The sequence below is a fragment of the Homalodisca vitripennis genome, chromosome 6, assembly GCF_021130785.1.
Source record: "Homalodisca vitripennis isolate AUS2020 chromosome 6, UT_GWSS_2.1, whole genome shotgun sequence".
NCBI classification, from domain to species: domain Eukaryota; kingdom Metazoa; phylum Arthropoda; class Insecta; order Hemiptera; family Cicadellidae; genus Homalodisca; species Homalodisca vitripennis.
Window position 1 is genome coordinate 157,681,720 of NC_060212.1, and position 112,155 is coordinate 157,793,874.

The 112,155-nt window shown below is 32.7% G+C and overlaps 5 protein-coding genes across 9 annotated transcripts; 3 read left to right on the forward strand and 2 right to left on the reverse strand.

Moving 5' to 3' along the window:
* Nucleotides 1-1,710: 1,710 nt before the first annotated feature.
* LOC124365062 (intraflagellar transport protein 46 homolog) lies at nt 1,711-31,904 on the reverse strand. Of its 3 annotated transcripts, none has more exons than XR_006922693.1 (8): nt 31,809-31,904; nt 26,161-26,319; nt 23,317-23,420; nt 21,715-21,789; nt 16,621-16,849; nt 5,252-5,364; nt 4,364-4,546; nt 1,711-2,096 (listed from the first exon to the last, which is right to left on the reverse strand). XR_006922693.1 is itself a non-coding variant. In XM_046820981.1 (8 exons), exons 2-8 carry the CDS (start codon nt 26,299-26,301, stop codon nt 1,990-1,992), a joined length of 897 nt encoding a protein of 298 aa, XP_046676937.1. In that variant the 5' UTR covers nt 26,302-26,319; nt 31,809-31,904; the 3' UTR covers nt 1,711-1,989. The 3 variants fall into 3 exon arrangements, 2 of the variants coding, with proteins under 2 accessions (XP_046676937.1, XP_046676938.1); XM_046820981.1 differs by having other exon boundaries at nt 4,364-4,491; XM_046820982.1 differs by having other exon boundaries at nt 4,364-4,491; nt 31,803-31,889.
* A 4,734-nt stretch (nt 31,905-36,638) lies between these two features.
* LOC124365065 (mitochondrial import inner membrane translocase subunit Tim21) lies at nt 36,639-51,159 on the forward strand. The gene is made up of 4 exons (XM_046820985.1): nt 36,639-36,657; nt 41,364-41,853; nt 43,755-43,854; nt 50,396-51,159. Exons 2-4 carry the CDS (start codon nt 41,369-41,371, stop codon nt 50,579-50,581), a joined length of 771 nt encoding a protein of 256 aa, XP_046676941.1. The 5' UTR covers nt 36,639-36,657; nt 41,364-41,368; the 3' UTR covers nt 50,582-51,159.
* Nucleotides 36,940-38,988, forward strand: LOC124365064. Its single transcript, XM_046820984.1, has one exon. It carries the CDS (start codon nt 37,137-37,139, stop codon nt 38,229-38,231), a length of 1,095 nt encoding a protein of 364 aa, XP_046676940.1. The 5' UTR covers nt 36,940-37,136; the 3' UTR covers nt 38,232-38,988.
* A 7,363-nt stretch (nt 51,160-58,522) lies between the features above and the next one.
* Nucleotides 58,523-70,254, reverse strand: LOC124365066 (transmembrane protein 231). 2 transcript variants are annotated; one of them, XM_046820986.1, is made up of 5 exons: nt 69,910-70,254; nt 65,410-65,567; nt 64,339-64,464; nt 62,637-62,850; nt 58,523-59,109 (listed from the first exon to the last, which is right to left on the reverse strand). In XM_046820986.1, the coding sequence occupies exons 1-5, from the start codon at nt 70,046-70,048 to the stop codon at nt 58,844-58,846; spliced, it is 903 nt and encodes a 300-aa protein (XP_046676942.1). In that variant the 5' UTR covers nt 70,049-70,254; the 3' UTR covers nt 58,523-58,843. The 2 variants fall into 2 exon arrangements, with proteins under 2 accessions (XP_046676942.1, XP_046676943.1); XM_046820987.1 differs by having other exon boundaries at nt 70,046-70,253.
* Nucleotides 70,255-71,162: 908 nt separating this feature from the next.
* Nucleotides 71,163-109,077, forward strand: LOC124365067 (alanine--tRNA ligase, cytoplasmic). Of its 2 annotated transcripts, none has more exons than XM_046820989.1 (19): nt 71,163-71,422; nt 75,159-75,311; nt 78,249-78,437; nt 81,106-81,251; nt 81,799-81,990; nt 82,127-82,271; nt 82,876-83,021; nt 84,832-84,958; nt 87,582-87,714; nt 88,204-88,328; nt 90,147-90,300; nt 90,471-90,640; nt 95,727-95,981; nt 97,342-97,595; nt 100,464-100,572; nt 100,738-100,887; nt 102,414-102,584; nt 105,025-105,138; nt 105,517-109,077. In XM_046820989.1, exons 2-19 carry the CDS (start codon nt 75,165-75,167, stop codon nt 106,312-106,314), a joined length of 3,525 nt encoding a protein of 1,174 aa, XP_046676945.1. In that variant the 5' UTR covers nt 71,163-71,422; nt 75,159-75,164; the 3' UTR covers nt 106,315-109,077. The 2 variants fall into 2 exon arrangements, with proteins under 2 accessions (XP_046676945.1, XP_046676944.1); XM_046820988.1 differs by lacking the exon at nt 71,163-71,422 and adding an exon at nt 71,648-71,783.
* Nucleotides 109,078-112,155: the final 3,078 nt, after the last annotated feature.

Below are 112,155 nucleotides of genomic sequence, written 5' to 3' on the forward strand. Positions count from 1 at the left end.
TGGATTGTGTAGGGATGGCCTTTTTCTCCTTTTTCTTTCAAAAGGACATCTTTGCTTAGGACAAAAAGATGAGGAAAACCCTCATTACATTGAGTTTTACAAGAACCTTTGCACTGCTTCCGAAGTGATAGCATATTCATGATGTGTAGAGTTGTTAGTAGGGGCCGCATCCTGTCAAGATCCCATGAAAAGTGATCATAGGTACTACATCAGTCATGTCACTTTGGAAGAAGAGAAGGCTAGCCGTCTTCCAGGCTCTCCAGTCAAAGCAGGTATGGGAGACAATAATCCCTCAGATTTACGATTGAAGAAACCTTTAACAATAAGAGAACCCCACCCGTTCAACAGTCATCCTCCACAAAAATCTATACCTATTGACGAGACTTTTTTAACTCAATACCTCAACATTTGCAGTTAGTGATACTGATATGATACTGCCAGTACATTCTACTGGCAGGTATTAACAACCAGAAGTGAATCTTCCTGGGATTAATTGAGTAATTACATTGCATTTATGTTCATTTATGAATCAAAATATTTTAATTTCAATTCATGAAGAGCTAATTGATATTTCTTATCAGATGTTCAAATATAGTAGAAGATAAGCCATCTACATCTCCACCTCAAAATGGTACCAGATCACTGAGATTATAGTATGTCTTTTGACTGGCAAATATGATTTCCACCTCCACCAGTATCACCCTCAACCCAAATGCACCAGTATGATATGATCACCAGTCTTACTTGTTCTGACTAGAAACAATCATTACATCTAAGCAATGTGTGGCTGGAAGAATATATTTTTAGAGACTTGTATTTTCTTCACCATCTTGTTACTTAAAAGCTCATCCTAAAGAGTAATTTCAGGTAGAAAATTATGGAATTTCTGTGACAAAAAGTCAGAAGTTATTTTGATATTTTTCCAAAACTACTAGCTTACGCAGAGCAGGAGCCGAGTTAAAATTTAACAACACAAGGTAAATAAGGTCTACCCAGGAAAACAAAGCAACAACAAAATTATTTTTTAATATTGAAATTAGAAGTAGGAACTTTCTTATATTCTACATGTAAAATATTACTAAGTTTGGAACTTTGATTATCTCACAAATATATTATGTTTTAGTTCCAAACTCTACATTGTTTTAAACTTATGAATCTTCAACTGGACGAATTTACTCATGGAAATTCGGGATCAGGCCTATAAATGGATTCAACCAATGGAATTATTGAAACCTGTTATTATCAGCTGTTTTCCAAGGTCAGACGTACTTATGTCCACATAACACCAAGTGGTTGATTTGTAGTATTCAAGAGTTTATTCTCCTAAGTGAGTGGACAAAACAAGGCAACACAGATTTGTGACAAGTCTACTTGGACTGATCATAATTATGGGATAGATGGATATAACACTGGCTTTTCATATGGGTACCCTCATCTAGAAAATACAGGGACAGCTATTGTAACTGGCCCAGTCACACTCTTTCTTTGTGCAAATGTTCAAAAAGGGTTTTTTGTGACTTAATATATGTACATTTACCAGTGCTCTCTATGTAGATAAATCTTGCAAGTTCCTTACTGTATTCTATAAGAGAAATGTTTACTTGAGAATACTAATACACTAAATGTAACTAGTACATTAGTTTGTCAATATGTTTAGTGTTTACAAAAAACAAATACCTCAAAATTATACAATAATATTGTAGCTGATAGAAACATATATTAAAAAATCTATATTTTGACTCATTAAGACAGTTTCACAAACTTTTACAAAAAAAATACATATTATTTTTTGCTTACTAACTTTTTAGTGGAAAATATGAATAATAGAAGGGGTTTTGTTAAATTGAATTAACTTATCACAAAACAAACAGAACATAAGTTATAAGTATTTTCTCCTAACACAGGAACATACAAATAGAGACTAGTTTACTGATATATTATAACCTAGAGTGAATCGTTTTTAACTGTTTCAAGGAAAGTTTTCATGAGTTAGTTATCAGGCTTCTGAAATTGTGAATTTTTAATAGCGGAGTACAAGGAGAAGAGAACATGAAGTGATTCTATTCTGGACTCATAACGAGGCACATCGAAGATACCTGAAACAAGTGTTACTAGATATATGGTTGATTTAGTGTTTGATAAGATGGTCAATAGAAATAAAGTGTGTCCACAAAGTCATGACACACTTGTGAATAAATTTATTTAAAAAAGTACATAATGTATAAGAATGAGATTAACGCAGAATTAAAGAGTACTTTAAACAGTTTTACACCAGTTTATCTGAGATCGACATCAGCATCATTAATCGCCCTGTAGAAAGCGAACTTTGATCTCCTCATATACTTTGACCAGGACATCTGGGTTAACTGATTCAATAAAAGCTCTGATTCGTTGCTTTAAGTGTTCAATATACAAACGTTATGACGTTGCACATTTTCAGATAAGTGAAAGATAGCCTCATCACTAAAAACAATGTGGTTTGTAACATTTAAAACCAGTCCATTTGCATACAGAACAACAGCAAAGTCATAGCTCTTGAATTTGTCATCAGGTTTCAAATGATACAATATAATTGAGGTTATAATCATTAAATTTAAGTCTTCTTCAAAACTGTATACTTAGGGACATTAAACTCATATCAGCGATTCCGAACAGACTTGTTTTGGACTTCTAATAGAGGCAATAGACCAATAATCAATAAATGCAATAATCGATAAATGCTGTGTCTCAGAGGGATTTTCATGAAAACCTCAATGATACTCTTGTTGCAATTTGCAAGACACAAAACATAATTTTTTCTCGGCAAAGTTTCCATGATAACTGTTTTTCATAAAAACGATAACACATTACTAGATAACAGCAAAAACGTAACTCAAATAATAAAAACTAAACTTTATAAGCAGCGTATATCGTAAACCTACAGTATATAATAGAGTAGCTAATTTATTATAAGTGCATATGTAAAAAGTAAATTTACAATTGTATAAAAATTCTGTACACTTTATAATAGCAAATCAGTAATGGAGTATTACAAAAGTAAGTTTACAATTAATTAATACATGACACATTTTAATAGCAAATCATTTTTAATTGAGTATTTTAATATTGTTTAATATCTCTGTCCAATTACCGCTTCAATATGGCGTACAGGGCTGAATTGATTCTGCTGATCTGCTAATGGCAAATACTTTTACATTTGTATTGTTTTAAGAAGTCTTTTTTAACAAAACTGTTGTATAATAAAATTGTACATCAAACGAACAAAATTAACGTAAATAAATAGAAGTCTTATTAACCTTTATAATTGAGCATTTTTGCAGTTATACCACCGAAGTGAATATATATATATATATATATACTAACTGCTCAAACAGTCATCCCTCAAAGTAAACTAGACCTATTGATCAACACCAATATCTTGACATTTTGCAGTTAGTGATATGCTGCTCCTGAACATGCATGGGGTTGCCCAGAGGTAAATTACATCAGCTTTCACTGTACCCAGAGTAGTAGATTCATCTGATATAAGTCAGAAGTAACATCTTCTTGGAATAAAAACTTAACTTAAATGTAGATTAAAATGAAATAGGGGTGTGTGCGTGTATGTACAAGAGTGTTTTGGAGTTGTGTTAAATTGATGTACAAAGATTTTTTTTAATTTCAAATTACTATAGTGTGATTTAATTCCATGTAAACAATAATAAAACATAAAAGAAACTGCAATAAATTATATTATTATTCAACCTTCAGTAACTAGTCTAAAAATTTGGAATATGTGTATATTTCAAGCTGTACCATATTTTGAGTAGTTGTGGTGTTTTCAACAATGGGTTTTCGCCATTGTTTGCTAATAAACCGTTGTATTCTATAGCAATTTCAAGCTGATTTATGTTAATTTAAACTTGTAAAAACAAAAAAAAAATCTTCATTCTTTTTTATTATTATTAACATTACTGGCAATACACCATTTAACTTAATTAGTGCAATATCTAACAATAGATCAACATTCAATACAAAATTAAATTAAGGACATGGACTAGCTAATTAACTAAAATAACTTAACAATTACCAAAACAAGCATCAATAATAATTTTATAAAAAATTCAAGGAACCAAATAGTAAACTAAAAATCCAGGACTAAATAACAACTGATGAAAATATTGACACTGGTGTAAGACAAAACGATTTTTCAAAAATTGTGAAAAAAGATAGCCAACTAGTTCGTAACAACAATAAAATAAGTAGCAATGTCTAATATTAACTAGTAACTTTTTGTTTAGTTTCTTCTACTTCCATATGAGAGTGTAATCAACAAATGAACATATAACTCATTAATTTTAATAACATCTATTATGATACTAACCACAGATGATGTCGACCAAGGTGGGCAAGTCACAGTCCAGGTCTGCAGTTGGCAAGCCCAGTTGGTTCAGTTTCTCCTCAAACATGGCAGGCCACTCTTGCATTAGGCTGTCTATGTCCGGCATGCTTCTGCAAAGATCGTGTTGGGAGATTATGTTTTAAGCTGTCTATGTCTGGCATGTTTCTGCAAAGATCGTGTTGGGATATTAGGCTTTATCTTTAATAGTATTTAGACTTTTAATATATCGACTTTGACTGTAGAACATGTCAAAATATCTGGGGGCCAATGACTAACATCTACCTCTATGCACCTTGAAGACAGTAAATAGATCAAATTGATAATGGATAATGCTAACTCAACTCTAAAAATGGAACTAACAGTGCTTCTCTACGATTATATTTACAACATCACCTAAATTCTTGTCCCACACTATTTTTCACATTTACAACAAAATACTGTCAGGGACAAAAAAGGAAAAAACAAAATTTGGTGGTCAAGTTTTGTGTTTTGCTAGCACCATATCTGGTTTATACAACAAAACAGTGACGTAAAAAATAGTGAGAACATAAAGTGGCATGAGTAAAATAACTGATTAAAAAATAATAACAACGTTTAGGCTCAATGAGCACAAGATTCTGGCAGATATTCACTCTCATTTTCAAATTGTTCCATATTAAAATTCACATATAAGTAGAATATGTGTAGAAAAGAGGAAAATCTTGTAATAGTTTTGTCTAACTACAACGTTGACACTAAACACAATCAAATTTTTTCAGACAAAATTCAATAATACCAGTTTTGATACCATTCAGACTGTTGAGTCAAGTTGTAGACTAAGAGAAAGAACTCTTCAACAATGTACTATGACAGAACCAACCACAGGCTTACCTGGAATATTGGACTGTAGGTGCTGGCTTGCTCTTGTGTAACTCATTGATGTCATGAATCCACCTGTCGAGAGCTTTGGGGTTTTTGTCTGCATTCTCAACTTTTTTCACTACCTGTAATAGTGACAAAACACAAAAATCATTATAATAGGCTTGTCTAATCTTACTCAGTGTTCACCATACAAAAACTGAAAACGTTCTAAAAAATTACATTTAAATAAAAATCCATATTTCATTGCGAAATATGTGAATTTTCAAAACTTGATATACAGTAGACCCTCTATAATCCGGCACTACGCAAGTTTGCTACTTCAGTAATCCGGCGTATTTTGACGGGCATGGAGTGGGGGATCCAGGTTGAGACACGTCACTGAAAACTGTGTTAACAAACAACCTACGATCCCTCAGTTGTCTCATGGTTTACCCACTGTTTACGTTAACAGTGCCAGTGTTATCCGTGTTAATGCTACTAAGCTTAGTGTTGTAGTTTGTGCTTAATTTATATTTCAAGACAGTAAGTGAAAAATGTCTCAGTGTAAACGAAAATATAAAACCTTATCTCTGATTTAGAACAGAGAGATTGTAAAGAGATGATAAAGGCGATAAGCTTGCTAACCTTGCAAATGAAAATGGTGTCAGTCACGCAACGATACATGATATATGGATGAAAAGATTAAGTTTTTTGCAAAAGCAGAGACAACGTGAAAAGTGCCAGGAAAACATTGAAAAAAAATTAACTTCCTCAGGTATAGGATAGTTTCTTCAAGAACGAAACAGGCATAAACCAATTTCAGACGAGATTCTTAAAAAAGGCAAAGGTATTCTATGAGAAAATAATGGACAAACATTATTTCAAAGCAAGTGAAGGATGGTTAGAAAAATTTTAAAAGTGTTTTAGAATTTGATTGTAAAGTACAACGGGCAAACTATCATATGATGTTCCTGCATTCGAACCATTCAAGGAAAGGTTTTAAGCAAATCTGAGGAACTAAACCTAACTCCCATTCAAGTCTATAACACAGATGAGAATGGTTGTTTATTTTACTGGCTTTTGTCAAGAAGCCATTTGTTCACTATGCTGAAGCAAGTACCCTAAGAAGAAAACTGGCCAAGAACAGAATAACATTTATACCCTGTTCGAATGTAAGTAATACACATACATTTTAGTTATTGGTATTCGGTACATCAAAAACGCCAGATTGACATCTTCAAAAATTTCAGTCTGTCAGTTGATTACAAAAATGTACACAAGGAATTGATGACTCAGTTCACTGTTCAAGGAATTGTTTTATGAAGTATTCATGCCCTCAGTAAAAACTTATTTTTAGTAAACTGCCTCAAAAAGCCCTGTTTATTTTGGATAATTGTCCCAGCCACCCAGAAGAAGGTGAATTAAAAAAGTTCTTGTATCTGTGTGATGTTTTTGCTGCAAAATGTTACACCTTTTCGACACACCATGGACCAATGTTTTTTCTCTAGTGAATGCTTGGGAAAATCCAGCAGAGAAAACCACTATTTGTTTCTGGAGTAACTTTTGGCCCGATATGTCTTTGTTAGAGGAGTACAAACCAAGCAAAATAACAAAACAGGCAAAATAAAAAAATGGAAGTGATGCTGGCTGCTGATCATAATGAAGAAAATGTTAATTGTGAACTAACTGAGCTGTGAGATACGATTACTGGAAAACCTTGTTGATGAAAACGAAAGTCTGATAACAGAAGATGTGAACAAGTGGCTAATTGGTGAGGAAGAAGAAAGCATACAGATTATGACAGACAATAGAATAATCAAAGATGTGACGAGTAAAGAAGAAGAAGAGGGTGACAGGAGAGGAAAAGTGTGCAGTCTTTCCATAATCAGCAACAATGCTGCGATGAAATCCTTTGCAAATTCTGTGAAGTGGGCAGAAGAAAATTACATGTTTGCTAGAATATTCTTCTTTTAAGCTTCAAGAGAAAGTATTAAAAGTTTCTTTTCAAGCCAAGAAAATCTAAAAATTTGTTACTCCAATGAAATAGACCTACCGCTCCATAAATTAAGGTTATGTTTACTTCTAGTGTGGTACATCGCTGATAAAAACCAATTATTAGATAGATAAAAAAGAATGTTTAAAGAAAATGTTTTAATGCCTTTCATTTAAATTTAGTACACAAGTACTGTAATAGTAATTGTGAATAGTATTCGGTGTAATAAAGCAGACATTTTGCACATGTTACGCATTTTATTGATGGCCTTACAATAATCCAGTGTTTTCACAAATCCACCCATGGTTTGATATTTGTTGAATCAATGACAGCCTACTATGCATTCTACTACCAAGCAATTGTTTGATCTATTTCGAAAGTGCTTAAAACTATTTTTATTTCTTTACTAAGTGATTCCAAAAGAAGAAACACTAATGACATATATAAGTTCTACCTTTGACAAAATGGGCAACAAAAACTCATTTTAGATTCCCTTGAATAGCAGAAAAATATTCAATAACATAGAATTTAAAGAAATTATACTATCTAATATTTATAAAACAATTTTACTGAGTTTACAAAGCTAATACTTCTATTATACAATGTGTTACTTTTAGGTTAATATGGTGGGAAGTAATTATAAAAAAATTATAAAAGTACATTGTGGGTTGGTCATATCAATAAACAAAGAAAAAAATGTCTTTATCAAGACCATTTCCATGAATACTGTCAGTGCTAAACAAGGATAAGTTTTTCTATTTACCAGTCACAAGCAATGATTGGCATTGTTAATGTGCATGTCACCAACCGCTAGCTGTGATGATGTACAATAGTACAAAAAATACCAAGATCGATAACACATACTCTTCCAAGGCTAGGTTTAACTTAGTGCAAGGTGTGCCAGGATGTGGGAAAACATCCTTCATCTTGAAGAACTTCAAAATAGGAGACTTGGTCTTATATCCCACAAAAGAAGGAGCTACTGAATTCTCAAACCGGCTAAAGACAAGCCATCCTGAACTTCAAGATGATGTGAAGAACTACTGTAGAACTGTGCACTCATTTTTAATAAACTCGACAAACCACTTGAAAAATGGAGGAACTTATAACTGCTTGATAGTAGATGAAGCACTCATGGTGCATGCTGGCGAAATCTTATACGCAGTCGAACTTTCACAAGCCAAAGAGGTCATGATGGTGGGCGACATGAACCAAATCCCCTATATTAATCGGGTCACAGGCCACTCAACTTAGTTCCATGACATTACAAAAATCACTGAGATCTCACAGTATTTAAGTCACTCCTACAGATGTATGATGACAGTTGCCTGCATTCTTTCCAAATATTATTCAGAAGGTATGACAACAAGCAGCAATGTAAAAAGAGAGCTTGTAAAACATGTTTTTGACAACATCAATAGTATACCAGTCATGGTAAAAGACACCAAAATGCTGGTTTTTAAACAAACTGAAAAAGCACAACTTTTGAAATTAGGCCATAACGTCTCTACCATTCACGAATATCAAGGGAAGCAGGCTCCACACATCGTAGTAGTGAGGACATCATCCAACAACGAAGACATCTACAACTCAGTACCACACTGTCTTGTCGCCATATCTCGTCACACTCAGTCTTTCACGTACATTGCTCCAACTCAAGAGGATATCCTGACTAAATGGATACGTTATGGTCAGCAGTGTTCTGAAGTAGATCTTGCAAAACATCACAAAGAAATGGAAACAACCTGTAAAGAAAACAATTCTATAGGAAAGTATCCATTCCTACCTCACAGAAGCATGGAAAGGAAAGATGCTACGAAACTACCAAATAAAAGTGACATAGGTGGAGCCAGCCAAACCACCTCAACAAAAAAACTGAATTCTAATTTCATGACAGGTGGAGACAGTCAAACCACCTCAACAAAAAAACTGAATTCCAATTTCATGACAGGTGGAGACAGTCAAACCACCTCAACAAAAAAACTGAATTCCAATTTCATGACAGGTGGAGACAGTCAAACCACCTCAACAAAAAAACTGAATTCTAATTTCATGACAGGTGGAGACAGTCAAACCACCTCAACAAAAAAACTGAATTCCAATTTCATGACAGGTGGAGACAGTCAAACCACCTCAACAAAAAAACTGAATTCTAATTTCATGACAGGTGGAGACAGTCAAACCACCTCAACAAAAAAACTGAATTCCAATTTCATGACAGGTGGAGACAGTCAAACCACCTCAACAAAAAAACTGAATACTAACGCCATGACAGGTGGAGACAGTCAAACCACCTCAACAAAAAAACTGAATACTAACGCCATGACAGGTGGAGACAGCCAAACCACCTCAACAAAAAAACTGAATACTAATGACATGACAGGTGGAGACAACTATTTTTTAGGGTTGAGAGAGAAGCGAAGGCCCAAAACCTAAATTGCTGTTGCAAAACAATGGACAGGAAGGAAAATCTAAAAAAAGGTAGCAAATTTGTAATCTACCATCAAAACATTGACAGAGTTCGAAATAAAATTGACACACTAAACCACTTCCTACACTTTTCAAAACCTGACATACTTGTACTTACTGAGCATGGCCTCAGTGCTGATTTATTGAAAAATGTCTGATTAATTAGCTATATACTTATTGCAGAATATAGTAGGGAATTGCACCAAAAAGGTGGTGTTGCAATATTCAAGAGAGTTAATCTGGACAATGAGGTGGAAAGTGTAAATCTTGATAGCAAAAGCATTGAACTTGTTTGTGAGATGACCGCTGTTAAAATCAATATAAACAAAAAAAATCATGTTTACATTCTGGGTGTATACCGACCACCAAGAAGCCCACTGGATTATGCTCTTGAATTACTAAACTCGTCACTAGAAGAACTCCCCATAAACAATTCTGCAATTTGTATTGTTGGTGATCTCAATATTGACTGGCTCAGCACACTGATGGAAAGAGAAAACAATAAATTAAACAACCTCCTATCTGAGTATAACCTGACTCGATGCCTCCTACCTGCTACCAGGATAACCCCTACAAGTGCTACATCAATTGATGTTTTTTGCACCAACTTGGCACCACATAGCTTCAATTTCGAAATCATTGAAAACGGGCTCTCAGACCACACCGGACAACTTTACTTCATGGATTTCCCCTCCACATCAAGTAAACAATCTTCATCAAATGGAAGACGTCTCAGTCCAGATAACATCTCAAATTTAAAGGGGCTTCTTGAAATTCAATCATGGGATCGGGTATACAACTCTCCAAGTGCAGAGGATGCCTACTCAAACTTCATTGGAACTGTGACTGCAGCATTAGACATTACATGCCCCCATACAACATCAAGAAACAGATCCAGGAACCGAACTCAAGAATTTAACAACCCTGAAGTAAACATACTGCGGATGTCTTTCATACAAGCCCACGAGCGCTACTTAGCCAGTGGACAAATTGAGGCTAAAGAGGATGCTGCCCAGAAGAAGAAATCCTACGACTTAAAACTAAAAAGTCTTAGAAGGGAAACAAACTCCAACTTCATCGCCGAAGCAAGCAACAAGAGCAAAGCAGTCTGGAGCGTCATTAATAGCGAAAGAGCACCAAAGAGAGAAGCTTCAGAATCCACGTGGAAATTAAAAAATACTGACGATGACACCTACCTAGACGACATTTTTACCATAGCTGAACATTTTAATACCTATTTTACAACAATTGCAGAAGTAACTCTCGGTCATAACAATGCTCCTAGCGCCAAAGACGTTAACTTATGTTCAAACTTCACAGGAACAGGACTTAACATGTTCAATCTTACATCTAATGAGGAAGTATTCAACACTATAAATTCTCTAAAATCCTCTTCCTCCTCAGGCTATGATGACATTTCTTCAAAAATACTGAAGTATTGCAGCTCTGTAACCTGCCAACCCTTAACGGATGTAATCAACAAGTCTCTGACTCAGGGATTATTTCCCTCAAAATTAAAAATGTCAAAGGTATATCCACTGCATAAGCAAGGGAGTAAGCACGACATCAAGAACTATAGACCAATCTCCCTTGTGCCCACTGTATCAAAAGTTTTGGAAAAAATAGTTCTCTCGAGACTGTTAGAGCACCTTCAGCGTAACAATCTGCTGCCAAAAGGACAACATGGGTTCATCCCGAGCAAATCGACTATCACCGCCCTTGCTGAGCTCATTGAGTGTATAATTGATAATATTGAGTCTGAAAATACTGTAACAACTGTTTTTCTCGATATGAGTAAAGCATTTGACTCACTGTCTCATAAGCTTATTTTATACAAAATCAGAACCTTGGGTGTCAGCGGTATAGCCCTGAAATGGTTCGAAAGCTACCTCTCTGGGCGACAGCAAATAGTTGAGCTGAAACACACAGCTAAGGGCTTGACGAAGGCTCTTCATTCACTTCCACAGTATGTTAGAAGAGGAGTTCCGCAAGGATCTGTGTTGGGACCCGTCCTATTCATTTTATTCACTAGTGATCTAGGTAAAACACTCGAGGCTTTTAGTCATCCTGTATCATACGCAGATGACACAGCTCTTATCACCAGCAGTTCAACAGCGGAGTCACTAGAAATCAACACGTATATATCTGTTAGCATGGCCCAACAATATTGCCTAAATAACGACCTTGTTTTCAACCCATCCAAAACAAAACTCCTTGCACTAGGCAGACATAAAGACCACATATCAGGCCCACCAGATCTAGAAAAAGTGGATGAGCTTAAACATTTAGGTATGATATTAGACCAAAATCTTACATGGAGTTGCCACATTGATTACCTTAGCTCAAAGCTCAGCTCTGCTCTCTTTGCTCTCAAAAGGATAAAAGCTACGGGCACATCTGCTCTAAAAATAGCCTACCACTCTCTCTTTGAGAGCCATCTTCGGTATGGAATCATCCTTTGGGGGAGTTCTTCAAATGGTAATCTCCAGAGGGTACTAATCTTGCAGAAGCGGGCCATAAGAATCATGGCCGACCTCTCTTCCCGAGACAGCTGCAGAGAATCTTTTACTAAACTCGACATTCTCACTGTGACTTCAATCTACATCATCGAAGTCATCATATATGCTTCCAAGCAAAACTTCCCGAGAAACAGTGAGGTGCACAACTACTACACTAGACAGGCTCAAGCTCACCGTCTACCAGCTCATAGAACAACGCTCTTCACCAAAAAACCATCATTTGCTGGAATCAAGCTTCTGAACTCCCTTCCTGATGCCATCAAGACCGGAAACGCTAAAACTCTAAAAAGAAGACTACACAAGTGGCTGGTGAAGAACTCTATCTACAGTCTCGATGAGTTTTATGACATTCTCAACTCCTGACTTGTAATGTTTTTGTTGTTAATTTTTGTTCTTTCCTTTCAATGTTATGTTTCATAACTTATTATTTTTATTATTGATTGACAACTACTCTGTTCTTGATGATCATGAATAAAGCTTTCTGTATTCTGTATTCTATTCTGTATTCTAAGTGATTCCAAAAGAAGAAACACTAATGACATATATAAGTTCTACCTTTGACAAAATGGGCAACAAAAACTCATTTTAGATTCCCTTGAATAGCAGAAAAATATTCAATAACATAGAATTTAAAGAAATTATACTATCTAATATTTATAAAACAATTTTACTGAGTTTACAAAGCTAATACTTCTATTATACAATGTGTTACTATTAGGTTAATATGGTGGGAAGTAATTATAAAAAAATTATAAAAGTACATTGTGGGTTGGTCATATCAATAAACAAAGAAAAAAATGTCTTTATCAAGACCATTTCCATGAATACTGTCAGTGCTAAACAAGGATAAGTTTTTCTATTTACCAGTCACAAGCAATGATTGGCATTGTTAATGTGCATGTCACCAACCGCTAGCTGTGACAGCACATCACAGATTAAGAGTACCCCACAAAATAACAATCAGTTTTGTTGTCCTGCTTCCCTATCCCACATCCAGATAACCACCCCCAATCCTCAACCACTACCAACCATCAATAGAAACCCTGCTTTTGTTCAGTAACAGTTAAACAATAGATTCAAATGATTTTTAAAAACGTACCGGCACATCTTCACTCCTTTACATCAAATAGATGACGAACTGGTACGCTGCTACTTCTTTTTTGCCAACACTTATATTCTTCAAAGGGTTATTTACCTCATACCAGTTTCAAATTCAAATTCAAATTCAAAATTCCTTTATTCTTTTTATACATAATGTACATGAATTGCGTCAATTACCTTTACTACAATATAAAACATAAGACTCAGGTTAGAGTATTCATACTTTATATTTAATACAGTATAATAATACATATAATATTTTAAATATTTATGTCCATAGTGTTAATATGTTTTGTAATGGTAGGCAAATACAAACAAAATTACTTTCAAGTCACCGTGTAAAAAACTCTTCAAGAGAGTAGAATGAATGATCTGTACAAAATTGTTTCAACATTTTCTTAAAATTATTAAAAGAATTCTCATTCTTAATACAGCCTGGAAGGTCATTTATAAATTTTATTCCTATGTATGTCGGACACTGTTTATATTTTTCTTTATTATGTTTCTTTACTACAAAATTTTCTCTATTTCTTGTATTATAATTATGATAATCTTGTTGCCTTGGTTTAGACTCTGCATTTGTCTTGACATGTAATATAGTTTTATAAATATATAAACTATATACTGTCATTATTCTTAGGTTAATAAAGTGGTCTTTACAACTATCATTATTTTTAAGGTGTAGAATATGTCTTATTGCCACTTTTTGTAAATGTAATATTTTGTTTAAGTTATTTGCACTGGTTCCACCATAAATTTCAATGCCATATGAAATGTGTGGATGTATCAAGGCATAGTAAACAGATTTCAGTGCATTTATTTCTAGGAAGAAGGATAACCGCCTGATTGCAAATATTCCAGAACTCATTTTATGACAAATTTTTTCTACTTGTTTTGTCCAACTTAATGTATTACTTAGAGCCAGACCCAAGAATTTTGTATCTTTTACAAATTTATTTCCAATTGTATTTATCTCATTTGATTGTTTACATTTAAATTTCATTAGAATTGTTTTATCAGAATTTAGTAATAAATTTCTATCATTCAAGTAACATTTTAGTTGTGACATTGAATATTCTGTTGTATTTATTACACTTTGTAAATCTTTTCCAGAAACTGACATACTTATATCATGTGCAAATAAACATAAATGATTTTTATTTGATAAATTTGTCAAAATCTGTGGCATACCTCCCAAGTAGCATAAGAACAAAAATGGGCCCAATACTGAACCTTGTGGTAGAGCATATTGTATTTTTTCTATTCTTGAATTAATATTTCTTATTTCATTATTACCTAGATATTTAATACTAACATACTGCTGTCGCCCTTCCAGATATGACTGATGCCAGCTTAATTCTTTATCCTCAATACCATATGATTCTAATTTTTCTAGCAAGGTTTTATGGCAGACACTATCAAATGCCTTTGTCAGATCCAGAAAGGCTCCAACAGTATGATTCCCTTCATCCAAATTTTCTAGCACATTCTCAATATAATCAATTAATGCTGTTACCGTTGATCTATTTTTTCTATAGCCATGCTGCTCCAAATCCAGCAATTTACCCTTCTCAAAATAGTCTACTAATTGAATCATCATAGTCTTTTCAAATATTTTTGATAAAGCAGGTTGTATTGCCAATGGTCTATAATTTAGAGGATTTTTGCTGTCTCCTTTTTTTAATACAGGAACAACTTTTGATATTTTTAATTGAGTTGGGAAGTTTCCTGTTATTATAGAAACATTCACCACATGTAAAAGAGGATTTAAAAGTGCATGTTTTGCCTCTTTAATAATCTTTATAGGTATGTCATCATACCCTGCCGACCATTTTGGCTTAATAGAATCAATTATTTTAATTAGTTGATTACAGTCAATAGTGTTGCATTTAAATTTACTTTTATAATTTGAATTTCGATTAATAGAAATTGACTTTTTGTTTAAATTTGGAGCAACATGCTTTTTTACCATTTCGACAAAACTTATGTTTAATAAATCAGCTACACAAACAGGGTCACAGATTATTTTACCACCATCGTTAAGCTCTATATTTTTAAATGACATTTCCTTACTGTTTCTAATTTCATTATTTACCACTTGCCATATAGTTTTATTGATATTTGTTGTATTCACCACTTTATTATTAATGTAATCTCTTTTCTTTTTTTGAATCAATTTTTTATATTTATTTTTTTGTTCCTTCAAAGAAAGTTTTATTTGTTTGTTATTTTTACTCTTCCTATATAAATTATGTTTATTTATAAGTTCTTTTTGTTTGCAAGTTATTTCATAATCTATCCATTGGTTTTTATTGTGTTTAATAAAGAAGCGTTTTAAGGGAAAATTTATATCAAAATAATATTTTAGAATGTTGTAAAAATATGTAAACTTATCATCTACTGGTGCCATATAAAGTTTAGTCCAGTCTTCCTTAGATATGTCTTTCTTAAAGTTTTCTATATTTCTTTCACTAAAAATTCTTCCAATTCTACTTATTTTTAATTTAACATTTTTATTTTTCTTTATTTTGAACATTTGAGCATCATGATCAGAGAGTGATGTTACTATACATTCTACATCAAATAAAGTAGCTTTCATGTTGGTGAGAAAATTATCTATTGCAGTTTCACTGTTGTCTGCTACCCTGGATGGAATTTTAACTGTATAATTAAAAACCATGCATATTCAATGTATTGACAAAGTCTTTTTTTTTCTATCCTCCCTCAAAACATCAACATTAATATCACCACCAATAACAATGTTATCACAAATTTTGGATAAAATCTCTAAAAACATGTCTAGTTTTTGTAAAAAACTTGCAGTATTTTCAGATGGACTCCTATAAATCCCTCCAACTAAGAATTTTACTGAATTGATTTTAATCTGAATAACACAAGATTCAAATATTTTGTCTTCATTCAGTAGATCCAAGTTAACATCAACAATTGTTTTGTAATTTATTAAATGCTCCGATACCAATATTAATACCCCACCTCCCTCATAATTTTTTCTGACATACCCTTTTGCTAATACAAATTTACAGTTTGTAAACTAAATAAGTCAGTATTATATATCTAAAATATTTAACTCTTAAACATCTGGTTATCATTGCGAATATTTTAAATGCAATGTTAAATTATAAGTGTTAATAATCACTGTGCTTGTAAATATGTCTTTCTCTCTTGTTATTATTACAACCATGATTTTTACTCTCTGCATATGATTTATATTTTTTCCAGCTTCTCTACCTATACTCTACCAGATTTTAAACCATTTTTATTTCTCTGCACAGTAAAGCATCAATGCGTGTATTTACCATGGCCTTGGCAGAGGACTGCTTGGTACTAGCGCGTAGACGCAAGCAGAGGACAGCCGGCTCGCTCTGTGCGGCACATGGCTCGTCCAGGGTGCGCAGGCCCAGCCCATCACTCTCACCATCCGGCCGCCCCACCTTCAGGAACCCATCTATGTCTCCCACTGCTGGGATGAAGTCCGGAACAAATGGCCTCAACTTGTAGTCCAGCTCTATGTTCTGCGGTGTGTAACTGGTACAAATCATTTCTACAGTAATTCATTGTAACTGCGACAAACAGACAAGTTAAACCAACGATGTAGCAAACGATACCTTATTAAATAACAAAGATCACCTTGGATTTTTTCACATGGATTGCCAAGTTTTGTATTGATAAATACTCTAGTGTTAAACTTTACCTGTGTGTAAAATTCAAAGTTTATTATGCCACAAATGTATCATGGGGACAGAAGTTACAAGGTCTAAAGTTTATTTTTTTATTTTATTTATTTATCATAATCTTATTTATTACAAATAACTTTAAAGTTGTTTTTTTTACAAATAACAGAATAACAGAGCTTGATCGCACATTTTATGGTGCATCTTCAATATATGAAGCCATAATCCTATTTTCAGATAGTTACATTTTATAGATTATCTGGGTGATTCACATTTGACCCAAACAGCTAAGACAATCAATTTGTGTTTTTGGCAAATATATTAATTAAAATTAAATTATTAAATTCATTAATCATAGGATAAATACATTGCTAATTCTATACTGTATTTTTTTGTTACGTGTGACTTTTGGTCTGTTATTATTATTTATTCTGTATCCTCCTGAGTCTAGAGTGCCTAAATATAGGCACTAGGTCTCAACCTACCTTGAGTCCCAAATATTTATGGAGCAAATTGGACCAAACGCCTAAGTGCCTTTTTTTTAGGCAATCATTCCGACCCCACTTGAGTCCCAGGGTAAAAAAGTGTTAATTCTTTTACAATTAAGGTTAAATTATGTTCTCATATCATTGTTGTTTGAGAAAAATCACATTATGTATTTTTTACGTTATTACAAATGGTGTTATAGATGTCCTAAAAATAGGCACTTAGGTCTTCAGAGAAAAAAATATTAACGCAGGACCTTAATTGAAAAATGTTTTATTATTACATGTATAAGTATAAAAAGAGTTGTTTAGAAGGCATTTTACATTTATTTGTAAAAGTTCATCTTGGAGTCACTGTGAAAAGTTCACTTCGAATGGAACTTTCGGAAACAATTCCGCCCACCTACCAAACAAAGATACACATTACACTTTACACAATATACAGTAGATTTTTTCTTGCAATTCTGCATAGCACACCTTTTTTGAATTCCTTTTGTAACCCTCAGGTAGATGAGCTGCTTCTTCAATTCTTTTTTTCTGGAGTAGGGTCAGCCCGTACTCGTCTGTCTCCAAATGGGTTATCCACCTTATCTTCTAGATCTTTGTCATTCGAAGCAACAGCTTCATTGGCTGAGTTCATCTCAATTAGCAACTCCCCAAATTTAAGTTTAAAAGTCCTTGAATTGCGGAATTCTTTTGGCTGGAATTTGTATTTTTTGTTTTGGTTTCCCGCATCTGAAGCCAACTGTTACTAAGGCTCAAATCAAAGAAATGAAGGATACATCTCAATGTCCATTTCTTTGTCCGGGCTCGTGAGGAGCAATACGATAGCATTCTATCAGCTAAGTCTACGCCTTCCCATTTTTGCATTATATGCATTGATAACTTTAGGTTGAGAAACATTGATAAACTGTTTTGCTGGCCTTAGACCACCTTTTTACTTCACACAAAGGCTCGATTGACTCAGCAGTAGATATCATACATACACAGTTGTTGTCTAACACCACTTTGTTATAGCTACTTTTCCCTCTGTCTTTGTTCCATTTTTATCTTTTCTTCTCTTACAGTGCAAAAACTGGTGCCCCTTTCATTTGCTTTCTTAAACTCTTTGTCACTTGGAAGGTCAGTAGTTTCGGGAATTCTGTCTTTCCTGATTGTTCCAGTTAATCTAAAACCTTTTTTCAGGAGTTCGTCAGCAAGCCTAACTGAAGTGAAAAATCTATCGGCATACAATGTGTGGCCGGGAACTAAAGACCTAGTAAGCTGAAGGACAGCTGATTCACACTGCCAGAATTGCTCAAGTTCTGGTTTTCTACGTATGTGCTGGTCCTTTGATAAACAGTAAAAATCACAAAAACAATTCCGTTTGGATTAGCAAGAACATAAACTTTCAAACCCCTTGGGTTGGGTTTGTTGGGTATGTGTTGCTTGACTAGACACGTTCCAGAAAAAGGCACTATCATCTCGTCGATACTCAATTCCTGTGGTTTTGTTCTGTTTTCAAACAGCCCTCTAAGATTCGTCAAGTAAAGGTCTTACCTTCCACAGCCTATCAGCTTTTCTTTCGTCTGCTGTAATTTCGTTATCAAAAACAAGTTTTTATCCAGTTCCTAATAAGGAAAAAGCGATCTCTCGCCATGTTGTTTGCTACAAGTGGAATCCTCCACTTTTTTTCCCCCAACACATTCTAATCAATGGTACTTGTAGAGCTGAAATCACAAAGTTTATGCCTAGCCAAATTTTTAACTCAGGTAGTCTTAGTTTTAGGTCCTTTCCTGTTTTCAACAAGTAGTTCTGATTTGATTTCTCAACTATTTTTTTTAAGAATATCATCGTCGAAATACTGCTGTACATACTGTTCAGCTGTCCAGTCATCACTGTCGATAGTAGGTATGCTGGTTGAGCAATCGTCAAAGGTGTCGGATTGAATGGTCCTGTCCTGTCCCTCCATGGGGGTGAAAAATCCTTGTCCCTGATTTTTCGTTTTTCTCGATTTCTTAGCCCCATCTCCCTTTTCTTAGTGAGCGCCTTCTTCCTCTTTCCCTGGAACAAAACAATTCCATAATATTTTTGCTACTTTCAAACAATTAAATAAAAAGATTGTTAAATAAAATAATCTTGAAATTACTAAACTTTTCTCTCAATGGTTCCAGAATTAAACAACCTGACATACATATTTTTTTACTTCCTTTAAATGTACTAAGCTTTGTTATAGCAACCTTATTATAAAATTACAAGGACTATAATACATATTTTTAGTAATAATTTCAAAATACATGAGATAATAAGTAATTTTGGAATTCAGGTAGTTATCTTACTTCTTTTCGCTGGATTGCTTCTGGTTTGTGGATCCTCTTCTGACGTGTCTTCCTTACGATCCGGCTCATTGGGAGGCTCGTATGTGGGGTCTTCATCGGTGTCATCACTCCAATTTCCAATAACTTCATTCACATCAAAAAAAGCGGTCTCTGTGTCTCAACAAGTCCCCTTCTTCATCATCATCATTTAACGCGCCCTCAATCTCAGAATCAACTAGATTGACTGGTTCGTAGTGAGGGTTTTTGATTGCCTTTGACCTAAAAACACATAAATAATCAACTACATTATATATTTTGTCAGCTGTTATTATTTTTTTAAAGAAAAACATTTTAGCTAACGACCTAAGTGACTAAAAAAAGGAACTATAAAAATATGGGTTTATAGTCTATAGCGCCTAAGTGCCTATTTTTAGGAACTACAAAAATAAACCTGTTATAGCTACTTTAAACAAAAGCCGATTGTCACAATTTATCGTTTTAAAATGCAGACATAGTTCTTATCTAATGATATCAGTACGAGCTAAGGCTAAAATATATTAATAAAGTACTTACATGAACGTTTTGGCCGGTCACGTTTTTCTGGAGGTCAGTCATTTTTAGGTTAAGAAGAACTGGAGCATACCTAGAGCATTCTGGGTGGCAAAACTTTGCACTACTATGGCCAAAAACTGTTCTTTCTATCAAGTGCTGCGACCTGAATGGGAATAACACAACTAGGAGGACTCTGTGAATTTTTTTTTGCGAGTGGCTAAAAATAGCCACTTAGGTCTTTGACCCCACTTTAGAGGGATGTTGTCCAGGACTCAAGCACAGTCAGGCACTTGTACTAAATATAGCCACTTAGGATTTTGACACTTTAAAAACACAGATTTACTCTGGGACTCAGGAGGTTATTTATTTTTTTATGTTTGTACACCTAACTTTTAGAGAATTATATTAGTTATCATTGCCAAATGAATGAATTCAATCAATATACATTCCCAGGAATTTAGTGGAATCAGTTTCCACTAAAAGCACATCATCCAAAAATACAGCAGGTGGCTCTGTAGACTCCTGAGGTCTAAGACAGAAACTGATGGTATTCGATTCTGTCTGATTTGTTTTCAAATTAATGTTGATAAAATACTGAATACATGCGTTAAATGTTAAGAAATATTTGATTTCTAAGTCTTGTAGTGGTATCACTACATTTTTATGTGAGTGAAAGAATATTTACCCCACTGGCTTCAAAATCAAGATCACAGCTATGATTAATTTGGAATGTTTCATATTTAAAAGGACTTTTCATAAAATTGCTACATCTCTTTTGAAGTGTGTTCTACAGTAATCTGTTGCCAACACAACATTATTAATTTTGAAGTGTGTTCTACAGTAATCTGTTGCCAACACAACATTATTAATTTTGAAGAGATGGATTGTGACAATTTTAAATCCATGACTACAACCACATTGGGTCTATGCCCGTAACACATTAGCACCAAATCATCTAATTTATTTGTTGCAATTTGAACATTTTGATGAGCCAATTTAATATTTCCAATAATTTATTAATTTGAAAACGGTTAATTTTTAGGGAATATTTTATTTTAACTTTTACATTTTGAAATTTAATTTAATGTTCCTCCTAACCCTTGTTCCCGACAAGTACTGACAATTATTTTTGTTAGGACAACATCCACTCTCAATTTAACTTATCTTTAAGATTCCTGTAACAGCATTGTGCAAATATCAAAATGGTGTGAAGAATTGATGGAGTGTGCAAGACTTTTGAATTAAATTGATAATTCAACATACACTATATAAAAACACAAAGGATAAAGACTCATCTAATAAGGTTCGACATTATTTTATCCACACAGAAAAGATTAAACTGTCAGTAACAAAAGAAACAAAAAATGAGGTATTGATTAACTTACCAAGTGATAAATTGAAAAACTTCTCTGATATCCTGGGCGACACTCAAGTGATCAAACTCACGAGGATCATATGATCTGCAAGAAATAGTCATTAGAACATTTTCTTTCATCCTATATGTATTAACCTGTTTTATTGGCAATGTGATCCTGAAAAAATGTATTACATTGTTCTTGAATATAAAGAAAAATTCACTTGAAGTTTTATACCAATCAACTGTTTACATGATATTTAATTTTTTAGTGTCACAGTTAAATAAAATAACTTAGACAAGGCACATAATAAGGAAATATTAACAAATTTTACTAATAAACATTAGAAGGCCTATTTGCCATTAATGTGTTTTGGTATTTTAGTATTAATGGTATTTTATTTACTTTTTACTTAAATTCCATGTCCATTTAGAACTAGAAAACCTTTTCTTAATGATTACCTACTTGTTTTCAAGGTTCTTTTTTAGTTGTTATGTTCAAAAACATATATTCGGACTCAAAAAGGTTTCTGTATTATTGTATGTTAATTGTTCAACAAAATACATTTAACATGTCACAAGTAAGATGCTTACTATCATGGATTATGGAACCAGGACAGAACGTAAGATTTTGTATTATGTAAACTGAGTATTTATAAATGTTTAGGCAAAAACGTTGTACTTGCGATAAAATATCTGATAGTTTATTTTACTATTTACAAAAGATTTCTCATGGTCAAATAAAAGGGTGGAACATATTGTATAGTTTATTTGTGTTAAAATTTTATTAAGAATAACTTGATTAGTTTTTTAATCAACAGCCTTAGCCTTGTTTATTATTTATTTCTTGCACATTGAAAGCAAGAATACATCATAATATTTCTTCACAACCATCAATTGCCTTAAAATAAGTATTTGTAATAGTCGTAATATCTCATAATATACAAAAGGGAGGCACCTTTATAACCACTAAAATTTCAGTAACTCATGAAATTATGCTTAGATTGCAAGCTTTACTAAAAACGAAAATATAGAACAAATCCCTACCAATAATATTTCACCCTATATATGGTGCTGATAGTTAAGTAAGATTTTGCTGACTAGTTAATCCGGATTCTTTTTTCTGTGGGAAATTGAGTAGTCTCATTTTTCCCATTTTTTCAGGCACCACCCATATGAAGTAATTAAAACATAAATATTGTTTTTATTTTTTTTAATTTTTTATTTTTTGTTGATTATAGATATTTTCTTCTGGTGGTTCTCAAAATGTAAATGCCATTAAATGTAAGGAGTATTAAACTATTACCTATTTTAATATCCAAGACTTTATTAGTATTATAATAGTAGACCTTAGAGATAGATTAGGGTATAAAAAGTTTTGCTAACTTTATTTGGATCACACAAATCTTACGGTTATTGCTCAATAACAAGAGTTTCCATTAATCTCCTTGAAAGTTTGGTTACTGAGATTGGTTCATTGTAATTTATCTAAATGTGTAGTTCTAATGTTTAAAAGATGGTAATGGGATGCTACTTTTATCACACCTTAAGAGAGAGAAGGAGAAAAAATCAAAGTGATACCAACAAAATCGACATTAGCATCCCTTTTCTATATAGGATATTTAACACTCACCCTTCCAGTAGAGCAGCCTGGACATCATTATCATCATCATCAGTGTTGTCAGAGAGATCAGAATCAAGTTCCGCAGCAGACGTGTGAGGCCGAGTCTTGCCCATCTAAAATACACAGACTACCAGATTAAATCTCACGTTAAAACTATTCTGTCATAAAGATAGTTCTACTGACTGCCTGCTCAAAGTAAAAATCAAAAAGTAGATCCAACGTTTAGCATCTATTATCATTGCCTAATCATGGTGACAATTTAGTTTTTTTTAACTCCACATTTGTTCTATTCTCCGTTCAAACGTCCAATTTCCTTATCTAGTTTTATTAAATAAGTTCAAACGGTAATATTATAACCCAAATATGCCACAACGTGACACTTTGACACCAATTGAATAAGCTATGTTTTGGTAATGCGGTATTGAGATGATTTATTGTCTTTATCTATTTTTAGCCTGACACAAATCTTTGTCTTTTATTATCTAGATGTAGCAATCTGTACAACAAATACTTTTGCTTCAATGTTCTCCATTTTTTGAATAAAGTCCAGGTTGCAAATTTTAAACACAACTACCAATAACACTCTGATAGCTGTGGGACAAATTTGAAAATTTAGCAATAAGAATCAGAGATCTATGGTGCACCAAATACTTTGGTTCAGCATAGTACAATAGAATGAAATGCCATCAGTTCAAAACATTTTTGTCAGAACAGCGTAATTAAAGTGTAAAAGTATACATATAATAAATAAAAGGAATTTGACTGAAATTTAAGTACAGTTCCGAAGCACATGGTTTAATATGTATTAAAATACAACATTAAAATAGATGTAAATTTAAAAAGTCAAATAAAAAACACAACTAATACAATAGAGTTTTGTTAACTGCAATACAGGTACCTAGCACTCATGAAGAATAAAAACGTATTTTTATTTGCAATAAAAGTAAACTAGTTTCTTTAGTAGTAGTAGTTTTTCTTTTTTTTGTAAGTAAACTAATACAAAATACTGGTGATCAGCAACCCCGACAACCAAACTATAAGCTAATGAGAACTATTAAAATAAGTAGGCCTAATAATGTTAAATTGTTGATTACTTACTCTGGCAATTAATGTAATATTTCTCGTAACATATGTCAATTCGGTTTGATGTGAATCTGACAGAGAATGTTTTAAAATCAATGCATTTCAAAATGCAATTTTTAGAATGTTTGTACCTTTTTACCTGAAGACTAACAATGCAACCATATTTACAAACAATTCAAGGAATAATTTATGGTATTTTCAACTAAACCTTGCTGTAATGTCTACAGGGGTGCTGAAAAGTCCCGGGACGGTCTAATAACTTTTGAACTAATTACAATATAAGAACCAAAATTTACATCAAGCTTTTGCTCATATAAAACTATTATTTTATGTATTTCACCATGATATCCTGCTTATGGGGGACGTCCCGCTAGGGGTTGGTGAAAATTCTTAAATAGAAGTATGGGTCGAGTCGTACATCAAATTAAAGCTCTTTTAATTAGAAACATTTTGGCGAAAATCTGACGTAAAACAGTTGACGCATTACAAAATGGCGGCCACTCAAAGATTATAAAATACAGAATTTTTCAAATGCAAACATTCTGGTTGTTAGAGAAAACTGAGACACTTAATCTTTTATTTTACTTCTTTTACTTCAAATCACTTATCAAAACAGTTATAACAAATGTTCAAAGTGTTTGCCTTCAGTTTGCTGACAATATCCCAATCGATTGTAGAACGCTGATATCGCATTGTTTATCTGGAAATTCCTTATCAGCAGGTAAGGTTATTACCTTCCTTATCTGGAAGGTAATCAGCTGGAGCAAACAAGACCAAAAAGACAACAATGAAATTGCCAGCTGACAGATACAGTTGTTTTATCAACTCAGTCACCTAGAAGTCTTCAAGCGCTAATTTTGCAAGTAGTTTCAGTAATGCTAGTTTATTTTGCTATGGCGCTTTCCGAGAGAGAAAGAATAACTTTATTAATGATGCGCGGGTTTGGTGACCGTATTAGATCATGTGATGAGGTAAGGCATCTGTTTAATGAAAATATCTGGTTTCAGCAAGATGGAGCCCCTCCACATTATGGCGTACATGTAAGACATTTTTTAGACAATGTCTTTCCACATAAGTGGATTGGTAGAAGGGGAACAATAGAATGGCCTGCTCGTTCTCCAGATTTATCCCCTTTAGACTACTTCTTTTGGGGCTACCTCAAAGAAAAAGTGTTTAAAACAAAACCTCAAAATTTGGATTAGTTGAGAAACCGTATTGTAATAGAAGCTCAGGGTGTTCCTGTCCAAGCTTTAAACAATGCGATATCAGCGTTCTACAATCGATTGGGATATTGTCAGCAAACTCAAGGCAAACACTTTGAACATTTGTTATAACTGTTTTGGTAAGTGATTTGAAGTAAAAGAAGTAAAATAAAAGATTAAGTGTCTCAGTTTTCTCTAACAACCAGAATGTTTGCATTTGAAAAATTCTGTATTTTATAATCTTTGAGTGTCCGCCATTTTGTAATGCGTCAACTGTTTTACGTCAGATTTTCGCCAAAATGTTTCTAATTAAAAGAGCTTTAATTTGATGTACGACTCGACCTATGCTTCTATTTAAGAATTTTCACCAACCCCTAGCGGGACGTCCCCCATAAGCAGGATATCATGGTGAAATACATAAAATAATAGTTTTATATGAGCAAAAGCTTGATGTAAATTTTGGTTCTTATATTGTAATTAGTTCAAAAGTTATTCGACCGTCCCGGGACTTTTCAGCACCCCTGTATATCAAAACACTTTGGTGTTCTGAAACTAGCAGTATACCTACTCGTGAAGGAGTTTGCCTCGAAGTTAGAGGTGGGTCTTTACTCTTGGAATCATCATTTCTGCTCAAGTTGCTGGCCAAGCTCTCAGGTGTAGGGCTCCTCACTTCCTCAGCATTGGTCACATCAATGCTTTCATCATACATGTTTTATTCAACCTGGAACTATAATTACGGTAATATGTATAACAAATAATATATACAAATCACCTTATTGTTCATTCTAAACTGTATATACAAATAGAATAAATTTCTCAAAGACATACAACTGTATGCATAAATAGATTTAATCATACAACTTCCAGATTTCTTAAATGAATCACAATTGGAAATGGTTTGAGCTTAATGGCTCTAATGACAATATAAAACAGGAATTACAGTATTGTAAACAATGTATAGAAATAACAATAACATAAACAAGTTTCCAGAAATTGCTCATGTTACTCCCATAACTAATTTTAAAAGAAAATTTTATTTGTGGTTTTTATATAATCCATTTTATTCAATTGACAGGTTTTTAAATATGGATGTCAATATTCAGTTTTAACTTGGGGTTTCCAGTTGAATAGAATAGAATAGAATATTCTTTATTGCACATATTCTTGGAGAACAGGGCAAAAGTCATGTTTATGTTACAGTTGGTGTATGAGTTAGTGTTTGTCAAAAATTGTGTGTTCTACATTGAACAAATTCTTGGATGGTGTAAATTGGTTGCTCCAGTAGCCAGTTTCTCAAGGAGGCTTTGAAGTTCTTTTCTGGCAGTCTTCTTAGGGATTCAGGTAGAATGTTGAAGAACATTGCTCCTCGATAAGAAGGTTAAGGTATATGGTCATTCCAAGGTAACTGACCTCCTGAAATGCTGAGATATTGGGTAGTGCAGGGGCATTCCTTCTTTGTGGACTAAAAAATAGCTGTTGTGTCTTGTCTTCATTCAATACCAGGCCAGTCTCCTGGTTATAGTGTTTAGCTATGCTAGTAGCAATATAGGCATTTATCTCTAATTCTTCATCATTCCTGTGGGAAACAACAAGGGCAGTATCATGGCTAGAGGGATGCCTCACAATTTTCATGTAAGACATAGACAATTTCATTTGTAAACAGAATAATCAAAACAGGGCTCAGAATAGATTCCTGAGGGACACTTCTTGTTGTCTGTACTTGTGTGGATCTGGTTTGTTTGAGATGTCTTGTTTATTAAATGAGGTAATAAATCTCAGTCATCTGTATCTTTCCACTGAGGTAGCTCTGAAACACTGATGTACTGTTCCTTGAATGCCTAGAGTTCGTAGTTTGAGACTTTGAGCCTATCAAAATCTTTACTCAAGTCCTGGAGGATGCATGTTGTTGTGGCCTCTCCTTCAGTTGTATAAATGTTGGATCATATATTTCCACTAAGTCGATTATGGCTCTGATGGACTTGCCTTTTCTAAAGCCATGGTGACGGCTGATTAGAATACTATTGTTTTCTAGACGTTTAAGCAACCTTGTAAGTACTACTTTTTCTAAAAGCCTTTGTTATGGTGCATATGAGTGATATTGGTCTATAGTTGCTGACTAGGAAGATGGGTAGATCAATGACTTTCCTTGTTTTTCAGCTAGATCAATGATTGTTTAAGTAGGGAGGGGAAAATGCCGTGCAATTTAGGAACTGAAATTGGAATTTAAATGTTAGCGACAGAAATCCCACAAACGTAAAATGGGTTTTGTAAAAGAAGAATCTTGAGGCAAGAACTGAATACTATAATAAGAGCAGGATCAACAATAGAGCAAAATAGGATTTATCTGTTGATGACTAATATCTGTAATTATGAAATCTTTGAGACAAGATATTCTGTTGTCAACTGGAAAAGATCCAAGGTATCCTGAGGAACTCTGAACCTGTCTCATTGAGGAGGATAGTTAGAGTTCTGGTTAGGAATACTAAGACTTGGGGTACATGGGCAGACTTTCATAGGTGCTATTATACAACTGGAAGGTTCATATGACCAAGAGACTAGATTGAAAGAAATTCTGCACTGATGAAATTAAATTCTATAGAATACAGGATAAGTTAATAAATTTTTATTTGTCAAACCTTTATACATGGACTGACGCTTTCATATGTCAGCTGGCCTTATTACTCATCTAAATTGCATAAATATAAAAACATATTCAAAGCTTCCAAAAAAAATTGGTAAAAGGACCCTGGCTCACTACTGGTAGTCTGAGAGATAGTCAAGGGTTATTAATATTAATGATCCTAAGTAAGTACTTTATGGAATTTACTCACTTTTCAAATTATAATATGTATTTCGTAACAATGATAAATCTCTCAGTCAACACAGGAAGGGGTTTCTGAGTAGCATGTCAACCACTCTCAAAGGAGTATAGCATACTTGATGGTGATCTTCAGTGGGATTATGTGGGTGACTGGTTCATTTATTCCTTACAAATCACTTGGGGAAGATAGATTCGGACTGGTCTGTTTCAAATGGGGGTGATCAGTGTGAAGACCAGGTGCTGTGTACAAGGTGGTGGTCTTTTTCTTCTCATTTGGAACCTGTTCAAGGATGATCTGTTAAGTTTACTTATTGGTGCATTTTCACAATGATGTTATGGTATTGTGATAGTTTACATCACAGTGTCTAAACTAATTAGTGGACACTGAACCTAGTGGGAAACTCGTGTGATAAGGTTGGTCTTATCATAAATCTTCTCAGACTGCTGCTACTGTTACCTTTATTATATTTATTGGCATTTGGGGAAATGCCAAGGATTTTGTTTTGGCTTTATGTGTCTGTGATTAGACCTTGTCAACATTCATAGTTACAGTTTCAAAAGTAGAAAATAGAGTTTAACGTGGAAGTGGCCATGCTGTTCCATATTTCGAGGATGGCCTGTTTGGCCACCAGTGGAGCTTTCCAATTGCTCCAGGTGCCATTTCAGAATGCTGTCTTTAACTGGCTGAACTATTGCATATTCTTCAGCTTCTAGCTTCTAATTTATAATGCTCCAGAATGTTGGTTCTTGTAGGTTTTCTGCTGGAAACTTCAGTGAATAATTGGTTATTCTTTGGTCTGGATAGATGAAATCACATATGCTATGCTATGCTGAGCAGAGCGGTCTGATATTCTAGAAATGATTACTTTTATAGTTATTTCTTTGCGGATGTTGTGCATTGAAGTCTATGGAGGTATGAGCTGGTAGGTTGACTCTTGTATGTTGAGGGCAGGATTTCATTTAAAGGACCAATGCCTCTAGGTGTCAAGCGAGGCAATTCAAACAAGGATTCCCTCCCATTAGGGGTCCATTTAATATCTATGGTTCAAGTAATCTGTTGATAATTAACTGATAAATATTGAAATTGATTTTTTAATCTTACGGTTTTTCGGTCTGGTCTGAGGATGTTCACATTAATATCTCCTATATTTTCTGGAAGCCACTATTTTTGGATATTTTTCCTTACCGGAGACCTGGAAAACTACATTATTACAAAGAGCAGACTTTGTTTGACTTACTTTGAAAATTACATGTCATGACAATCAGTTCTTGTTTTCTACCTCCCAAAAGGAATCAATGTCGGCGAGAAAGAAGCCACTCTGTCTTTATATACTACTTGCTATTGGATTATATAAGTAGGTCAATTAAATACATACGTACATATTATAAGTATAAAAAGTTAAAATTAACAAGAAGTGTGGGCACTGAATTTGATACTGATGGCCCAGGGCATTTCCAATTGGTACTTTCCTGACCTCAGATCAAGGGTCAGATCTTCCAACGTGATCTTATATCGGCCATCTGAAATACCTTCGACACCAATCCACAATTCTGATGGAAAAAGGAAAACATCTCTTGACATAATACCCAAATTCAAGCTTCAAGTGACGTTATCTTTAACTTTGCTACTACTAGTAACATATTTATGGTAATCTAACCTAAACCTACTTATATCCTATAATCACAGGTAGTAGACAAGTACAGAGTGGCTTCTTTCTCGTCAACATCACTTCCTTTTGAGAGGTAGAAAAAAAGAACCAATCAACATCATGACAAGTAATTTTCACAATAAGTAAAATAAAATCTGTTCTTTCTGATAATATAGTTTTTGCAATGGTCACAAACAGGATTTGAACATGCGCTCTATCTGTAACTCAGATCCAAAGTCACGAGTCTTAGACCACTATGCCATCAACACTCCATTTTGTACTTTATAAAAATATATAAATATACCTTTGTAAAAATTCATAAGTACAAAGTCAAAAAGTCTGAAAAATATTTTTCATGAAAGTTATTTTTGGTGTAATATATTACAAGAAACACATTTTCTATAATTATCATTGTATAATTTAGTAGTATATTTCAAGATGAATAAAAAGGAAATTTTAATTTCTGAAATTGCTTGAAAAAACGGACTAATAATGCTGGTACTTTTAGCAGATGATACATTGCTATTAATCACTGGAATTTTTAGGAGATATTATACGACAAATACCTAGGATCAAGAGGGTTAAATAGCAAACAATCATGTAAATAGTATATACGCTTTAGATATAAGTGAGCAAATAAACATAATTTAAATATTTAAAGTGTTTAATATTAAGGACAACAAACATATAGATCATGTATATTGGATAATGCTTTGAGATCCTGAGTTGCAGTGAATAAGTCCATTTACTTGAGTAAATATAAACATTTTCATAACTCATTTCAATGTAAAGCAATTTATTTGAAATTTCCAGGTTTGTTAAAAAAAACTTACTTTTCACAAGTTACCCTGGCTGCAGTATAGTAAGCAGCCTCCACCACAATCGAATCGGAGTACCAAATTATTGATTAGAAATACCTAAACTATTAAATACAAAAACAATCTAATTGTAGTTGTTTATAATTAATTATTTCCAGCTCTTTTTAATGTATTAGATAACAATATTGTTCCACATTAATTCGAACAAAGTAAAATCATTTGTATGGTATTTGAATAATGGCCGCAAGTCAATGCTGATGTACATGTGTTATTTGTGTCACAAGCTGCCAGACACGTTTATTTTTCTAATTAGTAAAAATAAACTAAATGTAACACTGCTTTGTTTGTTTTAGGTCTGTTTGTGTATCTGAAAGTAAAAAAAATATCAAACAAAACCACAGGTTTACTACATTAACAAATATTTTAGTGCCATATTGTTTTGATGTAAAGCAATATTATATCCAGCAAAAAAAACAACATTCAGAACTAAATATTGACATTTTAAATTATTATGATTTTTGTGTATAATTTTACAAAATCGCATATATATATATTTTTCAATGACAAAAAATCTGTATTAACTTAAAATGTCACTTCTCAACTAAAATGTCAACAACTGAAAGACAATCCAATAAAATCATAATGTAAACAAAGATTAGAAAAATATCAAACAGTAACCTTCACAAACCAGCCCTAGAGTAATCTACCCCAAATCAAGGCCTTATAATTGTTTCATCACACAAATTCTGTCTACTAATTCAAAGGGTTCTGTGTGTTGTTTGACATTGATGTTGTTTACACCAAAATCATACAGAAATCATACAGTAGTCCCTGAAAATAAAAATAGTTATAACTGCTTACATATAAGATTATTTACAATTAAACAATTAAAACTATGTTATATTGAAGCCAAACCACCAACACGCACTCTTAAAATTATTCACTCTTATTATCTAGTAACAATTTAGGTAAAAATAAATTCAATTCCCGTAATGGTACCATAAACAACAAAACAAAACTTACACCGTTTGATGGATAATTTGTGTTTTTGTTTATTTGTAGTGTCAAGCTCGTTGTCATGGTTACGGCTTAGGCTTAACTCATGACGAAATAAAACAGCTGTACTGACTCATTATAGGTTATACTTAAGTATATATTATATTATATTCAGTTACCATGCATGTTGCATTTGAAATCATTTACGTGTTTTTCTTAACAACATCTAACTAACTCAACAAAATGATGTCAAACATTTAGGAATCCCCCTCGATAAGCGAATAACATGGCTGCTGAATATAAAGGATTTTGCTCCCTCTATGATACCTAACTAGTCCACTGCATGTTTTAATTTTCAGTAATGTTTTTATTTTCGTTGCTCTTCGACCCCTTTACTTCCCTCAGATAAATAAATAAATTAATTAATACGGCCTTTGATTATGAGGTGATTTAGTCATACAATATAATGCTGGTTTACAAATCGACAAATATTGCAACAATGGTTCATTAAATTATTTATTAATTAAAACATTAAATAAAAAAAATACGAATGCAATACGATAAGGAATTGTTACTACAACCATTTTCTCACTTTTAAATAATTACACTATCAATGTACAAAGTTTTAAGTTTATTTTTAAAGATCTTATAGTTAAACACTTAATGGGAGGCGGCAAGACATTTTACACCTAGAGTCCAAAGTTCGATAGGGCTCTCTTTGTTGCCTCTAGTCTTACAGTGATCCAGTCCGATCGCCAGGAGAAAGAAGGTGGCAGGAATCGTGGCCAGCGTAAACTCCGAGCCGGACGGCAGGCTCTGTTGTGACGTCACGAACGGTGGCTGAGAAACTGAACTGTGCCCGCCTATAAAGCATTGCGAAGTACTCACCTCGCGCACTCTTACTGGCCTAGTTCGATACCTATTGCTCAAAAATATATAAACCATATTATATAATTTTCATCTGCATTAATGAGAAAACAAAATTATATTAATTATGTACAATTACGATTAAGGAACTATTTAATAAGAAAAAATCAGTGTCACAACAAAGTTTGTTTATTAAATTCCTTTTCATATATTATTTGGCCGAAATTTATAGCTCATTTATTTTCTTCTAATTATGTAATAAGTAATCTTCTTTGAAGAATTGTTTAGCAGTATGTTGAAAAGTATTGATATACGCCCTTTTACTAAAATTGAAATGAGATAGTTTACACTGAACGCGGGTACCGTAGTTAAATATAAATTGTAGCATTGTTAAGCACGTCTAATTATTCTATATACTATAGTTTTCTTTAGGATTGCTTTTTGAGGAAACCTTATATCCTTCTATTATACAATTAAATAATTTTTAAAATTGCTATGAAAATAAACACCATTTCAGGTTTATGTTTCTTCTGTCTACCATGCCTTATTGTAGATAAAATATTGGCCTGCATAGTTAATTTACATTTCTTCAACAGTTGATTCTTGATCATAATAATAATGTCTCTACAAGCTAAACACTTATGTGATTTTTACTATATTTTTATGCATATATATGCATAAAAGCTCATTTCCTCGTTTTCAGACGTGTTAATTCTTTACTTCATCTAGTACAATATGTATGTTACCGTACATCACTGTAAAATGATTAATTGCTTCCATGTTAGACAAATAACAACCTTTACTTTACTCATTCAGTCACTAATGAAACAACATACTACCAAAGCCAGTGCACTGTTGTGTTGTGATTTGTCAATAAACATGCAAGCGTAGTGTATATGGTAGTCGCGACAAGTTAGCCACCGTTCGTGACGTAATTGTAGTGGTAGTGAGGGAACAGCCTGCCGGCCTAGAGTTTACGTTGGCCCCGCAAGAATGTAGTGGAGGGTCTGCGGGGGTAGGTTCATATGACACGTTGGATCGTCGGTGGAGATTAACCTATTTGGCTTGTGTTGTTCTACTACTCTCTGCTGAACGTGAAAACACCATCTAGTGCCGTCCATAAAAAATAACTGCAGGGAAAAGCATTAAAAATTCAACCATTAAAACCCCGCTCAACCTGTTGATATGCATGCCTGAAATAAAAGTTCTCCTCTGTCCAGAAAACTATTACTAGAGCCAACGTGTGCGATGATAAGTCTGTTATCTCCTTTATTGATAATCAAGACACCAGTTATAATACTTTAGTCAGATTATAACTCTCCAATTAATGATTTCTAGACGTATGATTAGTATTTTGTGTCTATTAGCACATTTCATCCCTTAAATCAATTTCATGTAAAATTTTAGGCGAAGTCTCTTTTTCTCAAGGAAAATCGATTTTGTCCTTCACAATTGGGAGTAGAACTTTTAAAGGATAGGCTTTTTAGTTATGAATATAGTAATCATTTACGATATTTCAAATTAAGCATTTGTCAAAACTGTCGATATTTACGGCCGCACGTTTCCTTTACGTTCCTGGTGTTCACAGGGACAAACTATCGGACGTTTTACAATCACCTCTAATTTTATGAATACTGCTTAGGGATGGATATACAAATGTAAAAAAAAAAACAGCACTTTCAGTAACTTTCTTTAAAGGAAACACTATATGATTGTATTTGATTCCTCACCATATTTAGCTGTAACACTAGCATTAACATTACGTGATTCACTTTATTATTTCCCCCTCTTGCAGTTACTCGTAGTATCCATCGTTTATAAACTCAAATAGACAATAAAATGACGTAAGCGCAATTATTTCAACAAACCTCTACGAATTGAACACTTTAATTAAAAAAAAACTCACGACAAATGTTTTTAGCATGGTTACTAGTGGAAGTGTGAGAAGGAGAAGGGGTAGAAAGACGGATGGACCCGATTCTTTGAAGTACCTTCCTGCACCCATCATACGTTGCTATCTTTCTCCTGGCGGTAGGACTGTACAGAATCAGAATCAGTCTTTATTACCCATAAGGCACAGATTTACATGCATGAGGTATAGTCAAAAAACAGGAAGCATGTTGTTCACAATTGTCAAAGGAACTATAAAATTGAGATTGAAAGTACACAAATATGAAAGTTTTGTGGTTGAAATTTAAGAAGACAACCTTAATTATTTGGTAAATTAGAACTAGATAACAATGTACAGGCAATGAGAGAAATGAAAACCTTAGGTTAATTACTTACAGATTTCAGCGGCAGGAAAGTCAAAAAATTCTTTTACATGATAAAAAGGATTACTTAATAGCTAATTTTTGAGTTTTATTTTAAATTGTTTAAAAGTGAGATTAAGCACTTCTTTAGGCAGCTTATTTAACATTTTTATACCCACTATCCTATGACTAGATTGATTTTTTCCAAGTCTAACAAAAGGTACATCAAAATTGTTTTTATTTCGGGTGTTGAAGTTGTGTACCTCAGCCCTTTTTACATGTAAGCAGGGGTTCTTAAAACTAGTTAACAGGATATTAAATATGTATAAATTAACAACAGTTAAAAATACTTTGTTTAAAGGTTATTTTTGACGATGGAAGGATTGTGAAGGAAACAGGATTTTTTCGGACATTTGCCATCGTTCAGTGAAACAAGAAAACAGTAACACTACGTTTCGAGATCTGCAGATCTCGAAACGTAGTGTTACTGTTTTCTTGTTTCACTGAACGATGGCAAATGTCCGAAAAAAATCCTGTTTCCTTCAGTTAAAAATAAATTTACATGGGGCAGTTCCAACATGTCATTCTGTCGGGTGCCGTTCCATTACAGTCACTCGTGTCTCCAGCATGCACCTAAGATAAGATTTACATTTGCACCTAAGATAAGATTTACATTTACAGTCTGAAGCTTACATAAGTCACTTACTGAAAATAATTTGGCCCTTTTACGATAAATAGACACGTGATAGAATTTTCTCACAATATTAGAACCTATACACCTTAATCATAAGAGCATCTGGATTCAAACCACTTTCGAAAGTCTTAATTTATTCCATGAACATAAAGGGGCTAACACTGTGCAGCTTTGAAGACACAGGGAATTAAGTTTTAAATGTATTAAAAATCCTTAACCTATTTATCACATATTGGGAAATGGTTCAGACATGCTTGTGACGTTCACTTTCCGAGCGTATAAGTGCTGATTCCTATACGTTTTGGCTAACGTGTTACTTGATAACCAAAGTGCTAAGAAAATTTAGGAGACACTTTCCCAAACTTATGATCTTCCAGAAAATTCTCTTTAAAAGTAACTAAGAGATAACTTTAATTATTATTTTCTTGAATGCAAAACAGAACTATTCTGTGAGTATAACCGTAATCCATATCCGCCTGAAAGACTTTTTTCACACACACCATACAAGCAAAATAATGAAGTGGAAAAGCTTCCGTAATTCTAAACAGCTAAAGAAAAAAATAAGTAATAAAAAAGCCAACTTATCAAAATATTGCATGGAGGATAAATATGTTCAATGATAACCTTAATCACTAACCAACCGGTCACTAACCAAACACATTGTATTAACCTGATAATATAATATAGTATTGAATGGATTTTAGAAAATATCTAACATATCCACACAACAGATTTTAAGTCATTAACCTTTTTTTAAATGGAAAACCACACGGATGAGAACGCTAAATGAACAATATAAAGTGAACAACACAAAATATTGCAAAAAACCACGAGGTACATCAAGGTTGTATAACAGTTTATTAAGATCTGCCACTTGGCAAATTAGAAAAAAAATAAATCTATTCCTGGGGTTGTGTTGCTGAAGAGTGAAGAGGTTGATGATTACAGTTACGATACAGACAAGACAGGTTAGGTTAGTTTGGAGGGTCGACTTGACCTTCCAAAACCTGTCAAAGTAGCATTAACTCTTCTAGTGATAAAATGTGATAGTGTTAGGGTTGTTTTATGTTCTTAATGTTTGTGGTGCAGTTGTGCTAATATTGGAAGGAATCAGCCGAAGCTCAAAGTGGTTTTGGATGATTGAATTGTGCTCCTTATCCTTACAATAACACAATCTAGTTTTGTTATAGTAACAGCTTTCGTACTCAGTGACGATTGTGGATTTCTACAATATTGTTTGCACTGTATGTAGATGTCATCAAATAGATATTTATATTTTTTTATTTTACATTGAAGATCCATAATATATTAAAAATGTTATTTTTTCACTACATTTCCTCCAAAATAACAGATACTACCATTGAATCTCTGTCAAAGAGAGTTTTATCTGTTTCTCCTGCATAGTAATACATTACACATTTAGTTTTATAACAAAATAAAAACTAAAATGTGGCGAAACCTAACCAGGAGTTTTCAGCAAGGTTTAAAACGAAGTTTAGGGTTTGCAGAAAAATCTGACACCTGTATTAAGGATGGGAAAAGCAGTAGTTCGAACAATCAAAAATGTATCACCACAACAGAATTACTTCCAGGTGCTTTTGATAATGTAAATCGCTGTTTATTTAAAGTTTATGGCGATCAAGGTCAAGGAGACTATTATCAAAGGTCCAATAATATCGGTCAGCATACATTTTTTGAAGCCTTTGGTTGGAGTGGAGCTCTTGTGTTTGGTTGGATTATATCAAAACAATTTTGGCTATCACACACTTGGACCCGAGACAGAGATGAACAAAACGAACCAAATAGATGTCCTAGGAAAAGATTTGTTGAATTAATAACTTTAATTGTCAAAACACAGCCACCTGTGTCTTTTGTTTTACCTCAATTACAGACGACTCAAGCCGTAAAATCCAATCAAGGTAATGAGGGAAAATTGTCTAGTGATTTGGATGAGGAATTTGACACAGCTGCTAAAGAACTACAGGAAGTTCATAACAGAGCTATTGCTGAAGCGCTGAACAGACGAGGCATATCTTGCCTTTCAAAATCAACAGCTTCAGAGGCATTTAAATATTTTCAAAAATCATCTGACTTAAATTACGCACCAGCAAGTTTTAATATGGGACAATGTTGTGAACTAGGCATTGGAACTAAACAAGATTTCAAGAAAGCAGCTGAATGGTACACAATAGCATCGAATCAAGGGCATGCCACTGCTATGTACAATCTTGGTGTATTTTATGCCCATGGTTGGGGTGGCTTACAAGCGAATATAGAAACAGCAAAACACCTGTTTGGTAAAGCAGCAAAACTTGGCCAGCCTGATGCAAAAGCAGCTCTTGACAAAGAATTTAAATCCAAGAATACCCTGATTTCATTGCAGAAAACTAAAGAAATCAAAGCAGGAAATCAGTTGAAATCTCAGGAGATGGATTTAATTATAAATAGCATGAGGAGCGGGCTCACTGATGATGTTTTCCAGAGAGGGTTTGCAAAGGATAAACACTGGAATATTCCAATAAATAGCACAGTAGCTTTCTAGATTAAATTAGTCTTTAGACCTGTTGAAATTGTTATTAAGAATGTCTAAAATAATAATACAAATAATTGCCAAACCAGTCATTAACAAAGTTTATACTGTATGAAATACAGGTTATTTTAACTTAAGTGAAAGGTCATCTAAATTTCTACTAGATACATTGACAGTTTGTACAGTATTTAAAACTGTTAGCCAGTAAAATATTTTATGCTTTTAAAACTAAACCTTAAAAGGTAACAAAATCAACTGAAAAGCTTAAATCAATTTTTATTTTGGCAAATAAATTTTCATATATCCATCAAGGCCTATTAGTTGAAGAAGTGGTAATATAATAATTATGTTTACAACTTCAAATCTGTTTATACTTAAATTACTTAGAATGCATTATAAATACTGCAATAGAAAAATATATATATTAATTTCCGGAAAGGAAAACATAATTCATTATTTTACACAAATCATCTTCAAAAGTTCTACTATCATCTGTTTTCAAAATAATAACAGCTACTTAAGTTCTCACTTGCTAGTTATAAATTCATCCAATGGCTTTAATTAAACAGCGAATAAGTGCTTTCATGACCAAAAGCTGCAGTATAGTAGGCGGCCACCACTACAATTCAATCATGGTACCAAGTTTTTGATTAGAAATATTTAAACTATTGAATATAAAAAGATTCTTACAATTTATTATTGCTGGCTCTTTTTAATGTATGTAAATATTTTGTTTGTGTCACAAGCTGTCAGATACGTTTATTCTTCAAAATAGTAAAAAGCAACTAAATGTTACTCTGTTTTATTTGTTACATTTTATAAATATGTTGGCTAGATAGTTTTTATTCATCTTTAAATTATTTATTTATTAAAATGTTACAATACAGATTTTAAAATCCAATTACATTGTAATATATTAGTACCTATATTATTCATTGATATCTTATTACTAGCAAATTACACAAAGGATCACTTTAAAAATATGCTTTTAAATCCCAGTCTATGCTCTTCATGCCTGACCCTATTATAGTACAAATTAATGATCGATAATACTAAATTGCACAATGTCATTCATTAAAAAAAATAGACTCAAACAATACCGTACATATTTTATTTTACATTTTTAATTCTTATAATTGAACCCAATCGTTTAGTAAAATTTAAACAGCTAGAATTCAAAGGAGTGTGTGATTGTTGCGAAGTCAAGGTCGATGACAATATATCAACATTATCACATTATTACTATCTTAGATATAAAAGCAGCTGAACTAGTAATTTGAAATACCTATAAAATAATTTAGTTAAGATATTTTGGTTTCAGTAATATAATCATGAATATCAATGATTCAGTTGTGGTGGCGGCTGCTTATTATACTGCAGCCTGATCCAAATTTTGAATTGACTCTTAATTTTTATCCGTTATCTGATGTGTACTGTGTGATGTGCATTGAGGAATGACTTTCGTAAATTGCTTGAAATTTAGGGGCAGAATTGCTATTGTAGAGAATTCATCTCAAGTAATGAATAGGCTAAATATTCTTAGAAGGTCAGATTACAAATGCAGTTCATACAGCTGACAATTGATTAAAGATGTCTCTCGAGATTGTATATACCAGATAACAGATAATATTCCAGAAAGTTTTATTACAAATGCCTCCAATCAGCAGTGTGGACTCTAGCAGCACCATCACTAATTTCTAACAAAATAAAAGCCGAGAAGCATGTTAACTTAACAATGTGATAAGCATAAAATTGTACCTGTAACAGGTTAAATGGTTCTGTAAACTTTTTTTCCGAAAAAGTACCTAACAGGCATTGCTAATAAGTATTCCTTATCTGAATTAATATAATATCAATATGAAAATATGTAGGCTAATGGTAATTTTATACCATTACAAATATGGTAACCTTATTATGCTCCTTACTAAAATATAATTTTGATTTGAAATTACAAAGACAGGCAAGTTAATACAAATTATTAATGTTACAAAATTTAATTTAATTGTAATTTATAAGTGTCAAGAATAGGACATTTTTGGGAAAATAATGTAATATCTAAACATATTAAACCCCAACAGAGAACGAGTCACAAAAAATGTTAATAAAAACCGACTTTATCAAGCAAGTACAGAAATAATGGATTGTTGAATAATATGTAACATTGGGTATGTTGCCATTCAGTGTAATGCTGTTAAAAATTTAATTTATCATGCTGTGAAACAAACGAGCATTTTACTACTATACACAACCTTCTGATAGTAGACTTATTTCAGTTATTGAAGTTAATTTAATTGTTACCATAATGGCTACTCAATCTTTATTAAGTTACTGTGTTATTTATGTGGCACAAGCCAGAGACATTACTTACATACCACTTTAATTAACTATAGACCTGTAAAATTCTGGAAAAATAATTTTGACACATTAAACTAAATTTCTACGTCTTGCAGGCTGATAATGCGATTTGGCATGTGCCTTTGAATGTATCTACATTTTAGTAAGCTTTGAGTTTAATATTTTGTTTTATGTGATAAATTTGTACAAACAATATTTATCATTTAATCTCTTTACGTTTATTTAAAGTTTATTTCATATACTTGTTTATAACGGCCTTTTACTTAATGTTTGTCCTGATTTTTCAGGTTTTGCATGTGATAGTAAGTAGGTTATTATGTTGGTATTGGCCGTGAGGAGAGTAAAGAAACTGTAAATATGTGCAGGGTAATCGGTTATTCTCTTTAAGGCATTTTGCCATTGAACTACTATAGCTCTTTTAAAATCCAAAGGTGAAAAGAACTGTTACAGTGTGAATAATTTTTCCTTGCTAATGCACATCTCTTAGTCAGTTTCTTTAATCTACTCACAACACATACTGTTAATTTGTTCTATAACAAATAAAACTAACCTTTAAACCAGAAATACTTGGTGCTAGTTGAAGTTAAGTTAAAATATTAATAGTAAGTTACATGAAATCTTATATTAGTTGATTACTGTACAGGTTTTGGAATGAAGCAGTAAGTGGAAATATGCAAATTAGCTGTGTGTTTTAGTAGAAATATTCTAAAGGGTCGTACATTAACTAAGAATATTTGATTATATATTTAATATAGCAAGATAAGTTACATTGTAATTTATTAATTTCAGGTAAAATGGCCAAATTGTTATTATCGCTTGTAAGAAGAGCTACAATATGTGATTTACAATACTATTTAAGAGGACTTAATCCAGGATGTTACCAAATACAAACACATAAATGTATTGCGTCATTCAATTTGAAGTTTCTGTCAACCCATTCAAGGCCGTACAGCACTGGCCCCGAGAAGTCACAAGGAAAATCACTACAGCAACGAACACAATCAGATGTTAGTGAAGATGTGCGACCCATTACCTTCAAAACTGTTAAAGAAACAACGAAAACAGCATCATACTTAGGAGTGATTTTACTAGGTGTTGGTGTGACTGGTATAATATTTTACACAGTGTTAGGCGAACTATTTTCCAGTAAAAGTCCCAACAACGTTTACTCCAAGGCTCTGGAGAGGGTGTGTAGTGACACGAGGGTCATGGACGCTTTGGGAGAACCCATCAGTGGGTACGGAGAGGAGAACCGCAGAGGAAGGCGTCAGCATGTCAGGTATGAGATCCAGATCATAACATATATTTTATATATATATATATAAATATTATATATAAATTATAGTATATATTATACATTTATGGTAGCCTTTTCCCCTGATATAACCAGTAATTCAATATGCAAATTGACACAAACATTCCCTGTTAGTAAAATCTTGTGCAATAATTAGGTTTGTGTTGGTCAAATGCTTTGTATATAAACATTTTCAGCTGGAGAGTTCTGCTTAAATTTGTAGAGTAAGGAATTTAGGATCACAGAAATAAATTAATCTGTCATCATTAATTTTAGAAAACTCGCATATATTTTCGTAGTAATCAATTTTAAACAAATTTAATTGGGCTTATATTGGCAATGAGAAAAACACTCATTGAACAAAATAGTATACAGACTGAAATGTAGTCATATGTTGTTTACCTTTTTCAGTTAGATACAATCACGTGTCATGTAGTTATTTTGAGGGATTGCATAATCATGTTTTTTAACATTTTTAAGTTAGTTATTAACATGTGTGGAAAAGTTTGATAAACACCATAAACAATTTAGTATTCCTAAGAAGATAAAAACTGGAATGTAGGTGATCAATTGGTATCAAAGAATTTCTCCAAATGGTTTTTGTAAGGCGATTTTATTTATGTAAAACATAACAAGTTTTATATTAGTTGAAATCTCTTACACTATAGAAGTGCCTTTAGTAGATTTGAATTACGTCCTACTATAGGACTCTGTTCCAGGGACTTCCAAATTTCTAATGTTAATCTTATGAGAGTATTTTAGTTTATAACAACTGATTACTATAACATTATTCATCATTACTAACATCACGCCATTATTCTCAATCTACTAACCAACTTAATATCAGCTGATCAGTTATAGAATCCACTAACAAAATATTGCATCAAATTTCGATTGTTCGGCCACAAATATTTGTAATTTTACATCTTCTCGTGTTGGTAAATCGGAAATCCAGATGGATGTTGAGCAGATCTCTTATTTTTTATATTTTGTTTTACCCTTTAATTTTGTGTAATACTTTATTACAGAAAATCTCAGACATAGATTGTTCAACCTGGCAACCGGTACTGTACCTTAAACATGCTAATTCTGTAAAATATACCTCAATATCCAGCCAAAAGATTTTTGTGTACTGAAACTGATGAATGGTTACTCAATAATTGCAGGTTCAACCGGTTTGACTTTAGTTTTTGAGTTGTTACTTACTTACTTACTGCCGTGGCTCTTGGTACCCAAGGTGGTACTTCGCCTCGCCAACACACTGCCTCCAGATCTCTCTATCCATTGCCTCTTCTTCCCAGTTTTCTTATGTCTCTTCTGATCTGGTCTCGCCATCTCAACTTGGGCCTTCCTCAACTTGGCCTTCCTCAATTTTTTGAGTTGTTAGGACAAGTAAATTAAATAATTATAATCATTATCATTCTCCTCTAGAACAACTAATTTTATTGAAATTGTAAATTATCTAGGTATTAACAGATGTTATTGCTCACTAAAAAAGTCTATATATATATATATATATATATATATATATATATATTGATAGTAGGCTAGCTGATTTTGGATGAACAGTTATCTGCTTATAACTGGGAAGTTGGAATTAATTTTAAGGGTGTTAAAAGAACATTTTAATTATATTTGTTATGACACTGTTTCACTCGATAATATTTCATCAATTTACTGATCACTGTCAATAATTACAAGCACTCTTGGATACATACATAGGATATTTTTCAAATTTCATGACAATTTTATTATGTGAAAAGAACTTATTATAGGAGATTTTTCTTTGTACATTAAGTATTGTATTTTTTTTTAATCTATGTGTTATGTTATACATCTAAGCATGGATATGATTGATGTACCTAATACAAATATTGTTTTTACAGCCATCTTCTATATGAGAAAAATGGAGAGAAACGTTTACGGATGAAGTTTTACATTAGTGGCACAAGGAAACGTGCAACAGTTCATTTGGAAATGAGGGAGGTAAGAGACGATTCCCTATGAAATTATAGGTTTGTAATGTGTTTGTTGTGTTTACAGTGATTACAATTTCAGTGATTTTGTGTTTCAGTGAGTACAAGAATGTTTCTTTCTGATATACAATAGTAAATCTATACAAAACAATTTATTGTTCCACTACTAATGTCAACAAGATTAATCGTGTAAATATGAAAACTGCTTAATCTGGTAATATTAGTTGTACTTAAAAATATCATAAGCACCCAAATCTTAAGAGTTTTGTTCAGACCATAGTGGGCTAATGCACAAGACATGATTTTTAAGTACATACCATTTTGAAATGTCACTGTTGCAGACTCTCGTGCTTGCACACTATCCACCTACAACTGTTAGCAAGCAACAGAGGCAATTATGGTAAAATACGATAGTTTTTACATCTGTTAATGCGTATTTTAAATGCCCTCATCAATTGAGAATTCCATTGACTGTAAAAACGAAAAGACATTTCACAATTTCTTTGTGGAAGTAGTTTTTTCAAATTTCAAGAAGTATCCTCTGTGACAATGTCCGTTTTCATTGCAGCAACAAAAAAGAAAAAAAGTTGTTGCTAGGAACAATTTGATAATCCCTCAAATAGCCTTAATTTAGCAACCAGTGACTATAATTTGTTTGTTCATCCTGAATTTCAGGCTTACAATGACAACAATAGCATCATCATTATCTCATTGGACTTGCTGTTGTATCTGTCAGAAATCTTCTATGATTACAGTATATAAAAGGTTTTTAGATAAGTATCTTAACACTAATTTCACTTGTATAGAAAAATTGATACAAAAATGGGCTTACATATTAAAAATAAAACTGTTACAAAGAGTTTACTTGATTTTTGTATATATCAAAACGGTACTTTAAAAAAATACTCCTTGTATTATGAGTCAGTGAAGAGCACACTGCGTTGAAGCCACTAGTTGGATGTAGTGCTTTGGAGATGAAGTTAACCTGGAAATTGTAGTGTTATTAATAATACTGGATTATGACCTGCCCACAGCAAGAAGTGAATTAATATAATGTTAAAATTGTTTTTCCATTATATTTCCTGCTCTAATATTGAAAAATAAAAAGTATACAAAAGTATAGTTCATCTACAGTAATTAATGTGTACTGTTAGTCTATCAGAGCAATAATAGTTAGATGTTGTGGAATTTTTATTACAAAGGTCATGATATCGAGTCTAGCTAGGAAATCGATGAAGGTTTGTAACTCATGTAAAGCTGTTTATTGGTCCAATGTTCTTAAAACATGGATACAGCTCTAAAGTGAGTAAGATTCTTTGTCTTCAAACAATGATTATTAACCCTGGAACTGGAAAAGTGGTAATTTACAATGCATTTCTTCCTGCCACTAACTTGCTAGGTCTTAATATATAATGCATTAAACATCATCTGCTAATTAAATTTTTCAATCTTCATTTAGATCGTAATAAAAGTTACATCATTGTAAATGGTAGATTCCACACTGTATTTTAAAGTGCTCACTTTCAAAGGTAAAACATTTAAATTCTTTTGAACTGGACTCTAAAAGCTAAAGATGTCTTCAATCCCACCCTAAAGAGGCCTATACAACCTTGACAGCTGTTGCTGTTCGAGATAGCTGTTCTGTTCTGTTGTTTTACTTAGTCTTCATTCTGTATTATAAGTAGACATTTTCTTGATCAGAATAACAATCCAGATAGTTTGGATTTTTTAATTGAACTTGTTTAGTGATTTCTACACAGAATGATACAGAAGCAGCAGAAAATAAACTGTTTAAAAAATAAAAGTTTAAAATTCGAAATACTGTACATCCATGAATATAAAGGTAAACCTAATTTTTCTTTCTTTTATAATACACTGTATTTGTTTTGGAATAAGATGCAGTTATAGATGGTTAGCTTATATAAACATAACACTTAATGTTTTACGTAGTAACTGATTTTTTAGTTAATGTTTTATTTAACTTTGTGCAAGAAGTTAAAAAGCAGTGTAAGTTATGACCAAAATGCATGCCAGTTCTAGGGTTAAACTAGATAACCATTCATTTAACCCTATTGTAGTTCACTAAACATCTGTTATGGTTTAGCCATTTAGAGAGTTATTTGTAAAAAAGTTTGAAAATACTTTATTGCCAACAACACATTGTCATCAGTTCCATACAAACATTTGATGAAAATGCTAATGGTACTTTTCACTTCATGCCTCAAAAATCATGAAATAAAAAAACATATCACAAATTATGTAATTACTTTTTAAATATATTTGAAACAATATGTGTGAATTTCATAAAAATATTAACTGTATGAATAAATGTATATATGACAGTATTAAACTTATACACTATGCAGAAAATGTACTCTTGCATGTAGAAGCTAATGCTCTTTGAGCAGTTCCAATTTGTTGCCACAGCGGTATATACTGTCACTGAGTATAATGTATTCAGTGAAGTATGAACACAGGTACACCCAGCTGTTTAATATACGTTGAATTGTCAATGTGTCTGTAATTAATTGCTGCCAATACAATCAATGCATCATGGGAGGCTTAACAAGATTGCAGTGATTGTGTAGCTTGTGAGCCAAAATAGATTAAGTATACCCAGAGATAATGTCAGTGTTGTAGTATGTCATACCGTCTTGTTCTCTGTTATTATTATTGTTATGCCCACTCTGTTCCATTATTTATGAGACCTTACACACAGATTGTCTTCTAGTCATGTATAATACCTGCTAAATGGCTTACCTACGGATTACAAAATCTAATTTTTATATGTAACATCTTGTTTTACCAACATCAATCAATGTTACATTATTAATAACTATATTAATACCTTATTAAAAGCATTATTAACCCTTTGAGTGCCACGGCATATTTTCCCAAGTCATACGCATAAATTGCCGGAGCATTTCCTTCTGTTTTGCAAGCGTGTGTGGAAAAAACTATATTAAAAAAACTATTCAACCGATTTGAATATTTTTTTTTTAGTTTGTGTGTTATAAAACAAGGTATTTTTTCCATATAATATTATAATTTTATTTTTATTTACACAAAAAGAATATAGGTTATAACAAAAAACTAAAAAATGAAAAAAAATAAATTTCAAGTTTGAACTAAAATTTTATTTATACAATATTTAAAAAAAATTTTTTTAGCTATACCATATGAAAGAGCATGAAAAACTGAACAAAAATCATGCATAATATGGTGTGTTACAGTAATATTTAACCAGATACTGCAATATATACAAAATACAACAAAAAGCAATTTTTGTTCAAGTTTGTCAAAAGTTTAGAAACAATATTATAACTATCCTATTTCACTCAATGAAGTAAGACGACTGTAAAATACTAATTATATAAAAATATACACAGGCCTACAATATAACCTTACTTCTATAACCTTACTTCACCTAAAATCAATAGTTTGATTGGAACTTGCGTTTTACTTCATCACCAATCCAACAATAAAATATATGTCACTAAACACGAAAAAAGAAGTGTATAAATGCATTGTAAGTTTTACTGAACACAATAATTGCAGAATAGTAATAACAACAGTTTTCAGCATAAACACACGAAACTAGCACAATGTAAACACACAACAAACGAAACTGTGTAGTTAATGGCAACAAGTAGCAGCTGACCAACTATTGCGTCATCTGTTTTTTTTCTGATGGCAAATAACTACAAGGGGGCGGTGAACAATAAAAATCAATCACAATCGATTGTACGAAACTTGTAGATTGCCGTGAAATAAGTTATTTGTCAAAACAAAAATGAATTATATGTGATATTAATTAAATACAAATCGTCTACTGGGTAGATGCCGGCAATTTATGCACATTTAACAACATCTACTATGTAGACGCTGCAGCACTCTAAGGGTTAATAGTGTATTTTATATTTAATTCTTTATTGTATTTTATATTTAATTCTTTATTTAATATTTTGCACCCCCAGTTAACACCAATTAATTGTGAAGGAAACAGGGTTTTTCCGGACATTTGCCATCGTTCAGTGAAACAAGAAAACAGTAACACTACGTTTCGAGATCTGCAATCTGATCTCTTCTTCAGGTAAAGAACTAACCTAATACATAATTACAAACTAGGTTAAAATAAACAAATCTTACTAAAGCGTTGTGGCACGCCTTAGTCAGGAATCACAACCTACATGTTGTTTGTCAACTTCACTAACTCTAAAGACATGCACTTAATACAAAACTATACCAAACACTAATCATTAAACTAAACTACGGAATACAGGTCACAATGCGTCTTCACTCGTCTACTAACCATCTACGACTGACCAGAGGGACTAGGCAATGGTAATCGTGACGGCTGGCTAAAACAAGATGGCGGAAATACAAGGGAAGGGGGACAGGAATGGGCCCTTTCGTTATTATTGGTTCATGCGAGATGAACTTCTTAAAACCATATTGTAACTCCACATTGGTTTATTACAAATATCCGATCCGTTTGATACTTTTGGTTTTCTCTTTAGTTCATTTTTTAGAATTGGCAACCAAAGCGGCCTAATCTCGACTGATGGTTGACTGATTGGTTGGTCTGCCAATTTAATTTATGTTGCCTCAATTAATTTCCTTTTGAAGAAATGTGGTTCCCGATGTATTATGTGGGCTTCATCCCAATTCATATGATGGTCTTCGGACCAACAATGGTGTGCAATTTTTGAATTTTCTGTGAAACCCTTTCTCGTGTTTTCTTTGTGTTCTTTTATCCTTACATTTAGTGGTCTTTTTGTCTCGCCTATGTATTCCCTATTGCAGCTACATTTTATACTGTAAACACAGTTTTTGGAATCCTGTGTGCCATTTTTTGGTTTTGTTTTTACGAGACTTTGTCTAAGAGTGTTGTGTGTTTTAAACGCGGTTCTAATGTTGTACTTTCTACCTACTCTTCTAATTTTCTCCGATAATCCCGGCACATAAGGGATTGACATAAACGCAAATTTATCAAAATTCTGTTTTTCTGACTCAGGAATGATTCTTCTGGTTCGTTTGCACTTATTAATTACTAATTGAGGGTATCCATTGCTTCTGAGATCCGATTCAATTTTCTTAAATTCTTCTTTTAGTCCATCTTTATCTGAGCACAAGCTCTTTGCTCTATCAAACAACGAGTAGGCTACTCCTTCTTTGACAGATTTTTGATGGTTGGATTGATAATTTAAATATTTTCCTGTGTGTGTTATCTTTCGAAAAACAGTTGTCTTAAGGACATCCCTATCTCTTAATACACACACATCCAAAAAGGGAAGCTTGTTTTGGACTTACACTTCCATTGTGAGGCGGATGGAAGGAGAAATACTATTAATGTGATTCAAAAAATTATTTAATTCAATGTCTCCATGAGAAAAAATAACAAAGGTATCATCCACATACCTCCACCAAATCTTCGGTTTGAACTGAGCTGAAGCCAAAGCTTTTCGCTCGAATTCCTCCATAAAGATATTGGCGAAAATAGGAGACAGTGGAGAACCCATTGCCATCCCCTCATCTTGATGGTAAATTTTACCCTCTAACTCAAAATAATTGCATTAAGTGCATAGTTCTAACAGTTCCATAATTACTGGCACGGGAAGTTTAGTTCTATCCTTTAATGTTTGGTCTTCTTTGAGACGTGATTTAATAATTCCGAGAGTTTCTGGAACTGGTACATTTGTAAATAGACTTTCGACATCAAAACTTACCAGTTTGTCAGTTTCAGTCAACTTTAGGGATTTTGACTTCTCTACGAAATCCCTGGAATTTTTTATGAAAGAGTCAGTTTTTCCTACCAATGGTGTTAAGATGTCCAAGAGGACTTTAGACAATTCCCTGCAAGGTGAATCACGAGAACTAATGATGGGCCGGAGAGGGATGGTAGGTTTGTGGATTTTGGGAAGGCCATACATATGGGGGATTTTAGAGTGGTGAGGAGTTAATTTAGATCTAAATTTATCTGAAAAAAATTCTTTATGTTTTCTTAAGGTGTTTGCTACTTTGCGTTCAAATGAATCAGTCGGGTCTTTATTTAAAACTGTATATTTGCCAGTATTTAAAGTTTCCGCAATCTTTTCTTTATACGCTACTGAGTCAAGTACCACAGTAGCGTTGCCTTTGTCGGCAGGTAAGATTTTGACCGTGCCGTCTTTCCCAACGATCGACCTGACCTTTATCTCCTCTATTGTCAAATTGGGTTTTGTGGGAGGAATTTTTCTGAGTAAAAGACTGGCCTCACAACGAAACCGGTCACCCTGTTCCTCAGGTAACTGTGAAACAGCCGACTCGATTCCAGTTACGAAATCCAGTGCCTTTACCGATTTTTGTGCCACAGAAAAGTTTAAACCCTTGGATAAGACTGATATTTCCGCTTCATTCAGGATTTTTGAAGAGAGGTTGATTACATTTTTATCAATTCAGGCAAATGTCCGGAAAAATCCTGTTTCCTTCACAATCCTTCCATCGTCAAAAATAACCTTCAAACAAAGAACCAATTAATTAATATAAACTTAATTTGGGTTTATTTTTAGGATGAATCTGGAAACTATACGTACAGGTACTTATTTGTGGAATTGGATGACTTTGGCCGCCACCCGATTATATTTGAGGACAACCGAAACACTCAGACGTCTCCAGTGAAAAAAGCAGCGGAGGAGATGGATCTCTCAGCACCTCTTAACATGAACCTTAACTTCCCTGATGCAGGTCTTAAATAAAAGTATTTTATCAATTTTGTGCAATATAGTCAAGATAGTACAATATTGTGTTTAAGTACAGGTTAGGATCTTGTTTTTTTATGAATGTTGTGAATTTTTTAATCTAAATTTATCTTAGTTTACTTGTATCTGTATTTTAGTAATTGGCTAATAAATATTTTAAAGTTGTTTGTTAGCATTGACTGTAGCATTTTTGTGTTTTGTAGACACATTCTATAAGTCAACCACATTATAGAAAACAGTGAAAATCCCAATCAAAAACATTTGTCAGTACTGTATATTTTTATTATATTTTATGGGTCATTTGTAAATCTTATAAAAAGGAACTTTCAAATTAACAACTAGAGTTTGCTTATGCTGTAGCCCTTTTTGCTGAAAGACATATTTTAGGTGGCACAATATCTTGGTATGTTTTATAGACATGGAACTGTGAGACTGACTAGTGCCATGAAAGTTTAACTTCAGGATTGAGAAACTGGTTTATTTGTTTGTCTTTTTTTGTATAGATAGCAGAATACTGATGTAAATATTATACCTTAATCATAAGGACTTTGTTTTTAATAAAGTGTTTCAGAATTCCTTGTCTTTTATTGTGTTCAAGTTAACCCTAGGTAGTGGTTAACCCTTAGCACTTGGATAAAAATAATAGAGAATGCCCAACAGGTCAGATGGCCACACACTCGACCCCTATCACTGCAGCTGTGTAGGACACTTCGTTTTCAACACAAGCACTCACAGGCCTGGCAGCCATGAGCAAGACCTGTCCCTATTACAGCTCGGATGGCCACACTCAAGACCACTGTATTACGTTAAAATTATTCTTTCAAATATAAAATAAATTCCATGTCCTCTAGGCTTGAAAAATGTAGCATCTACGCAAGCCTTTTATAGTACCACAAGCTTCTACTGCTAGTTACATACTAATTACGTTTATTATTTACAAATGTTATTTTATTTAGTATTGAATAGATGATCATGACCTAATTAATTAAAATGATAATTAAATCAAATTTTGCATTTTACATATTTAAATTTGTAAATATTGTAGAATTGCATTATAAAACAATGATTTACTAATAAAGATTAATTACTCATAATCATGCTTACGATCACACACAAAAACTATATTATTCTATAATAAAGACTTTTTTTTATAAAACGCAAAATTTACATTATGGTCTGTTGTTCACATAAGTATTTAAATCTTATCATATAAGAATATTACGGTCATTTGGAATTGAGGCAGGTGAAGTTGATTTGGAGCTACCTGGAAAAATAAATCCGATATCCCAGCATTAATCGGTAAACAGATAATTATGACTGGGTGGGATAACATGTGGCATGGTCGCATGATCAGGAGAAAGCGCATTACATTGATTATCCAAATGGACTAAAAGACAAGACTGGGCCTTGAGCGTGAACTTCCGAGTGCTAAGGGTTAATGTGCAATGGAAAAAAATGTGTTGAATTCCTTTAATTTATATTTTATGGCAAACAAAATCACTGGATCTGCTCTTAAGAGATGGTTATAGAAACATTTAAACTATATCAATCAAAATAGAGTACAAATTCTTAAAAGTTGCAACTATCGCTTCATGAGCATTTTGAGTGAAATAACTTACAAAAACAATTAAAATTTAACTTGTTATTTGTAGTTTCCAAATTAAATTTATACGTATATTATTTAGATATTGACCCTTTGACGCAATTTGATGTTATATAAACATTCCGACTTACAAACTATAGGCAAAACTAGGAACATACAATATTTATATTGATTTTCATCCTGGTTGTTGTTTTGCTGACTATCATCAATGTTCAACAGGGTTGTCAGCTGATTGCAGTTATGGTTGCATAAGCAAAGTGGTGATATTGTCCTACTGGGACATATTTGTTACTTATTTACATTATTAAAATTAATTTTCTTTAGAAACGTATTTGATATTTTCATGTGTTATCTCAAAGCGCTATTGTGATAAGTTATCAGACTGACAGCTCTAGATAGGGAAACCAACTGCTGGATAGACATTGTTTCTTTGTTGTCTGGCAGTAATAAATAAATTTCCATACAAATTAAATTAAATAACAAAATTAATATTTTAGATTTATTGTGCCTTTCAAGTGAATGAAAATCATAAACAGCTGACTAAAATCAGCTAAGATATTGAAATTTAGTAAGGCTAAACTTTTGTATATTTATACTAGCTTTGTTCAAAAAAGTCTTGCTGTACTGGTCGCTGCACATTTTAAAACAACCACATCATTTGGTTAAACATTGCCTATAAAAACTGAATAGTGTACTATAAATATTAAATTATTATATAACCATGGTATTATTTCATGAAGTGTTCAATATGAGTGCTTGAGGTAGTGGTGCTTATCACAGATAATAATTATCTCCATATCTAAATATACTTCAAGTGTTTCCTAAAACAAAGTACTGGGAAGACTTGTTACTTATTATCTCACTATCAAATATAGATCTTTACTGTTTTCATGGTCAAAAAGTTATGACAGTTATTGCTACAGTGTCTGGAAATTTTACAATAATAATTATGAGGATTTCAAGTATATTCTTAAATAAACAACACTTTGCTTTATCTAAATAATATACCAACTTATATATAAGGCATTTCTACTCAAATTGTAAGTTTTATATAATTATAATGTGCACCAAACTAACTATTATCTTAAAACATAAAAGTTATGGGATATTGGTCCCTAATGTATAATTACTTCATATTTTGGTGTTTTTTCACTTATTTAAATTCACTATTTACTCAATGGCTTTTAATCACCTGTTTTAAATCATCTGTTAATTTACTTTGATTCTTTCTTTCTTATTACATGTTTTGTTTGTTATACTTTTTCTTTTTCACTTGTATTCCCGGGAAATTCATACAATGCTTCTTTCTGTTCTCATTTTATATACCATTCTTTAAATACTAAAAGTTAGTCATATGAAAGATTTTTAATATAAAATGACATCAATGTCAAAATTCTTCAATGGACATTTAATCTGTCACAAGTAGAAGTGGAAGTTGGTTTAACGGTTGAAGAGTTAGTCCAGTCCTTCAGACATTGCTTTGTTGTGCTACAGCGAAGATTTTTACAATCAATTAAAACCCACTTTTTTTCGTTTCTTTAATCCTTTTAAAATGAAACTACAAGAGAAACTCTAGAACCAAGACATCTATACTACCAAGACCAAATTGATAAGCTTGAAGAATACAGTACTTGTGTCAGAGCTAGGACTTCAAATTTTAGTCAACCGATAAACAGAGGCCAACCTAAAATTTCAAAAAACCAACAAAACACAGTGTAAATGCAGGAAAAGGTCATAAGAGTAAAGTCCTGTCAGCAGCAGACAGTCACGGGTGTGACTTAACACCAATCCTTGACAGCAGACTGGGCGTTGATTACGAGGTGATGGTGGTTGCCGATTCAGGAACCCTCTTCAACCACGTGGCCAACAACCTGAAGGAACTAACAGAGGACTTCACCCACAACGATCATGCTATCTTCCTTGCAGGGACAAATGACATATTGGACTGTACTAGTGACTGAATAGCTGATAACTTTAACTTTAGTGTTTTTTCTAAAATAACCCTCAAAACAAACTTGTTAGTGATTGGGATACCACAAAGACTAGATTAGCTCTCCCTTAAGGACAGTGTAAGATAAGTAAATAACAGAATTAAGGAGGTTGTTGAAAACACTCAGCTATGTAATTTAGTTGACAATATTTCATTGCAACTCACACATTACACAAAACACGGCATGCACCTAAACAAAATTGAAAAACATTTATCTCAACTGATACTTTTGTGGTCTTACTCGGATTGCATATTGATTCTAGGCTAAGTTTGAATGTACATATTGATGTTGTTTGTAAAGAATTAAGCAGAGTAATATATTTATTAGTTTATTTAAGAAAACATGTCACTTTAACGTACCTGAAAATGGCATATTTTGCTTATTTTGAGAGCATTATTAGATATGGCCTTGTTATCTGGGGAAATGGAACTGGTATAGAAAAAGTTTTGATGTTACAGAAGAGAGCTCTGAGAATACTTACTTATTCTGAATCTCTAGCCCATTGTAAACCTCTTTTTGTTGAAACTGATATCCTTACAGTAATTAATTTGTACATATTTGAAGTTTTAGTTTTAGTAAAGAAAAATATTGTTTCGTATAGATCAAGAGGTGATATACACCAATATGAGACTAGGAATGTGGATAAACTTGATCTGGTTCGATGTAGGCTTACCAAAACTGCGAGCTATCACTCTTCACTTGGCATTACACTTTTTAATAAGTTAACTGTGTCATTAAGGGGAATGCCATTTGCAAAATTTGTTACCAATTTAAGACGCTTGTTACTCAAAAACCCATTTTATAATTTAAATGAGTACCTCTCATGTAATTTTAACATAGGTTAAATAGGCCTAAGTGATAACTGTATGTACTGTTCTGACAAAATCTATTACAATTTTATAAATTGTTGAATGATGAATAAATGACTTTATGTCAACTTTTGTGGGAATTCTCAAATAATAAAATTGCAAACAATGCATAATAGTAAAACAAGCAACTATCACTCCACACTGAAAAATTCCTCCTTTTCTATCAGCAATCCTTAGACACTTGGCATAGCAACCAAAAAGCCATCAACAGATATTACGAGAGTTATCCAGAAAGTAACAGACGTTTCTGAATGGTGCGGCAGTGGGCAACCACCATGGTGTCAAAACACTCTGGTGTTAAGTACGCATCGAGCTGTAGTCGTGTGCGGTCTGTATCTCTTTTACTTTTCTCACTGTGATTAATTAAAATATGTGTTGCAATTGAAAATCCCACCATTTCTGGAGTGCGTTCAGTGATAAGGTTTTTGATGGCCAAAAACCATAAACTTACTAAAATCTATTCCCAACTGTGTGAAGTTTATGGAAATGAATAAGTGAAAGCAGAGTTAGGCAGTGGTGTATTGACTTTAAGAATGGCTGCACCAATGTGCATGGCGACAGTCATAGCAGTCGGCCAAGACTAGTGACTGAAGATTTGATGTTGAAAATCACAACTTTTTAAGACCACTTTAGTTTTAGTTTTTTACTTTTAGACCACTGAAATATAGTTTTAATGAATTTAAACAAAAATTGTATTCCTGGCTTTTAGTCAATCCATTTTATTCATTGAAAGAATTTTTTTGACTGTAGAACTGTTAGTTTCTAGACATAACCTATTTAGTTTAATGATTAGATTTTAAATGTTAATGTCATGGTTTTTTTATTTATACAAAACTATATTAAAAAATTTATTAATGTTATATAATTCTGTTGTTGTAATTTCTGAGGCTGTGTTTTACTTGTTGTTGTTATTTGTTACATACCTGTTTTAATTTGTTATTTATTTATATTTTAAAATAATTTAAATTGTGGCGTGACTGTTTTGGCAACTTCATATTTTGGGTACTGAATTTTCCTTGTCTGGACTTATGCTAATTTTTATATTTTATACATGACTTGTGTCGATGCTCGTGTAAGCTCTATGACAATAAACGAATTCTTATTCTTATTCTTATATTCTTATTGACAAAGTTTGTGAAAATCGCTCTCAGTATTTGCCACAAATTTCATGAAATTGTTGTAGGGAAGCTTGGATACCACAAATTTTGTGCCAGGTAGGTTTTATAAATCCTTATGGAAGATCACAAAAAAACAGACTTGCATCGTTAACTTTTCTTCGTGAATACGACAAACATGGTAACGAACTTCTCGATCATATTGTTACTGGTGATGAAGCATGTCAATTGTGAATAAAAAATGCAGTCTATGGAATGGGGGCACACACATTCTTAAACAAAAACCCAAGAAAATGTCATCAAACTTTGTCAGCGAGAAATGAAATTTTATCCTTTTTTTATACTCCAAACTGTATTTAAAATATACAGAGTCTAGAAGGTTAGTTTGTGATAATTGAATTCCCATCATGATTTTACTTGTATTTTATATAAATTAAATCTTTGTTAACATGATATTACATTTAATCAGTTATTAAAAATCATATAAACAAAAATGTAATCTAAAAATTAAATCTTTATTAACAAGATAACCTTTACATTCTTGTTTATACAAATTTGAATGAGTAATTGAACTATAAATGGTGACAATCAATTTAGTAGATTCCATTTGAAAAATAATTTCCAGATGAATAAATTACAATTTGGATTACTAAATGATTTATTCGGTTAAACATTAGTCAATATGTTCTCTGGTGTATTAATATCATTGGACATGATATTCATTTCATAAAAATCAAACTTTTCACGGTGGCTAACAAGGAGTTTCATTTGAAATTCATTCAAAATTAACCCTTCTATAAATTTTGAACAAACATTTTAAGAGGGATGCAGTTTGTACAACTTTGTTTAACATCAAACTTATAGTAAATTATTAAAATGTAATCAATACTGTTAGAATAGTTTTAAAAATCTTTTATAGCAAGAACAATGTTTTGACACAAATCTAAAAATAAATAAAAATATGACTATAAATGTATATTGAGTTATCATTATTTAATACATTATTGTTTATTAGGATAAAAACAATTTCAATAAAATTTTTAACTAAACCTTAGGGTAAGTATTACTTTGTGGCCGTTCATTACATATACTTTAAAATCTGTCTATAGCTTGTCTACAGAATAAAATGCTTTTTTGTCAAATAAGGTTATAAATTTTTTGAAACATCCCACAGTTGTAGAAGTCTTCAAATTATATAGCACAGGATGGAATATTTGTTTATCAACATATGTCGTAGACTATTTGAAGATGTTAACTGTAGTGATGGGGAATGATGCACGAATCCCTAATTGATTATAGGTGATTATGTGTAGGTAAAGAGTGCAAGATGTTGAAGATAAATAGGGAGACAGAATATATAAACAATGTAGATAAAGTTGAAAGGTTTTTATAGTGAATACTTCTTGACCACTGTACAACTGCTTAGGCCACACATAACTTTTAATGCTTTTTTACACTTTTAACAACTCTCCAATTGAGTTAACTGAGAGAGTTTCCCTAAAGATCAGCTAGTATGTCAATATATAAATCATCCTATGGGGTTTTCCACATTACAGTTCTGACATGTATCTCAATGAATATATAAAGGATTTAGTCTTTTGCTCACATAATTAATATGTTTCGACCAATCCAAAAGTAGAGTCCATGTAAAGTCAATAAAAAAACTTAAACTTTAATCTCTCCATGGCAAAAGCCTACAGTGGGCCATTACAACTTGGTGAAAGCCTCTGCAGCACCTTGCTGTTTAAACCGACCTCTCCCTTTTTAGAGATATAAAGCTGCTGCTATATAGGAATACCATTCGTGCAGTCCTTACGCTGTGCCTGCTTGGTAAGTCCTACTGAATCGCCATGGTAAGTCAGGAACAAAGTGATATTTTATATCTAGGAGTCTCCATCGATTAATAACTATGTGAAAGACCAAACTCAGCGGCTGAACAGTCTTGAGTGGGACCACATCACAGATTGGGTTTCCTGGGAGGGTGCCCCACTCTGGAAAGGCACTGTTGGATGACCCCTCTAAGAGCAACATCACTACATAAAAACCACTGACCCAACGACGCACTATATTGTACATCTTTCTCCAAGCAAATATTCTAGATGTTAGTTTTCCTTAATTGTCCTACAGCACAAAAGCTCACCTGTGAGCTAGGAGGACTATCTTGTCCTGCAGCCATTGGGATTATTTCTCTGAAACTGCTTGATGAGGAGATGAACATCCACCGTCAATCAGCCTAGAGCCTAGAGATAACTTTAATATTTTTTCACATGCACTATTATTCCACCTGCCTGCCATAAAATGTTTTGAGCTATAATTTAAAATAGTTTAATATTATGAATTATTTCTATATAGAGATATGATGTATTTAAAAAAAGAAGTATTTTAATCTTAATCTACATAGTTTAATTTAGTTAAGTTGTAAAAGTATACAGTTCAAGTAGACATACACATTGGTTTTCTAATTAATTATAATAAAATACAGTTTTATACACTTCAGTACTATATAAATTAATGTCATTCACATTGTAGGATAAGCCATCTCAGTTGAAAATGTCACGATTGGCACCTTGATCAATAAATCCATCAATTACTTCTACAATTGCTGATGTCTGTTACAAACCATAACACAGAGGAGTTTTATAGCTGGGTGATATGAACATGGAACCAACCCAACAACACTCTCATCGAAGTGGTTTCCACGGTACATCACGGTACGTGTGAACCAACTGGTTGGAGAAGATGAAGCTCTTGACCGCTCGGAAGGCCAGGATGGAGATGACCAGAATAGGGAAGAACTGTACCCAACCCAGTCGCAGCTGTTGCCAACGGGAGGGTGTGTAGCGTACTGTAGATTCTGTGTAGATAACAGTGGCGTCTACTGTGAACGGCTCACCTGCCACAGGCCTGGTCTGCCAGCTAACGTACATGTTTGTCAACCGTGCACTCACTACAACACACAATCAAAAGTAAAACATATACAAATCTATTAATTTTTCTGCTACAAGTAATTTGAGTTTTTATTTTAAATTACAATAGTAATAGTAATGACTGTTTTAAATATTTGACGCTATACTGTTCTTTACGATCATGTAAATAAAGAGATTTGTCTATTGTCTACAAGTTATAAAATCTGACATGTACCGAAACCTAAGTCTCCAACAATTATTTATGTATTTATTGGCCAGCTGTTGCATAAACATTTAAAAAGACCAAATACTAATTATTTTTCTCTTAATCCTTTATAACAATAATTTTTACTTTATCCCACCTTTAAAAATGGTAATTATTGGACTTACAATATACATTGATTTTTAAAGATTTTATTACGATAATGACCACATTTCATTCCAGTCTTTCTGTAGTTCAGCTTGATCAAAATTATGTCTGACAACTGTCCTACTAAGCTAAATAAGAGAGACTACTTTACTTTACGGCCTAGTAATAGTAAATTGCACTATAAATATTGTAACTTTTTACATTTATTTGTGTTCAACAAGCTAAAACAAATCAAGTTTTTATAGAAGATTTTCCTGTATTAAAAAAATGTATTTTCATTATAGTTTCCTTCCTTTTCAACAAATAATTATCTAATTTAGAGTTATGAATTAAAAGGTATTAAATAACGAGACTGACATAACAAATTTAATTTTAATTTTATGCATAATCACTTGTTTTCACTTTCAATATACACTCCTTATCTATCCCTGTAATGCTCCATGTGAATTTTCCATTGTTAGAAACAGTGCTGGATGTCATCTTCTGTCAGCTCCTTCAGCACATGTGCCGTTTTCTCTTTACAGCTTCCCTTCCACCGACTCAAATCTAGCCCCTTTTAATGCAGATTTCACCTTAGGGAACAGATAGAAGTCACATGGTGCAAGATATGGTGAATAAGGTGGATGTTCTAACACTGGGGCACTGTACTTGGCTAGGAACCTCTTGATATATAACGCGGAATGAGCTGGCGTATTATCTCGGTGGTGAACCTATGATTTGTCCTTCCACTTTTCGGGGTGTTTTTTTCCTTAATCATTAATATAGTTTAGAAAATACCTCAACAATAGTAATATTGATTAATTGCTTGACCTTCAGGAACCCAGTATATGTACACAATCCCATGGATGTCAAAAAAACAATAATCGCTTACAATTTTGACTTGCTCATTTGAGCTTGTTTGGCACTTCGCGAAGTTGGGCTCTTCTAGTGCATGGATTGGCGCTTCTTTTCTGGATCACAAGTAAAAAAATCATGTTTCGTCACATATGAGTAAACAGCTTATTGGTGGTTGACATTTGCCTCCTTGATCTGCAGCAACATCAGTCTCGTCAATTAACAGCCACACCTTGTATTTTTCTGATCATGGTATTTCAATATGTTATGTTAAAGGTTTTGTTTAACCTGTACTATCTGTACAGTGCAGAATATAATTTGTATAATGAATTATATTTTCTTTTAGCTATTGCCCAACAGGTATTTTATTTGTTCATTTTAAGGTGTCACATCATATCATGTACATGACTGTGAAGGTTTTATAGTAAATTTACAAAAGTGTTTTTAATTTAAAAACTAAAATATTACTCAATCTTAAAGTAATAAGTTACACCAGAATAGAATAGAACATTTTTCTCTAAAACCATTTTCAGAATTCCATTCTAAATTTGAAAGAGGTTAAATTATTTTTTGGATTGTTATATTTTTGGCTCAATATATTGTGGAAAAGATTCAGAAATCCCACGATGTAAAGTTTAATTATTTAGTGTTCCTTGTATTATAGTCATGGATACACAGTCTCTTGATAAAAATACCTCCAATTGCAATTGATAACTACTATACATACAATGAACCCAATAAATGTTTTTACTGGAGTTACTGGAGAATGTTGGTAGGACTTTCGGAGACATTATACTGCTTTATTGAAGTTTAAAATTGTTTGTTAAATTTTTCCATGGAAAGACACAATAATTTTATAGAAGGAAATATCTGTGATAATTACCGAGATGTGTATTTATAGTGATTAAATAACTAGTCTCAGCAAAAGTATTTTTTCACAGTTTTTTAATATACGACAGTCAATTTAACTTGCTGTCTATTTCAAACCTAAGAAATAGTAAAGAGTTTTATACATTTATTAGTTCTAAGTGTTTTTGGCATGGTATTTATATCTGAAGATTTAAATTCAATTACTAGTGTTTTTATGTATACGTTAAAAACCATTCACTAAAAACCAGATCTTTAAGGACTCAACTTCCTCTTCTGAATTTGATCCTACAAATAGAAATGCTTTAGCCTGCTGAAGGTTAGTGTTGAGTCAACCATGTATTAAAATAATTTTGCTCCATGGAGAAGATACAGTGATTGAACCCTGAGGAGCACAATTATCAAGGTTCTTCCAAGGAGAGCTGCAGTAGTTTTCATACTTACTTTAATATAACTAATTTTTATTACTTAAATTAGAGGGAAATCATCTTATTTCATTGTTATTTATTTAAATTTTGATGTCATGGTATGGTTCACACAGTCAAAAGCCTTGGAGAAGTCACTGAAAACACCAACAGCTCTGAGACTGGTTCATAGTTGCCGACATATAGTCGATAATATTACTAATAACTTTGGCTGTGCTCAAAATGTTCAAGTTGAGCATCTATGACTTTTTTGTTTCTGTCAATTTAATCATTAACAAAAACAGTCATAATCTGTACAGGTGTTAACAATGGCCAGGGGCAAATACTAGCAGACATCAATAAACTGCATAGTGGCAGCCATGGCAGTAAAAGCCAGAAAAAGGCAGTAAAAGGTGCAGATGTAATGCAAAAACTATTGTGAAATAAAAAAGATATATTTCACCTAATAGGAAATGTATTGTTCTTTCTACTGCAGCAACTGTTTGAAAATATAAATGGCAAAGGTGGCAAGAAAGAAATGTGCAACGAAAGATTGTTAGGCATTGCTTTTTAGTGAAGGCATGTATATAATATATTATCATGTAGCACTTTTGTGCAAAGATGCAAATTATATACTGTTGCATAGCATTCAGAGTGTTAATCATAGAAACAAGAATCTGACAAGAGTTCTGAATCACCTTATATTTGTGTAATGTTAATTATTGTGCATGAAATATTGAAAATGAATTCAATTTCCTCCGATCTATTAACACAGATGTTTTCCCAGTCACCAGATATTAATGTATATATTTTTTCAACAACTAGTTTTCCAGTTTTTTTTCAAACCACAGATTAGACAATTTTAGATTTACTATCTCCATGCTACGTCTGTCAATAGTAAGTCATTTAATTCCGTACAACAAATTTATACTAAAGCGAAACATACTTTTTTATCAATACTATGACTGAAAAACTCATTCCATTTTCCGTACTAAACTGTATTTAGAATTATATTCTAATCTGGGAGTATAGAGGCAGATTAGGTGAGTATCGTGATTATCATGAGTTTAAATCAAAATAATTAAGCACTCACCGTTTCTGAAGGAGTACTGAGAGAGCAGCTGAGGAAGAGAAAATGGTACCGTAGACTGAACAGTGGAGATGTTGTACTGGGTGTGGGTGTGCCGTGGATTGAGTGGCTGCCGTTGTACCAGACTCAGATCTGCTGACACGATCAGACCTGCCCCGGCTAGTGGTGAACTGTGCTGTACTACTGCCATCACCTCCATCTGCACTCGGCAGTAGCTCTACAGCAACCAACCACAATTATTGTATATTATATATAGAAAAGAAACTCTATTGTAGGCAATCAGTTATAATGAATTAAACTTACACAACTTAGATGTGTGGCGTGTCAACCACACGTAATTTAATTTTTAATGTTCTCGGGTTCTAACGCGGACACGGTGATGGAAACTAGCCCAGATCAATCAGGTTGCTGTAATAAAAATGCTCTCCTCGGTTGGCCAAATAAAACAATTTAATTTATTGTGAAAACAATTTGAATTTTATTGCATAATTTAAAATCAGTTCAACAATTACAAATTTAGAATGGGAGAGAGAGCAAGAGAGCGATTTCACGCGAGCTTGACGCGTTCAAAACCCCGGCACGACTGCGACTCAGAACAACGAACTCCAGGGAGCAGCGTTGTACCAGACGCTACCTCAGCAAGTTCCTGCTTGTTTACCACCCAGTAACTGCGCAGCTGCTCTGAGTATGGAAAGTTACCAGGCTTACTGCTGACAGACCTGGACTTACAATTCATGTGCTTAATTAAATTATATATCTTCTCCACCTGCACTGTTTAACCTAATAAGTCTGACTGCATATATGCATTACTCGTTACTACAATTAGATGTTATGCTGAATAAAAATAAAATATATTACTGATAATTTAATATTTTTAATTGGCTGATTAAGACCGCATACGATGTTACCGGTCTGGTCTTAGAACTATATGCTGGGGGTCGTCACAGACGATACAAACTCATTGAATTATTTAATTGTACTATTGGTGGACAAATAAATCTTGGCAAAGTCTGATTTGACCCGACCGGATTCCTAATGAGGTGGCTAAACAATAGTGGTCTACAGAACCTAGTCAGACAGGCAATTTTATATTCAGAGGGTGTTTAAATGTAATTGATTTAATAACATTGGATGACTGTTATTCTCTAAAAATCCTGGATGGAAATTTCTAGATACGATCAATTCATTCATGTTAACTTCCAAGCAGTAGATACATCTATTATCTATGATAGATCTAATACATAGCCAGTTTTTCTAAACTAAAAATATTTATTTCCATCCTTGCTTTCTCTTCAGTTCTTTCAAGCCGTCTTGGAGAGTAGACAAACAGTAGCACTGAGTCTGCATCAGTTACAACTGCTGATTGAAATGTTTTTAAAATTTAAGTTTAGTTTGATAATTACAATAATTTAACACAGTGATAAATCAGTTTTAGTTTAATTATCTCTTTTCTTCTTAATTGTAGAAAATAATTGGCCCATTTAAATGTGTGTGTGTGTGTGTGTGTGTGCGCACGTGTGTGTGTAATAAATGTAGTTTATCAGTATACCTTTTTTGTAGGACTTTTCTTGTAATACACATTAATATTTAAATTATAAGTTTTCCATGTGGAAAATCTTTGGGAACTTATAACCGTTTTGCCGTTGAAATATATAAAAATTAAAACAAAAAGTTTTTTGGTTTTAACCAAAACCAGAACACTTACTGTGAGCTTGTAGTCAAAGAAAAGTAGGAGGGTGATCCCATGAACTGTAACATCTTCTGACAGCAAATTTATGGAGAAGTGCAACGCATCGTTATAGCCATCTCTATTAACATCTTCTTCGATAGCCTGTCACATTACAAAATTAGATGAATCAATTTTTAAAAAGCAACAACTGGGACTTATAGCATGGTTCTTTAATATTTTTTTTTAAGGAGAGCCTGACCTTCTTTTAGTATTAATATTCCATTCTCCAAAGTCTATAAATTTGCATGGGAATTTAACAAGCAAAGTAATGGGGAAGAGTTGTTATAGTACAATGGGACAGAACTGATAAAAAGCTGGTCCAAACAGGATTTGAATCCTACTTTCCCCAAGTCAGACTGTAAACAGGCACTAGCTCACCCAAAAGTTACTTGGAGGTTTAATATGGTATGACATGTATAGAACTTAATTTCTCTCTGGTATTGATATTCACACTAACAGTTTGAACGAACAAATTCGGAGATATGCTTGCTTCATCCCAAAAACTATCATGTTTGCAATGATTTCTTTCAAAAATTTCTCAATAAGAACAAGGAATGAAATATAAATATCTGGATGGAAAAACTTAAATATCTGGTTTAAAAAGCTAAGAAGAGGACTCTCAGATAGAAACTAATGTTTTCAACCATAATTTATTCTGCATTCATTTCCTCAAATGTCAAGGAAAACATTTTAAAACAGATCTAGAAAGACTGATTATTGCACTATACTATCATTTTCTTGAGTCTCTAAAAATATTGTTCCAAAGGAGTGATGGTTTGTTGAAGAATAGGTAGTATAATATTATAGTGCAGAAATAAAAAGAAAATTAATTCATCAAATCAAACAAAGACTTAACATTATTGAGTTACTATTTTCTCCAGTACAATTATAATAATTATTTCAGTTAACTCAGATTTTCTTAAACCAAATAGAATGACACCGAGATTGGATTAGTACAAGATTGTATTGCATTATTTCAGATCATATGTTTCCGTGCAACAAATTAGTGACACCTTGAATAAAATGTGTACTTAAAGTTTACTATACCTTAACAATAGGGCAGGAGTAATGGTTGGTTGAAATATAAGGAAGGTTGGAACAAATTATGAGGCTGTCCCGGCTGTCTGTATCAGCTATTAATATGTAGTCATATTTGTAAGAAACTTGTGGTTGTTCTTGGTAAGTGTCAGTTCTCATCCAGAAGCCTGAAATAAAACTTGAGTTAAAGTTTGTACTGGGTCATTCCATGCGAAATCAACCAATTCTACACTATGATTCGAACCTTGACCTCTCAGATTTGTATGATTTTTTGTTTATGTGTTCTACCCACAAGAAATAGTTAAAATCCAAAATTTCAAATTTTTTGGGCTTTTCGTCTTTGAGTTACAGGCATTTAAAAAGCCAAAAAAATACAGTTTTCAGTCAATTTACTTTTTTTAAAGGAATGATTTTAGCAGTTATCAAAATTACTTTAAAAAAGTTCAACTAAACAGAGTCTTAAAAAGGTATGCTATTTAAATAATTTAGGTTCATATCAGTTTCATATGTCCCGAGAATAGTATGTGTAGCCCAGAAGCAGCTCACGCACACATAACCGGCAGGTATTCCAGTAGTAAAAAATTGTTTTAAATATGAACCCATTTACACCCCATCCTGAAACTTTGCATGTATGTAGTCAATGATAATGAGCAATACATATATTTTTCCTGATAAAATCCAAGGGAACGTATTTTAGGAATTTCAAAAAATGTTTTTTTAATATTTTTGAAAATTTGTAAATGTATGTAACATAGTCATGTGATACATCTAATTGAAGGGAATTTCAAGAGGAAGAGAATGCTACAAATTTTAGCTCTCTAGGTGCTATAGTTTTGGAACATTTTTAAATAATCGTAAATTGACTGAAAACTGTATTTTTTTGGCTTTTTAAATGCCAGTAACTCAAAAACGAAAAGCCCAAAAAATTTGAAATTTTGGATTTTAACTATTTCTTGTGGGTAGAACACATAAACGAAAAAATCATACAAATCTGAGAGGTCAAGGTTCAGACCATTGGTTGATTTGGTATGGAATGATCCTACTATAACACTTATATTATCTACACATATACGCATGATGTGCACACAAACACACACAGAAACATATTGGTTTTCACACAGGTGATCGCACTTTTCAGTATTGTATATAAAATACAAAATAATTGACTCGTAAAAAGTAAGCGCTCTGTGGTGTAATGGTAGCACATTCACCCGGCAAGTGAGAGATCCGGGTTCGAATTCCGGCGGAGCAAGTTATTCCTACTTTTTGTGATTCAAAGTTTATTGAAATTAATTATATACATATATATATATTTTTCTGAAACTAGAATGAATGAATGAATGAATTGATTTTTATTTCCCAAAAATATGTACAATATTATAATACAATCTGTACAGTTAATTTCTAGATTGCTACAATACCGAACAATTTTGAAATGTGAAGAAAGAATAAGAAATAATCATCATAGAATAAACAACATAAAATAAACATCATAAAAATAGCATCATGTATAAAAACATTGTCCTCGGGAAATGAGCCTGCATGGGCTATGATGCCTGTGCGCAGTCTCGAGTTGTTCACGCCTGAAGAAATAACGGACTGGATTAATAAAAAAAAAATGAATATAAATATAGTACAAAATAATACACCATTACACACCACACACATACATACACACACACATACATATATACATATGCATGCACATACACATGCGGATATGCAATGAATATATTAAAAGGAAAAAAACCGCGTAATTTTGCTTTGTACCTGTTTTAAAGCATTAAATATTATTAATTTTAAAACATATACATATTAGCAACAATGGTAACTAAGCAGGGTCCCCGCAGATTATAATAGGTTATTGATAATGAATGATGATGGGATAGGAGTGGTGGCTGTTTACATGTCAAACTGTCCGTCTGTAGTTCGTAGACAGCACTGCCTCGGCCTCCTCAATAGACAATGATAATAACCACTGGTTAACCTTCCTTTTAAAAATAATTGTAGAAATTTCACTGAAAAAACTAAAATTTGGAAACTGTTTACTCATATTTATAAAAAGCACGTGAGCAAGATAGTATGAGTTGGTGTTAGAATAAGATTTAGATTTATTTATTTACTAATTCAAATAAAGAATAAATTGGCTATCTCAGATTCTAATATTTATAATATTCTCACACTTTAGCAAGTGCAGTCCCACCACTTAAAAAAAATAGTGTGGTAGTTTTTTTATGGTTTATGCATAATGTTTTTTATACCATAATTATCTCCAAATTTTCCTAAGACAAATGTATTACATTTTATAGGTTTATAGTAAAAATGCATTTTTACTAAATTTTTAAAGTACGGGTACAAAACACTCAAAACACTACAACACTGCTCTGCCATCTGTGGAAAAAGTGACTGCCAGTTCAAGGATTAAGTTTTTACATAATGCTCTTTTTAGTTTTTTAGCTCTCCAGTGCTCTTACATCACGGGGTTCATAAAAACAAACAGGATTTTAAGAGATATGTTAATAAACTATTAGGTTGTTTTAAATGGAGTAAATACGTTCAACTTCCAGCTTAATTTGAAAATTTTGGATAGATAATCCTCTTACTGACTAGCATCAAAATAATTTCTGGGAATTTTGGAAATTGAAATCATCAAATAACCTACTAATGTTTTAATTAAGCCATCTACTCACTACCACACATAGTCATGAGTCAACTGGATGAAATGGTCAGCTGTATTTGTTTGTAGCTGACTGCTATAAAAATACAATTTACCTTTGTAATTAAAAAATAATGAGATAAACAATCTGCTACCGTCAATGACTATTTCATCCATTTGTGAAAACATCCACTAGTTTTTAAGGCTACAGTATAATAACTGTCATCACAAAAATTGAATCAGTGAACCAAATTATCGATTAGAAATACTTAAACTATTGATACAATAACATTATAATTATAGTTATTTACAGTTAATAACTGCCAGTTTTTATTAATGTATTAAATAACAATGTTGTTTAAAATTAATAATTCTAGCAAAATAAAATCAATTTATTGAATGGTATTTGAGTAATATCCACAAGTACAATGGTTGTGAATATGTGTTATTTGTGTCCCAAGCTGTCAGACACAATTTTGTTTGTTATAATATAACTTATAATATTATTATAAGTACATACTAGATAGATTTTAGTTAATCATTAAATTAAGTTATTCATTTTTTAGATATGAGAATACATCTGAACTATACTATAATTTAAAACACCTATAACGTTATTTGATTCAACATTTCGGTTTTTATTGTTCAGCAGTTGATAATCAGAAATATTGATATGTTTACCATAATGATCACTTAACTTATTATCCTGCAGCTCTGTCTTTAATGAAAACATTTCATGCCATTAAAATAAAAGACGTTTTAAACAGGAGTATAGTTTCCTTGGCAGTGCATCTATCAATAATTTATGCAATCAAACTTATGATTCTATAAAAATTCCATTTTTATATTAGAATTTGTTAATGTTTACAATATATTATACTAGAGAGAGTAATAAACCTTTCTGTATTCAAACAAATTTGTAAATAATTTATTTTTTATTTGTTCTGATCATTGTTGTGTTGTAAGTGCCATGTAGCATTTCACTAATTGTTGTAAAATGATATTGATATCTTAAAACAACAACAAAACAAAACAAAATGATAGTATAACAAATATTGGAATTTAACTGTGTTGAACAATTAAGGAAGTCAACCGATAATAAGATATTCTTTTGTTAGCATATCTTTAGTAACAAAATTGGGTAGGGTCCAATAAGCGGACCCGGTTTTTTATATCGAAATTGGCAAACGATATTACTTAATCATAACCATCGATATAATCAATCGATACTGATGAATTATTTTTAACAACTTAAATAATCTATATGAACAGCTGTAAACACTTTCAAATAATACAATTAAGGTAATATTTTAAATTTCACGTAACATTGTGTATTAAAATGGCCGTCAATCTTAGGAAGCTTCACGAAATTGCTTTAAAAGACGACAAAATATGTTTTTTATGGCTTCAGGATGTTGGGTTAGTACCTAAGAATCCATTATGTGATATTTGTGGAAAGGTAACAAATGTAACTGTCAGAGGAGCTAACATGGTCGTCTTCAGATGCAAAAAAAGAAGGTAATGGTGGACACAACTTTAGTAAAAACGTTTTCGTTCTATTTCATTTAGTTAAAGTTATTAGTTTCCCTGATTTTGGTTATGTTCATTTATTATTTGTTATCATTAAATTCACATTTTAATTTAAACATATGATTGTTATTACTTTTATATCGATTGATAGTCTATGATTCGATATGCGAATATTAGGTATCGATGATTATATTCTTCGATATAAAAAACCGGGTCCGCTTATTGGACCGTACCCACAAAATTAATTATAGTATTTGTGAACATAAGAGTTATTGTATACATTAGCCTAACTCAAGTAACAAACTTAAAGTTGAATACTTTACCATGACTTCTATAAGTAAATATTAGTGGAAATAAAACTGATAGTACTGATGTTATGAACAAAATTAATGAGGCTTTTGAACAAAAGTAGGCTTTATACTTATAAGTTATACAATCACTAAATACATCATACACAACCATTTTAAGTTCTTTAGTTTCTTGAAGTTAAAAGGCCAAATTGTAACTCTTGTCTTTAATAAATTTAAATACTGAATACTATCAAATATTTTATTAATCACTGGAAATTTCTATGAATGTTATGCAACAGTGCAATCAAATTTCAGTTGAATAACCACTGTATAGGCCTAATAAGAAAGTTTATTTTTATAAACCTCTTGAGTGAATACAATAGCATGCACGATGCACTCAGACAGATAAACAATAACACAATCGTAGCCATGGCAACGAATAAACTGCAACAGCTGATTTATACAAAAAATGCATTGCCAATAGTTGTACTTGTAATTTTAAACAATGCAACACAATGTTGATGCAAAACAGAATAAAAATTCATTGTTTGAAAATGTATTAATATATTTATCCAGCATATTTACTATAAATAGATTTAAATAGCCTCATTTTTTGAACATACTTTGGTAAGTAGCAGTAACTGAAGCTTTTTCAAAGTCACTGTTTACTTTTACAGTATCTCCATTATGGATTGTTACTCTTAGAATGACTAAAAAACAAAACAAATCAAAAACGAAAACATAGCAATAGTTGCTATTAATTGAATAAAAATATTTTCAATATAATTAACATACCGTATTGTCATTTTCTGAAAACCGTACATAATTTCCTTATGCGAAATAAATAAGAATATTTCATTACATTACGTACAACCACAGCAATTTCGGAGTAAAATAGACAAAAGTAAAGGAAAAGAAGGTGACAAATAATAACAGGGATGTGTTTGGTGCTATTGTATTAGGAGTTAAAACTGTAGTTTTAACTTAAAATAGGTTTAGAAATAAACTTAGCAAGGAAGATGTTTTTAATCCATTTTATCTGAACTATCATACAATAAGATAATCAAATAAATTTTTTTATTCGAACAATTTGCTTGATCGCCTCTAAAAGTTTGAGCCTTACAATACACACCGTTATGGATTTAACATTATAATGACTATCAACATACGTAATTTGTTTCCTCTCTGTACAAAGTACTGCAATAATACTCTATGCTGACATTCAAAAGATACCAAACTTGGAAAACACGTGGCTACACAGCTGGCTATATTTTGATTTGATATTTAGCCTGACCGAGCGCCTCGCCTCTAACTTTCACGAAATTGTAGGTTAAAAGTTCTAGACGCGTTTGCATTCACTATCTTGACTGTTAAGTTCGTGTTGGAAGCAGTCGCTATCGCACTTTCAGTCTCCGACTCCGATCCGCTCAGTAGTGAAGTTGAGTGGGGGGCAACAGAGCTTGTTGGCAATAATTTTTCAAATTTGTAGAAGGATTTTGGCTCGGTAGATAGTGCTCGAATTAAATAATAAATAGCCTAGACAACGGTGCGTTATATTCGTTAATTTTATAACATTATTTGGTTAATTAAAGAACAATTATCTGATATGATAGGTTATCCCCATATGGTTTTAATACTATCTTATGCAAGGCACTATAGTTTGTAACTATTTAATTATTATAGTAGCCTACTGTAAATAACATCAATGTTGATTATAATCTTTGTGTTAATCTGACAATTAACTAATTCATTGCCAGTCATCTTTGATAGTACATAAGCTTATTCTTTCATTATTTAAGTCTCACATTTTTAAAGAGCAGTAGTTTGATTTATTTAATTTTACAATGTACAAGAATGTGTGGGAGTTCTGCAATTGTATATATGTTTTGAGTTTGCTATTTAATCAGGTAAAAACAGAGAAAGTTATAACTAATATGCATTTCAGGAATCCAGTTTAACATTTAAAAGAGCAAGGAAAAAATTGCCAAGTTTTTTATATTATAATTGCCCTGCAATCTGTAATAGTTCTAGTTTTTCTAGTAAAGTGATGAGAAAGAAGATTTTGCTAAAGGGTGATCCTGAATAATAGATAATCATAGAGTAATAGGTGATCTGAAATAACTGATAGCTTGGTTGTAAAATTTGTATTGAAAAAATGGGCAGAATACAATAAGCGGACCCAGTTGTAATATTGCTTATTACAATCATCAATACTTATTTATCGAATAACAGAACTAACAATTGATATCAACGAATCTGACTGAATCAAACTAAAAGGAATAGTTTAAACAATTACGTAACATCTTAAATAATAAAGAAACCATAACCATTAGTAAACAATAAAACTAATGCAGGTAATAGGAAAAAATGGCATTTAAACATTAAAGAAAATGTAACAACAAAACAAATATCTTGAAACCGAGAAAGACATGGTAAATCATCTAATAGTGTTATTTTGTATGTTTTCTAAAGTTAACCTTTTTTTATTTAAAAGAAGTTTCTTATCGAACAAATTGTGTTTAGAATAAGAAATTGTGTACAGTTGGTGCAGATGATTCAAGTTATTGTTCAAATTAATTACTCTTGGTTAGTTATATCAATGAGTATAATAATTAAATATCGTTTGATAATATCAATATAAAAAACCGGGTCCGCTTATCATACTCTACCCAAAGAAATTATTGATTAGATTTTTATACTTATTTTAAATGCTAGATAAAACAAAACTTGAAATAAAACCCCATTTTAAAATTCCAGTATATATTCCTAGATGGTAGTCATAATACACCGTGTCCCAAAAAAAACTGAACAACTTTATTAGATTGTAATTATTTTAATAACACACATATAAAAGAATTTTTTGATTTAAAGTAACACGCATAATCTTAAGTTATTTTGGGTACAACCTTTATTTGTGAACCTCAACATGGTTTCCATTGTTGGCAAAAAGATAGTCGATTCGGCTATCTAACTCTGCCCACACTCGATGACGCATTTCCTCATTAATTTTGGAAAAGGCCGTGATAATCCTTAGTCTCAATTCTTGAATGTTTAACACTTTAGACTTGAAAACCTGGTCTTTTACAAATCCCCAGACAAAAAAATCACATGGTGTTATGTCTGGGGACCGTGGGGGCCAGGCTATGGAACCACCGCGCCCAATCCACCGACGAGGGAAAGTGTCATCAAGTGATTCTCTTACAAATAAGTTCCAGTGCGGAGGGGCACCATCTTGTTGAAAAAAAACGTTGGGCTGTAGGTCTTCTAGCTGTGGGTAAGCGTAGTTTTCTAGCATGTCTAGATAAATGTTACCATTAATTGTTTTTTCATTGAAGAAAAACGGGCCAATAAGTCTGTCATAGGAAATAGCACACCACACATTTAACTTGGGACTGTCTCGAACATGTTCCCGAACTTGATATGGTCTTTCTGTACCCCAAATACGCACGTTATGTTTATTCACTTTTCCACATACATGGAACGTGGCCTCATCAGAAAACACTACCTTCTTTAGAAAGTTCTCATCAGCAGTTAAACGATCAAGCACAGTAACTGCAAAGTGTTTACGTTTAAGTTTGTCATCTGGAGTAATTTGCTGCAAAATTTGCAGCTTATAAGGTTTCATTTTCAAATTTTTCTTTAAAATTCTTTGAACACTGGATTTTGATAAATTTAACTCACGTGCTGCAGTGCGAATAGATTTTTGAGGACTCCGTAGAAATGTTTGTTGCACGTTCTCAATAGCTTCATTTGGCAGTTTAGGCCTACCATTGTTTTTTGAATGTTTTATGCTGCCAGTTAACATGAACTTATCATACCAGGCTCGAATGCTGTTCCTTGATGGTGGATGGCGACCATAGCGTGTTCTAAACCTTCTTTGCACTACAATATCTGATTTGGTTTCAATGTACCACTCAACACACTGCGCTTTCTCCTGTGCATTCATAGTGACTGCTTTATTGTAGGTTATGTTTTGGGGTTAAGCAGTTTGAGCAAACAACAATGAAACAGCTGATCTTTACAACTAACATTAAAAAAAACTTTATAAACTCTACCTTCATGTGGTCATGCTTATAATAATCTAAATTTAACTTTGCGGATTTTATTAGGCTTTAAAGTTGTTCAGTTTTTTTTGGGACACGGATGCAAAAGTATCTTTTCTAAAGATATTTGATATTTTTCATAAACTTAAGTATACAAAGATGGTATGTAAGCACTCTACTTTTTCGAATTTTCTATGGGACTCAAGAAAATCAACTGTCAGAGTATTAGTACCTGTGAGTTATAAGAGATAAAGTTAGCAAATGTAGATAATGGTAAAAATGATATTCATGATCATGAAATTTGAAAGTATACAAAGTATGTTTTTCCCATATGTTTTACCTCAATTGTTATCCTTTGCTTTACATGTTTTAAAATTGGTAGTAGAGTGGAGCATTTCTCTAGTTGTTTGTACTTCGTACTTCTAATTCCGCAGGAGTTGGCCTAAACTGGGCTTCTGCAGGTCAAACTGCCCTAGGAAAGGGTCAGGGTGGGTTGGGTAAAGTGCCCGCACAAAATTAAAAAATTCTTCTACACTGTAGAAACAATTTAAGACTAAAAAGTTCTTTAGCTCACTCTTGATTTTTTTTACAGAATTTAAATCTTTTATACTAGAAGGTAGAACTTGAAAAATTTTGTTTCAAAAATAATAAGGGATTTTTTCAAAAAGAGTAAGCCTATGGTATACAGCAAAATTGTTCCTATGCCTAATGTTATGCCTATAGTTTTTATTGTTAAAGTGTATACTTTTATAATAATAAACTACACAATAAGTTGAGTTTTTCCCTCTAAATAACCAATAAATGTATTTAAAACAAACTAAAAAAGCTTTTGGATGTTTAGTAATCCAAACGTATCCAACATGTAGTAATCTAATTAAAAAATTGAGACATCTCACATAATTTTAGAAGTAAAAAATAAGTTTGTAAAAGTGTTTAAATTTTAACATTGTTCTTATGGTGCTAAAATGAAGATGGCTAGTGCAACCAGCCAATATGGAATTCCAAGACACCAGAGTTCACACATGCCATATTTGGATTCTTCTTAAGATTAAATCTTTCACAGTGCTCATATTTACAGCTTCTCTTCCATTAAATTCATTAATTCGCTCACATTAAATCCACTAAAATGTTACAACTGATACTACGGCACTTTTAATGGAAAACTAACGTTGGTTGCTACTCCCATTGTTTTTTACAATAACTTTTATTTTAAGAATTAACTAAGCTTATTTGTTCCAGATCACAATGAACACTTCACTGTCCGCCAAGGACATTAGAAATGAGTTCATTAATTTCTTTGTCGAGAAGAAAAACCATCAGTACTGGCATTCGTCATCTGTTATACCCCTGGATGACCCGACCATCTTGTTTGCCAATGCTGGCATGAATCAGGTAAAAAGAGCAATAAGTTGTAGGAATGTACAAGTATGCAAACTATACATTTAGGTCCTTACAAAATTAAAATTATATTAAAGAATATTACAGTAAGCAATCAAAAAGACAACAATAAAATATCTTATACACAATTTTATTATATCATAAAATATAGCCTACATAGAGCTTAAAAAATGTAAACATATTTTTTTGTCTTCTTCGACACATTGTGATATAACTAATATGTTTAACAGTAACTATGTCTAAACTTTACTGAAATTTGAATTTTTATAAGGAGGCAGCACAATATAAAATATACAATAATAAAATGATGCATGTCTGATTAACTTATATAAGTTCAGACCTACCTTTATTGTACTAAGTAAATAAAAAAAAGAAAATAAGTTATTAGCTCCTTTACTGCTATTAAAATGTTTTTTTCTTTTAATTAGTGTGAATGAGGAAAAACATCCACACAACATTCTTATGCAGCTAAAACTTTCCATTTATGTGTTATAAAGTGCAAATTCTTGAAAAAAGTTTCCACTAATAACAAAAATAGATGTGAACTTAACCCTTCCCGCGCTACGGCAATTTGGGACGCACCATACTCAAACGCTACATATACTTCAAAAACTTTTTTTCAATAAAGTCAACGCTAATATTGTATTTGAGTTTGTTACCATATAAAAAGTCTTTTGGGAACAAAAAAGGATAATTTTTTTAATACGTTTATTTAACTTATAAAACAATACAAATACACCAAATTTAACGAAATGTTGAACGAAATTTTACTATCGTGTATAATATTATATTGTAGTGTATTATATGTATAGTATGTATATTATACAATTAAAAATAAAACACTAATGGTTATAAAAAGATCTAAAATTAGCCATCACGGAGTTTTAAGATAACGTCAACGTGTGGTACGTCTTGAAACACGTATCCGGGTGCAGGTTCGCCGGGCGGTGCATGTCTCGCACACGTAAATGGTCTCTTTGCGTAAACCGTTGCGTATACACACAACACATCTTCCCAATATGTCAAAAACCAATTTGACAACGTAAACACAACAGATCCACTCGCAGTCCACGAACGAACTAAACGCGCGAGTTAGTTCGTCAGTAGCGCTAGTGTCTGGCAAAACAGGCAGTGGCATGGGTAGTGCGCCGCCATTTTGCAGCTTGGAGAAAAACCGGGAGGCGGGGACAACTATTACTGTGCTTTTCTATTGAGGGATATATGCTCCAGCAGTTGCTGCACTCCACCGGCAAAACTGGGAACTACTTACTCCCAATAATAACCTCAATGTTTAAAAGCGAATATATTTGTCAACAGCGTTTTAGCAAAGTAAATATTGGCGGTTATATTTGTCAACAGCGCGCGAAGGGTTAATACATCAGAGTTTGGACAACAGACTTATTCAATCATATGTTTGACAGATTGGTTGTCAATTTCAGGTATAGCAAGGTGTGAAAATATTTTTGTGTAGCATTGAGATGTTTATGTATGTGGTTAATGCTAGTGCAGTCGAACCTTGATACCCTCAATAACTCAAAATGTCGTACTAGTCTTAGTTTTTTAAATTTACTTGAACTTCTCATAACACTCATTGTAATTTCACCTCCGTAACTTGAATATTATGTTATAAACACCTTAATAAGTGGAATATCCATTGTCTGGAACAGTATGTTAATCTTTTGTTGCTCAAGATTCATCTATACAGACCTGTATAAATCGAAGGTTGAATTAAAGTATAAGATTAGGCACCTCAATAAATCAGAGTTCAACAACCACCGAGCTGCCAAGCAATTTCTGTGCTATGCCCAGTGATTTTTCTATACATACTGATAGAAGATGTTGCTGTCATAGATATGTTCTGTCGGTATTTTGTTGAAAAAACCTTATGAGCGACTGTGTTGCAATGTCTATTTCTAATTCAAATTCAGATTTGTTTTAAATCACATCTCATGATAAAAAATAAAATTTTAGACTATTTTAAGACAATATTAATTAGAACAGTTTTTTCTTTTTTTTTAACTGTATCTTCGAGTGTTGTCCTTTATTATTAACTCAGTAAAGTAATTTAAATTCAATCAACAGTTTTGTATTTGTTACAACACTGCAGTTTGTTGTTACATTTCTGCAATGTATTTTTCAAATTAATTTTCTACTCTGTTTTAAATGTATTATTCGTTTACTTTACTTGTAATGAATACTATAAATTAAAATACCACCCATTAAAATATTTTTCAATTAATATTTTCATAACAAAACATGTTGTAATTATGTAAGATGTTCAAGTTAACAAATAGTCACACAAACAAGTTTAATGCCTGTAACATAATGTAGACATGTAAGATACAATAAAATTTGGGCTCTGTAAACCAAATCAGCGATTTTCACCCTCATTAACTTTAGTCTTGTTTACTCAAAATATATGATACCTAATTTTTTCCTGTCCTTTTTTAACGTTTTGTTTATCAAGTTTCGACAGTATACATAGCAATAAAATGGTTGTATTTCAACACCACACTAACTGATGTACACATTATTAATCCTTTTACTCAAATGAGAGATCCTACTGATTGTGATTATACTGGTAGCAGTGAAAGGTTACTAACTAATGTAAACTGTATTAATCACCTATCAACACCCTCCTCTCCCCCAACGTGACATCATGGTATATGTAATCATACTAGTGTATTTTTATTAGACGTGATAGCACAAGGGTTAAGATACTATTGTAATCATTTTTATATTTTATTATTAATCATTGTTAAATAAGGATGATAATCTTGGTAGAAAATAATACAAAAATGTGATTAAGAGTAATTGTTGACTGGTTAAATATGAAAAATAAAAATTTCTCTATGGATATAGGAATATACGCTATTCTGTATATAATATAATAATAAGTCGTATGTTGGATTTAATCTGAGGTGTATTCAGTTCAAGCCCATTTTCTTGGGGACTGTGGATCCTTCGAGTGATATGGCGAAGGTGTTGCGAGCCGTCAATTCCCAGAAGTGCATCCGAGCCGGAGGCAAGCACAATGATCTGGACGATGTGGGCAAGGATGTGTACCATCATACGTTTTTCGAGATGATGGGAAACTGGTCCTTTGGAGACTATTTCAAGGTTAGTTGAGAGATATGTGCCCACAGGAACAAGGGAATCTAATATGGTAAAAGGTTTGGTAGAGGTAAAAGAACTAAAAGCTTTAAAAACTATTTGAATTTCAAATATGATAGCCATTTAACCCTTATAACATCAGTATATCTTTTCACGACTTCCAGCAAACGGCACAATATTAAAAAAAAAATTTTAAATGTGTAAAGTTCATTTTTATTTTTACTTTCTATAATTATGGTAAGTATAAAAAAGTAAAAATTTTAAAATTATCTTGTACGTACATATATTTATGGGACATTAAATTGTAGATATAAATAAAGTCAAAATAAAATGCACACAAAATTTTATTAGCTAAACTATAAACATTACCAGACAATTATATAAATATAATTAAAATAAATTATATATAATAAAATTAAAAATAAATAAAAACCATATAAACAGAAAACACGACGAAGGAAACCGACTCAGCGATGGTTAGACACGCACTACCTGAAGCCAAACTGCAAACAAAAGCGCGCACGCTGTACGGCGTCTGTGCCGTGTGGCGGGGAGAGTGTCTAGACACTGCGTCTATTGTTTCAAACAATGTAACGCGACAGCTATATTTTGACGCTTGACATAGGTCAATAACCCACACACATGGTTGACGCATACCATTAGTGACATTGATCGGATTTAAAAGGAACTTAAATTTGCTATAGACGCAGTTTTGTGTCGATGCGCCGTACCGCGTCTTTGCCGTTTCGATAGCTTGTCTATGCGCCATACGGCGTCTGTGACGTTATAAGGGTTAAAATTATCATATTAGAACAATCGTTCTAAAATGGTGCTATTGCCCTTTGGGTGTTTTTGGCTGTAAAATTCATTTTGCTAGCAGTCTCTTTCTGTTGACACTATTCGTCATTTCAAGAAGGTTTCCCATTTTTACATCTCTTTCTGTATTTTGAACAGGTCTTTCTTTTGTTGGCAGGAACTTTCGCAAATTTGCAGTGGTCATATTTCCTCTATTCTATAGAACCTTGTTTATTCTTCTGTACTATACATTTTCTCATACGGCGTAGGAAACTTTAATTGCGTTTTTCTTTCAAATACTCTATCTTTTCACTGTGTTTTATAATTACGTAACAGTTATAATTATATCTTCTTGACAGAAGTCATGTACCCAATGTTTTTAAAATTGACAAATGTTTTACGGTAGATATAATTTGTAACGTCTCAATCGGCTGCTGTTTAACAAAACACTCTTGGCAATTCAGTCAATTCCTTTTAACAAGTTGGTTTTTTAAACAATCTGTTTAAAATATAAATGTTCGCCAGGTTTAATGTTTTTTATTGACTGTTAAATAATTAAAATAGTTTTACTGTATATCATTGGCCAGGGTCAACTTACTGTGTGTAGTTTTTTATACACCAACAATGTTTGTTCAAGATTAGTAAATATTCTTAATGAAGAAACATCTAATGTAGATTTAATGTAAAAGGAGTAATTTCTTATTTTCTCCTTATAATAATTACATTTTGTGTATGAGAAGCCGTAATTTAGTGAGTTTCACATCTTTTCGGTTTAACTTGCAAATTTGTGCTCCCCATCCTGATGTAATAATCATATTTGCCTAATTAGTAAATGCTTACAATCACAAAATGATGAGCTTCATGTTGTTGGTTACTAAACATCAAATGATTCCCTTTCCACAAACTCTCATCGCTCTACCTTTGAGCTTTTTTCTTCTTATTCTTAAGTAAGATCAAAATATATAGGCTATAATTTATCCCTGGTTTACTTTTTAAATCACTTTAAAAGTATTAGTAAAGGTGTATTCTGACATACAAAGTGTTTTTCCTAGTGTGATTTCCTCTCAAGAATATATATTACCAGGGTAAAATACATATTTAACAGCTGTAGACGTGTAAACATGTACAGTAGCGCTGAGCCATTACCGTGGCTGATTGAGAGAATCGCGGCATGGTCAGCGTGAAGTGTTCAAGGTTAAATCGTGGATGTCGGTGGGCTGTATTAACTACAGCTTACAATTAGAATACAAACCGGTTTCTTACTTAAATTTTATTTAAAAATTAATTGGTTATGTTATACTGTTGTAGCATCCGCCATTTTCCAACAAGCAGGCATTTTCGTTGTTTACCTGTGAACTGCATTCTTCAAGAAATTGTCTAATTTTACTTTTGTTATTGTAGCTATTATCCATCTCACATTCTGAAATAAACGAATCATAAAAAGCACCACACAACAAAACATACACGGGTCTACTAAATTGTGGTTAGACAAGAGCTAATATTTTGATGTAAACATGTGCTCTTGACATAGTACCATAGTTTAAAACCAAGCTAAGACATTTGTAAAGCAGCTGTTGTAGTACTGAAAATAGCCACCAGAGAGCAGTCAATGATCCGTAGGTTGCAAGAAATAAACAATAACCAGCCTACAACCGTGTCGTGTCTACAAACCTGTAAACACGAGAGTAGCAGTGAGGCCACGACGCTTCGGAACGTGTAAACACGAGAGTAGTACTGTTCCTGGGCTCGTTGTATTTCTCAGCAGTTAAGGGGTTAATATTAAATAAATTAATGATAAATATTTCTTTCTTTTTAGATCTGGATAATGGATAATGTCCTAAAAATTAAGTGTTTTTTTGTAACTAATGTACAATTTCAGAAAGAAGTTTGTGCTTGGGCATGGGAACTTTTAACTCAAGTATTTAAACTACCCTCTGAGCGCTTGTACGTGACTTACTTTGGTGGCAATAAAGAAGCTGGCTTAGAGCCTGATGAAGAATGTCGGCAAATCTGGATCAAACTAGGGTAAGTTCATATTTGTTTGTAAAAGATTCTAAAAGTTAAACATTTTTTTTGTGGTCAGCACTTTAAATATAGTGGTACAGTATTGAAAACTGGTAATATGGTTTTCTAGGTGAGAAATGGCTTCATTCCATTGGGCTTTGTTCATAGATCAAAAAAATTCTCATTTTGCTGAAGGTGGCCATTTGAGTGTTAAGGGAGTTATACCCAAGGCCTCCTTAATACTTAAGAGTAGAAAGATTATATAACTATGCAGGTTTGGTGTGCTACATCTGTGTGTCAGTGTGCACATGCATAACGAAAATAAGGTTGGATATTTTTTTTAAACATCCTTGTACATGAGACTAGAATAAACTAAACAACATAAACAATTTTAACCTAACAAGTCATTAAACCTCAGTTATCAAGCAACCTGCTATATAAAAATCCACAGTCTAGCTTTTGTAGTGCACTTAAAAATGATTAAAAAGCTGAGACGTTTTTATGCAAATTGAGATGTAGCTGTTGTGTTTAGTTAAGGCACAAGACTAAATAGTTAATTGTGTGATAGAGTGCAAGAACACCACGTCCTGCCTGGGAGTATGAAGGACAACTTCTGGGAGATGGGAGACACAGGGCCCTGTGGTCCTTGCTCTGAGCTGCATTTTGACAGGGTTGGAGGCCGAGAGGCTGCGCATCTTGTCAACCAGGACGACCCTGATGTCCTGGAGATCTGGAACCTTGTGTTCATCCAGTATAACAGGTAACGTCTCATTCAGCCAATATTATTTAAAATCGGGGTAGTTTGTTTGCGGAATAAAAATATTCTTATAAATATTCTTTCAACAATGAGTTGGATAATGCTGACTAATAATTTGTAATAAATATTTTTTTTATAGAGAGAATGATGGGAGCCTACGGTTGTTACCCAAAAAGCACATCGACTGCGGCCTGGGACTGGAGCGACTTGTTTCTGTTATACAGGACAAGCGGTCCAACTACGACACAGACATCTTCCTTCCCCTGTTTGATGCCATACAGAAGGTACAACTAAAACCTTAGTGGATCTCACATCTAGCCCTCCAGCACACATTATAACTCAATTCTATTGTGCGGTACAAGTACTAGCCAGTGCATTCTTTTCTATACTTTATAGCCTCCTTTCTTCCTTTAAAGTAATTGTTTATCGTACTATATAATCGAGTAAAAAAATATTCACTTTATTTCTGTTTTAAAATGAAAGTAGTTTCTTATATTTGTTTTATATTTATTTGTTTATTTGTTTCTTCATTGTTGAAGTTTACAATGATTGATTCACTTCTTCTATCACCTTTTATTCATATTTTCATACATGCATAAGTTATGCTTATTTAAATGCATATGTTTTAAAGACCTCATGACAATCTATAAAGTGAGATTTCTTTTCTGTAAAAACTCTGATGAGTTTTGAATCAAATAACAACTCTACTACATATTTAGATGCACTCAGCATCATCTATCTATATTAAGTTGAGAATTAATAAAAAAGCCAATGAAGATATTATTATTGATTGATAAAAGTGTTAAATGAATTTAAAGTATTACAATTCTTGAAATTTAATTTAGTAGTTAAATTAGTAATTAAATTGATTGTGATGGTTGCTACCAGGGGACTCAAGCACGACCATACCAAGGGAAGGTCGGGGCAGAAGACAAGGATGGAGTAGACATGGCCTATCGTGTACTGGCGGACCACGCTCGTACCTTGACTATAGCACTAGCAGATGGTGGACGTCCTGACAGTACGGGCAGGGGGTAAGTGAATAACATCAGCACAAGAAATACTCAGGTGTTAAGTGACATTCAAAACACTACAAACAGAATTATAATAATATTGTTATACTAGCTGTTACCCACGGCTTCGCACGCAAATCTTAAGAACCGAAGTCCTTATATTACTTAGTAAAAGCAATTATGCGCAATTGGTTGCGAGTAACAGCTAGTTCGTCAATAAATTCGTAGTATTTATAACGAAAACTCTTCATTTTCAATAAAATACCAATTACAACCAAATACCCACGGCTTCGCACACGATTTCCTACAGAAAAATTGGGACATAGGAGGCATATTTTCTTTTGAATGTCGTTATTACCCTTCTGAGATAAATGATAGTCACTGAAAGATACTCCAAGCTCATGATCTATTTAAGATTTAAATTTTAAAAGCGTCTCAATATGCACCTGTGAAATAAGTGGAATTTTTCTCCAATATTCAATGATTTTTTGTATATAATTGAACTATATTAGACCATCGTGGACAGGAGTCAAAAAGTCGGAATTCATTAGCGCACATACAATGTAATAAATGATGGCGCTCAATGTAATTTTGAAACGAAAATAGGCATATTTTAGGTACATATTATTACAGTCTAATGATTATGAGCTTCAGATGTTAAGCATGGTTTATATTAGATAAATATTGCAGTTAAAGGTGAATTTTTACGTCAAATTTGAATTGTATTATCTGGATAGTAAAGTCTATGTTTAACAGTGATTGCAGAAACAGTTGAAACAAAATTTGCTGTTTCTCTTAAGCTTACTCTATGCTTTCAAACTATAAGTGTAAAGAAATTTAAAATAGTAATTAAATGATATAAACATATATTTCTTTTGTCGCATTATATATGTTTACAAAGAACAGCTGATTAAATTTGAAAAGGCTCTATCACTTAATAACATATGTTTGCTGCAATGCATTTCTTACGGATATTTCTGTAACTTTTAGAGACCAGTGGGGCGGAATCCTGAATCGGGAACGGGATAAAAAGTATCCTATGTCCTTCTCCCAGTTCTTAGCTACCTCCCTACCAATTTTCAGCCAAATCGGATCAGCCGTTCTTGACTTATAAATAGTGTAACTAACACGACTTTCTTTTATATATATAGATTATCAATCATGATAATCGGGAGTGCCGATGACCGAGTGGTCTAAGACGTTGGACTTTGAGTCTGAGTTAGAGATAGTGCAGGCTCGAATCCTGTCTGTGACCGTTGCACTTTTTATCAGTACCATCGACCTTTTACTGTATCGACTCTCCTCCTTATTCTGTTTCATAAGATCCTCGCACAGGCCAGTGGCCCATGAGGACAGGCAGAATAAAGCAAAAAAAAAAAAAAAAATTAGTTCATGTTAATTATGCAAGTTAATTAAAACAAACTCTGCTACACAGGGCTGTACCTGCTCCCACACTGTGATTATATTTAGATAGGTGGAGCTCCTTTATAGCTCTCTATTATTGGTCTTTTACATGTGCTACTACCTCTTTATTGTTTCAGTTTTTATTGTACATTTGTATTGCTAAACAAACATTAAAGACTGACTGGATGCTTCATATAAATACCTCTCGGCCCAAATAGCTTTCCACTTGTGTTGGAATTGACTTATTATGCAGTTTTTATGCTATATGCATTGCTTAAATCTGTAGAAAATTAAACTGTCAATGGAAGTGTTGTAACAGCCTGACTTTCAAATAGTAGTAGCCCTGTTGAGATTTATCTAGTTGACTTCATATTGCTGTATTTCACATTTAATCATAATTTGTACACTAATCGGTTGTTGTTGCTAGGTACGTGTTGAGGCGTATTCTGCGGAGAGGAGTAAGATATGCCACGGAGAAACTCAATGCAAAGCCAGGATTTTTTGCTTCTCTGGTCGACACTGTGGTACAGTCTTTGGGGGACACATTCCCTGAAGTGAGTTTTTTTTTATTTATCACTTTTGTTAAAAAGAATTTGATTTTTTTTTAAATTAAGAATTGTGTTTACTAAGTAAGTTTTAAATCTTGCCAGAATAATACTTTCTTGTGACTTTTTCCTTCAGTAGTTATGTTATTATTGGAGGAAAATATTTGGTCTTTTATTGTATTATTGTAGTGATATACTTTGTATTTAGTTTCTATCTTCTTTTCTTTAAGAAGGGAAATTTATTTTGAGACACACAAATTCTAGCACTCGCCTTTAGCACGTCATAGCATGCAGGGTTAGGCTACATTACATAATTTAACTGACCCAATAAATCATTTCCTCATCTCTCCTGCTCACATTGTCTATCCTTCCTGAGTTAGATCTTGATAGATGTTTTCCCTGTACTTCATTTTCAACTTCATCTTAGAGGCAATAAAGTAGGATTGAGATGTCCTCCTCTTCAGCATTTTTTCTCTGCAGTAACTATAAATTGTGGAGTGTCTCTATTGCTCTGTAGTAAATACATTCTAATCAGTCTTGCAGGTAAAATCTTTCAAAATATTCTAGTAACTATATATTGAAGTGTTATTCAAGAAAATTATTATCATAGACAAAGCTTACTCCTTTTTAAAACAGGCTCATCTAGCATCACAAGTCATGCCAGTTCCTTGAAAGTTCTTGGAAAAAAATTATGCATAGTAGGAACATGTAATAAGTGAGCATTTTGTCTGTGCATTTTGTCCTTAGTATGTTACAAATAAGACTGGCGGCATTCATTGCCAAGGAAATTGTAAATTGTCGTTCCGTTTTGAGTGTCACAAAATCTAAAAGTGAATATCCTTTACTGCTGGTGAGAAATCTAATTTCAATTGTTAGAAGTGTAACAGGGAGTCTGAAGATGTTATGTCGGTAAGCATGATTAATACCTGTAAAAACCCTGTAAGAAGTAATGACAGTGATGATTGTATACAATGTAGTCTCTACACATTAATATTTTGACAGATCAGATTTTGAACTTTCTAAAACCAATCAGAAATTAGAAAACAGTTGACTCAACTTTAGGTAGAGAATGCGAGCCTAAATGTGAAGCAGAATGGAGTGGGGATATTAGAGGACTATTCATTAATACCTGAGGAAAGGCAGTATTTGTATGCCAGTAAACTGAAATAAAATCCGAATGCAATAAATTATTAGTCAAATAATGTTAATAATTCATATATTGAAATGAGAAGTAAATCCAAAGACAACAACATTATTTTGACGTCGGACCAAAATTATTCCAGCAGCCGATAATCATGTAAGTGATAGTTGCACTTGAAAGACTGGTCCAGTTCGGATGACTGCAGCTCAAGAAATACAGAGACCAGGAAACAAACAGGTTGACAAGAAAAAGACAACTTTTCAGCAAAAATTTGCTTCTGTTCAAGGTCTGGAAGTAAAGATATCTCCATGTGATTAAGAAACTAAATTGACTAACGTTATAAATGAATCACAGCCAAATGATCTGAATAAAATTAACTTTGTTGAGGTTAGAAACAGGAAACGTAAACACCATAGGTGTTGTAATAGAATTTCCTCAGCTTTTATTACTGGACAAGCTAATTGTAATATAAGGTAATGAATAAACTTAGATATTTGTTTGTATCAACAATAGCAGAAAATGTAGATAGTGATTCTTTGAATCCTTAATACCTTAATAAGCAACCTAAAGGTAACTATGAGATAACAAAGTTAAAAAGTTACCTCGTTACAGGTCCTACAAGGTTACAGTTCCTGTGCCACTATGGGAATATATTCTGCTGAATTTTGGCATTCCAGGGTTTTTGATTTAATAAAAAGAACTCACTTTTTAGAAGTGGCCTCTCCCATTCTTTTTGGGAACAGAGCCAATATGTGAAACCAAACAGTTAGACTTAATCCTTCAGGCGCGACTAGCGGCTATATACGCGGGCATGATGATTGCTTAAACGTGAGAACGGTTATATATGCAGAGCGTTTTCCCTGTAAAAAACTAAGTATTAGCTGTTGAAGATATCCAACAGAGAGCAGGTAGTAATTTATTTCTACAGTTTGAAATTAAATAAGTGACTTTTTACTGCTGATTATACGATTTCCGATCCATAGAAAAACACATAGCAACAGATGTTCGTTTTTTATAGTCCCCTGACGCAGAATTCGGCTATAAACACCAGTATGGTTACTTGTTCATAGTTTAGTTTCTGTGTTTATAAATCAAGTTTGTCTATAATTTTGGTTTATTAGTATTTTGAGTAGTGATTTACTTTGTGTGTTGTAAAATAATGGCCAAATTAGTCAAACCAAACCTTAGATGAAATTCAGTCTCCACCCAGGTGAATGAGGGCTGGCAGAATAAGGCATAAAAGAGAATCGACCTCTTCTATATTAAAACAAAATTAAGTTACAGTTTATTTATTTCCTTTTTTCTACTAATGCAAAAAACCTGACTTATTTTAAAATTAGGTTGTACTTGATACTTATTTACTGCATAAACTCTAGGTATTTATGGTATTAGATTACTTTATATAAAAGAAGGTATTCTATAAATTTATGTGTAGTTAATAAATTCTTAGATACATTATAATTGTACTAAGTATGATATTACTTTTTCAAGATCAAGAAAGACCCGCAGACAATAAAGGACATCATCAATGAAGAAGAAGAGCAGTTTTTGAAAACATTGAATCGAGGACGTAATCTCTTGTACAACACAATTGGCAAACTCTCAGGAACTACCGAAATACCAGGTAGGTCTGACATGAAGAACCAGAAACATTTCTTTAGAAGGTTTCTTATATTTTGAATTCTAACTGTCTCTTGGTTAAGGTACCATGTTATGTTTTGATGCTAATGGGCTGAATTGAACCACTCTTTTTTTAACAAGAGAACACTTGTTTACATTTTTTAAATTTTAATAACTATTTGACTATTACATGTCGTGAATGATTGTGATGCTTGTCAAACGTTCCGTTTCGTGGAGGTTTGATTAAAATTATTATGCTTACAATGTTAAAGTAAATAAAATAATTATCTTATAAAAATGAAGGTTTTTATGTACTGAACATATAAATGTTACATTTGATTGCTGAACCTTATGAGTGACATAAAACAAAGACTTACATTTACTCCAATTGTTAAATCTTTACTCCTTTTTCTGTTACTACTACTTTTCATTATAAAAGCATATAACAGATGGCAGTAATAAAATATGTACTGATGTGAGAATGTCTGTACAGGTGACGTAGCCTGGAGACTGTATGACACGTACGGGTTTCCTGTGGATCTGACACACCTCATGGCAGAGGAGAAAGGCCTGACGATTGACATGAATGGTTACGAAGAAGCAAAGAAAAAGGCGCAGGTAGGATGACAGTCAGTGTAGTTAAATTTAGACATTTGTAAATTGTAGTGAAATATCAGGGATGTGTAAAATAATATTGTCAATTGATTCTTAAAAATGTACTAATTAACTGTGTTTGAGGTACCTAGTTGAATTATTTACTATGCTGTATTAAGTATGGATAAATCTTTACAAGATGGAGAGTTTATTTTAAATTCATAAAAATTAGAGATAATTTTTATATTGAATTCTAAGTACGGTAATTAAAAATGGAGATTGTTGCAATGTTTAGGTTGACACTGATAAGATAAATGTAATAATATGTCGTGTATAATTTAATACAGATATGTAGTATATTTTTATTGTATTTTTTGTATTAGGTATTTATTATTATGAGACAATGAGACATAGAAATATAAAGAAGTATATCATACCATTGGATATTATATATTACACATATTGTTTTAGAGTATAATTAAAAACACTTTTTTTGTTATTGAATTTGTAATTACAATAACAAATTGTAAATACAGTTGTAGACATTACAATAAAGGAAAGTATCACATACACATTTGTATACAACATTTTATTCTCTAGTTGCGATATACAAATTGAATAGGAGTACACATCAGTATTGAATAGAGATCTGTTGTGTACTGAGTACTGAATTTCATTCTGGACAGTACCAAAAAAAGAACCATCATAATTTCAATTCAACATTATTCCGTTCTACTTTTAATTTTGTATAAGAAATTCAGCTGTATTCAAGAAATAAATCCAGAAAGTAGTAAAGGACCAGAAATGATAATGGTCAGTTGACAAGTATTCTGGCAATGAACAATGAATGATCAAGACTCCTGATTGGTTTTGATCTATTTTTTAGTATTTCGAGAATAAAAACTAAAAGTGTAACATATACAGTAAGCAAATTTAATAAATATAATCTAATTTATTTAAAGTACAGTAAAGAAACAGTTAGTTTTAGCTAATTCCCATAATATTCCATTTAGTTTTAGGTAAAAAAAAATATTTAAAAAAAACTGATATACTGGGAACCAGGATACAAAGTGTTGTACCAAATTGAACTTTCCTCAAATATTATGTACTGGAGATGCCTAATAATAATGATATAAACAGTAATATAAATGAAATCAAACTGTAATTTAGTTAATCTGGTGTATTGTGTGCACCCGATAAGCATGCATGTTAGAGGTCAAACTTGAAAATTACGGTTACAATGGTATATATGAAACACAGAATGTTAAATATTCAGTGACTGCTAGTGCATCATGATCTGCGGTATCCATTCATTATGGTAGATGCACATTCTTTGATGGCATTTACACTTTAGCATGGAAGATGTTCTAAATTGGCGAGGAATGCCAAAACCATCGAGAGCTGGATTTGTCCTGAGTAGTTCAGCATGAAAGCTAATATCCTTATTATGCACTATCATTTGGTAGTGTTTGAATACCTCTCTAGATGTGATCTTATCGAGTAATATCATTAGGATCCTTTGAGGCATTTCCACGAAGATTACAACGTTAAGCAGGTTGAGCAATATGACCACCAAAGATAAAGATGATCTGTTGTTTGTATACACTACTTGTCAGAATCTTTTGAATTTAAATGGGATGTTAGGTGCATCTGTTCATCTGATCACTCCTTTTCTATCCGGTTAATTTCCACCCTATTCACCATTTTTTTCCACTGATAAAGTGAAAAAAGAGCTCTTCCTCACTCGAGGTTTTGATCTGATTATGTCTATTAATGGATAGTTTATCTCATTTTTCATAATTGCTGAATTATTACCTAACACTGTCATGCACTGCTTGACAGGTTATCAGTCAAGGGAAAGTTGCTGGAGTCCAGGACACCTTGAGTCTGGATGTCCATGCAATCACTGAACTACAGAATAAGAAAATACCACCGACAAACGATTCCTTCAAGTACAACTACAAGGCGCGGTCCGACGCTAAGGAAACTGAGTATGGTAAGTTTGATTTTATTTGCTTAATGAGTACATATTGTATATTCATCATACCTTTGAAAAGCATCGAATCTCGGAATTGGATTGGACTTGAAAGTGATAAAGTAATTCTCAATTTGATTTTGATTGTTACTGCTCGATTTGATAGCTTCAACACAGTGTTTCCGTTGCAGATTTTGAGGGCTGCACAGCCAAGGTGATCGCTCTGAGGTACAACAAGGCGTTCGTGGACAGCTGCAGTTCTGGTCAGGAGTGTGGGGTGTTGTTGGATAGAACCAACTTCTACGCAGAGCAAGGTGGTCAGATCTATGATGAAGGCTATATGGTCAAAGAAAATGATCAAGTAAGTGCAGGGTTTAAGGACCAAAATGATCAAGCTTAATACAATTTTAACTAAATGTTTTGCACATTTTGGATTTAGACATTGTTATATACATAAGTTTTATTGTGGAGTATAAAGTTTAGGAATAGGTATTAACCCTAGATTAGCAAGAATTAACCAAATTTGAAAGCCGGTACCTTCTGATCATTACCAATTTGACCGATTGTGTTAAGTAATTGAGTTAACCAGTATTTTGCCATTGTAATTGGCAGGGTCTACTGCTAGATCTAATTATTTATTATTTAAACTATTGATGTTTATTTTAAATTTTATAAATTACCTATTCGAAAACTGTCAATTATCAGTAAATACGAGGCATATCCAGAAAATAAGTATACTAAATGTTTGTAGGTTACAAACATCTTTATTTGAACAAAAAAAATCCTAGTTACATTAGTACATATGTGAGCTATTTTTCGACATAGTCACCATTCCTCAATGTAGGTGGTGAACTGAAGTATTAATTTTTTTATGTCTTACTCGAAGTAACTTTCCTCCAACACATTTCTCCCTTCACCTCCTTGTCGGGTGAAACCCTTTTTCCACCCATGTGCAGCTCCAGGGAGGTAATCTGAAGGTGCTAGATCAGGGGAATGCACAGGATGGTTCAGAACATCCATTTAAATTAGGCGATCAGTTCCTATGTAACGTTGGCCGTGTGTGGTCTAGCATTGTTATGTAACAGGCAGACTTCTTTTATCAGCATGTCTCTCCTCTTGTTCTGAATTGCTCTCTCTCTCTCTCTCTCTCTCTCTCTCTCTCTCTCTCTATACATATATATACTATTTCATTTATTGAAATAAAAAAACAAAGATTATAAGGCTTCTATATATTTTGTGGGATTTAATACCCACATCTTCAGGAAGCATAATATAAATATGAAGAAAACAAGAAACACAACACATAAAATAACCAAAAATGTAAATACGCAACTAAAACATTCAAAAACCCAGCTGATATATCATTAATGGCACAGATGGAATATATATATAGATATTGATATTGTAAGGAAAATTTTAATTGTAAATAGGATTGCAGTCATATGGTAACCAAACACTCTTATTGGTATTATTTTTGTATTATTCCTCAATTTGATTTCTTCATTCTTGTGGAACATGACCAATGGAAAACTTAGTGAGATAAATACATACATCTTAGTGTTGGATAATGTAAATTATATAGAATCCAACTTAGAGACAACTTAAAAGAGACCAAATTGGTTATAAGTATATCAAAACTAATAAGAATGACATTCATAAATTGTTAGAACATCAAGAATAGCAAAGCTGGTGCTAGCTCAACTGATAAATATTATACAGGAAGTGAAAACTGATATTGATATCCTGATCTTTGATAGAGGGCTGTAAATCAGTGTCTAGTTATCTCTTATCCAATGACTCATGACTTGCATCTTCATACAATTTGTACTCTAACTGGGAAAACTTAATTATGTTTAAAATACAAAGCAAATGTTAGAATTTTGTTTCTTTGCACCTTTAATTTCATTAAACCATTACTAGCATTTAAAATAATTATATTAATTTTATGATACTAACAACAAACTATGGAAATAAATAACATAACAGTCATATTATTCACAAAAAGAAATAATAAACATTAAAACCTATAATGCAATATTATCATATTCGTATGATACCAAATTTTTTAGTGGCAGTCCATTGCTGCATGATTTAAAACATTTTAAGAAAAAATAAAATAAAAATATGCTACACTAAAAGTTATAAAAACACTGTAAATTGATAAAAAAAACACACAAGACAAGACCTAATACCATTTTGTATGTTGTGTTTTACTTTTATTTTTCTGTCACTGAAAGATGACAAAATTTTTAAAATCCTATTATCCTAACTAACCTTCCATCATTAAAACAAAACAAAGTAGGAATAGTGTGCGACATTCAGCACATTTATTATATGCAGAGATTTGATTTAGTATACAAAAAACAAATAGTAATGGTAAGAAGCCTATCGAGAGAGTAAGTATACTGAGGTTCTCATGGCCGGAGAGATTTTTGTCAACATGTTGGCTACACTGCCATATAGCTAGATTCCTTCCATCACAACACTAGTTCGAGATCGGTACGTTTAGAACTGCAACAATATATTTTGTGAAAAAATGTCAATTAAATTTCCCCGCCACGTGTAAAAATATGCAACGTCATCGGTTATGTGTTTCTAGAGTAGAACTGTGTTTGGAGAATAATGAATTGCAGTTTGAGCACCTGTAATTTTAGTGAAATAAGTAAAGTAAGATTTTTTAAATGTTCATTTATAAATTACAATATGTATTACTTTAACGATTTTTCAAACCGTTAGAATAAACATGACGTTTAGACCTGTACAAAAGTAATTTTGTTTCACTAATGCCTTAGACCAGGGCTGCCCAACCTATGGCTCGCGGGGCCGTATCCGGCCCGCGAGTCAGTTTTATGTGGCCCACCTTGTTGCCAAAACAATCAAATTTGTTTACAAGCATTTGAAATATTAAATAAATACAAATTTTGAGAACCAAGCAGGTCCAGCCGATTTCACGTAGAACGAGCCGTATTCATTTGGTGGAGTATGAGTGTTGAAAGAAGTAAAGTAGTTGCAGACAGATTTCACTGACTACGGTGGTGGCTGCCGGCTGGCGAATAGAGCGCGCGTAAAGCACGGCACAGCGCGCGGTGCGGCGACTAACCCCTACCTAACTCAAGGTCACCACTCGCCACGTAATTTGTATGTCCTAGTATCCTAGTAGGATTAATTTAAATCAATGTATTCAATTTATTGGTGACTTTTTTATTGTTCCCCTCAGAATTAGAGCAAACATCCAAAAGTCTGGGTTTATATTTATTTCTACTAAAAGAACCTAAAACATTATAAACCTTTACTAACAACTAATAAATAATAAGAAATTACAATAATCAGGAAACAAGGGCCAAATAACCTTTAAAACTCATATTTTGCACAGCATTTCTTGGAACAAACCCCGGGCAAAGCGTTTTGTTTGGGGTTCCAAATCCCCTGGGATGTTGGGCCCGCCTGACCATAAAGGGTTTACAATGTGGCCCCTTGGGTAAAAACGGTTGGGCACCCCTGCCTTAGACTTAATAGTACCATTCTTTTTAATAATATATTACTAATGTATTGTTTTCTTATAATCTAAAAAAAAGTTGTACAAATTATGAATGGCTTTGGGGAATAACAGTATAAGAAAGCATTTTGTTTTATGTCAATGCACCAAACCATGCTCCCGCTATGCATACTGCACGGGAGAGGTCTGCCTTACCTGGTATATAATTATAAAATAATGACTTAGCTTTAGTATACAATTAGTATAGATGGTCTATTTTAATAAAAAAGTACTCTATTTGTAAGTACTTTTAAATACATTACTCTTAATCAATCAATGAATTTATTGTTATAAGACTTATTACAAGTATTAACAATGTTAGTATTGCAGCACAATACAAAGTCCTAGAGATACACATAACTATAAATTATTATATTTTAAATTTATACATTTAAACATTTTTTTGAATGTTGAAGTGTAAAAAAGAATTGCTAAAACAACTCTATAATTAGTTAAAGTACATAATTACAATAATATGGTAATTAAAAACATTAAAAAAAATTGCATTAATGAAATAACAAAACTAAAATTCAGCAGGCCTACATGAAAACTATCTTTAGGGTTCACTGATTGAAAGAACACATAAAAGTACACATTTTAGTGCACATGAATTGCACAACAATAAAAATTTATTAATTATGTGTAAAAATGTGTACTTTTATGTGTTTTCTTTTTCAATTAGGAACACTAGAAGATATTTTTCAAGATAAGCCTGCTGATTTTCCTTTCAAATAGTAAATATCCTTGGCTTTCAGCCCTATTAATTCAAAAATAACTAAGATTCAACAATTAATAAAATATTTATAAATTAACTAACAATAACAAATATATAAATACAAGTACATAAGTAACAACTAGAGGATATAGACTAGTTTGAAATAACAAGGGGAAAGCAACTAGTAAAGAGGGATTTGACTAGTAACATAAAGGCTAACAAATTCTCTAAAAGCAATTTTACCAACTACTAAACACTTGTGAAGGCTGTAGAATGGATTAACCAGTAACCACCTATACAGCTGCTTTCTGAAGATTGTCAGGATATTTTATCAACTAATGGTATTAATTTATTGAAAATTTGTAATGAAACTACTTTGTAACCGTTCTTGGTTTTACTAAGACAGTTAAATTCAATTACTAGATTTGTTTCAATTACTGGTATTATAATTATAAATATTGGATCTGAAGTATAATTTACCTGAAATTTTCATAATGTAAACTACCAATCAAACAAATTAATTGCAGTATTTCCTAAGTTATGAATTATGATAAACCAAATTTAAGTAGTACAACCTACAAGTATAGCAACATAATTTTGTAAACAATACAACGCTAATGATACAGAAGTTATTATTACCTTTTAAGTTGGAATAAAATGTTTTGAGTATTATAAACTATAAGTTAAATAAATACATGCCCAGTTCTGAAATCAGAATAGTTGGTTTCATAAGTATATCACAGAATATTAATCATTTTAACCCTTGGACTACACAGAGAAGTATTAAGGTAGCAACAAGTATTTTGTAAATTAAAAATAAAAAATGTCTGGAAAATAAAAATGTCTTGTTTGTTGAGTGTTCATCAAAGTTCAACCTAAGCTTTACATGACAACTCCTGTCACAATATACAAAATTCATTTAACGTAGATAACACAAAAATAAAAATAGTTACGAGTAACATTAATTAGTTAAACATTTCTGTAACACTTTTCTTAAATTTTAAGTAGCTGAGGGTTTTTATTGCAGAGGGCAGAAGCATTATATTCTTTTGGTCCAAAGGAATGCATTCAACCAACTTGTGAAGAGGTTTTACTGAAGCGAACTCCCCCTTGATTTTGTAATTTTTATGGGTCACAGTCTTAATACTATAATACAGGAAGATGTATAATGTGCTACAATGGTTTCATTTGTGGCAGTCTGTCGAGTTTACTGTGAAGAACGTGCAAGTTAAAGGCGGCTACGTACTGCATACTGGCAGCCTGGAGGGGACATTGCGTGTGGGGGACAGTGTGACGCTACACGTGGACACGGCTCGCAGGCGTTTGGTCATGAACAACCACTCAGGTACTCATGCGCTCAACCACATCCTTCGTACGGTGTTGGGCCCTGAGTGTGACCAGCGAGGCTCCCTTGTCGCTCCTGACCGACTACGCTTTGACTTCACAAACAAGGTACAATCTTACAGAGGTCAACACTGGACTATGTAATTTGGACTACTTTTAGGATTGAAAACTGTATATTTGTAGTATTTAAACATTTGTCTTATTTGTTGTATTTATACATTTTTTTTTAATTAAATTAGCCATAGTAGGATGAATTTATACGAACTTCTATTGTTTTAAGCTACCCTTATCAAAATAATTAACTTCTCAAATATATTTTTGTTTTTCCAAATTTTTTCAAATGGTAGACTGTAGATCCTTATTTTACTCCCATTTAAAGGCTGACAATTTGATGCTATGAAAAGAAAAATAAGAGTAGGTTATTTGTTCAAATTTAATAAAAGAAAGGTTATTTTACAAAAATATCTTCTTACAAATAAAATTACACAGCATGATTCTCATACAAAAGTATGAATTTTGATCAAAAATCAAATTTGCATCTCTAGTTTGCTCCCTGCACTCAAAAGGTGTATTTTTAGATGTTAAACGTTTTAGATTTGTACTTATTTTAGATTTACTGTAAAGTTATTACCTGTTAATATACTATTTTTTTGGAATTTGGCCATTTTAGCACATTCTTTGGTTACTTAGATAGCAATCACAAATTTCATATTGTGTATTCAATAACTTATAGTGTAATACCGTTATTTAGCGTTGTGGTTTTACTTTTAGGCTGGTACAATAGGCCCTGTAAATAAATCTTAGTGGGTAAAATGATTATTTACTAAAATTTCAGTTATACATTTTTACTCTTGATCTAAACTGTAATTTTTATTTAGACTAGACTATTGACCAAATTTTATCAGAATATAAGTTTGGCAAAATGTCTAATGTTTGTAATATTTAGGAATTAACTGAGAAAAAAATTATGTACAACATGGTAGGTTTTTATTTATACTTATATTTTTACAATTAAAACTATCTGAAACATACTAAACTTTTGTTTTATGTATCATCACATTTCTATTTGTAACTTTTATATTATTTTACGTAATGTAACAAATCTTATATTTGCTAAACGTACTAATGACTTATTAGATTTTTCATTTTCTTAAAATGAATACAATTTCAAAGCATAGTTCTTTTCTTTATTTTTGCATTTTGTTATGTATAAATCTATAAACAAACAATAAAAACGGGCATATAATTTTTTATAAATAATATTTTGATACCGTAAAATTCTCAATTTCTCTCTGATGGAGAGTGATGTATAAGTAAAACTTTATATATTTTGTAATTTTTTAAATGTATAAAACAATCAAAAGCCTGTTAATAAGGAGTCAAATGACTGTCACTTGGAAGGATAGTTACTTTTACAACCAAAAACTTTTGTATGAATTGTGTTTTAATATATTTTTCTTTACTTCAGGGTGCAATGACAGAACAACAGTTGAAACGGACGGAATTAGAGACCCAACAGTTTATTTCGCTTAACGAACCGATCTTTGCAAAACAAGCTAATCTCGCCTCTGCCAAGAAAATCGTTGGTTTGCGAGCCATGTTTGATGAGACCTACCCGGACCCTGTGAGAGTCGTGTCTATTGGAGTTCCTGTTGAGGAGTTAGAAGCCGACCCTGCTGGCCCTAAGGCTCTAAAAACTTCTGTTGAGTTCTGTGGAGGAACGTAAGTGTAATACGATATATCAGTATTCTCCCTTCTAACAATGTCTAATATTTTTTGCAATTCATACAAAATACTAGTTTGAAAATAAAAAGGTAATAATTGGTTCAAAAGAAGATAACACTACTTAATGATACACAAATATATCCCTCTCAATGCCAAATTCAAATATTTTATTGTCGTATTTACATAAACATTGACAAAGTCATGATGTAGCTCCTTAGCCAAGTCAAAATACTTATAATTACTTAAATAAAATTAATCCTCACTTAGATTCAACTACAATACCCAGAAATTTCGATTGGCTGGGTTGAGCTTCATGGCCATTATTAACTTTAATTACTGGTTTTAGACTAAATATGATAATTTTTGTCTTACATGCATTAAAAAAAAATCATTTGCATTAAATCACTTTATAGCATCCTTAAAATATTTTTTGTCACAAGTTTAACCTCTTCTAGATTACTGTTTACATTAACAAAAGTTGTATCATCTGCATAGAAGAGCAATGTAGTTACTTGAATGGAATACGGCACATCATATACTCTCAATAGAAACAATGGTCCCAGTACCCTGTGAGACGCCATATTCGGCAATAGCCTCTTCCGACACAGGCCAGGCCATCCAGACAGATTCTCTGTCTTCGGTTTTTCAAATATTAACAAAAGAAATTAAAAGGTGTGTTGCGAAACCCATAATGATCCAACTTACCAAGCAGGTCATCGTGGTTGAGACAGTCACAAGCCCTGCTCAGATCACAGAATGAAACCTGAGCAGAGTGTCTGTCCTCAAAGGCTGATTCCTCACCAATCCATCCATTGCATCCACTGTGGACTTGCCCCTCCTGAATCCAAACTGTGATACATTCAGAACACCATTATCTTCTAAAAACATACCATTTTGATCATAGACCAAAATCTAAATTAACTTTGATATTACAGGTAGGATAGAGACTGGCCTGTAACTCTCAGGGTTATCTCTAGGCCTTTTTTTATAAATGGGACAGATTGTAGAGATTTAGAGCATACCAGGAAAAACCTCACTACACAAGCGTTAATGGTTTCTGTCAGAGGAATAACTAAATATGGTAACAATTGCTTCAACATGTTCGACGTATTATAAACATCACAGCTGTTAGAATTGTTTAATCTTTTGCCAGCATATTGACACAACACTCCAGCTAAAGGTTTCCTGCACAAGAGGGGTCCTCCCAACATATTAAAGAGAACCAGATACGGACAAGTCCAGCTGATGTTTAATACTATTTACTGTTTACAAATACCTGATTAAAGGTTTCAGGTGATGTGCCGATTGTTTTGTGCTTGTTACAACAATCTGAATTATTTGATTTAATCACAGATCATTCAGCTTTACATTTATTGTTACTTTTCTCTATCAGTTGCATATTACGTTCAAATTTTGCCTTCTTAATTAATTCTTTATATTCATGCTTACGTTCAAAAATTTTTTCATTTATGTGTAACTTGCCAGAACTCTGTCAAATCACTTTAAAATATTCATCTCTCCTTTTATATCACCCATTTCCTTGGTATACCATGTGTTCATGTTGGATTTTTTATGTTGACTATTCTTTACTTTTTTAATGTCATAAAATAAGCACGGTTGTTTAACAAAGTCTTAAAAAGTTTATTGAAAATAAATCAGCATTGTAGGATCCATAATAGAACTCAGAAATAAAAAATGTTCAATTGTAAGAGGAAAGTTTTTTGTTAAGTTCACTCAATGATTGCTCAGTAAATTGTAATTTATAATACTTCTTTAATACGTATGAACATTTTCCTTCAATATCATTCAGATTAACTAGAATGCCATCATGGTAAGAAAATGGACAATGGAAGATGTCAAAAAAGACTTTGTCAGCAAAAAAAAAAAAAAAAAAAAAAAAAACATTAAGACAGTTCGGACCTCCTGTTGGTGTACAGTTCAAGCAGTATAGATTATGCTGTCTTAATGTACCGGATGTCCCACGAAGAGGTTTCAACGGTTGATTTTATATTCTTGCTTATTTATGCACCGAGCATTTTCAAATTCTACACAATTCATTAAATTGGTTTTAAAAATATTCTGTGAATATTAAAGCTCCTAACAATATTGTAGAAACAAAATGGTGACATATGTTTCTACATTATTAATTGTGTAGAGTTTGAAAATGTTCAGTGCATAAATGGGCAAGTAATATAAAATCAAACGTTTAAACCTCTTTGTGGGAAATTGTATTTAACAACATTTTAGCATGTTTATCATTTGTGGTGATATCAAATTTTTTTTATTGAAATCCCATCCAATCATCAAATTGTAAATGGTGAACTTTATGAGGAAAAAGAGGATTTTTTCTAATTCGTCTAAGAAAATATCAGGATCATCCGAAGATGAATGATACAAGGAGATAGAAATTAGCTTCAGCTCATCAATAAATACACCACATGCTTCAAAATGAAACTCCTTACTATAAGAACTTAAATCACAAATTCTACTATTATAGAGGTTTTTAACTCAACCTTATTTATAAAATTAAAAGAGAAATGTTTCTTAAGAAAGAAATCGATTGTCAGCTGCACGAAGTTAGGTAGCGTTTGAAATGGGAGGGTATCAAAAAGGTTAAAAATATGGAATGATAATATTTTCTCGGATAACTATTATTTCATATTTGATATCCTCCCATTTTATTTCCACTTAAACTTTTGCGTTAGATGACAAATTTCTTCTTATAGAAAATTTGTCTATCGATTTGAAGAAAAACCAGGTTGTGTACTTATATAATGCAAATTGATTTGATGAAAACAAATATTTATATTGATTGCAGAAGCCATCTAATCTGTGTTGTAATTTTGATTCCTTTTGCCCATACAGCCACCTCCATCGATCAGGACATATTGGAGACTTTGTGATAGCAAATGAAGAAGCCATTGCTAAAGGGATCCGAAGGATAGTTGCACTTACGGGACCAGAAGCCACCAAGGTACTTTTCACTTGATCCAAGAGCTGCTTGAAGGGATGATTTGGATAGGTTATAACAAATGTTTATTTATAAGCCTATGGTACTATTGTTGGCATGTTCACTGCAGCAGGTAATAAATGTATATTTTTGTGCCAGTATTAATAATGTTATATTTATGTTATGTAGGCATTAAACAGAACAAAAGTGCTAGAGAAACATTTGTCAGAGTTGGAGAATAGCTTGAAGAACTCAAACAGTTCCCACAAGGACCTGGTCAAGAAGATAGTGGAGCTCACCAATGACATCTCTCATACAACAATATCCGCTTATAAAAAGGTACGTTGTTCTTCATTATTTTTGTCTGTTCCCCAAGTTTGGGAGTCAAGAAAAATTGTGTGTGAAATCTTCTGTTAAAAAAAATTCTTCCCACTAAGGCTGTTTATTTCACAAGGAAGGAAATCTCCAATGTGTTGAAATTCATAACGGTACTTTCTGATTAAACAGAAGCCACCGATCATAAACAGGATTTAGCAACTCTGGGTGGGCAGTTGCACAATAAATAAACTGTGTACTGTGGAGCATATTTGTTTTTCATCTGTACACAATTATCACGTTATAGGAATTGTTATCTGCTCGGACAGTCAAATCAGTGAAAGTATGTCAAGTCGAAGGTCATTAACCGGAATAATAACTGCAGTGCTCTTATCAGATTCGATGTCTCGGTTTATCATACATAACCTAACTCTCTAGTTCATTGTTATCTTTGTTTTCGTACTGTACACTTGTTCTAGTGATTTGTTGATAGTACAATGAGTTATTTTGGTTTTGGATTTGCCAAAGAGCGAGGAAGAAGATGTACCGTTTTTACAGGATGTAACAACACATTGTCGTCCCTGAAACAATGTGTGAATGGTCATAACATGAAATTGTATTTTACTGCTAATAATCCAATTTGGCAATGTAACACTAGACAGAATCGGACTTCGTGGGGATACATGGTTTTCTCACAGTAGGCTGCCATTTGTCACAATGGTCCAATTTCTATATTGTGTTGTGACAAGCAACAGCGTTTTTGTCACAATTTTCGCTGACCTTGTCGAGTTTTTGAATACTCAAATATAAATGTGTGTTTATAATTTTTACTTAATGAAGGTATAGTTTTTGTTTTCACAATCAAATTTTACTTATATACCTACTATACGAATGGGTGGCCTTCGTTTAATCAGAAAGTACCTTCATAACTGTTAACACAGGCTATTTCTTTATCAATACAACAGTATTATACTACGAATACAGGTATTCGGCTATATAAACATTATCGTACCATTTTCATAACTTTTGCATTTCTTTTAATTTGAAACGTAAAATCATAATCTGCACAAAATGTTGAAATTGGTGAAATAAACTTTTTAAAAGTACATTTATAAGCAAAGATCTAAGACCGGGAAAATTTTTACCTAGGTGTCTGAAACTCCATGAGAAACTGCATCTCAATTTGCACTTAAGAGCTTTGATGTTCATCTGGAATTGTAGATAGTTTAATAATGATGTTTATTATGTAATCAATATGTAAGTCGGTTAAGTCAGTATCAGAACAGAGTGCAGAATGTAGGGTCAAAGTAATCAATCAGTTAGATCCATATTCACAATTTCTAAAAGTTATTGTTTAGTTTAATAATTAAACTAAACAATAGTAATTATTACTACAGTTTTTATGGTTTCAGTTTTGCCATCTATTCTTAAGAAGAGATTTTCTAAGCGCTCAAAAAAACAGCTGAATGACAATCAAATAAAGGATATAAACTAACTATAAAAATAAAGGACAGGTCATCTTTTTAATGATGAAATTTCTGATTTTCCAGGATGAGATGCGCAACACTCTCAAAGCACTCAAGAAGCGGTTGGATGACAAGGATAGGGAAGATAAGCAAGCGATGGCAGCCTCTGTGATCAAGGATGCAGTAGCTCTGGTGGCAAAGGCACCCAATTGTCCTCTTCTGGTCGCTGAACTCAATGCTGGTTCCAACACAAAGGTGAGACAAGGCAATTTATCAACTGCCATTAACAATCATAAATGAAATGTTCCTACAGATTAAAATCTATTAAAATGAGTATAAATTGTTCATGTAGTTAGGTAAGTGTAATAATTATAGCTTTGAAACCCCTCTCTCTCTCTCAGCAGATGGTAGTGGAAGTGTGGCTGAGTTACTAGAGAGATATTTCAAGTTAAAAAAAATGAGACCCCATTTTTGGCATGCTTTCCTGGCAGGTAGAAAAATAATTGTATTGATAAAGGCTAAAATGGAAAACAATCACATAACTTTCCTCCAACGTTTTAAACAAAATGTCAAAAACATCTAAAAAGACTAATTTTTTTTAGCAAAAGGTAACACAGTTACAAATGGTTTACACAATACTTATACAGATCTAATAACAAAGGTCCAAAATTACCGACTATATTTGAGAAACATTAAAGTTAAAACAGTTCTGTTGTTAAAGTACAAGAAAATTCTAAAAAAATCAGTTAAAGCTTTCTATAAATTTGTAAAGGCTTATACAATATTAGATTAGTACTGATAATAAAGTAATTTTGTAAGACATTCAGAAATGACCAGGATCTCGAAAAGTGACAATTCATAGACTACCAAGGTAAAGAATTTTTAAAAGGCCAGAAAAATATTTTTGTATTTAAGGAAAAACTTTACAGTGATAGAATACATGCAAACTAAGTAAAACAAGTAAGGTAATCGGATAAACCTCTGTAATGAGGGTATTAACCCTCCTACTGGCAATGATTTAAACTGTGACAAACAGAAATATAAATTTGACCCAATCACAAAAACTATCTCATGAAAAGAAAATATATGTTAAGATATAAAATTATACGTTATCAAAGGTAAATTACAATAAGTAAAAGGCATGCAAATAAATAAAACAAATTACACAAAAACGGACCCTTAAAAATGTCTAAAGGTAACAATTCTACATCTAGGAATATTTAACTGTGACATAGTAGAAGATAAGAAAAAGAAAAAAAAATCATATTAACCCTCATATTACAAATGACTCAAACATTGTGTGAAACATTAGAAAACTAATATGTAATACACCAATAAAATATTAGAAAATTTTTATAAAGATAAAGACAATAAATAATATAAATTACACAAACTGGGTCTAGAGACATTATACTTAACGCATAATACACAATATAACAAACTTAACCCTTAGATGTGAAGGGCTGAAGTAAAGAACTTCGTGTTTTACCTATTAAGTTTTTGGGTGAGCTGAGTCCTATATTATAACAGCTAACCAGGGACGGACCTGATTCCACCCAGTCCCAAATCGCCCGGTTGCAAATTCTGGGAGCTTCTAATTTTATTTTATTTTAAACAGGCTAGTAATGTTGTCTCCCTTAAGATTATATTACAATTTCATAAACTAACCTATACAACTACTAGCATACTAAATAAGTAGGCTAAACCCCTTTTACTTTTATTTTTTGGCGAAGTTCATGTCTTAGTAAAGATCCAACCTTCATATCATTATCATTTTAACTTCTCATTGACTGAAGAAGAAAACCTCATCAAACAAAACTCTCATGAAGTGGTTCACAGAAACAGAAATGAGTACAGATACAGAGTAATAAACATAGACGGACTCACAAACAAAGCATTGAGAACATGTCATGAGCAAGAGCAAAAGAAAACCTGGAAGAAACAAGAGGTGAATGCTAACGTATTGCTTCTGTCAAGCGGGCACGCAAACATGCTAACAAAGATAAGAAGCTACCCAGTCTGCAGGAGACTGTCAGAGGTTTTATCAAAGGGCTTAAGCAGCACAGCCAAGCTGGTAGAGAGTATGAGCTAATGCCATGGCACAACTTTTTTAACTTTCTTTTATGTTACAGGATTATAATACTGTCCTCAGGGGTGAAAAACACAGATAACTCAAAAGTGTTTTGTTTTACTGAAAGTCCACCATTCAACCTGTGTCACATACAAACAGGCAGCAATGCTTAACTTAGTTATTTGTTTGTATCAACAATAGCAGAACATGTATATAGTGATTCTTTGAATCCTTAATACCTTAATAAGCAACCTAAAGGTAACTATGAGATAACAAAGTTAAAAAGTTATCTGGTTACAGCTCCTACAAGGTAGGTCTTCCTATGCCACTATGGGGATATATTCTACTGAATTCTGGCCTTCAGGGGTTTTGTAAATACAATTTCCGATCCATAGAAAAACACATAGCAACAACAGATGTTCGTTTTTTATAGTCTCCTGATGCAGAATTCAGCTATAAATGCCAATATGGTTATTTGTTGATTGTTTAGTTTCTGTGTTTGTAAATCAAGTTTAAGTATTTTTATGACTGTGTTTTGTACTAGTTGTAAGATGATTATTTGTTATCGACACCACTAAAAAAAATGAATAAATAAGTGATAAATTATGTTATGTGTCTTATCAGGCATTAGACTCAGCTCTGAAGAATGTCCGTGGCCAATCCCCCAACACGGCAGCCATGTTCTTCTCAGTAGATTTGGACTGTGGCAAGATCTTCTGTCTCAGCTCAGTTCCCAAGGTCTGTGATTATTTTTTATGGCAAACTTTTTATAGTAAACAAATTAACCAAATTTCAAGATACAAAATTGCTCTTCTTGATGCTGAAAACTCAATTTTATCTATATTAAGGGTTTTTTCAAAATAATTTTATAGTAGAAAAAAATGTTTTGATTAAGTATATTTCAATGACTGTTGTAGTGTGTTAAAAAAATACTTCATCTTTCAAACAAAATTACAAACTAGTAAAAAATTGTATGCTTATTTAACAAGTGCAATTAATGAATTTTTATTTATGTTCAAACCTGATTGATTGGGATTCTTTTGTATGCCTTGTTTGTATGAGAGTATTATTATTATTATTATTAATTATCCTTGTTAACATAAACATATTTTGCAGGCTGCTATTGATAAAGGACTGAAAGCTAACGAGTGGGTGGCAGCTGTCTCTGGGCTGATGAAGGGCAAGGGAGGAGGAAAGGCTGAGAGTGCTCAAGCATCCGGACCCAACATTTCTGCAAGAGAAGAGATCATCTCTACCGCCCGAAAGTTTGCAGAGCAGAAACTGGGTGTGGCAGACTCAGTAGGTACTCAGAAAGTCGGGTCTGGAGCGATCCTGCACTGCCCCTCTAACAGCCAAGTGAAGTTGAGGTGTATGATTGCTGCGGTTTATGCCGGAAAGACTTTGAGTATCGTGGACGACAATGGAACTGTGTTTAGGGAAGGAGCAGTGGAACTGACCAACGCAACGGCCATCGCATACTACCTCGCCAGCCCGGCCATGACAGGGGCTGATATCTCGGCGGAGGCACAAGTGGTGCAATGGTTGAGTTACACAGACAACCACATCCAGCCCGCAGTAGGCTCCTGGGTCCATCCCAATGCCCCAGTGCCTCCCGCCACTGCCAGGGCAGGTATGATATCTGTGCTGAACTATCTGAACACCATCCTTCAAACCCGCACCTTCCTGGTCGGTGAGCGAGTCTCACTGGCAGATATTGTCGTGTTTGCCACCCTGCTACCGGCTTATGTTCACGTGTTGGACCCGGACACCAGGAAACCATTTATCAATGTCAACAGATGGTTCAACACTATTCTTCACCAGCCCCAGGTTCTCAAGGTTGTTGGCTCTGTCAAACTCTGTGAGAAACCACCTCAAGTGAAAAAGTCTGAGAAGAAAAATGCTAAAACCAAGTAAAAAGTTGAAATTGTTATGGCAATGCTGGAGATGGTGTTGGTTAAAAGTTCTTGAAATTTATTGGATAGGTTTTAAGACCTGTAAATTGAGGTTTTGAACATTCATTTATGGGATTGCTTTATTTTGGTGGCTTTATGGAAAGAGTATTGCATTTGTATTAAGCATTTATTTCCGTATTATTGGGGAAAGGTTGAGGAGATGTCACAAGCAGTTACAAAACATTTCTTTAAAGGTTTTATTTACTACATAGTCTTCAATGTATCTGAGAACATGTTTTTGTATAAAATACTAAACTTTATAAAGTAGAAACAACCTTTTTATTTGCTGAAATCCAAATATGACAATGCCAAGATTGTGGTAGTATTGTGAAACTGCTGCAGATGTCAATGTGGCCGGGACAATGGTGTGTAACAGAAAATGCACTGTTGTTAATAAGTCAAATTGTGTTCACACCAGTGCTGAAAGTACACAATTTTATGTGGTTTGCGTACATACCACCAGAGTTGCAACCATCTGCCCCCCCCCCCTTACCTCTAAACCCACCCCAAATTCACAAGCATCGCAGCATGTCTTGCAGATGTTCAGGTTTTGCCGGCGGTAATCGGAACTGCACGGCTCTGACTCCCCACAATTGTGCTCAAAGTCTATTGAACAGGCCTCTAGCCCAACCCTGATACGCTCATGGAAAATTCTCATGAATTGATTCGCTCACCAGTGGCCGAGCAGCAATCAACAGTCTGAATCTGTGTAAAACCCAATAGTGAAAATCACAAGAATTACACACTATCCAGGACTGTTGCCACTACGGATTACAAATTCTACCACAACATTCACACCCAAATTGTAAACACTATTACATATTTAATGCATATAAATGTATTAAAAAAATGCACAGTACATTTCCAGATGAATATTTATTTTAAATTACTTCATTTTTATGCTGAAGTTAGTCTCATAGGTAAATTAAGACAAGTTAGTTAAAAATATTATAAACTTATATTTAAGTACGTAAAACATCACTAAGTGAAAATAAATAGATTCAATTCACATTTTTAATATTGAACTTGCAGACTGTTTGGGTAGGCTACGTCAACTTTACAAGCCTTTCGAGCACCCAGGCTCAGAATCAAGGCAGTAGTTGGTAGCAGCACAGAGAAACAAACCTTTGCCTGCGGTAGTAGGGAGCAGGGTTTGCAGCGGGTAGCTATGGCAAGTGTGCTCGTGTAAACATCGCTTGATCATACAACAGTTCCAAGCTGCACACTCTGTACTAGTTCCATGATACACCACTTGGCATTGCTCACTGGTCGCTGATGGCACGTGTGCTCGTGTAAACATCGCTTGATCATACAACAGTTCCAAGCTGCACACTCTGTACTAGTTCCATGATACACCACTTGGCATTGCTCACTGGTCGCTGATGGCACGTGTGCTCGTGTAAACATCGCTTGATCATACAACAGTTCCAAGCTGCACACTCTGTACTAGTTCCATGATACACCACTTGGCATTGCTCACTGGTCGCTGATGGCACGTGTGCTCGTGTAAACATCGCTTGATCATACAACAGTTCCAAGCTGCACACTCTGTACTAGTTCCATGATACACCACTTGGCATTGCTTACTGGTCGCTGATGGCACGTGTTTCAGTCGTTCAGCCTCTGAATGGTGTTACGTCGAGGGATTCCAAACGGAAACAGCTTATAGCATTGAGTAGTTTATATTCTCAGAATGTTTCAAAATCAAGGATTGAATCTTCTACACCATCAGTATGAAGTGTTTAAAGAGAGCATGATATAATAATTTACAAAAATTACAATAACCTTGGCCACAGTATGAATATAATTCACAATATCACTGATTATTTAAAATGATACAGTAATGAAACTCATAAACGTAGAAAATAGTATTTTATGAACTATTTTACGTGGTTGTTAAATTTAGATTGTTTAGATTAAAAATGGTTTGACAGGTTGTGTCTATTTAAATTAAATTTGTTTGGTATTATATTACTGGCATTAAACTACTTTTTGTGACAAGATGAATAAAATGTTTATTAGAGTTTGATTCAGATAAAAGTAATTTTATAATTTATACACAACAAAGTTGATTTTTGAACACTGTATAGACTTCACTTAAGACTTACGTTCTTTAGTTGTGTAGTTATTATGTTAATTTCAAAACAATTTTTAACTTGTAATAACTATTAAAACCGATATAGATACATTTTTTAAACAAAATTATAATATAGAAACAGTTGCTACCAAAGCCCAAAAAAAGAGTGGAAAAAATGAAATCTATGTAGTATGGTAAATTATTAAAAATGAGAAATTGTTGAGCTTTGTTAGTAGAATGAATATTATTCAAAGATACTAAATTGGTTTTAATACTCATGCAAAATGTATATTACAAAAAAATGGGTTATGTAATTGAATAGTAATTATTATGTATTCTAACATTTACATAGCTACATAGTAGTACTTTTTCTATATTTTGTATGTTTTGATTTTAAATTGGCACTAAAGGGCTATCTAGTAATAAAATAGGGTTTATTTAATTCTGTGGTTAAATGATATAAATACTAACATTTTTTGTTATAAGGATGGGAATAAAAGTTATGAGCAGAAAAGTGCCATTACACTGATAGATTTAGTCCTTTTGTACGACGTATTGATGATTAACTGTATTTATATGTAAATTTAATAAATTATGAGTCGTTGATTGTCGGATTGTTTATTAAACATAAACATTTGGTATAAAAAAGTGTTTTAATTTGTACCTCTGTTTTGATTCTTTTTTCGTAGATCATGGTAATGTAATTTTAACAAAGTGCAAAATAAGCCAGTTAACTATGTACAGGGTTTGTTCACATGTACAGCAATGACTCTGGATCGAGTAAAGAGAATATCCACGATTCATACCCTATATTACATTGTGTAAAAAGGTGATTCACCTTCTAACCGCTCCAATATCTCATGTGAAACATTAACTCTTTATGACAATATTATGTTACATGTCTCCAATATGAAATGTTTTTCTTGGGTGTTTATATGTGTTCAGACCTTTTAGAATTTTGACTTGTTACATATGATAGGTATTATTTCAAGAGATGTATTTCGTTCGTCACCATCAGTGTGGAGTAGCTGCAGCCCGCACATATGGCCAGAGGCATTAATGTAAGCTCAACGTAATAATTGAAGTAATTATATTAACTAATTTATAGCATTGTTTTAACAAGTGTTTTTACACCTTAAACTACATCAAATTATTAAAAAGTATGAATTTTAAATGTAATAGATCAATGTAATTGTAATCTGTAATCCATAGTTTGTCTAGACTTGGTGTGCTGCAATACTGATGTTCTTAATGCTTATAAAATGTTTTATAACAATAAATTTATTGATTGGTTGGCATGAACTATGATTTGGTAAAAGTCTGGAAACTAGAAATATTTCCAATTTTGTTCAAACAATCATGCAGACTATTGTTCTTGGTTTTTATTTTTTGACGTGACAACGTCTTAAATTAGGTTGCGGCTCGGAGTCACTCATGAAAAAGTGTAACGCCCGGTAACGTTACGATGCCCGTCCAGTGGGTCCGCCGCACGGGATAAAGCAGATAACTGTGGGTCCGCCGCACGGGATAAAGCAGATAACTATGTTTATTCGTGAAAATGTGGAGTGCTTAGATTCGTCATTTACAACAACTACAACAATAAAGGTAAATAATTGTACACTGATATTTCATTATCGTAAACTATGATTGATTGATTGATTAATTGTTAGATTGACACAAAAGTTGAGAAACTGAGTTTATAGGTTATGTCATACTATTGAGAAATGTTGATAGTGTTAAGTAAATTATTAGTTTAAATCACTCTGCAATCAATCGTAATTCAGTCGATTGAGAAGAAACAGCGCGTATTGCTAGTCAAACATTTAAAATAACAAATTATAACCTCTAACCTGTCATAACAGTGCGACCAAACAAACGAACTAAACCGACCAATCACCACGCGCGGAGTTAGAATTTAACTGTGTTTAGCAAGAATTTCAAATTCCAATTTTAGTAAATGTTTTATTCAACTTTACCATTTACAATAACAAATTTTAATTAATTTCAAATTATGTACAATGTTTTAGTAAACAAAATATATTTCTATAGTTAAAATTTGTGCAATTCTTATTTTCATTCAATTCCTTGTTCCTATTGTGCAATTTAATAATATTCATATCAATAAATATTCTACCGAGAAAAAGACGTTGTCACGTAAAATCTTCGCCCGTAAAACCGACTTTACAGGCAACCATAATTTTTTTTTTCAGTACTTATAACACAGTAAATGTTTTGGGGGTAGATAATGGAATTTAACCATTTTGTTTATTACCCATTTAGTGCCAATTCCTCACATTACTTAATATTAATTTTTTTTTAATAATAATTATGAAATCTTGTCATTATGTATTTTTTAAACCATTAATCCTACTCGGAGTATTAGAGTTTTTGACCACATTTGTTTTCCAACTATTTAATATAGGAGTGTCCATATCGTCCAATGTTTTAAACAGTATCCCAGCCATTCTTGAACTCACTGACCCACTATAAAACCTGGTCTTGACAAAAGGCTGTCTTAATAATAAGTTAGCTTCTTTAACCTGGATAAGTACCTCAGAAGCAGTTTTCATATAAACAAGTACAAGCTTCTTTCTAGTAACTATAAAAAGACTTATGAACTTTATTTAGAAGCACTACTTTTTCCGTGGCGCCTCATGCTTTTCAGGGAGCATAAAGTATTTTAATATGGAACTTTCATTATGATAAAAATAGAATATATATATACTGAAATTGCACTCACTAAGTGTAAAATCCCATCTTAAAAAAAAAGTGCTATAAAGTTGCAAAATAGATTTGAAAACTTTGGTAAAAATAAAAATAGTATGAAGACTTTTAACAGGACTTTTGCTAACATAGAAAACTGTGTGAAGAGTGGCAACATTGAAAAAAAAAACACATTACGTCATACTGTAGACAGAAAGATGTAGAACTTAATAACAAACTCATGCTTGAGAAATAAAATATTCAAATTCCTATGCAAGCTTGAAAATTAACAGCATGACAACAAACTGATCTGTTTTTTATGAGTTATGACAAGATAATTATAAAATTTTAAATGAGCCACATTGGAACAATGAAGGTATCTTTGATTTAAAGGCATAAAAATTCAAAAATGTACAAAAGTACTATTGGTTAAAAATAACACTGCTCAAAAATCTGTGAAGGATCTTTTACGTTTAGAGTTAACTCACAACTGTAAATAATACAGTACAAGTAAAAAATGGTTATGATTTTTTTTCTAAAAGTTTTTTTAATGTGTTTAACTCGTACCAAAATTCAGAGAATAATACCAATAAAGATGGGAAAATCCATGATTTCCAAATCTGATTTTGAATCTTAAAAATTTCAATCCTCAAGATTCGAATCCTAATATGATTTTTTACCCTAAGTATGATTTAAACAAAATCATCACCAATCCAACTTGTGCCATTTTTAAACCTTTGAAGACTGTCCAATAGTATAAAATGTAATTTAAAATTAAATTATTTTTTTAAAACTATTTGCAGAGGACTCACAATGTCTAGCGACAGAGAAAATCGGGAATAAAATCAAGGAATTTTAACAATATGGAGATAGTCATTGAACGGTCAAGAAATTTCACAATAGACCAGGAATTGTCCAGTTATAATTGCAGGGTGTTTATTTATTCCGGAAGTCCTGTAAAAATTACAGATTTTAATGAGGGTTCATGGAAATTGTGGATTATGATTTGATCACAGAATCTTC

Coding starts and splice junctions, on each gene's coding strand:
- LOC124365062 (XM_046820981.1), bottom strand. CDS start 26,301: ATGTATGATGAAAGCATTGATGTGACCAATGCTGAGGAAGTGAGGAGC. Junction 4,492..5,251: donor CCTACAGTCCAATATTCCAG/GTAAGCCTGTGG, acceptor CGATCTTTGCAG/AAGCATGCCGGACATAGACA. Junction 2,097..4,363: donor CTTGGTCGACATCATCTGTG/GTTAGTATCATA, acceptor CACTTGTTTCAG/GTATCTTCGATGTGCCTCGT.
- LOC124365065 (XM_046820985.1), top strand. CDS start 41,369: ATGGCCAAATTGTTATTATCGCTTGTAAGAAGAGCTACAATATGTGAT. Junction 41,854..43,754: donor GGAAGGCGTCAGCATGTCAG/GTATGAGATCCA, acceptor TTGTTTTTACAG/CCATCTTCTATATGAGAAAA. Junction 43,855..50,395: donor TTCATTTGGAAATGAGGGAG/GTAAGAGACGAT, acceptor GTTTATTTTTAG/GATGAATCTGGAAACTATAC.
- LOC124365067 (XM_046820988.1), top strand. CDS start 71,721: ATGTACAAGAATGTGTGGGAGTTCTGCAATTGTATATATGTTTTGAGT. Junction 87,715..88,203: donor AGGAACTACCGAAATACCAG/GTAGGTCTGACA, acceptor ATGTCTGTACAG/GTGACGTAGCCTGGAGACTG. Junction 102,585..105,024: donor ATGCTGGTTCCAACACAAAG/GTGAGACAAGGC, acceptor GTGTCTTATCAG/GCATTAGACTCAGCTCTGAA.
- LOC124365066 (XM_046820986.1), bottom strand. CDS start 70,048: ATGGTTGTGTATGATGTATTTAGTGATTGTATAACTTATAAGTATAAA. Junction 65,568..69,909: donor ATTTACTTATAGAAGTCATG/GTAAAGTATTCA, acceptor GTTTTATTTCAG/GCTTCTGGATGAGAACTGAC. Junction 64,465..65,409: donor ACTCCTGCCCTATTGTTAAG/GTATAGTAAACT, acceptor GTAATGTGACAG/GCTATCGAAGAAGATGTTAA.
- LOC124365064 (XM_046820984.1), top strand. CDS start 37,137: ATGTGGCGAAACCTAACCAGGAGTTTTCAGCAAGGTTTAAAACGAAGT.